The 144179-nt window shown below is 36.0% G+C and overlaps 1 pseudogene; it reads left to right on the top strand.

Annotated features, from left to right (window-relative positions):
- The first annotated feature begins 3849 nt into the window (after positions 1-3849).
- LOC138082335 (armadillo repeat-containing protein 1 pseudogene) lies at positions 3850-4666 on the top strand (annotated as a pseudogene).
- The last annotated feature ends 139513 nt before the right edge of the window (positions 4667-144179 follow it).

Raw genomic sequence — 144179 nt, forward strand, 5'->3', positions numbered from 1 at the left:
AAAATATTTTCTGATATTACAGGTTAAGAATACTGAAGAAATCTCTAGATGTAGTACTCAAACAGGGTGAAAGGAAATCTTTATATATTGCAAGAATAATGAACATAGATAATTAGTGATACTTGCCAATGATATAGTCTATACTACTACTAGGTCGCTTCAGTCGTGTCCGACTCTGCGACCCCATAGACGGCAGCCCACCAGGCTCCCTTGTCCTTGGGATTCTCCAGGCAAGAACATTGGAGTGGGTTGCCATTGTCTATAGATAATGAAATAAAGCAAGAAAAATGAATCAGTATCATGAAGATAAAAAGGGAGAAAATACTGTCATTATTTATAGGTGATACAATACTCTACCTAGAGAAGCTAATGAATGAACAAATAAATTAATTACATAATGTGGCACATATATGGGATACAAGCTCAGCCTACAGAAGTGAAGTGAAGTGAAGTTGCTCAGTCCTGTCCAACTCTTTGTGACCCCATGGACTGTAGCCTACAAGGCTCCTCTGTCCTTGGAATTTTCCAGGCAAGAGTACTGGAGTCGATAGTAATTATTTTCTCATGTGATAGCCAACTAGAAAATTTAGGAAAAAATAATATACAATAAATACTTGACATAAACACTGTTTTCCAAAATCTTCTTAAGCAATAATTCAAAACAACTCTATATTAAAATTTATTTCTGATAAATACATTTGCTCATGTACCTCAAGAACAACATTTTTAGCATGTTTAGTTAGAACAGTTTAGAAATTTTCAAAGATATTTGCTATTAATAATTTAAAGATGTATATGTGTTTAGAAGTGAGACTTTATTATTTTTTATGGATAAATGTTTAAAGGTACTGAACAGATTTTTTTTATGATGCAAAGAGAACTAGTAAAAATGTTGAAAAATACAAAGTACCTATATAATAGAAAGAACTTGGATTTTTCAAGTTTTAAGCATTGAGTTTAGTCTACAGGACTGGCAGTTTAGCAGGAAATACAGAGTATATTTTGAGTTGAAACTGACACAAACAGACTGTTTCTGGATCATTGTTTTAACACAGTGACCAAGAACAGTTTGTGTTTGTGGCAGAGACCCAGATATGAAATAGGCTAAAATAGAATTTGGTGGAATTAAACAGCTTAGAAAGAAACATGTTCTTGTTGGAAGAGTTGTGACTCTTGGAAAAATACCAGTTTCCAAAAAACTTAGGACAGTTTACAAAAAAAAAAAAAAAAGATGCATCCTTTCCTTTCTCTCTGTGCCAGCATACAACCAACCACCTGTTCTTCCTACTTCCTGGGGAATATTATAATAAAATACAACATCTGGGTGATTTAACTAAGATATAAGATTGCTCATTACACTTCTGAGATACTTTTCTACAAAAAGATGGGTTTTCTGCACAACTACATAAGCTTGGTTAACTTGGAGTTCAGTGGAAGAAAATGCACTTCAAATTTAGAAATTTGTCTTTATAGATCTGCTGTCTTTCTCTTTATTGAAGCCATTCACAATTTAAATTGGTATAAGCATATTCATGAAATTTCTAGCAATTTAATATATATTAATAATAATTGTAACTCAATATATTAAGATATATAAAATACATATAAAATATATTTAAAGTCATATATCAAAGGGAATATATTAATCAGACATAAATATTCATGGAAATTAGTTTACTTATTTTAATCTCTGCATTATTTGAAACAATGCCAAAACTGTTTTCAGAATCTGACATATCTATTAAAATAAAATTAGAAGAAAAATGTGTATATTTTATTTATCATGTATTTTATATTGGGAAAGAGCAATAGAAATTTAGAAGCTAAATCTAATACCTAATATATAGATCAACTTAGGTAATATCTGAAAAAGAAACCTCAATGGGTAATAAATACCTTAAAATAGTCTTTACAAGTCACATAAAAATCACTCAAGTCATATGTATGACATGTATCATTGGAAAGATGTACCAGTTTTTCACCACTAACCTACTTACTTTACAAAATATCTCTGCTTTCTCATGTCCTTCTAGCAATTAGTTCAGACATCTCTACTTTCCCATATCTGGAATATAATGAAAATAATTTACTAATCCCAGAAAGACACACATTAATGACCAGACTACTGAAACTCCATCATATTTGTTACCTGCATTTTTTTTATTCAGTGTTAGCTATGGAAGTATTCCAAGCATGAGTGGGCTCAAGGTTATGTATGCTTACAAAATTCTAAATATGGTTTGTTGATTCCTAAACATTGCAGTCAGAGAAGGCAATGGCACCCCACTCCAGTACTCTTGCCTGGAAAATCCCATGGACGGAGGAGCCTGGTTGGCTGCAGACCATGGGGTCGCTAAGAGTCGGACACGACTGAGTGACTTCACTTTCACTTTTCACTTTCATGCATTGGAGAAGGAAATGGTAACCCACTTCAATGTTCTTGCCTGGAGAATCCCAGGGACGGCGGAGCCTGGTAGGCTGCCATCTATGGGGTCGCACAGAGTCAGACATGACTGAAGTGACTTAGCAGCAAACATTGCAGTATAATAAAGTAAAATATTAGGATAGACATACCATTAGCTTTCACATTTTTATTCATTTAATAGATGAACTATGTTTTTAGTTGATATATGGACACTCATATACATATAGCTCATCAACTTTACAACTATTCTGGCATCAATTTTCTCCACATATGTAAGAAGCAAATGACAGAGATCATCTTGTATACAGCCCACGGAGAGAGGGAAATAGTAATGAGTGTATTTTTAAATATATTTAAAGAGATTCATGTCATATAGCTAATTACAACATTAATTACAAAACTTAAAACTGAAAGGAAAGATAAAAATTATTCTATATAATACCTTGTTTTAAAGTTCAGATAACAAGCTCAAAGAAATAAAATTTCAGGCTGTATTTTTATCAGTCAAAGCTAAATAGAATTAAAATATGATTTTTCTTGAAAGTATATTTGATATCACACATATAGAAATTTCAAATAGAGTGGCATTTGATAACTGAAAATCAGAAAAAAATTATGATAATTGCAACCACTAGTATACACTTATCTAAGCAAATTCTAAGGCATATATAGCATTGCTGAAATTTTTTTTTACAATGTCAAAAAAATCCCTATTCATTAAAATTAGTCAATAGTGACAATAAAACAAATGAAGTCAAAGAGAAGAAGAAGGTAAAGTTAAAAAGAAAAAAAAAATGGCAAGGGAAGGGGAAAAGAGGATATGAAGAGGAAATAAACTGAAAAAGATATGTGAATACAGCAAGTTTAAAAAATAATGTTTTTCAATCCTAAATCTTCCTGGTAGAGGAATAAATTTACCAAGGTAAAATACATACATACATAATGCATATATATATATGTACACACACACACATATATGACTATATTAACTGTATAATTAAAAGATTAAATTCCACAAAGGTATACAATTTTAAAATTTAAAACAATTATATACTTCAGGAGATGTCACTCAGTAATGTAAGGCAGAAAGCCAAACTATGTAAATCACACTACAGTACAATTATATTCATATTTGATACTTATATTACACATATAATATTTATATGATAAACATTCATATTTATTCATCTTTATAATCAAACAGGAAAAATGCAAGACTTTCATTTCATTTCATTTCCCCCACCAGCGTCCTCGCTTCTAGGCTTCAGAAGTAAACTTGGTCATTTGTCATTGCTGACCCTGCTACGTGACTCTGGGTTCCTCTACCTCATCGTTGATGTGGCCCTAATAGTGCGGCAGGCTGTGGATTCCTAGAGCACTGGAGTGAACTTAAGAAGATTTTGTCCACATGTACAGCATAGAAGATGAATTCGTCATCCTCCACGATGAATGAGGAACCTGAGGCTCTCTCTGTAGTTAACCAGCTCTGAGACCTAGCCACAGATCCTTTAAACTGACGAGCCATTGTCCAGGATCAGAGATGTCTGCCCAGTCTTGTTTTATTTATGGACCTTTCGCTCTTCAATACTTGGCAGAGTGCCGTGCCAACAGAGAAAAGATGAAAGGAGAGCTGGGAAAGATGTTAAGCTTGGAAAACATTATACAGAAGTCAACAACTCCAGGGGAAACAAAACTGCTAGCCTCTGAGATCTAAGACATTCTTCAATTTTCCAACATGACAGTTGGGGATAGTTTCAATGAAATGAATTCACATCGAAGGAAAGCTCAGTTTTTTTCTGGGAACTACAACCAAACATACCAAAACAGTGGTTTTGCATATAGATGGTCTTGATGATACATCCCAGAGAAACCTGTGTGAAGTGGCCTTGTTAAAAATTAAAGGCATTATTAGGTTTACTTCTCAAATGGCCATTCAGAGATGTGTGGTGCGAATCCGTTCAGATCTTAAAGCAGAGGCTTTGGCATCAGCAATAGCATCAACTCAGGTTATGAAGGCTCAGTAAGTTGTGAAGAGCGAAAGTGGAGAAGAGATGCTGGTCCATTCCAGGACACACTTGTGGAGTAGAACAGAACATGGAGTTGCCTGACTACCTGCCCAAGGATGAGAGTCCCATGAAGGAGCAGGACAAGGCGGTGTCCCAGATGGGCTCCCACCCAGAAGGCAGAGCTAGCTGGCTAAGCATAGCTGGAAACTTTTTATCCAGGTCGTTCTACTGGTGACTTCCCTTTGGGGCTCAAGGACTGTATAAGCAAACAAGGGGCCAGTTTTCCATTGTCATGGTGAACTGTCAAGTGCAATTTGCAATAAGATATCATGAAAAATTTCTAGATCCCATCATTGAGAATGCTGCATTTTACATTCTACTGGACATTTCACCCCACTAAGTGGTAAAAGGGACAGAGGCGACAGGTGGAGTTGTTTTGTTGAAGAAGGTATTTTGATTTTGTTGTCCTTTGTTTAATTGCCTCACTTCTTAAAAAAAAAAAAAAAAAAAAAAAAAGGTCCACTGTTAAACCAAGTATGTATTTGTACAGCTTTACATTTTATTTGACACAAAGCACATGATTAGGAAAACTCATTATCTCAAGCTTCAGGACCAAGAAGAGAATTATTTTTCTTTTTAGCTCAAGTTGTGCTTGAAGTTGGAGAAGGAAATGGCAATCCACTCCAGTATTCTTGCCTGGAAAAGCCCATGGACTGAGGAGCCTGGTAGGCTATGCTCCATGGGGTCGCAAAGAGTCAGACACGACAGAGAGACTTCACTTTTCACTTTTTCATTTCATTTACTGGGGATACAATTTTTAAAATATTGACAACAAAGTATAAAAAGAATTTCTCTTTTCTGTAAGAGTAAACTAGATACTTTTGTGCCATTGGGCAGATACCAAGGAGACAAGGATTTATAGGACTGATTAACGACAGAAAGGGAGTGAAAAGCTCATTGATGGGGACTCATACAGTTTACAGCTGTAGCAGAGATACTAAGAAGTTGAGGTGAGTCTCCAGTGAACTCTTACAATAGCCAAAATATTACCAACTGAGATTTAAGGCCTGCCAAGAAACAGGGCATTCCTGATGACTCAAGCAGTAAAGAATATGCCTGCAATGCAAGAGAAACAGGAAACATGTGTTTGATCCCTGGGTCAGGAAGCTCCCCTGGAGGAGGAAATGGCAACCCACTTCAGTATTCTTGCTGGCAAATCCCATGTACTGAGGAGTCTTGCAGGCTACAGTCTATGGGGTTGCAAAGAGCTGGATATGACGGAGCCACTGAGCACACAAGAAAGAAGAGACATGGCTAACATGCAGACTTTTCAGTTGGTACAAAGGGCAAGGGTGAACCAAAAATAAAACCTACCTTCACAAAATTGAAGACCAGCTTCAAGTTATCTCATTCCCTGCTTATTTAATCAGTATGACCTGTCACAACCTAGTTAAAATAACTACTAGGTTTTATTATGATCACCTTTCCTTTCAACTTTCTTGGCTGCCCATCAGGCTACTTGATAGAGCATCAAAATATTTATGGCTTTAAACCACTCCCAAATATTATGATTCAAATGGTTTGGGGCAGGTCTTGGACATAAGATTTCTTTTGTAACTTCTCAGGCTATTCTAATGTGAAGTCAATGCTGAGAACTCTGTTCTACATGTTACTTGCCAAACTAATTAACTGCACAGTTGTCTTTCTCCTCTAGTGTGTTGGGAATTTTCGAGGATAGGACTATGTTTTTTACATTTAGAGCCTACACATCTAAAAGAGTGCCAGATACCATGTAGGTGCTTATAAGTTAGCTGGTGATAAATGACTGAGTTTCAAAAGATGGTCATTACAAAAAAAAAAAAAAAGATGGTCATTTCAATTCAATTTAATAGCTACTAATCAAGTTCAGACTTTATTTTTTGGGGCTCCAAAATCACTGCAGATGGTGACTGCAGCCATGAAATTAAAAGATGATTATTCCTTGGAAGAAAATTTATGACCAACCTAAATAGTATATTCAAAAGCAGAGACGTTACTTTGCTGACTAAGGTCCGTCTAGTCAAGGCTATGGCTTTTCCTGTGGTCACGTATGGATGTGAGAGTTGGACTGTGAAGAAGGCTGAGTGCCAAAGAATTGATGCTTTTGAACTGTGGTGTTGGAGAAGACTCCTGAGAGTCCCTTGGACTGCAAGGAGATCCAACCATTCCATTCTGAAGGAGATCAACCCTGGGATTTCTTTGGAAGGAATGATGCTAAAGCTGAAGCTCCAGTACTTTGGCCACCTCATGCGAAGAGTTGACTCATTGGAAAAGACTTTGATGCTGAGAGGGTTTGGGGGCAGGAGGAGAAGGGGATGACTGAGGATGAGATGGCTAGATGGCATCATGGACTCGATGGACGTGAGTCTGAGTGAACTCCGGGAGATGGTGATGGACAGGGAGGCCTGGTGTGCTGCAATTCATGGGATCGCAAAGAGTCAGACATGACTGAGTGACTGAACTGAACTGAATCAAGTTCCTTGGAAATTTGGCCTTGGAATGCGGAATGAAGCAGGGCAAAGACTAATAGAGTTTTGCCAGGAAAATGCACTGGTCATAGCAAACACCCTCTTCCAATAACACAAGAGAAGACTCTACACATGGACATCACCAGATGGTCAACACCGAACTCAGATTGATTATATTCTTTGCAGCCAAAGATGGAGAAGCTCTATACAGTCAACAGAAACAAGACCAGGAGCTGACTGTGGCTCAGATCATGAACTCCTTATTACCAAATTCAGACTTAAATTGAAGAAAGTGGGGAAAACCACTAGCCCACTCAGGTATGACCTAAATCAAATCCCTTATGATTATACAGTGGAAGTGAGAAATAGACTTAAGGGCCTACATCTGATAGATAAGAGTACCTGATGAACTATAGAATGAGGTTCCTGACATTGTACAGGAGACAGAGATCAAGACCATCCTCAGGGAAAAGAAATGCAAAAAGCCAAAATGGCTGTCTGGGGAGGCCTTATAAATAGCTGTGAAAAGAAGAGAAGTGAAAAGCAAAGCAGAAAAGGAAAGACATAAGCATCTGAATGCAGAGTTCCAAAGGATAGCAAGAAGAGACAAGAAAGCCTTTTTCAGCAATCAATGCAAAGAAACAGAAGAACAGAACAGAATGGGAAAGACTAGCGATCTCTTCAAGAAAATTAGAGATACCAAGGGAACATTTCATGCAAAGATGGGCTCGATAAAGGACAGAAATGTTATAGACCTAACAGAAGCAGAAGATTTAAGAAGAGGTGGCAAGAATACACAGAACTGTACAACAAAGATTTTCATGACCTGGATAATCACGATGGTGTGATCACTCACCTAGAGCCAGACATCCTGGAATGTGAAGTCAAGTGGGCCTTAGAAAGCATCACTATGAACAAAGCTAGTGGAGGCAATGGAATTCCAGTTGAGCTATTTCAAATCCTGAAAGATGATGCTGTGAAAGTGCTGCACTCAATATGCCAGCAAATTTGGAAAACTCAGCAGTGGCTACAGGACTGGAAAAGGTCAGTTTTCATTCTAATCCCAAAGAAAGGCAATGCCAAAGAATGCTCAAACTACCACACAATTGCACTCATCTCACACACTAGTGAAGTAATGCTCAAAATTCTCCAAGCCAGGCTTCAGCAATACGTGAACCATGAACTTCCAGATGTTCAAGCTGGTTTTAGAAAAGGCAGAGGAATCAGAGATCAAATTGCCAACATTCGCTCAATCATGGAAAAAGCAAGAGAGTTCCAGAAAAACATCTATTTCTGTTTTATTGACTATGCCAAAGCCTTTGACTGTGTGGAACACAACAAACTGTGGAAAATTCTGAGAGACGGGAGTACCAGACCACCTGGCCTGCCACTTGAGGAATCTGTATGCAGGCCAGGAAGCAACAGTTAGAACTGGACATGGAACAACAGACTGGTTCCAAATAGGAAAAGGAGTATGTCAAAGCTATATATTGTCACCCTGCTTATTTAACTTATATGCAGAGTACATCATGAGAAATGCTGGACTGAAAGAAACACAAGCTGGAATCAAGGTTGCAGGAAGAAATATCAATAACCTCAGATATGCAGATGACACCACCCTTATGGCAGAAAGTGAAGAGGAACTAAAAAGCCTCTTGATGAAAATGAAAGAGGAGACTGAAAAAGTTGGCTTAAAGCTCAACATTCAGAAAATGAAGATCATGGCATCCAGTTCCATTACTTCATGGGAAATAGATGGGGAAACAGAGGAAGCAGTGTCAGACTTTATTTTTTGGGGCTCCAAAATCACTGGAGATGGTGATTGCAGCCATGAAATTAAAAGACGCTTACTCCTTGGAAAAAAAGTTACAACCAACCTAGATAGCATATTCAAAAGCAGAGACATTACTTTTCTGCTTATGGTACGTCTAGTCAAGGCTATGGTTTTTCCAGTAGTCATGTATGGATGTGAGAGTTGGACTGTGAAGAAAGCTGAGCGCCAAAGAATTGATGCTTTTGAACATGGTGTTGGAGAAGACTTTTGAGAGTCCCTTGGACAGCAAGGACATCCAACCTGTCCATTCTGAAGGAGATCAGCCCTGGGATTTCTTTGGAAGGAATGATGCTAAATCTGAAACTCCAATAATTTGGCCACCTCATGTGAAGAGGTGACTCATTAGAAAAGACTTTGATGCTGGGAGGGATTGGTGGCAGGAGGAGAAGTGGACGACAGAGGATGAGATGGCTGGAATGCATCCCTCTCTCGATGAACGTGAATCTGAGTGAACTTCGGGAGTTGGTGATGGACAGGGAAGCCTGGTGTGCTGCGATTCATGGGGTCGCAAAGAGTCAGACACGACTGTGCAACTGAACTGAACTGAACTGAATCAAGTTCCTATTGTATGCTGGCCTAATGGTATACAAAAGTAGATAAAACGATGCCAGCCTTTGGGGGAATTATTGTTCAACAGAGTGGTCACAAATTTTTCATTTACTATTATGATAGTGACTGCATGTTAAATTAACCTTGCAGAGCTTCAGTGCTACTGCTGCTGCTAAGTCACGTCAGTCGTGTCCGACTCTGTGTGACGCCGTAGACGGCAGCCCACCACGCTCCTCCGTCCTTGGGATTCTCCAGGCAAGAGCACTGGAGTGGGTTACCATTTCCTTCTCCAATGCATGAAAGTGAAAAGTGAAAGTGAAGTTGCTCTAGTGACTCCATGGACTGCAGCCTACCAGGCTCAGCCTACCATGCTCCTCTGTCCGTGGGATTTTTCCAGGCAAGAGTACTGGAGTGGGTCGCCAGTGCCTTCTCCATCAGAGCTTCAATACTCTCAGTCTAATATACCAAATCATTCTTTCTTTGAATAGTATTCCATTATCAATTAAATAATAAATAGAATACACATTAACTGCAGAATATGTATTCTTTATAGGTGGGCCTGGCACATATACAAATACTGACCTTATTCTAAGATATAAAAAATCAACATGTTTCAAAAGTTTTTATTATTCAGAACAGATATGACCCTGTTGGCAAATCTAGGGGAAAAGCCATAAATATAATTGGAAAACTGCCTATCTGTTTGAAAATTATGCACTCTACTTCAAAATATTCTTAGTCAAGGAAAGGACATAGCTTGAATTTAGAAAATACTTTGAACTAAACAATAATGAACAGATAATGTGTAAAAGTTGGATGATGTGGTTACTCACAGCCAAGGGAGAGACTTATAAAGGCTATATATTATAGAAAACAAAGCTGAAAATGAATTAAGTATGCATTCATGTTTTAATAAATGACAGCAAAAAAAAAAAAATCCCAGAAAATATGAAGGAATAAGATAATGAAGATAAGAAATTAATGATATAAAATGAATTTAAAATAAAAAAAACTTCTAATAGAGCTAAAATTTGGAGTTTGAAGAGCCCTATATTTAAGTAAAGAGATAATGAATACAATACTGTTTCAGCGACAGAGAAAAGATATAAGTTGCAAAGACTGGAAAGGACTAATGGATTATGCTGCAATATCTTTACAGAAAAAAAAAAGAAAAGCCAAATAAACAATCAACACAGAAATAATCAATGTCACTAGATTCAAATACAAAATTTAAAAGCAAATGGTGTTTCTATATCCTATAGATAATTGAAGAGGAAACATAAATGACAAAATATACTATTATGATAGCATCAATGAAACAAAAATCTCATTAAAATTTGTAATACCTTTATGGCAAATAACCATGTTAAACAGATTGATATAGTATAAAAATAGATTGAAATTCTCATATTTACACAACTCAGTTTTCCCAAAATTTGACATCTAGATTAAATGCAATATTGTTCATAATCTAAATAGTAAAAAGAAACAAAAGTCTACTGCTGGCCGACTCTCTACAAGTTATGGCAAAGGAAATTTTCAGGCAGAAGGAACAGAATACAAGACAAAAATATTTCAAACAATGAAATGAAGAGCACTGAAAATGAAGTAAATATAAAATATTTAATTAAAATGCATTAAAAGACAGTGAACCATCTAAAACACAATTGCAAAAGTATTTATCAGTTCAGTTCAGTTCAGTCGCTCTGTCATGTCCGACTCCTTGCGACCCCATGATCGCAGCACACTAGGCCTCATTGTCCATCACCATTTCCTGGAGTTCACTCAGACTCACGTCCATCGAGTCAGTGATGCCATCCAGCCATTTCATCCTTGGTCGTCCCCTTCTGCTCCTGTCCCCAATCTCTCCCAGCATCAAAGACTTTTCCAATAAGTCAACTCTTCGTATGAGGTGGCCAAAGTACTGGAGTTTCAGATTTAGCATCATTCCTTCCAAAGAAATCCCAGGGCTGATCTCCTTCAGAATGGACTGGTTGGATCTCCTTGCAGTCCAAGGGACTCTCAAGAGTCTTCTCCAACACCACAGTTCAAAAGCATCAATTATTCGGCGCTCAGCTTTCTTCAGAGTCCAACTCTCACATCAATACATGACCACAGGAAAAACCATAGCCTTGACTAGATGGACCTTATTTATAGTTTATTAAAATATTTCATGCTTTCTTTAAAGTTTAATAAAAGTGGTACAAATACTTAACAGAGGAAATGAAAGAGTCATATGAAAAACTCACTTAAGCTAAGAGAAGTCAGAAAAAGTGGAAATACATAGGAAATGGGAAGGGGTTTCAGCTCAATGGGTAAAGAATCTGCCTGCAATGCAGGAGACACAGGAGACACAGGTTCAATTCTTGCTTAGGAAGATCCCCTGGAGGAGGAAAATGTCAACCCACTCTAACATTCTCACCTGAAATATCCCATGGACAGCAGATCCTGGCAGAATACAGTCTAAAGGGTCACAAAAAGTCAGACACAATTGATTGACTAAGCATGCGACTTCAATCATTATCAATTATCACATGAAATTTGAGTTATGTAAGAAAACCAATTATTGATAAAACAGAATCGCTGGGTTAAAAAAAGAAAAATCTAATTAGATACTACCTACTGGTAGCCTGCTTTAAATTTAGAGAATCAGACAGGTAAGAAATTAAAAAAAAAAAAATCATACCATTCAAATACTATTCAAAACAAAGCTAGATAATTATGTGTACATACTGAACAACAAAGAGTGTTTTTATCTACACTGTACAAAGATTGACAGAATTTAGAGGAAAATAAACAAATCTAGAGTTATGCAGACTTCAAAGCTTTTTAGTAATGGATGAAACAAGTAGGCAGACAACATATATGGATACAGGAGACCTAAACAATACTATCCATCAACTTTACTAAAATTGACACACAACTAATCAACAGCAGGGTGCACATTCATCCCAAGTAACATGAAATTTTCACTAATATAGTCCAGATCCTGGGTCCTAAAATAATCCTCAACATATTTAAAAGAAAACAATACACACAAAGATGGGCTCAGACCATAAGTGATTTAAACTCTGAATCAACAACAGAAAGATATGTAGATAAATTCCAAGCAATTGCAAATAAAACAATTAACTTTGAATTAATTCATGGGTGAAAAAAAAAAGTATAGAAAGAAGATAACAATACTTTGAATTAAATGAAAATAAAAATATTGAGACATGAGGGATGAAACAGAGCTACGATTAGAGGAAAATGTAAGCAGAAAATATTTATATTATTTTTAAAAAACTCAATGTAAGATTAACTAAAGAAACTGGAAAATGATCAAATTAAACTCAAAACTAGTAGAAGAAAAAAAATTCACAGAAAAATCAACATGATTTTAGAACAGTTACAGAGCAAAATATCAATGTACAATAATTGCTTGCACTTGCATAAAATAGCAATTGAAATTTTAAATAAAATATGACATAAATTAACATAAAATATAATAGATATAAATCTCACAGAAATATACAGCATATGCCTAATGAAACCTGAAAACATCAATGAAAGAAGTCAGAGAACAACTAAATAAAGGAAAAGGTTTATCATGCTTCTGGACTGGAAGACTCAACATTGTTATATCAATTTTTTCCAGTTGGACCTGTAGCCTTGAATGCACTCTGAGTTAAAATCAAGTTGAATAGCTACTGACCAACTGACTTTTAAATTATACAAAGATGATACAATTTGAAAATATTATATCACACCTTATGAAAAAGAAAAGACAGCATTCAAGAAAATATTGTTGAAAGGATAAACACAGATCAATGGAATAAAACAGAGAATACATAAATAGATCCATGAAAATGTATGCAAGTCATTTTGGATGAAGGTGAAAATATAATCCAATAAACAAATGATAATGTTTTCAAAAATTTTACTGGAACATTTGGACTTCAACATATATAGAATAAATAAGTTCAGTTCAGTTGAGTTCAGTCACTCAGTCATGTCTGACTCTTTGTGACCCCATGGACTGCAGCATCACAGGCCTCCCTGTCGATCACCAATTCCCAGAGTCTACCCAAACTCATGTCCATTGAGTTGGTGATGCCATCCAACAATCTCATCCTCTGTCGTCCCCTTTTCCTCCTGCCCTCAATCTTTCCCAACATCAGGATATTTTCAAATGAGTCAGCTCTTCGTATCAGGTGGCCAAAGTATTGGAGTTTTAGCTTCAACATCAATCCTTCCAATGAACACCAGGACTGATCTCCTTTAGGATGGACTGGTTGGATCTCCTTGCAGTCCAGGGGAGTCTCAAGAGTCTTCTCCAACAACACAGTTCAAACGTATCAATTGTTCGGCGCTCAGCCTTCTTCACAGTCCAACTCTCACATCCATACATGACTAAACGAAAAACCATAGCCTTGACTAGACGGACCTTTGTTTGCAAAGTGATGTCTCTGCTTTTTAATATGCTGCCTAGGTTGGTCATAATTTTCCTTACAAGGCATAAGTGTCTTTTAATTTCATGGCTGCAATCAACAACTGCAGTGATTTTGGAGCCCCCAAAAAGAAAGTCAACCACTGCTTCCCCATCTATTTGCCATGAAGTGATGGGACCGAATGCCATGATCTTCGTTTTCTGAATGTTGAGCCTTAAGCCAACTTTTTCACTCTCCTCTTTCACTTTCATCAAGAGGCGTTTTAGATCCTCTTCACTTTCTACCATATGGGTGGTGTCATCTGCATATCTGAGGTTATTGATATTTCTCCCGGCAATCTTGATTCCAGCTTCTGCTTCTTCCAGCCCAGCGTTATTCATGATGTACTCTGCGTATAAGTTAAATAAGCAGGGTGACAATATACAGCCTTGATGCACTACTTTTCTTATTTGGAACCAGTCTGTTGTTCCATGTCCAGTTCTAACTGTTGCTTCCTGACCTGCATACAGATTTCTCTAGAGGCAGGTCAGGTGGTCTGGTATTCCCATCTCTCTGAGAATTTTCCACAGTTTATTGTGATCCACACAGTCAAAAGATTTGGCATAGTCAAGAAAGCAGAAATACATGTTTTTCTGAAACTCTGTTGCCTTTTCCATTATCCAGTGGATGTTGGCAATTTGATTTCTGGTTCCTCTGCCTTTTCTAAAACCAGCTTGAACATCTGAAAGTTCACAGTTCATGTATTGCTGAAGCCTGGCTTGGAGAATTTTGAGCATTACTTTACTAGCATGTGAGATGAGTGCAATCGTGTGGTAGTTTGAGCATTCTTTGGCATTGCCTTTCTTGATAATTGGAATGAAAACTGACCTTTTCCAGTCCTGTAGCCACTGCTGAGTTTTCCAAATTTGCTGGCATATTGAGTGCAGCACTTTCATAACATCATCTTTCAGGATTTGAAATAGCTCAACTAGAATTCCATCACCTCCACTAACTTTGTTTTTATAGTGATCCTTTCTAAGGCCCACTTGACTTCATATTCTAAGATGTCTGGCTCTAAGTGAGTGATCACACCATCATGATTAACTGGGTTTTGAAGATCTTCTTTGTACATTTCTTCTGTGTATTCTTGCCACCTCTTCTTAATATATTCTGCTTCTGTTAGGTCCATACATTTTCTGTCCTTTATTGAGCCAATCTTTGCATGAAATATTCCCTTGGTATCTCTAATTTTCCTGAAGAGACCTCTAGTAATTCCCATTCTATTTTTTTCTTTATTTCTCAGCATTGGTCGCTGGGGAAGGCTTTCTTATCTCTCCTTGCTATTCTTTGGAACTCTGCATTCAAATGGGTATATCTTTCCTTTAATCCTTCGCTTTTGGCTTCTCTTCTTTTCACAACTATTTGTAAGGCCTCCGCAGACAGCTATTTTCTTTTTTTTTTTTTTTTGCATTTCTTTTTCTTGGGGATGGTCTTTATCCCTGTCTCCTGTACAATGTCATGAACTTCTGTCCATAGTTCATCAGGCACTCTATCAGATCTAGTCCCTTGAATCTATTTGTAACTTCCACTGTATAATCATAAGGGGTTTGATTTAAGTCATACCTGAATAGTCCAGTGGTTTTCCCCACTTTCTTGAATTTAAGTCTGAATTTGGCAATAAGGAGTTCATGATCTGAGCCACAGTCAGCCCCCAGTCTTGTTTTTGCTGACTGTATAGAGCTTCTCCATCTTTGGCTGCAAAGAATATAATCAATCCGATTTTGGTGTTGGCCATCTGGTGATGTCCATGTATAGAGTCTTCTCTTGTATTGTTGGAAGAAGGTGTTTGCTATGACCAGTGCATTATCTTAGCAAAACTCTATTAGACTTTGCCCTGCTTCATTCTGTACTCCAAGGCCAAATTTGCCTGTTACTCCAGGTATTTCTTGACTTCCTACTCTTTCATTCCCATCCCCTATAATGAAAAGGACATCTTTTCTGGGTGTTAGTTCTAAAAGGTCTTTAGGTCTTCATAGAACCATTCAACTTCAGCTTCTTTCTAAGGAGAAATGGAATAGCCATCATAGTCAACAAAAGAGTCTGAAATGCAGTACTTGGATGCAGTCTCAAAAATGGCAGAATGATCTCTCTTTGTTTCCAAGGCAAACCATTCAATATCATGGTAACCATGTCTATAGAATAAATAAACCTCCATAAATTATATATCTTAATCAAAAATTATCATCAAATGGCTCACTGCCTAGAAATAAATATCAATTTTTCACCTGAAAAATTTCTAAAAGTTAGGTGAAATTCTGTGTGATATTGAGTTTGGCAAAGAGTTTACAGCCTGACATCAAAAATATAATATTTTTTAAAGTATTTAACTTTATCAAAATTCAAGTTTTGCTATGTAAAAGTTGTTGAAATAATGCTGACAAAAGGAGGGTAGAGGTTAAAAGTAAATATTTCCAAAGAATGTATCTGATAAAGTACTTAGTGTATAGAATAAAACACATACTAGTAAGAAAGCAAGCAATGAAATTAAAAAATGAGAAGCAGATCTGAGCTAAGTTATGATGAAGATCCATGTATAGCAAATAAGCATGTGAAATGGGCAAAACATCTTTCAACATTAGGGAAATGCAAGTTACATTCATAAAAAAATGCCAGTATATACTTTATAAAATAATAAAATCACCAAACCTGATACTATCAGTACTATTAAGGGTTTAAAACAACTGCAACTCTTATTCATTGCTGGTAACAATAAAGAATATCACAACCAGCCTCAAAACTGTTTACCATGCAACCCTAAAATCCTTCTCCTAGGTATTAACCCAAAGGAAATGAGGACAATGTCCACACACAAAAAAACTCCATGAGTATTTATAGATGCTATGCTCACAATCAACAAAATATGACAATAATATAGGTGTCAACTGTAGTACCTTGAAGCAATAAAGAGAAACAAACTATTAATTCACACATGCAAGACATTAAATACATCTTGTTAAAGGAAAGAAGCTAAACTCCTAAGACTATTTCTTATATGATTAGATGTATATGATTTTCTACAAAAGATAAAAATATGGAAATGGAAAATAAATCACTGATTACCAGTGGTTGGAGTAAGAGATGAGACTGGCTGAAAGAGACAACTTGGAATCTTTGGGCTGACAAATATATGTTGTATGTTATTGTGGTGGTAAATAAATGACTATCTATATTTGTCAAAAACTATAGCAACTACACAACATGGAATGAATTGTATAAGTGTATATAAATTTGAAAAGTTCAGTCATGGTTGCAGGGAATTCAAATGGAATGTAGACAGAAAAATAAATCTACGTGTGCTACAGAACAATTATGTAATAGTACTTGAGGAGATGCAGAAGAAGAAAGTTGATCTAAGTAACTTTGGTAGTATAAAGACCAAAAGTAGTGTATATACTCTGGTGAATTTGTTTCTCACACGTTTCAAGATTTCTCTACCCAAATATGTATTGATCATAAAATTAAAAAATGGGAGAAGTGGAAAAAAAATAACAGATTCTACCTAAAACATGTGATCAAAGCTTACATCATCAAAATGAAGAGATACTGAAATAATGTTTGATATGATATGTTGAAAAGGACACTTTTCATTTCTGTAGCATTATTTCTGAAAAATATAATTTCAGTTTAATCAAAAGTAAATATCAGATATCAAAGGACAATGTCAAGTACACAATACTTGACAAGTACTTTTGAAAAGTGTCACAAAAGACAAAGGAAGATGAAATTAGAACTGTTACAGGCTGGAGTATCTGTAACATACTCCAAGTAATTCTATGTAATCTAAGTAATCCTAATAGCATATATGGTTTACATATTAGTATTATACTAGTACTAATTCCTTAGGATTTAGTTTTTGTATTGTACAACTGTTATAAACATTAGGGGTACTGGCTGAGGATAAATGAAAATGTCCTTCTAATTTTTTGCAATGCCTCTGAAACTTAAAATTACTTAAAAATAAAATCATATTTATAAATAGCACATTCAAAAATTTTAAAACTACTTGCAATATTTTAATTATTCCATATTGGGTTATTAAGTAGGTCTATAACTATTTTGGATGTAACATAATTGTTCTGAAAATTTAGTAATATTTTCCAAAAGTGCAATCAATTTAAATGATACTTGTTTTATGCTGGAGTTTTATTTCTAATTTTATTTCTGTCACTCCTCATTAATTTGATTCACCACTAAATTTATAGATGAGACTTTATACACTTTAACATTCAGTATTAATACACAAATCATAGCTACATAATCCATCAAATGCTCCAAAACAAGAACAAACATAATTAATTTTACAGAAGTATGGGTGAAAAGTCGAAGATTTGTGTAGACAACAAAATGTCATAAGTTTTAACAAAGAACATATGTTATATTTGGCTGTCATATGAGGATTATAAAATTCCAGAAATAAATATGTATCAAAGTCTTAGCAAAAGCACAATTAATATATTAAACTATTATTTTAAAGGGATGATATTTTCATCATAACGAGGCTAGTTTTACTCTGCTGCTGCTGCTAAGTCACTTCGGTCATGTCCAACTCTGTGCGACCCCATAGACGGCAGCCCACCAGGTTCCCCCACCCCTGGGATTCTCCAGGCAAGATAGTTTTACTCTAAGTCATACATAATCTAAGGTTATGTATTACTGTTCTTATTCACAATGATATGACATTTTACTACCTATTATAATTATTTAAACCAAGTTTAGTTCAGTTCAGTTCAGTCGCTCAGTTGTGTCCGACTCTTTGCGACCCCATGAATCGCAGCACGCCAGGCCTCCCTGTCCATCACCAACTCCCCGAGTTCACCCAGACTCATGTCCATTGAGTCCGTGATGCCATCCAGCCATCTCATCCTCTGTCATCCCCTTCTCCTCCTGCCCTCAATCCCTCCCAGCATCAGAGTCTTTTCCAATGAGTCAACTCTTCTCATGAGGGGGCCAAAGTACTGGAGTTTCAGCTTTAGCATCATTCCTTCCAAAGAAATCCCAGGGTCGATCTCCTTCAGAATGGACTGGTTGGATCTCCTTGCAGTCCAAGGTACTCTCAAGAACAACATGATTAACTATCTTTTTAAAACAGGTAGAAACTGGCTATAATGGGAACATGGCTAGCGATATTCTATTATTTGGCCAGAAATGGCTAATATTCAATATAAAAACAATAAAAATTGAGTACATATATATTTTTTCTTTTGCCCGTAAAACTGTGAATAGATATATTCTCTGCCTTGAGGAGTGTACTGTAGAAATTTGACAAGGATTCTGCAACATATTTTTCTTTTTTGAACCTCAAAATAATAAGGATTGAAATTTGTTGTTGCTTAGTCACTAAATTGTGTCTGACTCTTTTGCCAGCCAAGCTCCTTTACCTGTGGGATTTCCCAGGCAAGAATACTGGAGAGGGTTGCCATTTCTCCAAGGATCTTCCTGAATCAGGATCAAACCCTCGTCTCCTGCATTGGCAGGTGGGTTCTTCAACAATGAGCCACCTCGGAAGCCAAAGAATTGAAACATTTATACCCAAAATATATTTCTAACCCATAGAATGCTAAATTTGAATTTGACTTGAATATTTACTAAATTCTGGGTACATTGGGTATCACATTTAACTGAACTGACAAATTCCCTTTAGTCTTGGAACTTACTTTTTGAAAAACAAGACAGACATAAACAAAATAATTAAGAAAATCAAGATGGAGTGTTGTCAAGATGACCCTTCCTTTGAATAAAGCAGAAAGGCAAAATAGGATTTTTGTGAAGTCTAGAGCTGTAAATCACTCTCTTTCTCATGTAGGTGAATGATGTGATTGTTGTAAATGGTGTACTTTGAAATGATTTTAGATTTATGAAAAGTGTTTGAAAGGTAGTATAGAGAGTTTCCATATACCCTCTTGTCACCTTCCTGTAATGTTAACATTTATGTAACTGTGGTGAACTTTATAAAATTAACATTGCTATAAAATTGACACTACTACAAAGTAAGTCAGACTTTATTCACCAGTTTTCCCACTAATCCTTTATTGATCCTAATCTAAACATTTAGTTGTCATGTCTCTACTTCAGTTTGCTACAGATTCTCAGTTTGCCCCTGTTATTCACAAACTCAATATATTTGAAGAGTACTGACTGGGTATTTTGTAAAATATCTGTATGTTTCATGTTTTCTCATGATTAGTCTGGGATTATAGCTTAGGGGGAGAATATCACTTTCTTATATTATATCAAAGAGTATGAAATAATATATTATTTGGTGGTGGTAACCTGAACACCTGTTTAAGGCGGTGTCTGCAAGGTTTCTTCACAGTAAAAACACTATTTTCCCATGTTGTGCTCTAGTCATTCATCTGTGACTTGGTATTTTCTGTTTCATTTTGTCAAAAGTTCATTTCTAAATTTGGTTGATTTTGTTCTGTAGCCCAGTTAATTATATTTTTTCTGACTTTAACTGTACAATTCAAGAGTTTTTAATAAAGATATACTCTTAAATGCCAACACAAACAAGATATAGAACATTTCCATCAACTTAAAAAATTCTGTTGTGCTACTTCTTAATTTCTCTCATTCTACTTTTTTTAAAATTTATTTTTATTGGAAGCTAATTATTTTACAATATTTTGGTCGTTTTTGCCATACATTCACATTAATCACCCATGGGTATACATGTGTTCTCCATCCCATCCCCCAGTGCACCAGCCCTGAGCATTCTGTCTCATGCATTGAACCTGGACTAGTGATCTATTTCACATATGATAATATACATGCTATTCTCGCAAATCATCTGACCCTCGCCTTCTCCCACAGAGTCCAAAAGTCTGTTCTTTACATCTGTGTCTCTTTTGCTGTCTTGAATTATAGGGTCATCATTACCATCTTTCTAAATTCCATATATATGTGTTAATATACTGCATTGGTATTATTCTTTCTGACTTACTTCGCTCTATATGATAGGTCCACTCTTAAATTTAGTCAATCAATGCTGTTGTTGTTTTTTTTTTTTTTTTTTCTGTCTATAGATTATATTTCCATTACTAGAGATTCAAATAAATGGAAGCACCCATTACCTATTTCTTCAAGCATCATTTCTTTCTATCACCATAGTTTGTCCTATGTTCTTTCAGGTTCTATGCAACAACATTTCCTTTTTTTGATAGATCAACATTCATTGTAGAGACATAAAACAACCTATTTATCCAGACATTTTAGCTTACTTTCAGTTTTGAATTATTTTTAATGAAATTACTGTGAACATTTGTGTCCAAATATGTGCTGACCTCTCTTTCATTTTGGGTAAGTATGTTGTAACACAATTGAAAGGTCATATATTAAACATATGTTTAATTTTCTGAAAAAAAGCAAAACCGGTGAGAGCAGAGTGTTAACATGAGAACCCACTATCATATTTCTTGGCTACCATTGTGTTTATTCTTCCTATTGTTCTCCACCACATTTTGAAACACATCAAACTCGACACATGATTTCCAGCATGTCTGTAAACTTACTGGTTGTGATATCATTCTTCAAGCCAACGCTTCTTTTCTGCCTTTTAGATATTTCTGATAATTTCTAATTACATAAGCTATCTAGTTACTTTATGCAATTATAGTTTTTTAAGTTTCTATTTTATAATTCATGCATTTCAAAGATTTGGTACAGGAATCTATAATACATGTTCAGTCTCTACCAAATGTAACTTTAGTGACCAAAAAAACCCTACAGAGTAAGTAATCATATAATTTAATATATAAAATATTATATATTATAATCATATAATTTAATATATAAAATATTATATATTTATATATATCATATACTATATTTATATGATATAATATATAAATATTATACATTATAATCATATAATTTAATATATAAATATTATACATTTAATATATAAATATATATTATAATTTAATCTCAAAACTGAGACACTGCTATAGTAAAAATATTACTAAATATAGTTAACATTCTAAAACATTTATTTGAAGATTAACCCATTTGCTTCATCATATTTATAAAATTACACTATTTTAACATTAAGATCTATTCTAAGAAATAAAAGCAACTTATATTTATACATTAAAATGATTATTTTTTTATTTTTAATTTTTTTAAAAGTTATTTTAAATACATATGTATTATGTAAAATGTAAATTATGTCATGGTAGTAAAAAATATTCCTGGTATAATTTTATGAACTATAATAAGTTCTACCATCTAATTTTCTTAAACTGCATCACTGTTTTCTTTCTGTAGGATGTATTTGTCTGATTTGATTATATTTTTATTATGTGATGAAATTACAACATATTTCTAAATGTTATATTTTATGGATGTGTGTGCATGCTAAGTTGCTTCTGTCATGTCTGTCTGTAACCCTACGGACTGTAGGCCATGAAGCTCCTCTGTCCAAAGGATTCTTTAGGTGAGAATACTGGAGTGGGCTGCCATTCCCTCTTCCAGGGGATCTTCACAACCCTGGGATAGAACCCACATCTCATATGTCTCCTGCTTTGACAGGCAAGATTTTTACCACTGTTGTCCCCCAAAGCTCATATTTTATGGATAAAATATATCAAATTATTGATATATTCAATAGGATCTGCTCCACAAATAATAATATTTTCCTGCTTGGATATATTGTTACAGTAGATAATAAGGTCCTTGGTAATCTTAAAGTAAATTATATAAATGAAGAATATTCTTAAATCTAATTTTTGGTAAGTATAAATCAAAGATAATAAATTATTTAATATGAAAAATAATCTTACTTGTACATGAAGCAAGATGAAATGCTGAAACAACACAATAGTCTGGTACTAAACTGATTTATGTTTTACATTTTCAACAAGCTTTACATCATTGAGAACCTACTAGTGTTACTCTCGCACAAGAGCTTCATAAAGTGTTCTTCATAGTTTCAACAATCCCAATATTCCTTCTCCTTATTTATCACATAGCTATAACATATTTCTTACATCTTGTGATTTAGTATCACATCAAACTATATATGTTCAAACTACAAAGCTGTTGAAAATTTTAGAAACATTAACATTCAAATGCCAGCTTATGGTTGCACCCTCACATAAAATATTATCTGCATGATGCCAAACACTCAATGTATGTGGATTCATTTTTGTGAATGAGCTTACATTTTTCAAGTCTACAAATGTCTTCCTCACTTTACTTAAGGCATATGTAAAAATGTTCCTATTTGATAGGATTAGTATCTTGGTAGCAATTCTAATTTCCCCCAAAGTTCATTTTTCACTCTTGGATGAGATTGGAGTACACCCAAGCATAACATAAGGAAATATTCATACACATATGCATAAGACTTCATGGCAGAACCTTCATACAAATAAATTAGCATACACATAATAAATTCAACACAACATCATCACACAGAATGAATAGCATTTAATTATTTCACAAAATCTGTTCCTCTATAAATTTTAGTGTGAATTCTTGGCAGAATATTACATTCCTTATAATATTGAACTATTCAGTCTTATTTCAGAGCTTGTATTATTTAGTAAAGATTTTTGGAAATGTCTCATAATTTTGATTTGCATTATTTTTTATGGGATCAAAAACTTTTACAAATTGTATTTACATCTTGCATCTGAATATGTTATAACTACAACTCTTCAGTATCAATAGATTTTTTTAAACCTTTATTGAAGTCTGATTGATGTACAAGAAGCTGTATATATTTAGTATACACAACTTGATTTTGGCTATAAGTATATAACCATGAAAACATCACCAAAATCAATGAAATAAACATTTTCATCACTTCCAAATGTTTCCTCCCACTCTCTTTAGTTATTTGTGTGTGTGTGGGTATATGTCTGTGAGTGATATGGATACAAAATAAAATCTATTTTCTTAGCAATTTAAAAAATATAGTTAAGTATTGTTAACTATAGTCACTAAACTGCAGAGTGGATCTCCAGAAGTTCTGCATAACTGAAGCTTTGGACTCTTTGACCAATACCTCCACATTTTGTCCTATCCCCAATTCCTGGCAACTACCATTCTCTTTGCTTCTATGAGCTTGACTTTTAGATTCCTCATACATGTGTGATTATGTAGTATTTGTCCTTCTGAGTCTTATTTGACTTAGCATAACATCATCCAGACAGCAAATGGCAAGACTTCTTTTTTTAAAAGTCTGAATAATATCGCTATATGTTGATACCACATTTTCTTTATTCACTTGCCTGTCATGAGGAAATAAAGGTTGATTCAATATCTTGGTCATAGTCAATAAGGCTGCAATGAAATCGGGAGTGCAGGTATGTCTTTGAAATACTGATTTTCTTTCTATTGGAACAATACTCAGTCATGGGAGGTCTGGATGATATGGTAAGTCCATTTATAATTTTTTTAGGACATGCAATACAGTTTTCCACAGTGGCTGCATCAATTTACATTCCCACTAACAGTCTACAAAGTTTTACTTTCTTAACATTCTTAAAATACTAGTTTATTTGTATATGTTGTTTTGTATTATTTTTATTTTGTCTTCTAGGAGCAGCTATCCTTAAAGCAATTATTCCATAATTATTCCATGATTATTCCATAATTATTCCATAATTATTCCATGTTATATCAAGCAGAAGGAAGTATTAAGCACTTCCAAATGATGCTAAAAATTTAAGTGAAACAAGACAGACAAGTTCTACTGGATTTTGTCCTATAGCAGCCTTTGGTGAGCAAAGCAGGAGTTCTTTTTTTGAAATAATAAGGAGTTAGTGCTATACTGGAGATAAGCAAAATGAGTAAATTACAAACCAATCCCATCTATATTCAAGGATATTTGATGTAAGTAACCAGTGCATAATTCAAAGAAAAAAGTTATTTATTTCCTAATATTACTAAAAGTTCAGTGGCAAATCTTCTGGCAAACTACAATTCAAGACTTCATATTATAAGATCATAGGTCTAATTCTCTCTTATTTCAGCTCTCCTCTCCTCCATTATTACTTGATATCTTCATAGTTAGCTATCAGCAATACAGGCTTACATTCCCTTAAGTTTAAGGTCTGGTGAGGAAACAGAAAATGCCCCTTTTAAACCTGAGGACATTATTAGTTTTGAAAGTCTCTGAGACAAGTAGTCATTTCTAACCAAATACCCTGAAGAGTATACAATGCTTTGACTAGGCAAGCTATGTTCACGTATTCACCTCTGAAGTCAAAGAAAAAAATCAACTCCACAGGAACCATATTTGTCAGAATAGAGTAACAGTGATTCCCCCAAGGAAAATTCCAATGCTTTTATCCATGTTGAATCCTTAAGTACATTTTTTATTTCAATAAACAAGATATAATTGGAAGAGGGGGCATTCAACGGATTGGAGAAGGATTTGGCATTAGTATGAGAGACAACGCCTTTATTATAATTGAAGAACAGAAGAAATAGAGTGAATTCAATTAAAATAGTTTTGCAAATGTGTGAACAGTTTTAGCAGTAGACCAGACTTTCTCCTAAGTGGAGTAAAGGAAGTAATGGCGGTGAGGGCTCTGAGGTTTAAAGAATGTGAAAAAGGCTAAGAACATTTGAAGATTATAACAGAGTTGTTTGCACATACAGAATAATATATTTCCCAGGAACAGTTGAAAGTTCAATTAAGATACTCAAGTACGATTTGTGAGTGACTTTCCTCTTGCTTATTGTGTGATACATTCCAGTAGAACTTCCCTGTTCATGCAAGTAAAGAAAAACAATAAGACTCTTCTGGAATGTTAAGCGTTGTGAGACACAGGCAACAAAAGACAGAAGGATAGGATAGCTCGATGAATATATGAACATGATAAGCAATCCCAGCTACAGAATACAAACTAAATAAGTGAGTATTGTATTCAGTTCAGTTCAGTTCAGTTGCTCAGTTGTGTGCAACTCTTTGTGATCCCATGAACTGCACCACGCCAGGCCCCTCTGTCCATCACCAACTCCCGGAGTTCACTCAAACTCATGTCCATTGAGTCAGTGATGTCATCCAGATGTCTCATCTTCTGTCGTCCCCTTCTCCTCGTGCCCCCAATCCTTCCCAGAATGAGTCGTTTCCAATGAGTCAATTCTTCACGAGGTGGCCAAAGTACTGGAGTTTCAGCATTAGCATCATTCTTTCCAAAGAAATCCCAGGACTGATTTCTTGAGAATGGACTGGTTGGCTCTCCCTGCAATCCAAGGGACTCTCAAGAGTCTTCTCCAACACCACAGTTCAAAAGCATCAATTCTTCAGCACTCAGCTTTCCTCCTAGTCCAACTCTCACATCCATACCTGACTACTGGAAACCATAGCCTTAACTAGATGGACTTTAGTTGGCAAAGTAATGTCTCTGCTTTTGAATGTGCTATCTAGGTTGGTCATAACTTTCCTTCCAAGGAGTAAATGTCTTTTAATTTCATGGCTGCAATCACCATCTGCAGTGATTTTGGAGCCCACAAAAAATTTTTCTGACAGTTTCCACTGTTTCCCCATCTATTTCCCATGAAGTAATGGAACCAGATGCCATGATCTTAGTTTCCTGAATGTTGAGCCTTAAGCCAACTTTTTCACTCTCCTCTTTCACTTGCATCAAGAGGCTTTTTAGTTCCTCTTCACTTTCTGCCATATGAGTGGTGTCATCTGCATATCTGAGGTTATTGATATTTCTCCCAGAAATCTTGATTCCAGCTTGTGTTTCTTCCAGTCCAGTGTTTCTCATGATGTACTCTGCATATAAGTTAAATAAGCAGGGTGACAATATACAGCTGTGATGTACGCCTTTTCATATATGGAACCAGTCTGTTGTTCCATGTCCAGTTCTAACTGTGGCTTCCTGACCTGCATACAGATTTCCCAAGAGGCAGGTTAGGTGGTCTGGTATTCCCATCTCTCAGAATTTTCCACAGTCAAAGGCTTTGGCATAGTCAATAAAGCAGAAATAAATGTTTTTCTGGAACTCTCTTCCTTTTTCCATGATCCAGCAGATGTTGGCAATTTGACCTCCGGTTCCTCTGCCTTTTCTAAAACCAGCTTTAACATCAGGAATTTCGCAGTTCACGTATTGCTGAAGCCTGGCTTGGAGAATTTTGAGCATTACTTCACTAGTGTGTGAGATGAGTGCAATTGTGTGGTAGTTTGAGCATTCTTTGGCATTGCCTTTCTTGAGAATTGGAATGAAAACTGACCTTTTCCAGTCCTGTGGCCACTACTGAGTTTTCCAAATTTGCTGGCATATTGAGTGCAGCACTTTCACAGCATCATCTTGCAGGATTTGAAATAGCTCAACTGGAATTCCATTGCCTCCACTAGCTTTGTTCGTAGTGATGCTTTCTAAGGCCCACTTAACTTCACATTCCAGGATGTCTGGCTCTAGGTGATTGATCACACCGTCGTGATTATCTTGGTCTTGAAGATCTTTTTTGTACAGTTCTTCTGTGTATTCTTGCCACCTCTTCTTAATATATTCTGCTTCTGTTAGGTCCAGACCATTTCTGTCCTTTTATCAAGCCCATCTTTGCATGAAATGTTCCCTTGGTATCTCTAATTTTCTTGAAGAGATCTCTAGTCTTTCCCATTCTGTTGTTTTCCTCTATTTCTTTGCATTGATCGCTGAAGAAGGCTTTCTTATCTCTTCTTGCTATTCTTTGGAACTCTGCCTTCAGATGTTTATATCTTACCTTTTCTGCTTTGCTTTTCGCTTCTCTTCTTTTCACAGCTATTTGTAAGGCGTCCTCAGACAGCCATTTTGCTTTTTTGCATTTCTTTTCCATGGGGATAGTCTTGATCCCTGTCTCCTGTACAATGTCATGAACCTCTGTCCATAGTTTTCAGGGTATGATATCTGATAGATAGATCACTATCCATCAGATGTAGGCCCTTAAATCTATTTCTAACTTGTACTGTATAATCATAAGGGATTTGATTTAGGTCATACCTGAATGGTCTAGTGGTTTTCCCTACTTTACTCAATTTAAGTCTGAATTTGGCAATAAGGAGTTCGTGCACGTAGTAATGTATTAGGGCTACTTAATAGAGTGCAGTTTACCCAATGAATTAGATTCTTAATTATTGAAGGAAAAAAAAATACACAGAAAGACAGGATGGTATGTTTAGGAAGCAATATAAGCTCGTTAGTGATATTGAAATTAGGAGGTTTTCTGTTGACAACAAGTGTTTTTTAACAAGTTCCTGGGGTATGATGGCTAAAGAGGACAAAGGTAATAAAACTGAAGATGTGGATGACATGGCCTACATTTGAAATAGATAGTGGAAATGGTGCCATAGAGGAGGGCCAGGTTTTAGGTACTGCAAAGAAGAAATTGAGAATTTAGGATAATTTTTTGGGAATACCAGGAGGAGAAAGTAGAAAGAATTGGGAGGAAAGAAAGAAGTGACAGATGGAGTCAGAGGCAATTCAATACCTATCATTATGAAGCTGATGATAAAACTGAGCAGAGGCTGGCAAGATATGACTCTCAGGACAACTGCAGCCTGGCACCTGTTTTTACAAATAGTTTTATTGAAAGATAGTTTGTTGTCTTATTTACAACTTATCTACGATTGGTTTTGCATTACAGTGACGTTGATTAGTTATGATGCATACTGTATGATACACAAAACCTAAAGTATTTACTGTATGGTCCATTAAGTGAAGTGAAGTGAAAGCCACTCAGTCATGTCTGACTCTTTGTGACCTCATGGAGTATACAGTCCATGCAATTCTCCAGGCCAGTATACTGGAGTGGGTAGCCTTTCCCTTCTCCAGCAATCTTCCCAACCCAGGGATCAAACCCAGGTCTCCTGTATTCTTTACCAAATGAGCTATCAGGGAAGCCCCATGGCCCTGTAAATAAAATACTTTTCTTTAAAGTTGGTGATGCACAGGGAATCCTGGCATGCTGCAGTCCATGGAGTTGCAAATAGTTGGACATGACTGAGTGACTGAACTAAAAGAAAACATTTACAAAATTGAAAATTAGTAAACTCAGGAATTATATTTAAGTGAATTTTTACTGATAAAACAGGTATGAGATAACAATATCTTCAAGGAAGGCACGGACGTTCACAAAATGATTTTCATTTCCACCTACAGTCCTTGCCAACTTAATGGCTCAATTACCCAGTGATTGCCATGCCTATCTGTGTCTAACCTTGCCAGGTAAACTGAAGTAATGATGATTATAAAGCCTGCAATAATACATTTGGAAGAACTGGAAGGAAAGCTATTCATGAGACTGCAAACCCTACCTGGGAGCCTAGGGAAGAGATGATACTAAAATTGTCAGGATAATATAACTTCCCTGCTGCTACTACTACTAAGTCGCTTCAGTCATGTCCAACTATGTGCGAACCCATAGACGGCAGCCCACCAGGCTTCCCTGTCCGTGGAATTCTCCAGGCAAGAACATTGGAGTAGGTTGCCATTTCCTTCTCCAATGCATGAAAGTGAAAAGTGAAAGTGAAGTTGCTCAGTCGTTTCCAACTCTTCATGACCCCCATGGACTGCAGCCTACCAGGCTCCTCCATCCATGGGATTTTCCAAGCAAGAGTACTGGAGTGGAGTGCCATTGCCTTCTCTGATAACTACCCTAGGATGGTATGAATTTTTCTATAAAAAACTCTTATGTATGAAACAGAGTATATTGATGGTGAAACATAAGAACCAAACAAATAGGACAGAGATCTGTCTGGAAATATTCTGTGGAATTTTCTGTGGAGTTTTCCATTTCATCTTAATCTTTCACTCCCTTGAAAGTATTGTTCTATGTGAAAGTAGTCATAAAGGCCAGGTATCATATGATTCCATTCATATCTTGTGTACAAAATATGCCTATAAATAAAGTATAGAAGTTGAAATGTAGAGTTTAAGAGACTGGGGAATAATGGGGAGTTATTAAAACGGGTACACATTTTCTTTCTGGGGAGGGAAAAGTTTTCTAAAATTGACCTGATGATGACTGCCCAACTTTTTGGACATGATACAAACCACTTAACTATCCAGTTTAAGTTGGTAAGTAATACTGTATGTTAATTATATCTCAATAAACTTTAAAAAGAGACCTATTATAAAGAAGAGTAATAAAAAGTGAAGATTAAGATTTATTTTTATTTTCTCATTGAAATACAAAATAAAATCATGCATCAAAAGTAAGTTTGGAGTTTTATGAAGAATGAAGATGTAAACTATCATTCATGGAGATTAGAAGAGATAATTGATTAGAGAAAGTAGAAGCGTCACAGTGTATTCCAAAGGCTTTGCCCAAGACTTGTGCTAATTTATACAAAGCAAGAATAATTATCAAGTTAAGGGTCTTTTCTCTATCCACTTGCTTTTGCTCAATTTTAGGCATGGAGAATACTAAAAAAATAAAATAAAATAAAATAAAAGATTTAAACATCATATTGTTAAAATCATCACACTAAATAATCAATTCAAGGATTTAAAGTTTAAGTATGTAGGAACATACATGTTATAACCAGGTTATTGGTTGTGCAATTGCCCACTTGCTTTTTTAAAAAGTGTCATCCTATAATTTAGTATAGATTAAGTTCTGTAGGAGAAAATTACCTTCTCTATGGAATATAAAATATACTTAAGACAAAATTAGGTAAAAATATACTTCAGATGATTGATGCCAATATTCTCCATGATCTTTTAGATAATTGTAATTAATCATGTAACTCTAATTGTTGAAATTTATAAATTATTGTGGTCCTGAAAGAATCATTTGAACACTAAAAACTCAACAGTTTCACATTTCTTACCAATATTTAATCAATATTAAATATTAACACTAGATAGCAAAATATCCTTAATATAACAATTAAAACATTGGTATATGTTTCTTCTAAAATATAAACATCCTGTTTTTACACATCTTTTATAAAAAAACATTTCAAGTGTTCAAAAAAAATTTACATCAGTTAAAAATCTTAATGGTTTCTAAGTCCAAATTCATTTTGTGAGAACTCTTACATAGTTCTAAAGTCTAAAATTTGGAAGCACATTCCATGTACATTTGACACTTTCAGAAAAAAAGAAAAACACATTTTATTATATTTTCATTATTTTTGTTTAAAGTTTTCAATCTGATAAACTGCTGCATAATAAATACTATAATAGCATCAAGGTAATGTTTATAATGTTTGCTTCCATAATGGCTGATTTTTTTTAACTGAACTGTAACTGAAAACATAGTGATATTAATGATATTTCAGAGGTAATCAGTATATGAGTATGCAAGGAGGCATGCCTCTGCCAAACTGTCAGTATATGTAACTGCCTTGTGGCAAAACCAGTATTAATAGTTGAGAGTTCGTAATGCCCTAGGGCTCTCCTCATTTGCTAAGGTGTGATAATCAGCTGTGTCAGGCAATATGGCTGCATGTCTGCCAACTTGTGAATAGATCATTCAAAGGAGGATCATTAACAGATAGAAGTTTAAGCTGCTTCTGTCTTTAAAGCCTTCTGTCAAGAATTAGAAGCTGGGGTGTTGTTGGGAAAGTAGTAGGTAAATAGAAGTCTTACTGAAAATGCAACAGATTAATGATAACCCTTATTGGAGAAATAACCATTAGGCCAGTATTCAATTTTACATGATCTTAACATAATACATAAAGAACACTGCCATCTCTAATCCTAAATATCCTAAAACATAAACCATCTATAAGTGAGGTATAGTTTTGTGAACTCACTAAATTTCAAGAGAAAGATAGTCTTCTGGCATACTATAACAAGATGGTGGCTTGAACAGATTATTTAATCATTTTACCTTATACCCTTTCGTGTTATAACTCATATGTTTCTTACAGATGATACCTATGTTTTATAGAGAAAAATGCATTAATGTTTCAATACTATAAACAGAACTACATTTTATTTTTACTCCTATAGCAAAATCATTACCAATCCTAGGTTACAAATATACACATTTTAACAAATTAATAAACTTAAAACCAAAATATAATTTGTAATGTGTTTTAAATAATTAACCCAATTTACAGCTGATGCTGTCAAATATGTAAATGTACACTGGGTACATTTACATTCAGAATTTAGTCCTAACTTCTCTAGCAATGTTTAAACTCCGCTCCATGTTACAGAATACATGAGCATATTTCTGCAGGAAATACTAGATTGCAGTCACACATGGTTTGTAAAAATATAAGTTTTTCACATAGTTCTTTGTTTATACTCCTTGATTGATATTTAACATTAATTATAGAAAAATATTAATTGAAAAAAATTTCCACCAATTAAAATATAGATTTTAGATTATAAGGAAGAAAAATATATTATTAATTGGTCACTTCACTTTTGAAGTTCTGGTCTTTTTATAAGTTTTAATTAATAGTATTTAATTATAAACATTTAAACAATTGCATGTACATGGCTAAATTTGTGTGGTTATAAGTAAGCCTCATCAGCTACCAATATTGCTTCATTCACTCAAAGAAACTTCAATAAGAAGTTGAAACTATTGCTCAACTTTCAGCAGCCCTTCTACCTGCCAGCAACAGCTGGGCAATCTTTCATAACTATTTTCAGTGAGTAGCAAGTTCATGGCCAAGTCAATAATTATAAAATCAAATGGAACATCAGCTTCCATCCAAGATTTAATTTGGCAGTATAGTGCTATGAAAAATTAGACCCTCATATATTATTGCTACAATTTCTGATTTACTGGTTTACCAATGCTTCTGCCTGTTAGTGTAAATTATCATGTTTCCATTAATTTGGTAAAATAATTATTTAAAAATTGAATTTTGATAGTAACTCCCTCACTTAGAAACACTGTACATTGCTCAGTTGCTTATAGTAATTTTTAAACTATGATATTTTCAGTTTTATCACCTTAAATAATATTGCAAAGTTCTGTTTTACTTTTGTAAATACCTATTTATTTTTTATATGCTTTTTTTTGAAGGTAGGTTTGTTTATTTATGCATTCTACTTTTAGATATGTTTCTCAGTTCTAGATTAATTCAAGGCAGGTTTTCTTTTTTGGATAGAAAGTCTTCTCATATTAAAAATGATGGGCTTGTCTCACTTTAGGATTCTATAAAACAAATGAACTGCTGTTCACATGGCTTACTTCCAAAATTCTAATCCTCTCTCTTGCTTATGCTATCAGTTCAGCTCAGTTCAGTTGCTCAGTTGTGTCTGACTCTTTGCAACCCCATGAATCGCAGCACTATAATTGTTTATAATTCTTCCCAAATATAGACTTCTGAGGAAATACGGTACTGTAAACACTTTATATAAACCCAAATTTTATTGGTGAAGTTGGCTGCCTCCAATCTGAAAAGGCCTTTATGTTAATGTGAGCTTCTTTTAATTTTTTTAAATTTTTTCTCATTCATTTTATTTTTTAAATATAAATTTATTCATTGTAATTGGAGGTTAATTACTTTACAATATTGTATTGGTTTTGCCATACATCAACATGAATCCATCATAGGTATACACGTGTTCCGCATCCTGAAACCCCCTCCCTCCTCCCTCCCCGTACCATCCCTCTGGGCCGTCTCAGTGCACCAGCCCCAAGAATCCAGTATCATGCATCAAACCTGGACTGGTGATTCTTTCCATATATGATATTATACATGTTTCAATGCCATTCTCCCAAATCATCCTTCTCCCAAATCATCCCAAATCATCATTCTCCCAAATCAACCCTTGCCCTCTCCCACAGAGTCCAAAAGACTGTTCTATACATCTGTGTCTCTTTTGCCATCTCACATACAGGGTTATTGTTGCCATCTTTCTAAATTTCATATATATGCATTAGTATACTGTATTGGTGTTTTTCTTTCTGGCTTACTTCACTCTGTATAATAGGCTCCAGTTTCATCCACCTCATGAGAACTGATTCAAATGTATTCTTTTTAATGGCTGAGTAATACTCCATTGTGTATATGTATCACAGCTTTCTTATCCATTCATCTGCTTCTTGAACTAATACTAGCATCTCACTGTAGTTACTCTACAGTAATTATATTAGTTTGGCTTTATGGAGCAAAATGAGTTTATGGAACATCTTTCATTGCAAGAAACACAGATGTTACAGTATTGTGAAAATCGTCCTGTTCATTAAGTATATATATATATTCATTTTCAGATAAAATATTATGGTTTTCTATGCCTTATATATGAGCACTTGTTTCTTTGTGGGTTGGGTGACTCATGGAAATACAACAGAAAGTCAAAAATACTGTAAAATAACAAATGGTGAGTATTAATTTTAAGTATTTTTAAAAGAAAAGGGAACCCTCCTACACTGTTGGTGGGAATGCAAACTAGTACAGCCACTATGGAGAACAGTGTGGAGATTCCTTAAAAAATTGCAAATAGAACTACCTTATGACCCAGCAATCCCACTGCTGGGTATACACACCGAGGAAACCAGAATTGAAAGAGACACATGTACCCCAATGTTCATCGCAGCACTGTTTATAATAGCCAGGACATGGAAACAACCTAGATGTCCATCAGCAGATGAATGGATAAGAAAGCTTTGGTACATGTACACAATGGAGTATTACTCAGCCGTTAAAAAGAATTCATTTGAATCAGTTCTGATGAGATGGATGAAACTGGAGCCGATTATACAGAGTGAAGTAAGCCAGAAAGAAAAACACCAATACAGTATACTAACACATATATATGGAATTTAGAAAGATGGCAATGACGTCCCTGTATGCAAGACAGGAAAAAAGACACAGCTGTGTATAACGGACTTTTGGACTCAGAGAGAGAGGGAGAGGGCGGGATGATTTGGGAGAATGGCATTCTATCATGTATACTATCATGTAAGAATTGAATCGCCAGTCTATGTCTGACGCAGGATACAGCATGCTTGGGGCTGGTGCATGGGGATCACCCACAGAGATGTTATGGGGAGGGAGGTGGGAGGGGGTTTCATGTTTGGGAACACATGTAAGAATTAAAGATTTTAAAATTTAATAAAAAAAAAAAAGAAGTGATGAAAATGAAGGAAAGGGTAGATAAATTATTGCAATAAGCTACAATAGGTTTCAAAGGAGCTGCAGTGAAAATTGCAGAACTGGGAAGATGAGAGCAGATATATTGTAATCTTCACTAATTTAGAGTACCATTGATAGGTTTGTTACTATTCTGATTTTCTGTTGCTAATCTTGGCTTCATGCTATCAAAAATCTCTGATGGTGTTTTTTGTTTGTTGTGTGTGGAGGAGGTAGAATTCTAATCACATAAAGGCATTTCTAGGTTTCATTATTAACAGCATATTTTTAATATGCAAACATTTTAATATATTACAAAATCACATTGAAGTTTGAAATAGTAGGCTTCTAAATTAGCAATATGTAAAAAAAAAACATGATTTTTTTTTCTATTTTGAGTTGAAATAAGTTAGGTTGGCAACCATATTTTATATGGAATTTCATAATATTACTCAAAATACTTTTCTAATATAAATTTTTTGGAATAAACCAACCAAATTAATTTTTTAACATTTGTGTTAAATTATTTTTGAAATTATGTTAATGTATTTTAAAACATTTTAACAGTTTTATTTCTATTATATTAATATAAAATATATTTTAACAATGTTACCAGCATAGTTTCTGAAGAGTTTTAATATAACAGTTGACTAGCTTAATTCATGTTTACAATTAGTGCAGCTAAGAAGGGCTTAATTTTTAAGTTTCCTGTGGGTTATAAGTATACTACAATAGGAAATAAAAATGAAATGAAAGTAATATCTTGATGTTGATGGGTTCATAATATATTAAAAAAAACTTTTATAATATGATATCTACAAGCAAAACTTATATTTCCTAAATTGGATTATGTCAATATGTGTATATTTCTGTGAGACTAAACATTTTATGAAAAATTTCTTATACATTAACATTGGTTAGATGTTAGTTTTTTCAACATAGAGAAAATAAACTTATAAAGTGATCATCCATTTTTTAGTATTCTTGTTTCCCTAATGTTTAACTTTGTACCTGAATTATTTTCCCTAAATTTTAAATTTCCCAAATGTACCAGCTATTGCACCTTTAAAAACAGTGGCTGACTTAGCAATGTTTTAATAATTCCACCCACATAACAAGTGCAAAATAATGATATTTAATTGATAATAAATGTTCATCTCTAAAAAAATGAACAATTTAACGTGTTAAAAAATTGTTCAAACGGTCATTTAAGTTTTGATTATAAATATTTTTCATTATCCTTTAAAAATATATTTATAAAGCAGCAACTGAAAAGATTATTTCCTAGTCAAGTTTTTGTGATACTGAAATTGTGGAGTAGATATATTTTAACACAATGATGGGTTATGTAAAGGAGCTGACTAATTCTCATATGAAAGATCTCTTTCTATAATCACATTTCTCCTACTCCTTCCATTTTTATTTTTATGTGCATTTCTCCTGTTCTTTGTTCTCCTCTTTCTTACGCTTGTTCTGCTTCTTCTCCCTCTTTTCATTCTGTTTCTTCTCCCCTTTTTAAAATTTCTTCCTCCTCTTCATTTCCTCCTCCTGTTCCCTCTTCTAAAAATATGCACAGTTCTTAAAAAAGGTAATAAGTATCTTGTTGATTTGGATAGTCTCTTAGCATATTAATGGTAAATTAACTGTTTGCATGAATCACATAATAATGATAGGTGGATAAAGATGGTGTGTTGATGAAGAACATAGATGCTATAAATAAAAGACAATTAAACATGGCTCTGAAAATAAAAAGACTTTAGTAGTGTATAGTAGATAGAATCAGAAATGTCAATCACAGACAAGATGAAATCTACAAAAAGGTTAGAAAATCTTTTCAATTTTTTTGATTAAAGTTATCAACAGTTTCTTTTCAAAACCAAATCAAAATACAGTTTCAAATAAACATTTCACATACTTTTAATAGAAGCTAAGACAGCGGTTTATTGGACCTAAGCATCAATCAATTATGAAAAGTTCTATAAAGTTGAAAGGAAAAAGGCAGACATAGATGAAACACAGAGCAGAATAAAACAACACTCAAAATAATAATCTCAAAATAAGGAACAGATATTGCATTCTGGGAAGAGGAAAGGAGAGTTGAATAGATAGCACAGGGGATTCTCAGAGTATTTGTAACTATTCTATATGATACTGTAATTGTAGATATATGACACTAAGCACATGTCAATACCCATAAGACTTAGCACACAGAATGAACCTTAAAAAAATCATTTTGTAGGAAAGAAAGTTATAGGATGGGATGCACAATGAGAGAAAACAATTTAACTGAATTATACATGTATGAAAGCTCCATGGTGAGCAGAAAAATGCTGACCTAAATAACTTTGGAAAGAATGGAGTTTGTAAAATAAAGCAAATTATATTGTACATAAACACTGCAGTTTGGTTGACATACTTGTGTACATTGGAGGTCCTGGTTAACAGTTCTAACAATGCTATACATGTATGGGCTTCCTTGGTGGCTCAGAGCTTGCAATGCAGGAGACCCAGATTTGATCCCTGGGATAGGAAGATCCCCTGGAGAAGGAATCTGCAACTCACTTCAGTATTCTTGCCTGAAAAATCCCATGGACAGAGGAGCTTGGCAGGCTACAGAACATGGGGTCAAAAAGAATCGGACACGACCAAGCAAGGATAGCTTCTATCCATGATACTGGAAATGAACAATCAAGTGAATGGATTTGTAGACAGAGCAAAGTTTTTCACTTTTAGAATGGGGATTCATATGAGTTCAAGACAGGGCAAAATTAGTTTATGATGACTGGTATAAAAATGATTGTTATCTTTGACAGGAATGGTGCCAAAAGAAATCTACCATGGTGTTATAAATGTTCGATCAATATCTTATTAGGTGTTGGCTATAGATATGCTTACATATGTAAATATTTGTCAAGTTCTTTACATATAATTTATTTTTGTTGTTATGCTTTAATCAAAGAAAATGATGAAATATAATTTCAAAAAATACTGGGCAAAAGAAAGTTATAGTTGAGGAAATAATTGGTTACCTGGAAAAGAGCACCAAAAAGTAAGTAAATTATAACCTAAATAATGGAAACATAAAAGCATGTGAAATACAGTTATACATTCAAGAAACCCTAAAACACTAAGCAGGAATATACATATATGAGAAAAAACTGCTGAAAATCAAACACACATTACAGATTTTAAAATTACTGCAAGGTAGTTGGATTGTCTCAAATAAGTAACAACTGCACTGAAATCTGATATTTTGTGAGGAACAATGGAAGCCAGAATCAAAATACTTTTCTTAGTAAGGAAAATATCTGCTAGTCCAGAGTCTCACCAAATAACATCTTATTATTCAAATAGAATAAAATGTAAAAGACTTTTCAGAAAAACGTAAAGTGAGATAATTCATCAATAGCACATCTGTATTTATGGAAATACAAAAGGCAGAGAAAAAATCATCCCAGATGGGTGAGAGATTTGACATTAAAAGAGAATCATTTAAAATAGAATATCTGTCAGTAAATGTGTGTGTGTATATATATATATAATCATTGATTTCAAAAATAGCAGTAATATCTTCTGTAATATTCTATATCTATCTAATAATAGTGATCAGTATAACATAGGAGTAGGAAGGAAATTTATAGGGTTCTAGCATTCTTCCCGGAGAAGGCAATGACACCCCACTCCAGTACTCTTGCCTGGGAAATCCCATGGATGGAAGAGCCTCGAAAGCTGCAGTTCATGGGGTCACTGAGGGTTGGACACGACTGAGCAACTTCACTTTCACTTTTCACTTTCATACATTGGAGAAGGAAATGGCAACCCACTCCAGTATTCTTGCCTGGAGAATCTCAGGGATGGGGAGCCTGGTGGGCTGCCATCTATGGGGTCGCACAGAGTCGGACACAACTGAAGTGACTTAGCAGCAGCAGCAGCAGCATTCTTCCCTGTCTAGAGTGTAAAAATACCAGTCACATTGTACTTTCACTTATATCAAGAATATAAGCTTGTTCATTTTTGCTCCTCTAGCACTACTATAATATCTGGAAGCAATATATAAAATGATTGTTTCATTATATATATATATGTATATATACACATATATTTAAGAATCAAGGAGTTGAGTATCTGAGATAAGTGAAGGCATTTTTCTTTTTAGAGAATTTGTCAATTCTCATCCACGGTAAGAGACACTGAATGGAAAGCAGTAGTTCAGGGATACTAATGCTAAGTATATGCCTTCCTTATGAGCCATTCATTGGCATCAAAATCTGATTCTTTTATGAGGAACAATGGGAACCACTGTTGGGAAGACAGAGGTTGGAAATTAGGACTGCAAAGAAAACTAGCACTTGAAGGAAGAGAGAAAATTACAAGGCAGGATCTTAATTTTTGATGACCTTGTCTTTCAAGATGTTTGTTATTTCTCCAATTGTATATTTTTAGGAAAATACTCACAAAACAAGCAGAAGGCGACAGCTGGGAGGCTAAACATGCATGCCATGATCTTCCAACTACTGGAAATGATAGTCTGTTCCAATAGTATCTGGAAAACTTCTGGTCACCTTGGAGCTGCTGCTGCTGCTAAGTCGCTTCAGTCATATCCCACTCTGTGCGATCCCACAGACAACAGCCAACCAGGCTCCCCCATCCCTGGGATTCTCCAGGCAAGAACACTGGAGTGGGTTGCCATTTCCTTCTCCAATGCATGAAAGTGAAAAGTGAAAATGAAGTCGTTCAGTCGTGTCCGACTCTTAGCAACCCCACGGACTGCAGCCTTCCAGGCTCCTCCGTCCATGGGATTTTCCAGGCAAGAGTACTGGATTGGGGTGCCATCGCCTTCTCTGCACCTCAGAGAGTCTAGGCCTTTTGGCAACTTTCCCAATGTTGTGGAATGGTGTTGAGTGGCCGTTATTTCCTTATCTGGTATTGCTGGTTGGTTTCAGAGTGTATTTACCTCTGTAGCTTTTGCACTCTATTATTTTTACTACTCTAGCCAAATTGCTGGCCATTTAGTCTTTAAGCAGTCTCTTTACATCTCAGTCCTCCAGCAATTTTTATTAAAGTGGCTCTGTATCCAAACTGTGGTTTAGAATCACTTTCCAAAAAGCTCTCATACTTTGTATTCATACAAGATTAATTGAATCAGAAACTCTGGAAGTATTTGCCAGAAATTGGCTTTTAATAGCAAACAAACACCACTCCAGGTGATTCTTTATATTTTAACAGAAATACTATATGCATAGTGCAAAATGTACTGTTTGATGTGATACAGTTTGATAAGATTTTATACATAAATATCCTTATGTAACCAGCACCCTAGACTAAGATATATGGCATTTTCCACAAAGGCGTCTCTCATTTTTTATCACTGTCTATAAGCCACCTATAGGAGTAACTGCTATCTGACTGCTTTCATCAGAGATTTACTCTTGTTTTTGAACTTTATATGGGTGCAATTACATACTATATACTGCTTGGTATAAATGCTTTTGCTCTTCTATTTCTATTGAATTGACACATGTTGCATGTAGTAGTGGTTTGTTACATTTTACTGAGTTTAATGTTCTACTGTATTAACATATCAAATTATCTTAGTGTTGATAGAATTTAGTTGCTTCACCTTTGAGGTTAATATAAACAAATATTAAAAAATACAAACTTTCTCCACATTTTTGATGGATATTAGTACTCATGTTATTACATATATATATCTAGGAGGGGAATGAATGGGTTATAGGGAAAGCATATATTCAGCATTGGTATACATTCTATATAGTTTCCCAAAGTGGTTGTACCAATATCTACTTCTAAAAGCAGTGTATCAGTGTCTCAGTCATTCCACACTTTTTGTCAAAGTCAGTATTGTCAGTTAAAAAAAAAAAAAAATAGCATCAAGGTAGGTGTATGTGCTGTGCTTAGTCACTCAGTTGTGTCCAACTCTCTGCAACCTCATGGATTGTAGCCTGCCAGGCTACAATCTGTTCATGGGCTTCTCCAGGCAAGAATACTGGAATGGGTTGCCATGCTCTCCTTCAGGGGATCTTCCCAACCCAGGGATCAAATCCAGATCTATCACTGGCATTGCATGCGGATGCTTTACCATCTAAGCCACCATATTAAGGTTTTAGTTTGTATTTTCCTTTTGCCAATGATATTAAGATCCACTACAGATGCTAACAGAAATTTTGTATTTATTCTTGATGAATTGAAAATTCAAGCATTTTGCTTTTTTTTTTTTTTCTCTATTGCATCTTCTGATCACTTATTATTGATGTTTAGGTGCACTTAATACAATCTGAATATGAGCCCTCACTTTCCTTTTCAGTCTAATAATGACTTTGGTGACCAAAACTCTCAGTTTTAATGACAATTTTATAAATGTTTGCTTTTACACTGAATCTTTTCATATTTTGTCAATAAATATATACTTACTTAATATTACATTGAAAATATTAACTGCATATTTTATCTTAAGCCTAAAGAAAGCACTTGTGATTTTTCAGATTTTGAATCAAATGACTTTTGATATTATTAAATATTACTGAATAGGTCTCATATTCAGCAGTTTATACAGAATAACAACCCCAAAAGATAGCCACACTCTAATCCTCAGAATTGTTGCATAGGTTAACTTGACGGCATTAGGGATTTTGCAAAAATAATTAAGCTTAAATAACTTAAAATGGAAGATTATCATGAATATCCTAAGTGAGCACAATCTATCATGAGCCCTTAAAAAGCAAAGGATCTTTCCTACTTACAGAGACCAAGTGAGATGGCAGCATGAGGACTCTGCCCACCACTGCTGACTTTGAAGATGGAGGTAAGGGCCACAAAGGATGCAGGTGGTCTCCACAAGCTGGGAGAGGTAAGGAAGTGGATTCTCACATTCTTCCTGCTATTTTTCTCCAGGAAAAATACAACCCTGCTGATGCATTGGTTTTAGCCAAATGAGACTCGTTGGAATTCTGACCTCAGAATTCTAAGATAAAAAATTTGCATTGGTTTAAGCTTATAAATTATTTTAATTTGTATATTGTCACACTGCTTATTTAACTTCTATGCAGAGTACATCATGAGAAACGCTGGACTGGAAGAAGCACAAGCTGGAATCAAGACTGCCGGGAGAAATATCAATAACCTCAGATATGCAGGTGACACCACCCTTATGGCAGAAAGTGAAGAGGAGCTAAAAAGCCTCTTGATGAAAGTCAAAGAGGAGAGTGAAAAAGTTGGCTTAAAGCTCAACATTCAGAAAATGAAGATCATGGCATCCAGTCCCATCACTCCATGGGAACTAGATGGGGAAACAGTAGAAACAGTGTCAGATTTTATTTTTTGGGGCTCGAAAATCACTGCAGATGGTGATTGCAGCCATGAAATTAAGAGACACTTACTCCTTGGAAGAAAAGTTATGACAAACCTAGATAGTATATTCAAAAGCAGAGACATTACTTTGCCAACTAAGGTCCGTCTAGTCAAGGCTATGGTTCTTCCAGTAGTCATGTATGGATGTGAGAGTTGGATTGTGAAGAAGGCTGAGCGCCGAAGAATTGATGCTTTTGAACTGTGGTGTTGGAGAAGACTCTCAAGAGTCCCTTGGACTGCAAGGAGATCCAACCAGTCCATTCTGAAGGAGATCAGCCCTGGGATTTCTTTGGAAGGAATGATGCTAAAGCTGAAGCTCCAGTACTTTGGCTACCTCATGCAAAGAGTTGACTCATTGGAAAAGACTTTGATGCTGAGAGGGATTGGGGGCAGGAGGAGAAGGGGACGACAGAAGATGAGAAGGCTGGATGGCATCACGGACTCGATGGACGTGAATCTGAGTGAACTCCAGGAGTTGGTGATGGACAGGGAGGCCTGGCGTGCTGCTATTCATGGGGTCGCAAAGAGTTGGACACGACTGAGCGACTGAACTGAACTGAACTGATGCTAATAAACTATTTTAATCTGTTGTAACAATCAGAATGCATGTATATATATATTTGTGTATATATGCATATGTGCTTAGTATACTTATCTTTATTTTTACATGTATAATGTGTTACACTTTTCAAAGGTCATGCCATTGCACTTCTAATTTCTCTAACCCTTGTAAGTAAAGATTTCATGATTGATCTATCACAGAATCAAATCTAATATTTTCCAAACATTTGATGAGCAATATTGGCAGAATAAGTAGGACGATTCTTACTATTTTTGATGTTTTAATGATGGAACACAGGAATTCTGCATGACTTAGAAAGTATGCAGCCTGAAATAAAAGCTAAAACATGAACAATGTAAAATGTTTTGAAAAATGCTCAAAGTAATTTAGGATGTTCTGGTAAAGGCAAGTGAGAACAGATGGCTGATGGTGGATCATCATCAATCTCAATCACTTAAACTGAAATAAACTTCTAAAATAAAGAAGAGGAATTCAACAGGATAAAGAAATATTAAAATCACTCTAATTCCCTCAATTTTATTTTTCATTTAGAAACATAATACTGAGCTACAGTTGTGTCTATTGAGTGAACCTGCTCCCAAACTGGAGGATACCCTATCCGAGCAATTGGTCTCATTTTTAAGACAGACTTAAAGATTAGACTATTTCAGCCTACTCTGCTATTCCACTGTTATAATATATGCCTGACCCAAAAACTCAAATTGGTAAATTTATGTAAACTACACTGACAAAATATTATGCAATCATATTAAAACATATAGGTTTATAAAAATAATTTGAAACAGACATTCTTAAAATATTTAAGTTAATAGGAATTTATATGCATGTATAATACTTAGCAAAACAAGACAGTCAACTAACATATTGATAGCATGTTTATATCATGGCTCATGGAAACACACACTTTCAATTTACACATCGGCATGAACATAAACACAAATTTATGCACTGAATTGAAAATACTACAAATGTAATTCTGATATCAACTCTCCATTTCTACAACTTTCTTAGAAACTGTTGAAAACCTCTAATAATTTCTGAGGGCCAAGATTTAAGCTACAAATTTGATAGACATAAACTTCAATTTTCCTTATATAACACCATAGGTTCATGGTAGTATTGATATATATTAATGTGTATCAATAATGTTAATATGTGTTAATATAATATTTATAATATAAATATTATAATATAAAAAAACCCAGCATTCTTTTGCTCCACATTCTTTGAGTAAGATAGTGTGTTTTAATTAGGGACCATTCCCTATAAACTCATTAGTTTGTGCATGTGAAAATGGTTTAATGTCCATTTCAATACAACTCTGCCTGTTGGCTCCATGGAAGTGTTTTCCTTTCATTTTATTTCACAAATGTTTGAAGACTATTTTACCAAGTGTTTCCTTTCCAGTCAGTTGAGTCAGAAGATTTTATAAAATCTTTATAGAAAATATTTTTCTTCACAACCATTGGAAAATATATATTATAAATGAATTATAATGGCCTGCAGACATTTAAAAACATTTTAGACCTCTTTTGCCTTTTAAAACTTACACTGTCAGGGCATGGAAGTGGCAGATGTATTCCTTTGTCTGGGGGCAGAGGTCCTGGCATAGGGTTTCCTCTGGGTTTGGGATTCCTCAGAATGAATGAAGAGTCCAGATCAGGGTTGGCCTGCTCAGAGGTGGAAGCCAGAGTCCTCTGGTGACTGAGCACCCCAACAATGAAGTCATGTTCTTCGCTCCCACTGTTCTAGATGGAGTCCAGCTGTGGCACCAGGTGTCCTGCTCTGCTTCTCTGCAGATAGGAGGCCAGAGCAAAGGTTGGGAAGGTATTTAGGTGCTAACCTGTCTCAGGTGACTTCTTTCCAAAGGTGTCTTTGTGGTAGGGAGCCAGGTGAATACACTAAAGTTTCCTTCTCTGGGTGCATCACCGAGAAGAGGTAGCCCCAGCCTGGAGACTGTAGGACTGGCTTCCAAGGTGAGCTGGAGATGTGGGCAGCATGTGAGCAATGCTCTCCACAAGCATGGTGTGGAAGCATCAGAGAACTGCTCACATTAGCTTCCAGTCAATACCTACATCTGAGTTGGAAGCTGCAACAGTAATCAATATTCTGTGGAAATTTTTCACTTACAGAAAGGGCAAAAAAGCAACCAAACAGAATCTAGGCTATGTCTGCCCTGTTCAACCTTTCACATTTTCCTTCTAACAGTAGCAAAAAATGTCCTGATGCTCTTAGAATTCATTTTGTACCAGAAAGATGCATATGTCAAATTAAAGAGAGATATTATTTGGCTAGGACATAATCATATAGGTCATTTTAGAGTTCAGCTCCACTCATTTTCCACTGAAGGTTCTTTCACAGAATAAGTCCTCCTTCACCATACAGAAAAGATGGACTAAGAAAACAGAAACTGACCATGATACTGGATTATGATGATAACTGCACAGCTGTATAAATGAAATAATTGAACTGTACATATAAAATGGGTGAATTTTATGGCATGTAAAATTATGCCTCAATAAAGATCTTTATAACAGCAACAAAACCTACACAGTCAAAGTTTTGGAATTATGTATTTATACATAAAGCAACTGGACAATTTTTAGACCAGAAATTACAACCTATAATTTTAAAATAAAATGTACTTGAATATTTACCACACACATGTTAATAAACTGAAAGCCTTTTGAACTATTATAAATAAAAACACTGATTAAAATATAAACCAGATTAATAAACTGGGCATTAATGTCCATGTTAAAACCCCATGGTACCTATGTGAAGTACCTAGCCAAATAGCAATATTTCTAGAGTCAACTCATGAAAATGATCAATGATCATGAGTGTAAATATTCCAAGTATGTTATTTCTATTTGTTTGTTTTATTATTGTTTATCTTGTTTTATATGCACTATATTACTTTTGCAGTTAAAACTAATTAATAGATATCCATAGAGTGATTAAAATGTTGTTATGTAGAAAAAATCAGAAAAATGTGCAAAAGACACTGTTGTGGTAATAACACTATGTCTATAAATACGTAATCAAAAAATGGAAAATTTATGAAATAAAAATTCAAGTTAGAATATTTCAACAAAATATAATAATTTGGAGAGAGGAAAAAAGAAAAAAGAAACCTCTGAAGTTTTTAATTCTAATTTTACAGTTACAGAAAACAAGTCAGTCCATCTGGCGCTCATGTACAATTGCTGGAAGCATGGACACCTCAGGACCCATGCTCCAGTCCCAAATTTCAGACAAAAAGAAGACATATTATGAACTCAAATTTTCACCCACTTATATATAAACCACTTAGGAACATACAGCTCCTCTTTTGTTGTAGTTCAGTCACTCAGTTGTGCCTGACTCTTTGTGAACCCACTGACTGCAGCACACCAGGTTTCCCTGCCCATCACCATCTCCCAGAGCCTGCTCAAACTTGTCCATTTAGTTAGTGATGCCATTTAACCATCTCAATCTCTGTCATCCCTTTCTCCTCCGGACTTCAGTCTTTCCTAGCATCAGGGTCTTTTCCAATAAGTTGGCTCTTCACATCAGGTGGCCAAAAAACTGGAGCTTCAGCCTCAGCAACAATCCTTCCAATGAATATTCAGAGTTGATTTCCTTTAGGATTGACTGGTTTGATCTCCTTGCAGTCCAAGGGACTCTCAGGAGTCTTGTTCAACACTATAGTTCAAAAGCATCAGATTTTCAGTGCTCAGATTTCTTTATTGTCCAACTCTCACATTTCTACATGACTACTGGAAAAACCATAGCTTTGACTATATAGACCTCTGTTGGCAAAGTAATGTCTCTGACTTTAATATGCTATCTAGGTTCATCATAACTTTTCTTCCAAGGAGCAAGCGTCTTCTAATTTTCTGGGTGCAGTCACCATCTGAAGTGATTTAGAACCCAAGAAAATAAAGCCTGTCACTGTTTCTACTGCTTTTCCATCTACTTGCCATGAAGTGATGGCCTCAGATGCCATGATTTTAGTTTTCTGAATGTTGAGTTTAAGCCAGCTTTTTCACTCTCCTCTTTCACATTCATCAAGAGTCTCTTTAGTTCTTCACTTTCTGCAATAAGGGTAGTGTGATCTCCATATCTGAGGTTATCACTATTTCAACTTCTCCTTTATATAAATGTATTTATTTGTCCCTAAATTTTTGAAATTATGTATGCTAATGAAAAATAATTCAAACCTCCTTTGCTAATATTCTTAATTTCAATGTTTTGACTGAGAAGGCATACTTCTCATATGGATTATTTGTAACATTTAACAAAACATGATATATTAATCCTGGCATGGGCAAAATTTACAATAGAATGAAATAAATTTACATAATAAACTATTAATGAAGATTACAGAGAAGGCAATGGCAACCCACTCTAGTACTCTTGCCTGGCAAATCCCATGGATGAAGGAGCCTGGTAGGCTGCAGCCCATGGGGTCGTTAAGAGTCGGGCACGACTGAGCGACTTCACTTTCGCTTTTCACTTTTATGCATTGGAGAAGGAAATGGCAACTCACTCCAGTGTTCTTGCCTGGAGAATCCCAGGGATGGGGGAGCCTGGTGGGCTGCCATCTATGGGGTTGAACAGAGTTGGACAAGACTGAAACGACTTAGCAGCAGTGAAGATTATCCAATTATATTTATACATTTTCTTGACTATTTTGTAAATAAGTTATTTAAACAGTTTTTGCTATTATTTTTTGTTTATTTTATTTATTATTTCATTGTGTTATTTAGACAGTCCTTTTGTTATTTTTCAGATATATGGGATGATAATACCACAACTGGGGGGATGAATCATACTATCATAATTTCTTACACTTTATATTACATGATATAATGTTACTTAAAGGCAGAATGTGTGTGTGTGTGTGTGTGTGTGTGTTCTCAGTTGTGTCCAACTCTTTGTGACCCCATGGACTGTAGCCCACCAGGCCAGGCTCCTCCATCCATGGAGTTCTCCAGGCAAGAATACTGGAGTGGGTTGCCACTTCCTTCTCCAGAGGATGTTCCTGCCTCAGGGATCAAACCCATCTCTCCTGCATTGGCAGGCAGATTCTTTATCACTGAGCCATCTGGGGAGCCCAATCAACTAACTTTTCTTAATGACATTTACAGAAGCTACAACCAGTGACAGCAGAAGCCATATAAATACATTTAAGTACCTGTGAAACAATCACAAATGTAACCTATATACTGATCCACTCAAATAGCAAACATTTAAAATAATTTTATACTACAGAGGTTATAGTATCTGACGATAATAAAATGGAGCTGAAAACAAATATTTCAAAATGGAAAAAATATTTTTAACATAAAATAGTTTGAAAATGAAACACATGTATGGATCAAAAAGCCCAAAAGTTGTGGAACCTAATAAAGTCATTCTTTAGAGAAAAATACATATACATATGAAGGGGAAAAATATAAAATTAGTGAGTTAAGCTTTCAATTTCACAAACCAGAAAAACAATCCAAAAATTTAAATGCAAAACAAGGACTAAGGAAATAATACAAATGAGAGTGAGAATAAATAAAATTGAAAATAGAAAAACAGAGAAAATTAAAAATCAAAATTTGAAAAGATCAATAAGTTGATAAACTTTCAGAGACTATTCCAAGAGACAAAGAGAGACAAACAGAGCTCTGGTGTGGGGATGGGGTAGGTGAGGGTAGAGGCTGGAGAGAGGGGAAAAGAAAAGAAAGAGAAAGATTATATATATATATATATATATGAATACAAATTACCGGTATCAAGAATGAAAGGGATATCACTACAGACCCCACCAGTGTCAGACGGGAAAGTAAGGGAATACCTCAAACAACACTGCATACACAGAATTTATTTGTCTTTATTCACTGTCTCTGAATCAGAAAGCTATTTATTGATTTTACCCCACCCCCCACTAACACACAGACATATAGAGATTTTGTGTATTTTCATTCCTTGAGGAGTGTCTTTTCAAAATTCTGGAAAATGACCAGTGCTACATATAATCTGAGGCAACAATGGAGTGAGTCTTGACATAGTTTGTTAGGATATACTGAATAGCAACTATGTTAGGATGGCAGTAAAGATGTGGCTTTGAAAACATGAATAACCACCAAGAAAGTCTAAAGATCTGTTCACAAATATGTAATTTAGGAGCAGAAAGTAAGAAAGACAGGGAAACGACATATGACACTAGAGCCCATAATTACTTATAAGACAGACATTTGCTTGATTTGAATATTTATATGAGACATGAATAAAGAACAGAAATCTTATGTGGGTGATGATATAAGTAATTTAAGTAAATGGTCTGGCTACATTGGCAGGGTTATGAGGGACAGTTAAATGGTTTTTGAGATATGCAAATATGGTAGGAAAAATAATGGCTCCAATCACAGGAATCTATGAATATTGAAGAGTACATGGCAAAAGGTAATTTAGGCTGTAGATGAGATTAAGATTGCTAATCAGTTGACTAAAATAAAGAGGTTAGGGTGACCCAGGTGGGCTGATTGTAATTATAAGTATCTTTAAAGTAAAAGAGGAAAGTGGGAGAGTCAGAATTAGGGAAGTGAAGAAGGAAGCAATGTTAGAGTGATCCGTTTTTCTGACTTTGAAACGGAGGGAGAAGCCAAAAGTCTAGGAATGTAGGTGGTCTCTAGAAGCTAGAAAAAGAAAATAGATGATTTCCTAAAGCTTTCTAAAGGAAACACAACTTAGTTGATCCCTTGATCTTAGAACAGAAAGTCAGTTTTGGACTTCAGATCTACGGAACCATAATTGAGGAGTCTGGCATTGGCAAAAGCATGATTTTTTAGGACCGACTACAGGCAACTACAAAGGTTTTATTAGGCAGGCCTCATAGGAAAAGCTGCCCCACCCTGCACCCCCCAACAGCAGGCTTTGTGCACAGCCAGTGCTTTGTAATCTCTGAAGGGAGTGGCAGTAAAGGATTCAGGCCCTTTTATACGCTCTTTATATATCTGCATTCCTAGTTCAATTGCCTTCATTCCTAGGTCTCTTTATTTGAGACCTTGTGCAGAGGTCCTCTTCAGCCATCTCTACCAAGGTCTTCTAAAGTAGGCGACGTGGGAGAAATTTCAATTTTCCTCCATCCAAACTGGGTACCTAATACTTTTCTACTTTTAGATTCTCCCAACCCCAGAGTCCATATAAGTGCTGTACCCTTTTGTTCAGGGCTATATCAGTGAGATAACCCTCACATCTGCACTGATTATTCTAACACTGGAGTTGGACAAAATTCCATAGACGAAATGAGACAGGAGGTTTCTGCAGTTTTAACCTCTTGTTTATACGAGGATCAGTTCAGTTCAGTACAGTTGCTCAGTCGTGTCCGACTCTTTGCGACCCCATGAATCACAGCACACAAGGCCTCCATGTCCATCACCAACTCCCGAAGTTTACTCAGACTCACGTCCATTGAGTCGCTGATGCCATCCAGCCATCTCATCCTCTGTCGTCCCCTTCTCCTCCTGCCCCCAATCCCTCCCAGCATCAGAGTCTTTTCCAGTGAGTCAACTCTTCGCATGAGGTGGCCAAAGTACTGGAGTTTCAGCTTCAGCATCATTCCTTCCAAAGAAATTCCAGGGCTGATCTCCTTCAGAATGGACTGGCTGGATTTCCTTGCAGTCCAAGGGACTCTCAAGAGTCTTCTCCAACACCACAGTTCAAAAGCATCAATTCTTCGGCGCTCAGCCTTCTTCATAGTCCAACTCTCACATCCATACATGACTACTGGAAAAACCATAGCCTTGACTAGACGGACCTTAGTCGGCAAAGTAACGTCTCTGCTTTTGAATATGCCATCTATGTTGGTCATAACTTTCCTTCCAAGGAGTAAGTGTCTTTTAATTTCATGGCTGCAATCACCATCTGCACTGATTTTGGAGCCCAAAAACATAAAGTCTGACACTGTTTCTACTGTTTCCCCATCTAGTTCCCATGAAGTGATGGGACCGGATGCCATGATCTTCATTTTCTGAATGTTGAGCTTTAAGCCAACTTTTTCAATCTCCACTTTTACTTTCATCAAGAGGCTTTTTAGCTCCTCTTCACTTTCTCCCATAAGGGTGGTGTCATCTGGATATCTGAGGTTATTGATATTTCTCCCTGCAATCTTGATTTCAGCTTGTGTTTCTTCCAGTCCAGCATTTCTCATGATGTACTCTGCATAGAAGTTAAATAAGCAGGGTGACAATATACAGCCTTGATGTACTCCTTTTCCTATTTGGAACCAGTCTATTGTTCCATGTCCAGCTCTCACTGCTGCTTCCTGACCTGCATACAGATTTATAAGATATTAAACTTTAACTCTCATTTTCGGCTCATTGCTTTAATCAGCTACTCCAACACCTAGTAGTTCAGCTCTCAATTTCAGCTCAGTTGAGTTCTTGATACTAAGTAATATATCTGTGTTGTTTTATGGCACCCAGGTTGTGATAATTTGTAACAGTGGCAGTAGAAAACTGAAACCGCAACTGAGTAAGACTTTATCAATATTCAATTAGAAACTGTATCATTTAAGTACAAGTAACTTGCTTTTACTAAGAGAAACATTTTAAATAATCCCAAATCACTTAAACACATTTGGGTTAAATACACTCTTGATCACGTACCATGTTTTTCCCAGTAACAGAAATCTTGAAGCACAGCTCAAACAAGAAATTTTAGGATGGACAAATTCCTCGTTGGCAGCATGAATAACTATGAAATTTCTCTCCAGTAACATAATCATAATTTGGGAAAGTACTTAAGAAAAGCTATTTAAAGTGTATGGAGATTATTTTAAGGAATTATAGCAAATGAAAGAAAAAGCAGCTAAACATACCAAATCATGGAGAAAAAAATGAGGGTCTGTGGCATTAGTTCCATGACCCTTTCTCACTGTACCATTTCAGTGACAGAAACTCAACTCTGGGCAGAGGTGTCCAAGAAAATGGACTCCTCCCATCCACCTTCCATCCCCAACCAAAGGTTACTGTTTCTTCTGGAAGGACAGGTTACAACCAGCAGCCTCACTGCAAAAGATCTCTTCCAGGCAAGAGTATGGCCAAAAGATTCTTTATTCCCAATCACAAGGCAGAACAGCAGAGAATGGGGTATCTTGAATCGGCCCTTGCCAAGGCTGAAAGGCTGATATAAGGTAGAGGTCCCATGCTGGGAAAGGACTACCTGTGAAAACCAGAGCTTAAACATCGCTGCAGCATTGTTGACCAGTGAAACTGGTGTGTCAAACAGAGAGAACCAGGGAAAGAGACAACTAAGAAGAGCCCTCCCAGGGTCTAAACTTTTTTAAGTGTTGAAAGACAAAGACAAAAGAAAACCTTGAAAGCAGGAACAGAAATACTCTCATTATATGTATACAAGAACCCTGATGAAATTAACTGGATTTATCATCAGGAGCAATGAAGTCTAAAAGGTTGTAGGATGATATATTCAAAGTGCTTAAAGAAATCCTATCAGCCTAGAGTCTTCTAGCCAGAAATAAATATTGATATCTTTCAAAACTGAAGGCAAAGTAAAGACATTTTCAAACAAATTAATAGAGAATTTATTTCTTGCACATGGCTTTATAGGAAATATTAAAAGATGTTCTTTGGGCTGAAAGCAGGTGACTTAGTAATCTGAATACACACACACACACATGCACATAGAAGTCCTTGAAATGTAATCTCATAATGTAAAAGAAGTATGATTTTATAGTTCTTCTCCTTTCTTCTTTTAACTGATTTATTTAAAAAGTTGAATTTAAAAATAAAAATATAATTGTACTTTAGGACCTGTAACACATAGAAAAAATATATTTGACAATAATAGCAGAAACAGTGATTGGGAACAAAATCACTGGAGGAAGGTAAGGAAATGACACTAGGGAGTAACTCAAATTCACAGGAACAAATGAAGAGAAAGAGAACTGGTAAACAAGGAGGTTAATATAACAAATTCCATCTATAGATGTGATTTTTTTTTTAAATTTCTACTAGACATAAAATTATATGAAGTAATAGTTTTAAAATGCATCTCTGGCTTATAACTTATAAAAATGCACTATGTGTAACATTAATAGCACAAAAGGTGGGCAGGGTAATAAAACTGTGTCTGAGAAATGCTTTTATGTTCACTGGAATTAAGCTCTTTTAAATCTAATGCAGATTCAGATAAGTTAAAATGTATATGGTTAAAAAAAATGTATATGGTAAGCTGCAGTACAACCATGAGGGAAACAAGATTAGCTAAAAGTATTTAGAAGAATTAAACATATATATTAGAAAATACTCATATAAAGCAAAAGAGAACATCAGACTAAAAGAAAAAAGAGATAAGACAGAAAGATACAAACTGTAAAATGGCAAAGTTAGATCCAACCATATAAACAATATCCTTAAATGTGTATTGATTAATATTATCCATTTAAAAGACAGAGGTTGTCCTCCTATACAGAAAAACAAGATCCTACTATACACTGTCTACCACAGACATGCTAGATTCAACATATTGTTAATAATAGTTTGAAAAATTAAAAAATGGAAAGTATATCATGCAAACAGCAACCTTAAGAAAGCTGGAATGGCTACACTGTTATCAAAGTAGATTTAAAACAAAATGTTCTTAGAGATAAAGAGGATCATTAAAAATGACAACAGAGACAATCCATCAAAAAGTTATACCAATTACAAAAATATGTATTCATAAAAACAAAGCCCCTGTGTATACAAAATAAAAATTAAGGGAAATACATGATATAGCAGAGTTGAGGGAGACAACACAACAATGATAATTTCAATGTCTAAGTTTCAACAGTTGATTGGACAACTAGGCAGAAAACCAGTAAAGACATAAAATACCTTAACTACACTATAAACTATAACTATAAACTAAACCAGACATAAATAAAATATTCCACCATAAAATAGCAGAACAGAGATTATTCTCAAGTGCACATGGGACACAATCCAGAACAGCTGAAATTCTACACCATAAAACTAATTTCAATTAACTTAAAAGGCACAGAACAATACAATGCCTATTCTCACCCCATAATAGAATAAAATTTGAAATGAGTAACAAAAAAATTAAAAATCAAAACCATGTTATGATTATATAACAATACATTCCTAACGAGCCAATGGGTCAATGAAGAAATCACAAGAAAAATTCTGAAAACATTTTGAGATGAAAAACAAACACTGAAACTTCTGGTAGGAAAGTAAATCAGAGCTTAGAGTAAATTTATAGCTGTATAAATGCATATGTTAAAGAGAAGGTCTTATATCAAACACCTCAGTATAGGTGCCCTGTAAATTGATATACTGGAATGATTTATGAAATGTGAAATAATGTGAATTAGATATGAAATGTAAGGATGCTACTATAATTCCATTATTATCAACAATATATGATGTTATCTATTTGATATATTAATTTTAAATGATTAAGGCAAAGTTTTCACCCTCTTTTTCTGGATATAGTTTATTACTAAAAATTATTAAAATAAGTTAAATTTCAAAATATAATTTAGTTTATATAAATTTCTCCTCAATAGCACTTATCTGAAACACCAAAGCACAGCAAAAATTATTTCACAACTGTCATTTTAAATCGTGAAATAAATTGCAGTCTATAAATATACATCTCCACAAACTCACAGTTCCTTTTTCAATAAGCCGAGAACAGAAACAAATCTGAAAGAGATAGCTTTGTTGGTTCACAATCTGGGTAGTTGTGGTGAAATTCAAAACCGGCCCCCACTTCTGAGGAGGGCGAGGAGAGGACGAAGAGAGGGACAGACCACCTCACACTGGTAGGTGGTGGAGTTAATAAGCCAAGTTAATAAGCCTTGTTTTAATAAGCAAGGTGACTTACTGATGAGGTTCGTCTTTGGTGGCCAAAAGTGAGTATGTAGACCTCTGTTCTCGCCAACCAGAAGCTTAGAACTTTTTATAAAGCATCCTTGATACGGTTCCATCACCCTTCAGACCTCTCTAGACTGTCACTAGTGCATAGCTCTGCGCAGGCGGCGCCCTCGGGCAGAGCTGCGGCTGCGCACTGGGAGCAGTGGGCGGGGCCTAAATTCCGAGGTCCAGGAGGCAGGGATGGTGCCTTGGCGAGCCTGCTAGTCCGATCCCTGGAGATTGTACCGTCCTACTCTCCGTTCAGTCAGCCATTATATCCTTTCCGTGACCTCCTCCAGCAGGGTTTTAGGTAAGTAAATACTGTTTGTCGTGGTCCATGTTTCTTTGTTTATAAATAATACTTTTGTTTGGAAATTCTTTGGAAAAGGAACTAAAGAAAGAGGCCGTTTTCTCAGAGATGAAATGCAATGCTACGTTTTTGTAGGAATTTTCCAAGAGACCACTGAATCATAAAAGACGTTTTCAAACTTGAAAATTGCACAGGGCTTCAAAACCATGTAAGTGGCTGCTTAAATATTTTAGCAACAAAAACACTTTGAAAATACATATTCAGGTTAATGATCATTAGGAATGTGGCTTTCTTTTAAAAATAAAGGTCGTTCTTTACTTGGTATAATTTTTGTTATTCAGTCGCGTCATGTCTTGGCTGTCTGTGACCCATGGACTGCAGCATGCCAGGCTCCTCCGTCCTCCACTGCCTCCTGGAGTTTGCTCAAGTGCTTGTCCACTGAATTGGTGAAGCTCCCTAACCATTCCCAGGTGTGTCAGTGGTTAAAGAACCGGCCTGCAGGAGACTCAGGCAGACATGAGTTCAATCCCCGGGTAGGAAAGATCCCCTGGAGGAGGCCATGGCAACCCACTCAAGTATTCTTGAGAATCCCCATGGATAGAGGATCCTGGCAGGCAACAGTCCATGGGGTCGTGTAGAGTCCTACACAACTGAACCGAATTAACAATCATGCAGAAACCAAAATGTGTTTTGCATTATCTTTTCTTAAGGTTATTTGATCCAGTACCATTTTTTTTTTTGAAATGACTAACCATTTCTGACTGAACAACTGAAAAAACGACCATCTCCTGTGATTTTTCTTTGTATCTTTGTAAAAAATAATATATGTATTTAGGTGTGTATATATTCTTGAGCAACTTACTTGATTCCATCTCTGTACTCACATCAGAATCACACCCTCATAATTAATATTGTATGATGTAACTTTCAAAATCTGGTAGAATAAATTCTCCAACTTGGAATTCTTTTTCAAGATTCTAGGCTATTCTAAAGCAATTTTTTTTGAATATAAATTTTAAGATCATGTTGTAAAATTTCACAACTATAAGACTGTTAAAGCTCCTTGGGATTGTATTTTTTTTTTATCACATCTGTTTTTATTTATGCTGGATTTTTTAAATTTTAATTGCAGGCTAATTACTTTGCAATATTGTGGTGGTTTTTGCCGTACATTCACATGAATCAGCCATGAGTGTACATGTGTTCCACATCCTGACCCTCCCTCCCACCTCCCTCCTCATCCCATCCCTCAGGGTTATCCCAGTGCACCAGCCCTGAGCACCCTGCCTCATGAATTGAACCTGGACTGGAGATATACTGTATTGAATCAATATAACATGGGGAGAATTGACATCCTAAGTTATTTGCTAATTAAGAAATACAGTATACAGATGAGTTTGTCTTTTAAATTTCTGTCAGCAACATGATCTGACCATATTAAACTCTTCTTTGATAATTGGTGTATTTAGGCTATTTTGAAAGAAATTTTAGATTACATTTTTAATTTCACATGTCAGTAAATTGAAATATAGTTGATTTGTATGTATTGACTTTATATCTAGCAATTTAATTATTACTAATAGTGCATTTTGTAGGTACTTTTAAAGTTTTCATACATTCATGTCAATTGCACAAGAGCTTTATGTCTTTAAATCTTTATTTTGTGTTATTACATTACTTATGAAGTCCCTCATAATAATGAACCAAAGAGTGAACAAAAATGCATCTTTATCTTTTGTCTTAAGGACAAGTTTGATAGTTAAAAATTAGTTATAAGATGCCAATAGGGTATTTTTAGATATTTTTTGTAACTTTGGAAAGATTTGGTTCTGATTCTAGATTACTTCTCTGATAATTCTAGGGCTTCCTTGATAGCTCAGTTGGTAAGGAATCCACCTGCAATGCAGAAGATCCTGGTTTGATTCCTGGGTTGGGAAGATCCGCTGGAGAAGAGATAGGCTACCCAGTCCAGTATTCTTGGGCTTCCCTTGTGTCTCTGCTGGTAAAGAATTCACCTACAATGCTAGAGACCTGAATTTGATCCTTGGGTTTGGAAAATACCTGGAGAAGGGAACATCTATCCTCTCCAATGTTCTGGCCTGGAGTATTCAATGCATTGTGTAGTCCATGGGGTCAGAAAGAGTCAGACACGAAGAGCAACTTTGACTTTCATTTTTTCACTAGATTACTGGGAATTTTACCATAAGGTATATTGAAATATACTGTCTTTCTTTTATTCTGTTAATGCAGTGATTTTAGCAATTCATAACACAAATTTGCGTTCTTAAAATACACTAGATATAGTCCTTACTGATCTTTAGTTTTGTTCTTTCATTTTCAAAAAGAAGTGTGTTAAAATATCTGATTATGTTTGTAATTTATCTATTTCTTATTCTGATGTTCCCTTTTAAAAAATAAGCTTGGAATTCATATTATTAATATGTTTTCTATTTATTGGCCTTTTTTCATCTTTATGGAATGTCTCTTTGAGTCTGTAATATCTCTTTCATTGAAATCTCTCTTGCATGATATTAGTATAGATGTTTACATTTTATTTCTAGTTAAGGTTTTCAGCTTTTTACTTTCGAACTAGCCATGTCCTTATTTTAAAACCTATAAGCTTTGAATTTTAATGCATTATATTTTTTATCTAATGTAACAAATTTTAGCTTTTCAGTAAAGAAATAAGTCCTTTCATAATGATTATAAATTTCTAAATTAGTTGAGCTTAGTTTAGCATTACCTGTTTTTCTTTTTTCCTGTCCTGTCTGTTCTTTGCCCTTATATTCCTCATTTCTCAACTTCATTTTACATACTTTTACATACTTTCCCTTTAATTTTGAATGTCCACATCTTATATAAATATTTTATTGATTATTATTGAGACTACATTCTTCACCTGTTATAACTGAACTTAACATATTTCAACTCCATATCCCATTCCTTCTTTTCCATTATTTAGTCACTAAATTTTACTCATATATATTATATATATATGTTAAAAGACCCCACAAGACATTGTTATAATTACTGCTACAGATCATTGCTACATTTATTGTTAACTATGTTTGCCTATTTTAGTATATTTCATTATTTGTTTCAATTTTATGATTTTATCTGAAATTACTGACTTTATCCTGAAAAAAATTCCTATACCTTCTCTTCAGTTCAGTTCAGTCGCTGAGTCGTGTCCGACTCTTTGCGACCCCATGAATCGCAGCACACCAAGCCTCCCTGTCCATCACCATCTCCTGGAGTTCATTCAGACTCCCGTTCATCGAATCAGTGATGCCATCCAGCCATCTCATCCTTGGTCGTCCCCTTCTTCTCCTGCACCCAATCCCTCCCAGCAGCAAAGTCTTTTCCAATGAGTCAACTCTTCTCATGAGGTGGCCAAAGTACTGGAGTTTCAGCTTTAGCATCATTCCTTCCAAAGAAATCCCAGGGTTGATCTCCTTCAGAATGGACTGGCTGGATCTCCTTGCAGTCCAAGGGACTCTCAAGAGTCTTCTCCAACACTACAGTTCAAAAGCATCAATTCTTCAGCACTCAGCCTTCTTCACAGTCCAATTCTCACATCCATACATGACCGCAGGAAAAACCATAGCCTTGACTAGACGGACCTTAGTCAGCAAGGTAATGTCTCTGCTTTTGAATATGCTATCTAGGTTGCTCATAACTTTTTTTCCAAGGAGTAAGCGTCTTTTAATTTCATGGCTGCAGTCACCATCTGCAGTGATTTTGGAGCCCCCAAAAATAAAGTCTGACACTGTTTCCACTGTTTCTCCATCTATTTTCCATGGCGTGATGGGACCAGATGCCATGATCTTCGTTTTCTGAATGTTGAGCTTTAAGCCAACTTTTTCACTCTCCTCTTTGACTTTCATCAAGAGGCTTTTTAGTTCCTCTTCACTTTTTGCCATAAGGGTGGTGTCATCTGCATACCTGAGGTTATTGATATTTCTCCCAGCAATCTTGATTCCAGCTTGTGTTTCTACCAGCCCAGCGTTTCTCATGATGTACTCTGCATATAAGTTAAATAAGCAGGGTGACAATATACAGCCTTGACGTACTCCTTTTCCTATTTGGAACCAGTCTGTTGTTCCATGTCTAGTTCTAACTGTTGCTTCCTGGCCTGTATACAGATTTCTCAAGAGGCAGGTTAGGTGGTCTGGTATTCCCATCTCTTTCAGAATTTTCCACAGTTTATTGTGATCCATTGAAACTTATTTGAAACAAAAATCGGCTTGTTTTCTTTTTGTTTATTAATGCCTTCATTCACCTTCACTTTTGTGCTATTTTTATAGGTACAGAGTTTTAGGTTGGTGCAATTTTTGTAGCTACAGAATTTTAGGTGGTGTTGCAACAGTTATTGTCATTTTCATTACTTTAAATACATCATCTCCTGCCTTCACATTTTCTATTAAGGAAGGCATTAGTCGTACTGTTGCTGCTTTGAAGTTATTGTCCCTATTAACTTTGATGAGTTTTAAGATTTTCTGCTTGTATTGGCTTTTCAGCATTCTAAGACAAGACTAGATGTGATTTAGTTTCTATTTATCCTGGACTTCCTTGGTGGCTCAGATGGTAAAGCGTCTGGCTACAATGTGGGAGACCCAGGTTCAATAAGATCTCTTGGAGAAGGAAACGGCAACCCACTCCAGTATTCTTGCCTGGAAAATCCCATGGATGGAATAGCCTGGTAGGCAACAGTCCATGGGGTCGCAAAGAGTTGGACACGACTGGGCGACTTCTTTCTTTTTCTTTCTTTTCTATTTATCCTACTTGATATTTACCAAGCTTCTCGAATTTGTTGGTCATGATATTCATCATTTTTGGATGATTCTCAGACATTAATTCTTCAAATATTGTTTCGGTGCCATTTTCTTCATCATCTTCTGATATGGCAATACACAATTTAGACCATTTAATTGTACATATTATATGCATCTTGGCATTATATTATCATAATTGAAAATAAAACCTTTAATGGACAGGCACCTACTGGGAGACTGACTTAAAATGCAGAAAGTTTTAGAGAAAATGTGTATAAAACATTCCAGAAGTCACTGTAAGGCTGCATTTATGAAACTTAGAAGCAGGTGAATGTCTATGAGAAACACTGGTCAAGGAAAACAGGAAGTATAAAAACAGAAGCAAAGAGAATTTTATACTCATGGAAGTATTTAAAAGTATAGGTAGCCAGACATATGAGGAAATGAAAATGATAGCAACTTTTACTAGGTATAACTCTAAGTTATACAAGTTTTAAAAGAGAAGGAAATCAGAACAAATGCTTATGACAAGAGAATACACACAGAACATCCTGTGTAGGTAGAAATGGATGACCACATTCCAGATACAATTCGTGTGGTCTTAGACATCTCTCACTGGGGTAGAGCAAGTTCTTGAGCATTTTCATGGCACTGCACAAATCTGAGAGCAAGATAGTGGGCATGAATATCATAAAAGGGGTCGGAAGAAAATAACTGCAGATGAGTAGTTTCCTTTTAAATATCTCTTTAGCACAATGCTAAGGAGGAGAAGAAAAAAGTATAGTTAGAATAATTAAAATTTAAAGTATTTACCCTTTCATGGTGGCATATTGCACACTTTTAGAATATGAAGCTCATCTACATCTAAGGAAAACTTTCTTAGTATCCTAGAAATTATTTAGTTTCACATTTCATGTGTATTCAGTTAAATGCTCTATGCTGCACACTTTAAGAAACAGCTTTCAGAGGTTCACGTATTTTGTGATTCTTAAAGCTTTGAACAAAAGTTGGTATTTTGTGAATTTGTGCATTAGCTCAAGATCAATTTCTAATTGTGTCATTACTTGAAATGCAGTTTTTCATGTAAGTTTGTTATTCTGTTACTAATATCAGAGGCATTAACCAAGTTCTCTTAGTTATTTTGAGAAATTACTTTGACATAAATTTTATACAGCTTATGTAGTGTTTCATGAGGCATATGGGAGGAGATAAACAGAGGAGAGCTCCTCACTCTGACTTAGCCATAATTGTTGCTTGTCAACACTAGCATCTGTAGCATGTACTGATTAAACATCTTTTTTTCCCCACTGGTTAGTAAAGAAAAAATCCCACAAGATCAGCTATGTCTAATGAGACTATTACTATTTTAACACTTAAATTTACCCTTAATATAATATCTTGTGTAATTGCAATTCACTGCAGCGTGTTACGAACATCTTGCTATTGAAACTGCACACCATTCCCCTAATCAAATTTTAAGTGAATTAATATTACCTATAAAATGATTTATTCTTTCACAATTTTGGTATTCAAATTCACTACATCCTGTACTGTCTTCTCATACAGACTATTGTAGGGCCAAATAGATCTTCAGTTCAGATCAGTTGCTTATGTCCGACTCTGTGACCCCATGGACTGCAGCACGCCAGGCCTCCCTGTCCATCACCAAAACCCAGAGATTATTCAAACTCATGTCCATTGAGTCTGGGATGCCATCCAAACCATCTCATCCTCTGTTGTCCTCTTCTTTCGCCTTCAATCTTTCCCAGCATCAGGGTCTGTTCAGCTCTTCGCATCAGGTGGCTAAAGTATTGGAGTTTCAGCTTCAACATCAGTCCTTCCAATGAACATTCAGGACTGATTTCCTTTAAGATGGACTGGTTGGATCTCCTTGCAGTCCAAGGGACTCTCAAGAGTCTTCTCCAACACCACAGTTCAAAAGCATCAATTCTTTGGCTTCTTTATAGTTGAACTCTCACATCCATACATGACTACTGGAAAAAATAGATCTTCACTGGGACTAAAATTCAATGTGCAATTTAACATCTGTGTTATTAATAACTTATGCATGAGCTTTAATTTTTCTGAATCTATTCAAATTTAAAATAATATTGGTCTCTACAGAATTGGAGCTTTGTAAAAATATTCTTTATATATTAAATAAACCATTTAATTGTTCATAGAAATTTCCTAGATTTTTTGGGGTAAAATGCCTTTTATTGTACAAGTTTGTGTACCTGTAATACTTTTTGTACTTCTACTCAGTTTTTTTAATCAATTACCAATAACAACCAAAAAAATACTCTCATATTTTTTATTCTCAAGAGAAAGGGCTCTTTTACTCTTCTATTCTTCGATGCTGATATTGTAAATCAATATAGACCAGCTTGTTAGCTAGGGTTAGATCCAGATTATGCTTGTTGTACCTGGGTAATTGTCAGTAGCATCTCCTTTTACTCACAAAATGTCCAAGTAAGAGAAATAATAGTATAGTGTCCCATTTTGTGTGGCTCCAGCAATACCTCTGTGTTCTGCTTTGGTATGAGTTATTGTACACTCATTTTGACTTTAAGTAAATTGACAGCTAAGGCTAAGTCTTCCCACTGGTACCTTTTTCTTCTTTTAGTTTCTGCACGCTGCCTTGGACATAGATGTGACAAACATATTTACTGAGCTGTGTTTCAATTTTGATATTATAATTGGCATTATTTGGTAAAATATTTTTGTGAATGCTTTCATATATTTGAGGTTGCTGCTGCTACTGCTGCTAAGTTGCTTCAGTCGTGTCCGACTCTGTGCGACCCCATAGATGGCAGCCCACCAGGCTCCCCTGTCCCTGGGATTCTCCAGGCAAGAACACTGGAGTGGGTTGCCATTTCCTTCTCCAATGCATGAAAGTGAAAAGTGAAAGTGAAGTCGCTTAGTCGTGTGCGACTCTTAGCGACCCCATGGACTGAAGCCCACCAGGCTCCTCCGTCTATGGGATTTTCCAGGCAAGAGTACTGGAGTGGGGTGCCATTGCCTTCTCCATATTTGAGGTTGGACCTTCCATATCAGAAAAACCTCTTCCTGTACTTACATTGTTTAAAGTTTGTATGAATGAGTGCAATAATAATGTTTAAAAGGTCATTAATTAAAAGAGATAATATATAAGAGAAATTATAAATATTTATTATATTTTCATGTTTTAAGAACTCTACTAGATTCATCAGACACAGAAGTAAATTAAAAGGAAAAAAATAAGCCTCTGTTTCCTTGATCTTAAAGCGAGGTAGATTGGTAATTGAAAAATATCTTCCCAGAAAAAATCATAAATATAAATATTAGTAATTATAAGTGGCTTAGTTAAATTTACATAATTGCTGCACTGGAATAGAATGTCAGATAGTGAAACCTGGAAGGTTTCCCTGAATTAGGGATTATTTGCTAAAATCTGAAGGAACATACTTCTATTTCTGTTAATATGATGGCTTATATATATTTCAAAATTCTCCCAGTGGGGGAAAAACACAAGAGCTTCTTAAAATATAATTGTAAGTGTATATTTACAAATATAGTTACTTTCACAAGATAATAAAGAATAATCAGATGAGAAAATGAATGTAGAAATGAAAAGTTTTAGTATGTTAGAATCAAATAACTGCTTTAACACACCCAAAGTCTCAGAAACTTAAGATATTAGAACTTCATGGTTTTTTTTTTTTTTTTTTTTCTTCTATAGAGCAATTCAATGCAAGTGTCTGGTGATGAATTCCATGTAGTTTTTCTAAAATTACTCCTCACACGTAGACACTCATTAGAGACTTGGAGTTCATTGCTTACATTTTCGGCTTATAATCAGTTACCTTTTGCAGCTCTGCTGGCACAACATTTTTGCCCTCTATTCCATTTTACTTGTAGCAAAAAAAAAAAAAAAAAAGCAAATCCTCTTGAGCTCATGGTTTCATATCTAATGTGTTTCTAAATGTAGCGATTTGCTACCAATATCCTTCTAAAATACCATTTTCAATTTCCTCTACAGTTTTAGTTTAGTAGGCACTTGGTCTATATTGCAACTTACATATCTCAGCATTATTTGACATGGGTATAGTGCAGGTTACAATAAAGAACCAAACAACTTCATACCACAGTGGGATGAAATGAAACATTGTCCTTCATTGATTAACCATTATATATCAAATTACTGTATGACTCTGAGTTTTGCTTTGTGACATCTTTACTCTGGAATCAAAGCTGTTAGTATAGTTACTTCCAGGAAGATTGCTGGTCAGTTGAGCAGGAAGGAAAAAAAAAAAAAAAAGAGAGAGAGAGAACTTTGTAGAACTAATACCATCTAATTAATGCTCTAGTCCCAAAGTGTTATGTTCATTCAACTACAAATGAGGTACAAATGAGGTCCTCCTGAACTAATCCTGTCCAGTGAGCTACAAGTAAAGATGACATAATGATGACTCAGCAGCTGAAGAATCTGCCTGCAGTGCAGGAGAGGCAGTAGTCTCAGGTTTGAATCTTGGCTTCTGAAGATACCCTGGAGAAGGAAATGACAATCCACTCCAGTATTCTTGCCTGGGAAATCCCTTGGACAGAGGAACCTGGCAGACATGACTAAGCACATTACATGCTAAGTTGCTTCAGCCATGTCTGACTCTTTGTGACACTATGGACTATTGCCCGCCAGGCTCCTCTGTCTAAGGGATTTTCTAGGCAAGAATACTGGAGTGAGTTACCGTGCTCTCCTCTAGGGGATCTTTCTGACCCAGGGATTGAACCCACATCTCATGTTTCCTGCATTATCAGGCAGGTTCTTTACCACTAGCACCACCTGGGAAGACTATTTGGATGAGATTAGTTAAGAAGGACCTCCTCCAACCACGAAGGAACTGGGAAGTGCAACATATGTATGTAGGAAATGTGCTGAGACAGAAATACTAGGAAACGTCTGTAATTTCTACTACAATAGATCCATGTTTCTTTGTTCTAATTTTATGATTTTATGTGTTCTATGAAGCCTCTACTAGCATCTTCTATGAATCTTAGCTGTTGTCACTTAACATTAAGAAAATGCCCTATGGATTATTATAGCACTGCAAGTGACCAATTATAGATTAGATAAAGTAATGCTAGTGCTACAAAAGTTAAACCTAAAACATCACTGACTTAACACATATCCAGAGTACTTCACTTATTTGCAGAGTACATCTTGAGAAACACTGGACTGGAAGAAACACAAGCTGGAATCAAGATTGCCGGGAGAAATATCAATAACCTCAGATATGCAGATGACACCACCCTTATGGCAGAAAGTGAAGAGGAACTAAAAAGCCTGTTGATGAAAGTGAAAGAGGAATCTCCACACTGTTCTCTATAGTGGCTGTACTAGTTTGCATTCCCACCAACAATGTAAGAGGTTTCCCTTTTCTCCACACCCTCTCCAGCATTTACTGCTTGTAGACTTTTGGATCACAGCCATTCTGACTGGTGTGAAATGGTACCTCATTGTGGTTTTGATTTTCATTTCTCTGATAATAAATGATGTTAAGCATCTTTTCATGTGTTTGTTAGCCATCTATATGTCTTCTTTGGAGAAATGTCTATTTAGTTCTTTGGCCCATTTTTTGATTGGGTTGTTCATTTTTCTGGAATTGAGCTGCAGGAGTTGCTTGTATATTTTTGAGATTAGTTCTTTGTCAGTTGCTTCATTTGCTATTATTTTCTCCCATTCTGAAGGTTGTCTTTTCACCTTGGCTTATAGTTTCCTTTGTTGTGCAGAAGCTTTTAAATTGATGAAACTGGAGCCTGTTATACAGAGTGAAGTAAGCCAGAAAGAAAAACACCAATACAGTATACTAATGCATATATATGGAATTTAGAAAGATGGTAACAATAACCCTGTATGCAAGACAGCAAAAGAGACACAGATGTATAGAACAGTTTTTTGGACTCTGTGGGAGAGGGAGAGGGTGAGATGGTTTGGGAGAATGGCATTGAAACATGTATAATATCATATATGAAACAAATCACCAGTCCAGGTTTGATGCATGATACTGAATGCTTGGGGCTGGTGCACTGGGATGACCCAGAGTGATGGTACAGGGAGGGAGGAGGGAGGGGGTTTCAGGATGGGGAACACGTGTATACCTGTGGTGGAATCATGTTGATGTATGACAAAACCAATACAGTATTGTGAAGTAATTAACCTCCAATTAAATAAATTTAGATTAAAAAATAAATAAATGTCTCTGCCATTGTCAGCACATGGACACTGACCAGGGACCTACGAAAATAATTAAATTATTTTGTGAGAGATTTTTAAGGTCTAGATCTGGAATTTTCATTCGTTACTTCAGCACATGTTCCGTTGTCTGGCACTTGGTCACACTACCACACCTAAATAAATATACATAAGCCAAGATAATATGGATCCTGGTTGATTAATAATATCTCAGTAGCATTTTAAGCTATGTAAGGAGATCTAAAAAATTTGGTGCAAGGCTTCCCTGCTTGCTCAGACAGGTTAAGAATCCACCTGCGATGTAAAATATTTGGTGCAATATTATTTAACTCTATCCTGGCCAGATATCACCCTTAAGATACCATCTAAGTTCTAGTAAATTTAGACGTTAGACATCTCTTTTGAAGTCTGTGCTTTAAAATAATTCAGAAAATAATATTTGTCCATATTAGGGAATCTAGTAGAAACTTCTTATAGAAGTAGGATTATAAAGAGAGACATCTTCACACAGAGGTGTATAACGGACTTTTGGACTCAGAGGGAGAGGGAGAGAGTGGGATGATTTGGGAAAATGGCATTGTAACATGTATACTATCATGTAAGAATCGAATCGCCAGTCTATGTCCGACGCAGGATACAGCATGCTTGGGGCTGGTGCATGGGGATGACCCAGAGGGATGTTATGGGGAGGGAGATTCGAGGGGGGGTTCATGTTTGGGAACGCGTGTACACCCGTGGTGGATTCATGTCAATGTATGGCAAAACCAATACAGTATTGCAAAGTAAAATAAAGTAAAAATAAAAATTAAAAAAAAAGAGAGACATCTTCATATATTTTCATTATAATATTCAAGAGAAAAATAAACCCATTGTGAAAAAGATGTCTTTAAAGAATTTTTCTTGTCCTGGTTCCTTTGTTGAGTAGGTGGGGGGAAAAATTATGTTTAATTTGCAGAGAAGACAACTGTCATAAAATAGCATGGATAAAATTAAACTTTATTTTGTAAAATATATAAAAATAAAAGGAGGCCATATAAGAAATTATTTTGAAGTGTTCTTTATTTACAATATTGTGTTATTTTATACTGTATATACTATACAGCATATACACTGTATAGCGTGTATAGGTACAGATATATATGCATTATTTTTCATATTATTTTCTATTATGGTTCGTCACAAGATATTTAATATTGTTCTCTGTGCTATACAGTAGGACCTAATTGTCTGTCCATTGTATATATAATATTTTGTGTATTCTAACCCAAAACTCCCAGTCTATCCCTCCCCAATTTTTTCTACCTCTTGGCAATCATACATCTCTTCTCTATGTGTGTAAGTTTGTTTCTATTTCATAGATAAGTTCATTTGCATCATATTTTAGATTCCACATATAAACAGTATCATATGGTATTTTTCCTTCTCTTTCTGACTTGCTTTGCTTAGTGTGAGAGTCTCTAGGGCCATCCTTGTTGCTGCATGTGGCATTATTTCATTCTTTTATGCCTAAGTTTATATATTTCATTGTATATATGTACCATATGTTCTTTATCCATTCATCTGTTGATAGGCATTTAGGTTGTTTCCATGTCTTGGTTATTATAAATAGTGCTGCAATGAATATTGGGATGTTTGTTTCTGTTAGAATTATGGTTTTATCCAGAAACATACCAAGGAGTGGGATCACTAGATCATATGGCACCTCTGTGTTTAGTTTCTTAAGGAACCTCTATACTGTTTTCTCCATGCTGCTGCTGCTAAGTCGCTTCAGTTGTGTCTGACTCTGTGCGACCCCATAGACGACAGCCCACCAGGCTCCCCCATCCTTGGGATTCTCCAGGCAAGACTACTGGAGTGGGTTGCCATTTCCTTCTCCAATGCATGAAAGTGAAAACTGAAAGTGAAGTTGCTCAGTCGTGTCAACTCTTAGCGACCCCATGGACTTCAGCCTACCAGGCTCCTCCGTCCATGGGATTTTTCCAGGCAAGAGTACTGGAGTGGGTTACATTCCCACCAACAGTGTAGGAGGGTTCCATGGGGACATTTTTATATAAAGTTGTTTAAGTTGTTATCACACTTAGCCAACTAGAAATTAAAATTCTCTCTGGAAAAGCACATATTCAAACCAGACCTCAAAGAATGTAGATAATTTCCTAAGCATTTGGACTCATGTCAAAACACATGCATTCAAAAGAGAACCATGAGTGAGAGACACAGGGAAACAAAAAACAAAGTAAATTCTTGTTTTTGTAATTTCATATAGAATACAATAAAGATGAAATTTATACAACTCAAATCAAAATCAAAAGCTTAAAATATAAACTAAAATAAGAATTACATAAAGTCCAAGAGAGTTTTAAAAATAAGTAATTCTAGAAATAAAAACATAATACATGTTATTAAAGCATACTGGACTCTTTAAGAGGCACACTAAGATAAACTTGAAGAAAAAATTAATAACTTGTACTTGAAAAAAAAAAAATAGAGACATTAAAATATAGTCCAGATATATAATTAGAAGAATATGGTGAAATTAGGATACATGACAGGTAATGTAAGAATGCTTATAAGCATAATAATATTCAAGTAAAAGATGAGAGAATGAAAAAGATACGATTTTTAAAAAGTAATCCTTTGCATAATTGCAAATATATATTGTATTTAAAATGTAAAATACAAACACTTTGCATTGGTGTTTAGTGAACAGGGCCAAGGGACTAAAAATTTTGCAAAAGTAATAGCTAAGAGTCAAAAATTGATTTCACAGTTCACCAAATTATAGAAATAGTGCTAAATAGGCAATACACTAGTCTTCATAAAGGCTGAAATGTAGTTTCAGATGGACACCAACCCATAAACTAATCTCCATGTACTTTAATAGCATGCTAGAGAGCAAAATTAAATGTTTAGAGGAAGGTACCATTAGAAAGAATTTCAATTATCTCCATCATTTTTCATACCAAATAGCCAATTTTTAATAAAAGATCATAAATCATGTTAATGGAAAGAGTGAAGTACAAAAAGAGGAAGAAGGAAGAAAAGAAAGAGGTAGAGGACTGGGCAGAGAGAAGAAGAAAATCAGAAGATAATAAGATAATAAAATTACCATACATGGATTTTAAAATAACCATGCTTAATTTACTCAGAAAATAGGTGTTAAAATGGAGAATGGAGAATTTTGCCAAACATTTGTGATCAAAAAAGAGGGAGAATAAATAGTCAGTGGATTGCTAACCACTACCAACAAAAATGAAAGAGAAACAAACAAACAAACCTACACTCACTGGAAAAGTGAACCTAGGAAAATAAAATAATTGAAACTGAAAAATTCAATAGAACAATAAAATTACTTAGAAAAGTTGTAACCAGTGAGGCAAATCAACATAAAGTACACGGTAATGATGTAAATAGAGGAACAAAAAAAAAAAATGTTAAATGACCAAAAAAAATAAAACAATTTAGTAATGAGTTTGATATCCTTTATTCAAGGAATATACTCTATAGATTTGGAGAGTTCAGTGCTCACGAGCACTGGGGTACTCTTTCTGACGGATGTCTAGGCAAGAGCATTTTTTATGGGGTGTTAAAAGCAACAGTGCAGAGATGACATGGTTTTGGCTGGGGTTGCATGGCTGACCTTCTTTAGAAATATCAAAGAAAAGGGAAATATGTATGGAGCCCAGAGTTGGCTAGGTGGTTCGGGATTGACTGACTACATATTCTACGTTTCTGATTAAGAGGAGCATGTATAAGAACAGGAAAGTTCACTTTGCTTCCATGGCACCCCAGGCAGAATGACTATCTTGGACCTAGAAAATGTTTTCAAGGTTTCTGTTTCTCAAGAAAATTATCTTTGTACATGGGAGATTACAATGAAAACTCATCTGGATGTAGGTATGATTTATTCTTTTTTTCTGAATATATAGTATACCTCAATAAATAAGTTTATTTAAAGCATTAGTATTGATCATGTTATCACATTACCAGAAGCTTCTGGGGACAAGTAGAGGTCAAATCACATAGCATTTCATGAGGCAACTATTAAAGATTTCTGTTTATGCATAAGGTAATTGAAGGGCCATTTACATATTTTAATAAAGGGCTTCATCTCAGCATCTCACTTGCACTTTAGAATTCCCAATTCAGAAATGGGGAGTGAAATGAAAGAGGGAAAGTGGATTTGGCAGAATAACTAATATTTTCTAAGATATGTAATGAGGACTTGTAACTTGAACTACTTTGTGGGTGTGGTTGGAGAGGGGCAGGGAGAGGGAGTAACTATCAAAATAAAATAATTACATTTAATGGATATAATTTAGGTTACACCAGTGGGACTTGATGCTGGGTCTGATTTGGGCATGGCTAGAGAAGGAAAGGGTTAAATAATATTTCCAAAGTTTCTATCTTGTGTAACAGAATAACTGAAAATATATTTTATTAATAGGTAACAGTGCAAAATGTTTACTTAAATAGTGAAATGTAAACTTTGTGCTATAGTTTATAATGTTGAGGATGAAATATTTTTAAGACATTCAAATAGAGATGCCAAAGAGTCTTTTTCCATCATAATCTCTGAGGAGAGATCAGAACTGATGACATATTTTTGTAAATTTTCTATTTGTAAGTGGATTTTGAAACCAAGGATATGGATAAGATCATCCAGAGAGAGGCCATCGATTGAGAAGAAAAGTCTTTTTAGGTCCAAACCTGATGGGACTCAACTTCAAATTGTATTGCAGTTGAAAACAAATCTGCAAAGGAGACTGTGAATTGGGATTGAGTGAGGAAGAAAGAAAATCATGAGAATATTACGAAAGAGAATGTCGAGCAAATGGGAGTTCAGGAATGGATGGGGAAGAAGCCACACTGGGGTGGAAGGAAGGCTGGTTTTAGTGAAAGAGGAGCCGTGGTTTGGATCCAGTAGTAGGACTGTTTTGGTCATTGAGGCAAAAACCAGTGTGGTCAGTCACAGTCGTGTAGGTGATACAATCAAAACAATAAAATAACCGAACGTTTTGAGAACATTGGTTATGAAGGAAAGCTTACTTCTTATTGGGAGCAGGAAAAAGAGTGGGATCCATAGAATTTTGTTGTCATTGCTTTGATGCTGCTGTTGTTGCTGATTTTTGGAATGATGAGGTTTGAAAAAATATTTTTAAAAATGAGAAAAATGTAGTTACATGCATCTGATTACATATTGAAAAGAAATAATAGATAATAATCAGTGAAAGCAAAGATAGCCAAAAAGAGCTCCAAGGCACAGATTGAGGCACTCTCCTTTCAGAGAGGAAGAAGGTGCTCATCTGCTGTAGCAGGTGGTTGGATTCCAAATCAATGGGTTTTGTAACTGAAGAAATAAAAAGAGAGACTGCTCCCAAATATGTGATTTTGGAATCAATTTTAGATATACCATTTTTAATATAAAATTATGTCCAAGTTTAAATTTTTAAGAAGAAAGTATATATGTTCAGATACATAGTTTATACAATATGTGTATATGTTGCTCAAATTGTATTAAATGAATAAATTATTTGAAAGGAAGATTTTGTTATAACCAAGAGCAAGTCACATTGCTTATATAATCCATCAATTCATGATATACTCCTCACAATGCTCCATTTAAAACTATAGATATAATTTTAAAACTATAGTAAAACTATAATTGATATTATTAGCATTTATATACAGTTTAAGCATTTCAGATTTTAGGAAGTAATTCCTGGTAATGAAAAAGTTATCATCCCCAGGCTTCTAATTCTTGTATTTAAAACAGATGTAAATATTTTGCCCTTTATTATTTTAATAAGATGAAGTATATTCTTTAAAAGAGTATTAGGATTATACTTTATTATAATGAATACCCATTTACATAGAAATAAATGTAATTGAAAGAGTGACTCTATTAGTATCTCCATAACCCCGCCTCTTCCTAATCTTTATTCAGTTGGTTTTGTTGTGGATCTAATAAAACATTTTAATTGCTTGAGTTCTTTATAGGGAAGACATAACACCAAGCTTAGAGTTACACAGTGCTTGCCTCTGCAACAAGCTGTCAAAACTGAGTTCTGATTCTGGGATAAATCTGCTTATCTCTTGCATTCAGATATTTTAAAGTTTCACAGTTAGAATGCCTCTTAAGGCCAATATCTTAAGAAATTTTACAGCTATCAGTTAAGAGACAAAAATGATGATTTTTAACCCAAATCTTCCTTAATAAATTATGAGATTTTGAAATCTAGGACAGATAGGTGAGACCTAATTCGTTTTTTCCAGATAACTACCAGAAATGGGCAGAAATATGTAGCAAAATACAGTAGGGGAAGGGAGAGGACTCTACAAGTGTAACCAAATTTAAACAGCAATACACATGACTAATCCTCTTTAATATGTATTACAATTTCACAGTGTACAAAATTCAAGACTACAAGTACAGGCTTTAGAAGGCAACGTGTGATCAATACTGTGATTTTATGATGCAAAACTGTTTATGCATTAACGTTGTACAAAAGAATCACTTTAGATTGTTTATTATTATTAAATAGTTTAGATTATTTTTTATCGAAATACTGAAGAGATACATTGTAAATAAATATAATCGTTAATTCATTTTTAAGCCCTCTAAAGTTCCTATTCAGGCTTCCCTGGAAGCTCAACTGGTAAAGAATCTGCCTGCAATGCAGGAGACCCCAGTTATATTCCTGGGTTGGGAAGATCCACTGGAGAAGGGAAGGCTACCCACTCCAGGATTCTTGGGCTTCCCTTGTGGCTCAGCCGGTAAAAAAATCTGCCTTCAGTGCGGGAGACCTGGGTTCATTCCCTGGGTTGGGAAGATCTCTTGGAGAAGGGAAAGGCTACTCATTCCAGTATTTTGGCCTAGAGAATTCCATGGACTGTATATCCATGGGGTCACAAAGAGTTAGATACAACTGAGCGACTTTCACTTAAAGCTCCTGTTCAATACACATGATTTCTTTTAACAGTTAGGAACTCAAATATGATATTTATTATTAGATTTGCTCTGTTTAAGATATATGAATACTATCACTTCCAAGAAATTGATAGATAAACCAAGAGAAGAAAAGCAATTTTATAATTTTTTTATGTGTAAATTAAACTCTATAAAAAATGATGAATAGAAAGGGTTTAAACATTTATCTCCACCTATGGTCAGCTTCCTAGATTTGCACATTTTGCTGTATAGATGTTACTGTAATTATGTCATGATGTTAAAACGTTAACTTTTAGAAACAAATGGGGGAAATTTTTAATTCTAAGTGAAACAATATAAATAGACCCAGAACAATTGTCTTGTATTGACTCAACAACTGAGAAAGTTATATACTAGGTCAACTTAATGTTGATCTAGATTTGACAGTCTTAAAAAGGCAAACTCTTCTTCTGTAAACTGTTGTTTTGTAGTGCATGTGTGCACATGCTAAATCACTTCAGCAGTGTCTGACTCTGCGACCCTATGGACTGTAGCCCACCAGGCTCCTCTGTCCATGAGATTCTCCAGGCAAGAATACTGGAGTGGGTTTCCATGCCTTCATCCAGGGTATCTTCCTGACCCAGGGATCGAACTTGTGTCTCCTGCAACTCCTTCATTGCAGGCTGATTCTTTACACTTGAGCCATCAGGGAAGCTGGTTGTTTTGTAGTATACATACTATATTCTAAGGCTGGCTTTCCTTATGGTGGCAAAATGACTGGCAGCAACATCAGATGCTAAGACTTTCCATGTAGAATCTGTAGGATGTGAATGGAAATTCTAAGGAGCTGCAACTGATTTCTCCTCATGTCTCATTCAACAAAACAGGCTTATTGTCCACTTTTTAGCCAGTCACTCTGAATAAATGAGGAGAAATAGTAATCAGGTTAAGAAAATCAGATTTTCCAAGGAATTCCAGAAAATGATGGGGTCAATTTACTAAAAAGCAACTGGGTTACTTCTAGGATGTGTGGATATCCAAACTAAAATTATGGAACTGTTACAGATGTAATTGAAGCATATACCTGAGCCCAAACTGGTAAATGTGGCATATTTAAACTTTTAAACAATTGCCTTTTAATGTTTACCTATATTAGGTTTTCCTATATCTTGATTTTCTAGAAAAAAACCTAGAAAATATGAATTAAACTGAGGAACAGTTTTTTCTATTTCCCAACTTTCAAAGTGAACTTAAGATTATGGTTTATGTATAGACTCATATATGTATTCCTTATTGACATTAACCAAGAAGTGGAAAGATAATGAAAATAGTGTATGTTAAAAAAAGTTTCAAGTGCTTGGGAAAATGTAGCTGAGCTCTTCTCAACATGTATCAGTCAGTTCAGTCTCTCAGTCATATCTGACTCTTTATGACGCCTGTCCATCACCAACTCCCGGAGTCCACCCAAACCCATGTCCATTGAGTCAGTGATGCCATCCAACCATCTCATCTTCTGTCGTCCCCTTCTCCACCTGCCCTCAATCTTTCCCAGCATCAGGGTCTTTTCAAATGAGTCAGCTCTTCACATCAGGTGGCTAAAGTATTGGAGTTTCAGCTTCAGCATCAGTCCTACCAATGAATACCCAGACTGATCTCCTTTAGTCCTTGGATCTCCTTGCAGTCCAAGGCTCTCAAGAGTCTTCTCCAACACCACAGTTCAAAAGCATCAATTCTTCAGCGCTCAGCTTTCTTTATAGTCCAACTCTCACATCCATACATGACCACAGGAAAAACCATAGCCTTGACTAGACTGACCTTTGTTGACACAGCCACGTCTCTGCTTTTTAATATGCTGTCTAGGTTGGTCATAACTTTCCTTCCAAGGAGTAAGCATCTTTTAAATTCATGGCTGCAATCACCATCTGCAGTGATTTTGTAGCCCACAAAAATAAAGTCTGACACTGTGTCCACTGTTTCGCCATCTATTTCCCATGAAATGATGGGACCGGATGCCATGATCTTAATTTTCTGAATGTTGAGCTTTAAGCCAACTTTTTGACTCTCCTCTTTCAGTTTTATCAACAGGCTCTTAGTTCTTCACTTTCTGCCATAAGGGTGGTGTCATCTCCATATCTGAGGTAATTGCTATTTCTCCTGGCAATCTTAATTCCAGCTTGTGCTTCTTGCAGCCCAGCATTTCTCATGATGTACTCTGCATATAAGTTAAATAAGCAGGGTGACAATATACAGCCTTGACGTACTCCTTTTCCTGTTTGGAACAAGTCTGTTGTTCTATGTCCAGTTCTAACTGTTGCTTCCTGACCTGCATACAGGTTTCTCAAGAGGCAGGTCAGGTGGTCTGGTATTTCCATCTCTTTCAGAATTTTCCACAGTTTCTTGTGATCCACAGTCAAAGGCTTTGGCATAGTCAATAAAACAGAAATAGATGTTTTCCTTGAACTCTCTCGCTTTTTCCATGATCTAGCAGATGTTGGCAATTTGATCTCTGGTTCCTCTACCTTTTCTAAAACCAGTTTGAACATCAGGAAGTTCACGGTTCACGTATTGCTGAAGCCTGGCTTGGAGAATTTTGAGCATTACTTTACTAGCATGTGAGATGAGTGCAATTGAGTGTGGTAGTTTGAGCATTCTTTGGCATTGCCTTTCTTTGGGATTGTAATGAAAACTGACCATTTCCAGTCTGGTGGGCACTGCTGAGTTTTCCAAATTTGCTGGCATATTGAGTCTAGCACTTTCACAACATCATCTTCCAGGATTTGAAATAGCTCAACTGGAATTCTGTCACCTCCACTAGCTTTGTTCATAGTGATGCTTTCTAAGGCCCACTTGACTTCACATTCCAGAATGTCTGGCTCTAAGTGAGTGATCACATGTATAATTTTTATCAAAATTACATCAAATCTAAAATTTCAGGCTCTGTCAATTGGGTAAATTTTATTTTTAATGAGATTATGATGAGTAATTTTAATTTAGAATGAAACTGTATGGAATTTTAATTAGCACCAAGCTAATTGTTATTGGTATAAATTGTTATTTTGCTTTCCTTTTGTAGTATTGGCTCTTATATATGTTGTGTGATTGAAAAAAAAGTCTTAAAAAAGTAAAACACTTTTAGTAGCTTTAATTAATTTCTTCAGAATAGTTTTATATGTGTGTAGCAGGAAATTCTGATTCTAAATATAAACTCATCTTTTTATGAGAGGAAAAAAAGTGCTAACATTATCCTTGTTATTTAAAAAAATTCAACCAATGCTACATAACATATTTTAGTATTTATTTTAAATGTCACCATGGAAATGTTAATTTTGATATTTCCCTTATTCTATTTAATCTCTTGAGATATATCTCTTTTTTAGTACTAGAAAATGTACAGTGTGCAAATAAGATTCATGTTTTTATTTTTTACTTTTAAATTTATCATCGCTGGTAACTACCAAGTTGTGTTTCTTTACAACTCAAAATGGAGATACTCTGTTTTGCATGATAATCTGAAGACCATGCTTTGTAATGTTTTTCAAACTTTTAGAAATTTGCAAAACAAGACCTGAATTTTCTAGCAAAGGAAAATACAGTAAGGAAGAACTCAGTATTGTTTACACCAAACCTTGCATCCAATAGGAGAAGGAAATGGCAACCCACTCCAGCACTCTTGCCTGGAAAATCCCATGGACGGAGGAGCCCGATAGGCTACAGTCCATGGGGTCACAAAGAGTCGGACATGACTGAGCGACTTCACTTTTACTTTCACTTTATATCCAGTAACAAATATGTATCTGAAATTCAAAGGTAAAGTTTTCTTAAATTGTACAAACAATTTTTTGTAAGCCTGTTTTTTTTCTTAAATCATTGATTCAGGTAAAAGTCACATTCCATATATCCCTTGACTTTCCATTATACTTCATGCTCTTAATTCACCTGTGTCCAGTATTATCATCTTAAATTCTACCAGAATTTCACTTTTTAAAACCTTCCATTTTATAGACACAACATTTTGAACTTTAATTTTCTTTTTTTTAGTGAAGATCTCAGGCCATGTTTTGTATTCTAAAATCAGAGTATTAAATTCAGTTGTGTGATAAGGTGAGAGTTGCAGAACCCATCTCTCTTTTCATTAAATTAATATTTTAGCAGGAATATTTCGAAGTAATTTTCTCAGGTTTGTTTTCTGATCCAATGAAGTGAGCGTAATGGACAGAGGGTGATCACAGACAGAAAAGAATGATGACTTTCCAAAGAGTCATGAGGAAATTGATTTGGTAAGGCCTAGTTTTTCCAGTGGTCATGTATGGATGTGAGAGTTGGACTGTGAAGAAAGCTGAGCACTGAAGAATTGATGCTTTTGAACTGTGGTGCTGGAGAAGACTCTTGAGAGTCCCTTGGACTGCAAGGAGATCCAACCAGTCCATTCTGAAGGAGATCAACCCTGGGATTTCTTTGGAAGGAATGATGCTAAAGCTGAAACTCCAGTATTTTGGCCACCTCATGTGAAGAGTTGACTCATTGAAAAAGACTCTGATGCTGGGAGGAACTGGGGGCAGGAGGAGAAGGGGATGACAGAGGGTGAGATGGCTGGGTGGCATCCCCGACTCGATGGACATGAGTCTGAGTGAACTCCAGGAGCTGGTGATGGACAAGGAGGCCTGGCGTGCTGCAGTTCATGGGGTTGCAAAGAGTCGGATACAACTGAGCAACTGAACTGAAGGGAACTGAAATGAATTTGGTGATATTCCAGTAAAATCTTTTGAGTTCTTGCTTATTTTGTGTCCAACTACATAAATCTTTTTGAGTAGACTCATGTAGGTGTTAGTCTGATTTAAAATGTTTATGTAAATCATCAGAATCATTGGCTAATAGTTTATTCAGTAGAGGGAAGAAGCTAGATCAGTAGAGTCTGAATGGCACATGCTGTTTTCCTCCTTGTATCTATAATATATGAAAATGAAGATAAGATGCTATCAGCAGAAAAAAAGATTGTTTTAAATATGAGACTTTTAAACAAACCTCACAGTGACCACAAAATATGTCCAGAGTAGAGACATAAAATAAAGGAAAATTGAAAAACAACCATGTAAAGCCACCAAACTAAAATGGCAGAAACAGAAGTAAAAAGAAGCAATCTGTATACAGAACAACCAGAAAACAAGAGATAAAATGGCAATGCTAAATCCTCAAATATCAACAATTACGCTAAATGTAAATGGATTCAATTTATCTGTCAAAAGATAAACAGTGGCTAGATGGATTAATAAGCAACAGACCAAATATATGCTGCCTCCAAGACATTCACCAGTTCTAAAGACAAATAGGCTAAAATTGAAGGTATACAAGGTGCTACTCCTGGCAAATGACAGCTGGAAAAAGCAGGTGTAGCTGAACTCATATCAGAAAAAATAGACTTCAAGCCAAACAGGTAACAAGAGACAAAATTGGAAAGTGTATAATGATAAAGATGATAATTCATCAAGAAGACACAATAGTTATTAATGCATATATACCTAAAAAGGACAACCAAAATTTATAAAACAATTGACAGACCTAAAGGGAGGAATTGACAAGGTAATAATAGTAGGGCACTTTAACACCCTACTTTCATCAGTGGATTAATCATCCAGATAGAAAGTCAACAGGAAACAGGGGAAAACAGCCTTTAATGAAACATTAAACTGAATCGTTTTATATGTTTCTATAGATATTCCATCCAAATGTAGCACAATGCATATTCTTCTGAAGTGCACATGGAACCTCCTCAAGATAGATAATATGTTGGGATATGAAACAAGTCTCAGTAAGTTTAAGAAGATAGCAGTTATACCAAGTGCTTTTTCCAACATGAAGTAGAAATAAGCTATAAAAAAAGAACTGGAATTATGTTTAGACAGAATAGTGTGCTACGGAACAACTATTAGGTAAATGAAGAAATCAGGAGGAAAAGAATACCTGACGGCAAATAAAAATGAAATACAGCAGTACAACATACTAAGATATATTTAGTGCAAAAAAAAAAAAAGAAAGAAAGAAAAAAGTACTAAGAGGAAAGTTAATAGCAATATAACAATACAGGCCTACCTCCAGAAACAAGAAAAAATTCAAATAAAGAATCTAGCCATACACCTAAAGGAACCAGAAAAGGCAAGAACAAATGAAGTCCAGAGTTAGTAGAAGGAAGTAAATAGACTAAAAAGACAATAGAAAAGATAAACAAAATTGGCAAACCTTTTAGCTAGACTCACTGAGAAAACAAAGAAAGTGCTAATAAATAAAATCAGAGAAGAAAGAGGAAAATTACAATGGATGCCTGAGGGGGAGGGGGGGAAGGATTATAAGGGAAGAATATGAGCTGCTATGCTATGCACAACAGACTGGACAACTTAGCAAAAAAATGGACAAATATTAAAATCATGCAAACATTCAGAACTCAATCATGAAGGTATAGAAAATCTATACATTCATCAATAGTACAAAGATTAAAACATTAAACACATAGCTTCTCCACAGGGGCTTCCCTGGTAGCTCAATGGTAAAGAATCCATCTGCCAGTGCAGGAGACACAGATTCAATCCCTGATCTGGGAGGATCCCACATTCTGTGGAGCAAATAAGCCCATGTGCCACAAATACTGAAGCCCATGTGCCACAAATACTGAAGCCCATGCATCGTAAACAAGAGGAGCCACTCAATGAGAAGCCCATTCACCACAACTAGAGAGTAGCCCCTGCTTCCTGCAAATAGAGAAAAGCTCTGTGCAGCAACAAAGACCAGCATGGCCATAAATAAATAAAATTTAAAAATCCTTTAAAAGCTCCTCCAAAATATAAGGCCAGAATGATATGGCTTCACAGGTGAGTTCTACCAAGCAGTCAAAGATGATTTAATACCTGTCCTTCTCAAACTATTCCATAAAACTGAAGGGGAGAGAGCACTTCCTGTCTAATTTTATGAGACCAACATCACCCTGATACCAATATCAGACAAAGACAATACAAAAAAATGAAAATCACAACCAATATGTCTGATGAACACAGATATAAATGTCTTCAACAAAATATTAGCAAGCCAAATAGTGTAATGTATTAGAAGTATGAGGGTTTCCTAGGTGGCTCAGTGGTAAAGAATCTGCCTGCCAATGCAGGAAATGCATGTTCAATCCCTGAATCAGGACAATCCCCTGGAAAAGGAAGTGGTATCCCTCTCCAGTGGGAAATCCCATGGACAGAGGAGCCTGATGGGCCACAGTCTATGGGGTCACAAGAAAGTAGGACACAACTTAGTGACTAAATAACAACAACATTAGAAGTATCACATATCATGATTAAGTGGGACTTACTCCAGGGATCAATGATGGTTCAATATTTGCATATCAATCAACATGATGGACCACATTAACAAAATGAAAGATCAAAATCTGGGATCATCTAAATAGATGCAGAAATAACTTTGACAAAATTCAATAATGATTTATGGAAAACAAAATTCTCAATAAAGTGTAGAAGGAACGTTCCTCAACATAATAAAAGCCATTTATTACAAACCTACTGCTAACATCATACTCAGTGGTGAAAAGCTGCAAGCTGTCCTACAACAAGGAACAAGACGACAGTGCCCACTCTCACCACTCTTATTCAACAGAATATTAGAAGCCTTAGCCAGAACGGTTAGGCAAGAAAAATCAATAAAAGACATCCAAATTGGAAAGGAAGAAGTAGGACTTTAACTACTTGTGGAAGACTTGATTTTATATATAGAAAACCTTAAAGACTCTACAAAAATAAATGAATACAGTAAAGTTTCAGTGAGCAAAATCAGCATACAAAACACTCTTGCCCTTCTGTTTGCTTACAGTGAGCTGGCAGAGACATTAAGAAAACAATCCTAATTAAAATAGCAACATATATAATAAAGTAAATAGGAATAAATTTAACCAAGGATGTGAAAAATCTATACACTTGAAAACTATATGACATTGTATAAAGAAAATGAAAACTATATCAATAAATGGATACTCTGCTCAAAGATTGGAAGAATTAACATTGTTTAAATGTCCATATTGGTTCATTGGTCCAATGGTCCAACATTGGTCCATATTTCCTAAAGCAATCTACAGATTCAGTGCAATCCATATCAAAATCCCAATGAGATTTTTTCACATGAGAGCAAAAAAAATTCTAAAATTTATTTGGCAGCACCAAAGACCCCTAATAGCCAAAGTAATCCTGAGAAAAATAACAAAGCTGGAGGTATCATATGCTCTTATTTCAAGTTCATTATAAAGCCAGATTAAACAGAACAGCATGGTGTTGGCAGAAATATACATAGGATAGAACATACAATGGAACAGAATTTAGAGCCCAGAAAGAAACACATTGGAAAATTAATTTATGACAAAGGAGCAAAAAAAAGGGCAAATGGAGAAAGCATAGTCTCTGTAATAAATAGAGTTAGGAAAACATGATAGCAACAAGAAAAAGAAAAAGAAACTAGATGACTCACACTGTACACACTCATCAGCTCAACATTTGTAAAAGACCTGAATATGAGACTTGAAATCATAAAACTCCTAGAAGGAAACCTAGGCAGTATGCTGTTTGACATGGTCTTAAAAATAAGTTTCTTGATTTGTCTCCTTAGGCAAGGGAAACAAAACAAGAGAAAGTAAACAAATGCGATTGCATCAAACAAAAAGCTTCTACACGGCAAAGGAAATCATCAATAATGCAAAAAGAAAACCTGCTGATTGGGAGAAGATTTGCAAATTATATTACCTATAAGTTTTTAATATCCAAAATATATTAAAACCTTAATACCACTCAACAAAAACAAAAACCCAAATGGCCCAATAAAACAATAAGCAGAGGTACTGAATAAACATTTTCCCAAAGAAGACACACAGATGACAACAAGCACATGAAAAGATGTTTAACTTCACTCATTATTAGGAAAATGCAAATCTGTGATTATAGCTATAAAATTTAATAATATATTTTCATTGTTTTGAGGACCCCAATTAACTTATCAACATACAAACTAATTATGTAATTGACATGTAATGGCCCAAAGCTTTATGCTAAGCATATAATAAAACTTTTACTTGTCCTTTGTTTTATACCTGGTGGAAGGTGAACTACAATTTGTATCCATAAAATAAGAATAAAGTTAAACACCTTGCCTTTCAGTAATATTTACTCACAAATCCCCTTTGTCCTATTCCAAGATATATACTTCCAGAATTTTCAGGACATGCCATAATCTCCCTTAAATTGACATATGATCAAGAGGGATATTAGAACACAAACATTGAATAAAATATAGACAATACAACAATGTTTCTTCCTTTGTTTTGTTGAATAGTTTCAGAAAGAGAGAAGAAAAATGAAAAACATCAATTAAACAAACATGGCTTCAGTACAGCAGAAGTACAACTTTACTTATAAAAATACATTTGAAGAGAGAGTCTGTCATCTCATTAATATACTACTAGTCCTCTTTTATTTTGTACTTGGTAATGGCCATAGCTGTTTTGGAACTTCACAATTTATTGATGCCTCCTCTCTACAGGGTTAAAATATTTTTTTTCAAAATTTATACTTGAATCAATAGTATATTTAAGGATATATGATAGGGTCAGAGTAGAATAGTGTGGTGAAGAAAGAGTAAATGAAAATAAAGGTGAGGAGTCTCCCTTTCTTCTTTTATTATTGATTCAGGAATGGAAATATCTCAGAATAGAAGTAGGAACAATGCTGAGCCTAGGAAAAATTTTTTCAAGTGATTAATAAATAGATAAAATTATTTGTTCAAGTTTCTACATAATTCTGTTCATTAGGATGAGTAATATGAAAGAAATATAATTGGGACAGAATTATTTGCATTTTATTCACTTACCTGCAGAGATCTTTCTATATAGTAAGTAAGTAGTAACTGAGTGATGAAAGGAAGAGATTAATACATAAAGAAATGAAGGATAGAGATACAATATCCACCTTGCCCGGTTCCTCTGATGGCATCAGTGAGGTAATCAGAATGTTCTAATAATACACGGATTCCTAAGGAAAAAACTGCAAACCTATCAATCACCAGGTGGAGTAAAATAAATTTTGAAATCATTCAAGCTTTTTTTGAAACTTTTCCAGCAACCTTTTGCAGGTGTTTTTAATAGAGAAAATGTGCCCATCTGCGACTGTTTACCCACAAAGACTGTTTCAACAGACCCATAGATTCAAAACAGCCCAACATTCAGCAGGCTCATATTATGTACATAAGCATGTGTGATTAATTTTATTTACCATAGTTTATTGCTGTTTGTATTTATTCAAGAATGAACAATGGGGAAGATATGGACCCAGCTGTCTGTGATTTAGCATTCAAGTTATTTGGACCAAGTGACTGAGCTATTACATACTCCTCCAAAAAGGAGTCTATGATAGTTACTGAGCACCTGAAGCTCTGAATGTTGTTGCTGATTGCCTTTTGTTCAGAGTTTTCCATTTGTGAGTGGTATTACAGCATGCTGTGCTATCTGCAGCCGCGTCTTTACTAAAGCGTTTCTGTGGCACTGGCATCGAAGCCCAGAGGTGACTCTGGAGTTCACAAAAAACATGTAGAGGAAGAAAGAGTGGTGGATCTCTGTGAGATAATTTACTTGCATGTTTCTCATCTCTGTCTTCACATTAAAACCATTGAAGGAGATTTCCATACCTGCCAGCACTGATCCTATCAATTAATTCAATAGCTGGGATGGGATCAGGGCATCATCTTTTATATTCACTTATTTTCACATCATGAATCAGCCACAGGTGTACATGTGTTCCCCATCCTGAACACTCTCGCACCTTCCTCCCCATCCCATCCCTCAGGGTCATCCCAGTGCACTGGCCCTGAGCACCGTGTCTCATGCATCAAAACTGGACTGGTGATCTATTTCACATATGATAATATACATGTTTCAATGCTATTCTCTCAAATCATCTGACCCTTGCCTTCTCCCACCAAGTCCAAAAGTCTGTTCTTTACATCTGTGTCTCTTTTGCTGTCTCACATACAGGGTCATTGTTACCATCTTTCTAAATTCCATATATATGCGTTAATATACTGTATTGGTGTTTTTCTTTCTGACTTACTTCACTCTGTATAATAGGCTCCAGTTTCATCCACCTCAGTAGAACTGATTAAAATGTATTCTTTTTAATGGCTGAGTAATATTCCACTGTGTATATGTACCACAGCTTTCTTATCCATTCATCTGCTGATGGGCATCTAGGTTGCTTCCATGTCCTGACTATGATAAACAGTGCTGAGATGAAAATTGCGGTATACATGTCTCTTTCAATTCTGATTTCCTCGGTATGTATGCCCAGCAGTGGGATTGCTGGGTCATATGGCAGTTCTATTTCCAGTTTTTTTAAGGAATCTCCACACTGTTCTCCACAGTGGCTGTACTAATTTGCATTCCCACCAACAGTGTAAGATGGGTCCTTTTTTTCCATATCCTCTCCAGCATTTATTGTTTGTAGACTTTTTGATAGCAGCCATTCTGACCAGCATGAGATGGTACCTCATTGTGGTTTTGATTTCCATTTCTCTGATAATGAGTGGTGTTGAGTGTTTGTTAGCCATCTGTATGTTTTCTTTGGAGAAATATCTGTTTAATTCTTCAGCCCATTTTTTGATTGGCTCATTTATTTTTCTGGAATTGAGCTGCATGTGCTGCTTGTAAATTTTTGAGATTCTTTGTCAGTTGCTTCATTTGCTATTATTTTCTCCCATTCTGAAGGCTGTCTTGTCACCTTGCTTATAGTTTCCTTCATTGTGCAAAAGCTTTTAAGTTTAATTAGGTCCCACTTGTTTATTTTTGCTTTTATTTCCATTACTCTGGGAGGTGGGTCATAGCGGATCCTGCTGTGATTTATGTCAGAGTGTTTTGCCTATGTTTTCCTCCAGGAGTTACATAGTTTCTGGTCTTACATTTAGATCTTTAATCCATTTTGAGTTTATTTTTGTGTATGGTGTTAGAAAGTGTTCTACTTTCACTCTTTTACAAGTGGTTGACCAGTTTTCCCAAACTACTACACAATTGCACTCATGTCACATGCTAGTAAAGTAATGCTCAAAATTATCCAAGCCAGACTTCAGCAATATGTGAACCATGAACTTCCTGATGTTCAAGCTGGTTTTAGAAAAGGTAGAGGAACCAGAGATCAAATTGCCAACATCTGCTGGATCTTGGAAAAAGCAAGAGAGTTCCAGAAAAACATCTATTTCTGCTTTATTAACTATGCCAAAGTGTTTGACTGTGGATCACAAGAAACTGTGGAAAATTCTGAAAGAGATGGGACTACCAGACCACCTAACCTGCCTCTTGAGAAATGTGTATGCAGGTCAGGAAGCAACAGTCAGAACTGGACATGGAACAACAGGCTGTTTCCAAATAGGAAAAGGAGCACGTCAAGGCTGTATATTGTCACCCTGCTTATTTAACTTCTATGCAGAGTACATCATGAGAAATGCTGGACTGGAAGAAACACAAGCTGGAATCAAGACTGCTGGGAGAAATATCAATAACCTCAGATATGCAGATGACACCACCCTTCTGGCAGAAAGTGAAGAGGAACTAAAAAGCCTCTTGATGAAAGTGAAAGAGGAGAGCGAAAAAGTTGGCTTAAAGCTCAACATTCAGAAAACGAAGATCATGGCATCCGGTCCCATCACTTCATGGGAAATAGATGGGGAAACAGTAGAAACAGTGTCAGACTTTATTTTTGGGGGCTCCAAAATCACTGCAGATGGTGACTGCAGCCATGAAATTAAAAGACGCTTACTCCTTGAAAGAAAAGTTATGAGCAACCTAGATAGTATATTCAAAAGCAGAGACATAACTTTGCCAACTAAGGTCCATCTAGTCAAGGCTATAGTTTTTCCTGTGGTCATGTATGGATGTGAGAGTTGGACTGTGAAGAAGGCTGAGCGCCAAAGAATTGATGCTTTTGAACTGTGGTGTTGGAGAAGACTCTTGAGAGTCCCTTGGACTGCAAGGAGATCCAACCAGTCCATTCTGAAGATCAGCCTTGGGATTTCTTTGGAAGGAATGATGCTAAAGCTGAAACTCCAGTACTTTGGCCACCTCATGTGAAGAGTTGACTCATTGGAAAAGACTCTGATGCTGGGAGGGATTGGGGGCAGGAGGAGAAGGGGACGACAGAGGATGAGGTGGCTGGATGGCATCACGGACTCGATGGATGTGAGTCTGAGTGAACTCCGGGAGATGGTGATGGACAGGGAGGCCTGGCGTGCTGCAATTCATGGGGTTACAAAGAGTTGGACACAACTGAGTGACTGAACTGACTGACCAGTTTTTCCAGCACCACTTGTTAAAGAGATTGTCTTTTCTCCATTGTATATTCTTGCCTCCTTTGTCAAAGATAAGTTGTCCATAGGCATGTGGATTTATCTCTGGGCTTTCTATTTTGTTCCATTGATCTATATTTCTGTCTTTGTGCCAGTACCATACTGTCTTGATGACTGTAGCTTTGTTAGTCTAGCTCTCCAGATAACTTCCTTGTACTCCAGAGATAAGAAATCCAGCTCCACCCACCAGAACTCTGACACAAGATTCCTTAACTGGGAAATCTTGATAGACGTCCTTGAGTGTGAAGTCAAGTAGGCCTTAGGAATCATTACTACAAACAAAGCTAGTGTGGGTGATGGAATTCCAGCTGAGCTATTTAAAATTATAAAAGAAGATGCTGTTAAAGTCCTGCACTCAAGATGCCAGGAAATTTAAAAAACTCAGCTGTAGCCACAGGACTGGAAATGATCAGTTTTCATTCCAGTCCAAGGAAGGGCAATGCCAAAGAATTGTCAAATGACCATACAGTTGTGCCTGTTTCACATGCTAGCAAGGTAATGCTCTAAATCCTTATAGACGTCAGCAGTTCATGAGCCAAGAATATCCAGATATACATGCTGAGTTTTGAAGAGGCAGAGGAAGCAAAGATCAAATTGCCAACATTTTTTGGATCATGGAGAAAGCAAGGGAGTTCCAAACAAACATCTTTTGATTCATTGATTACACTAAAGCCTTTGACTGTTTGGATCACAACAAACTGGAAAATTCCTCAAGAGATGGGAATACCAGACCACCTGACCTGTCTCCTGAGAAATCTGTATGTGGATCAAGGAGTAGCCATCAGAACTGGACATAGAACAATTGGCTGGTTCAAATTTGGGAAGGGAGTATGACAAGTCTGTATATAGTCACTCTGCTTATTTAACTTATATGTAGAATGGTGGTGGTGGTAGGTTAGTCACTAAATCCTGTCTGACTCTTGCAACAGCATGCACTGTAGCCCTCCAGGCTCCTTTGTCCATGGGATTTCCCAGCCAAGAGTACTGGAGTGGGTTGCCATTTACTCCTCCAAGGGATTTTCCCAACCCATGGATCAAACTGAATCTTCTTCATGTAGGTAACCTCTTTCACTCCAGGTGGTTTCTTTTCCACTGAGACACCAGGGGGTATATCATGTGAAGTGCCAGGATGAATGAATCACAAGCTGGAATTAAGATTGCTGAGAGAGATATCAACAGTCTCAGATATGCAGTGATACCACTTTCATGGCAGTAAATGAAGAGGTACTAAAGAACCTCTTGATGAGGGTGAAAGAAGAGAGTGAAAAAGCTGGCTTGAAACTCAACATTAAAAAAACTAAGATCATGGCATCTAGTCACATCACTTCATGGAAAATTGGAGGGAAAAAGTGGAAACAGTGACAGATTTTATTTTCTTGGACTCCCAAAGACTGTGATTGCAGCCCTGAAATTAAAAGGTGCTTGCTGCTTGAAGGAAAAGCTATGACAAACTTATGAAAAAGCCGAGACAACAATTTGTCAGCAAAGTTCTGTATAGTCAAACCCATGGGTTTTCTAGGAATCATGTATGGATTGAAAGCTGTACTATAAAAATGCTGAGTGCCTAAGAATCAGTCCTTTTGAATTGTGCTGGAGACAACTCTTGAGAGTCTCTTGGACAGCAAGGAGATGAAACCAGTCAGTACTCAAGGAAATCAATCCTGAATATTTATTGGAAGGATTGATGCTGAAGATGAAGCTCTGATACTTTGGCAACCTGATGTGAAGAGCTGACTCATTGGAAAAGATTCTGATGCTGGGGGAGATTGAAGGCAAAAGGAGACAGGGGTGGTAGAGAATAAGATGGGTACATAGTGTAACTGACTCAATGGACATGAATCTGAGCAAATTCCAGGAGATGGTGAAGGATAGGGAGATTGGTGTGCTGTAATCCATAGCTTTGCAAACAGTTGAACAGGACTGAGTGAATAAGAACAACAGTGCCTCTTCTGCTTTGTACTTCTCTTATTTAACAGTTTTCCTTTCTCTCCCTAATCATGGACTTAATGCTTTTGTTTCACTTTGTCTTGAGTAATTACAAAATTCTTCCTTACCCTTGATTCCTCTATAAATCTTGTTTACAAATGCATACCTTAACTGAAATATAGCCATCCATCTTGACTGTCCTTCCCTTGAAAAATTCTCAAGTTATGGATTTTTATTTTTCAATATCTTACTCACATGCATCATGGTCAGGACCTCGCGTCCTCTGTTTTCACTGAAAGTATCAGATCATTACTAACCTGTCGTCTTGAGACAAACACAACTTATTTGAGACAGATTGAATTTTGTTTTCTTACTGTTGCTATTGACTCCTTTCTTTAAAACTTACCTGCCTTCACTGAAAACTTTGAAACCGAATTTATTTTTTCCTTCTAATCCTATGACCTACTGTCATCTAGAATGATGTAAATAACAGTCCATGCTATCTATCCAATATCAAAGCCACTTAGTTTATTGTTCCTGGACTCCAGGAATGATCTCCAGCAGCCCTTCCTACAGACTTCCTTGTTCATGTCCGAATTTGGAGTACCCACTCTTGAACTTGGCATTCCTACTTTTGAGCTTAATATTTCATACTTATAGGATTCTTACTGAAGCACTACGAAAACAATTATTATTTGACTTTATACTTCAGTAGAGTTCACACTTCTAATTTGTGTATGTCCATCATCCCTTCCTTTCTGTATCTCCTTTTCCAGCTAAATTTCCTGTGCCATCTTTTAAACATCTTCTCTTACTGATATCTCATAAAACTGGGATTTAAGAGTAATTTAGGAATAATTTGCATGCAGGTTACATGTATAATTGTGGAACTGGATGGAAAACGAAAAGTGGTTGAAACTCTGGTTAAATTCTATAATTATCTTATTTAACAACATGACTTACAAGGTTACTATGTGCTTGTTGCTGCACTAGGCAATACACAAAGTTTAATACCTGGGCTTTTCCAAGTTAAAAAATGTCTGAAATTTATGCACAGTTTTATTTGCTCATTTGTGGTATATATAAATCTCATCTTTGGAATTAGTTAAATTAAAAAAAAGATAAATTCACGGACAATAAATCCACATCAGTTATCATCTTAATTTCATTTCTCCACTATGATTCCAATGCAGCTTGTTCTTATGAATGAGACATTCTTCTCCAGAGTAAATGTGATTTCAAAGTCTTGACTCAACTTTATTACACTAAATTGTTAAAACATCTTTTATTCTAAAGTCAAAAGGAAGAAGTTAGTCTCAGTTCATCACTGAACTTGGACAGACATGCCAGTCACAGCAACTAAATACCATACCTGCGGTGAAGGCTTAGACTTTAGTAAGCACTTTCATTCAAAAAGAAATATATATCCGAAACAAGAGAGCTCTCAGTGCTTCTTTGCAAAACCCATGTTTGATGTAGGAATTTATTTAAATTAAGTCAGAAGACTGGGCTTGTTGACGACTGGCCCAACTGACTTATTCTACTTAGAGCTAATTCAGGTTATTGAGTTTTATGGCTAAGGCTCAGCATAGAATAAAACATTCAGACTTCGTTGTTGGTCCAGTAGTTAAGAATCCACCTTCCAATGCAGGAGACATGGGTTTGATCCCAGATCTTGCGGGCAACAGTCCACAGTTCACAGAGTTCAACAAAACTTAGCAGCTACACAACAGAAACAACAGGGATCCCACACACTGCAGGGCACCTTAGCATGCTGGCCCCAACTACTGAACCCATGGCCTTCACCTAAAGAAGCCCTTGCACCCCAACAAAATACACTGCATGAGGTAAGTAAGACCTGCTGCAGTCAAATAAGTATTTAAAAAAGAATAAAGCAGTATCTCTTACTTTTTGCTTGTCTAACTTCAAATATGCTGACTACAGTGGCTCAGATGGTAAAGAATTTGCCTGAATTCTTTACTATCTGAGCCACTATAGTCAGGAGACCTTGGTTTGATTGATCCCTGGGTTGGGCAGATCCCCTGGAGAAAGGAAAGTCTACCCACTCCAGTATTCTGGCCTGGAGAATTCCATGGACTGTGTATTCCACGAGGTCTCAAAAAGTCAAACACGACTGAGAGACTTTCACTTCACTTCACCCATTCCAGTATTCTTGCCTAAGAATCCTATGGACAGAGGAATCTGACACGCTACAATCCACTGAGTCACTAAGAGTTGGACACTACTGAGTGACTAAACATGCTGATTGTATAAAATGTATTAAATATGAATTTCGGTTTACCTTTTACTATTAAACTGACATTTTTTTTTTCCCTAAAAGATCCAATAGAGAATAAAATGCACATTTCAATCCACATAATGACTTCCCAAGGAGACAACTATAAGTAGTACTATAGTTCTCATAGAGGTTTAGGTATTTTCATCAATTTGGAAGACATTTATAGGCTCAAGGATTTAAGGAATATTACCTTACTCTATGAAACTTTTGTTTAAAGAAAGAGTCTTTAAAAAGATATCTTATACATAATGTTCACCATTCCCAAGAGTCTTATTTAAGTACTTTTTCACATAAATTAATTCTAAAAAAATGTATCTGTCACTACCAATTTATCTGTATCATCATGCTGCACATCAGATTACCTTGGCTTAAACCCTAACGGGAAATATACTGGAATATATATTTCATGCAATTAGGAATATCATGGAGTGTTAAAACTCTGTTTAAAATATAACAGAATAAAAAGTCATCTTTTATCAAAAAGAAAGTATAGATCATATATCTAGTACCTAGTTTAATAAATATTTTTCTTTAAATCATATTTTAAGATTTTGAATAATAGTTATAAGTTAATTTACTTCCCAATATTTAAAACAGAAAGTTCTTTTAAGGAAAAGTATTAGACTTTTTATTCTTTTTAGTTCTCATTTTAAAAAATATTTATGCCTTTATTGTCATATATATAGAAATCACTGTGAAAGTGAAATAAAATGACAAATTTGTTATTCAATATAATTGATTTTGTTTCATGAATAGCACAAAGTAAATAGTATTCAAAAGAAATTGGCCTTGGATATTACCATTTCAATCAACTAAACATGTCTGATTTATATTCTGTTTACTTTACTTTAAATTGACAATAGATAGGGGAAAAAAGATAAATCTTGGCTGTGTAAGCTCTATTTTAAAAATGACCACGTACCAAGGATTTCTGTCACTAAATCATTGATTTATTTGAATTGGGAGGCATATTTCTGGACTAATATACGTGCTTATCTTATTATGTAAGCCCTACCTCTCCTAAAAAAAAAAAAAGTAGATAGTTCCAATGGTTGTAGTTAAAAGCTTTATGGATACTCTCAAGCAGCATCCAATTATATCTCTAAATATATGATTCCAAGGGTTGATACAGAATCAGAAAGACTCACTCAGACTACATGAGATTTATACTTCTATATGTCCATCCCTCCTTCCCCAAAAAAGAAGATCTCAAAAAACAGTACATCTGAGAAAAGAGAAATTTAAAAAAAATCTCCAAATATCCTCAGTTGCCTTGACAAAGCTATAAAAATACTTTCAGAAACAGAAAAAATGATCAGAGCAGTGTATGTTGAAAGACAGGGTCCTTCATGCATTATGTAAATCAAAAACTGTAAACTACATCTGAGATCTGCTTAACCAAAGACAGCACAATTCACCAGAGTTATATATGATCTAAAATGATTTCAGAAGACTCCAATAGATGAAACTGTAGGAGCTGTGCAAAACTGCTGTAAAAGCTGGACTATAAGTCTGAATATTGGGCTCTGAGTTTGGAAGAGGAAGCAAGGCAGAAGATAAAGTAAGATGAGAATGATGGTGAGGGACTGATTTTATCATCGGGATCATTTCGACAACCTTGATAGGCAAAGTAAGATGTAAAAATGAAGCAGAGTAGATAGAGCTTTTAGCTTGGCAGGCTATAGTCCATTGGGTCACAAAGAGTTGGACACAACTAAGCATAGCACAGGAAGACAGGAGATAAGAATATTTGACACAGAAATGTGTGGAAGAATGATTACATGAACTAGAGATAAGCAGAGAGGAAAAGATTAAAAATACTTTCAAAATGGTGGTATATTAACTTGCTTGAGTGACCACAACAAAATACCACAAACTAGGTAGCTTAAAGAACAGAAATTTATTATATCAGTTATAGAGACTGGAAGTCCAAGATCAAGGTATCGACAAGATTGGTTTCTTTTGACACTTTGGAAAATCTGTTTCATGCCTTAGTTTCTGGTGGTTTGCTGACAATTTTTTAATATTCAGTGGCTTGCAGAAACAGCACCCTGGTCTCTAGATTTAGCTTCACATAGGGTTCATCCCATGTGCATATCTTTGTTCAGATTTCCCCATTTTTAAGGACACATGACATACTGGATTACGCAGGCAACTTGCTTCAGTGTGACATTAATTATTAATTAATTTTCTATAATTCTATTTCCAAATAAGCTAACATTCTGGGTGCTAAAGGCTTAGGACCTTAAGATATAAATTTTTGAGTGGAAACATTTGACCTTATAACAAGTGGGGAGAAAAGAAACATGTAAAGTGCAATTTGATGTAAGTTATTTTGCATAAATTTATAAAATGAACAAGAAAATGAAATAAACACCTGAATAATTCCGATATAGGGAATTCAGTATGTGGAGGAATGAAAATGTGATATGCTTCTTGTCAAATTCAGATGAAAATATATTTGTTTTTGTGTATTAAAGTTTTCTGCGTTTACAGTGCAAAATAGTTTCAACATTCATGAATTCTAGGCTAGAAAATGGGATGGGTACTTAGAAAGTTGGATGGACACTAGGGAAGAACTTTGTAAGTCACTCCAAAAATAAAACCAAAAGTCCAAACTATAAGTAATGAAAAAAAAAAGTATATGCAATATACTTTTATTTTTAATTCATTAACTAAAAAGCAGAGAAAATCGGGCTAAACTGAAAAAAAAAAAGTATCACTTTATGCTAGGTTAGTGAAGTGAGTGAAAGTCACTCAGTTGTGTCCGACTCTTTGCGACTCCATGGGCTATAGAGTCCATGGAATTCTCCAGGCCAGAATACTGGAGTGGATAGCCTTTCCCTTCTCTAGGGGATCTTCCCAATACAAGGATTGAACCCAGGTACAGAATTGCAGGCGAAGTCTTTACTAGCTGAGCCACAAGGGAAGTCCTATGCTAGGTTGCTGCTGCTGCTGCTAAGTCACTTCAGTCATGTCCAACTCTGTGCAATCCCATAGACGGCAGCCCACCAGGCTCCCCCGTCCCTGGGATTCTCCAGGCAAGAACACTGGAGTGAGTTGCTGTTTCCTTCTCCAATGCATGAAAGTGAAAAGTGAAAGTGAAGTCCCTCAGCCGTGTCGACTCTTAGGGACCCCATGGACTGCAGCCTACGAGGCTCCTCCATCCATGGGATTTTCCAGGCAAGAGTACTGGAGTGGGGTACCATTGCCTTCTCTGATGCTATGTTAAGAGACATCTAAAAACAAAATGAGAATAGTTAAAAATTAATTAATGAACAATAGTATATCAAACAAATGAGATTATTAAGAAAGCAGAGGAATCAATATTTCATATTCATATTTGATTTAGTACTGCATTATCTTATTTTGATATTCATATATTTCAGCTTTTTATATCAAGACATATTTTTAAAAATTAAGATCATATAAGCAATTTCAGAAAGATATTACACAGGAAAATAAGAATATTCATTACCATATATTTATGAGTGAAGTGTTGGCAGTAACCTACCTGATTGTTGCAGATGTGTTTAGAATTTATATATATACTTTTAACAAGATATTGTAATCAGAAAATAAGAATATTGCTTCATATTAAAATCATATATTGAAAATATAATTATAAATGAAAAACAGTAAGTAACTTTATAACAATTTATTTATAAAATGTTTAGATACATAGATCAATGTTTTGTGTGTATATGTATGTGTGCATGTCTATATGTTGGGGGTGTGTATGTGCATGCATGCAAAGTTAAATCATCAGATCAACAGTGTATTAAAAAATACATTAAACACTAAAGATAGGGTGCTGATGGTGATTAAGGACTGGGATTAGATAAAACATGGAAAGACAAAATAGAACAAATTTTGCAAAGATGTTTGACCATAATAATAGTATATTATAAGCCCAGATGTTGAACTCAATTCTTTACTTTAGAATATTAAAATAAAGATATAAAAATCCAAAACTATAGTTCATCTTGGCTCCAGACCTTGAGAATTTTTTTAATAGTATGGTAGTTTCTTATGTATTTCAGAATTCCTTCTGAAACATTCTCTCTCTTTTCCTTCTTCGAAGTACTATTCTGAATTCAGAAGATGTCCCCAAATCTGTTTCTCATATCCTTTTTCTTGTGAATGTGGTGATTCATCTGTAGCCATACAAAATAAATACAGTACCAATACCCAGTTTCTGCCAGTTGTAACAGTTTGCAAATCTATAGTACTATATATCATATCTAGAATATGGACATTGATAGTTAAAATACAGAACAGTTCCATTAACATAAGGATTCCTCCTGTTGCCCTTTTATAGTCACACTGATTTTCATCTCCACCTCCTCTTTAACCTCTGACAACTAATCTGTTCTCCATTGTTATAAATCTGTCATTTCAAGAGTATTGTATAAATGGAATCATACATAGTGGACATTTTTCATGTGTCATAATTCTTTAGAGATATGAATTATTGTGACTATTAATAGTTTCCCCCATTTTCATTGCTAAGTAGTATTCCACAGTATGTATGTACCAAATCTATGTGTATAACCATTCATCCACAGAAGGACATTGGATTGTCATCAGATTTTGCTAGTATATATAGAATTGCTATAAACATTTGTGTGCAGGGTTTTATGTAAACATAAATATTTATTCCTCTGGGATAAATTCCCAGGAGTGCTGAGAACACTTAAACATCGGGGTGTATTCTCTCCATTCTCCCTCTTACCCCTATTTTTAGGTAATTTTACCATTTACAGTGTCTGAGCAGATAGCTCTTACTTTACTTTCCCCCTCTTATGAATCATATTTTAAAACATCAAATTCTCTTTCCATTTTGAAAGAAGCTCAGTTGTGTCTTTAGCCTTCAAAACTAAAACACTGTACAGAAGCTCATTTAATTATGCTCTAGCTGTGGTTTTTCTGAGGCTCTCTTGTTTATCAACTAACATTTTGTGTTTTATAAATAAAAATTCTTCAGTGAGGTAATTATCTTATTTCTCCATAACCTAATTTCACTTAGCAATAGCATTTCAACTTTTACACTAAATGATCTGGTACTTTTCTTGGGTTATTTTAAGAAAGTTTTAGCCAGATTGTATTAGGCAAATTGCTTTTTCTTTATTTGAGAAAAAAAAAAAACTTTCAATCTTGTCAAAGTCATTTTTTTCAAAACTTTCCACAAATAAGTAACTTTGTTCAGATATTTAACCATTCTTTACAACATGACATCCTGTAGTCATCTCTACTATATATTCATTGTTTGATGGTATATGCGTACATATCTCTTAGAAACTCTCAGTTTTTATAAAATGCATTTCCTACCAAATCTTACCTTGTGATAGCATTTATGTTGTCTTTCCTGCTATATATGAAATACATATACTTTTTTTTGGTTTGCCTGTATCTTTTTGCTCTGTATAAGCAAAAAAAAAAAAAAAATCACAAATAATGATAGATATTTTCCTGTTTTTGTTGCTTTTTCTAGTATATATATGTATTTCCATTTCAGGGTTCCAGAATTATTTATCATGTTTAGATCTTTTATCTTAATCATTTTTATATATATTTGACCACTACCATGTGTTAACATTCTTTTTGGAAGAAACTGATTAATTAGTCTTTTATTCTCCTACTTCTGTTCCTCATAAAGATTTTCTTCTCATCTTATTCTGCATAGTTTTTATCACATTCTATGATTTTCCCTTCCCCTCACTGCTTTTACTGCTTTGATGGGGGAGTGTCAGTAGCAACTCACATATAGCATGGTTGGTGTTTCCTCAAAAATGCACCTGTCACAAGTGAAATTGATCAGAGTCCATAACAGGCTTTAGAGATTTCTAGTCAAAATCTTATTTCTGCCATTTCCCAATGGAATTTTAAAATATGTGAGGAAAAATTCTTTGTTTATTACTGACATATATTAGAATTCTAGTAGCTGTTTTTGACTGCATTATCTCAATGAATTCTCATAGGAACTTAAAAAAGTTGATTTTATACTAAAAGAAGAAAAAAATAGAAATACTTCTTTTCTGAGTATCTCAGATTTTGGTTGCTTAAATTTAGAATATTTCTTAAATTCTATGTATGAAAACCAACTTGAGGGTTAAAGTCTGGAGAAGGCAATGGCAACCCACTCCAGTACTCTTGCTTGGAAAATCCCATGGACAGAGGAGCCTGGTAGACTACAGTCTGTGAGGTTCCAAAGAGTCGGACACGACTGAGTGACTTCACTCATTCACTCATGTACGAAAACCAACTTCAGGGTTAAAGTCTGATTTTGAAATCACAGATAAGAAAAAGCAACCAAAAGTAAACAAATATTTTAACATTAATCAGGCATGCATACTGCTAAGTTATAGTGTACCATAATTATTTCAGCATTTAAAAATCAATACTAAAGAGCAAACAGAGAAATGTAGATAAAAAGATGTTTTATGAAGAGTATCCAATGTGATTTTAACAGGATTAAGAAATTTAAACAGATTAGTTATATAAAGTGTTTTATTTGTTTTAATATATTACTTCACATAATGTATATTATATAGTGTATTTACATACATATGCATGAATACATGAATGTGTAAAACAGCATAATATATCTTACTTTGCTATCACAGAATATCAATATTATAAATCTTCTTTGAAAATCATTGTAAATCAGTAAACAGTGTAACTTCCCTTTGAGAAACTACACCATTTTCTTGTTTTTATTTCTCAATTTTACTTTTCTCACCTATATTGTAGTTACTAAGGTTAGGCTTTAGTTTAGTAGATTACACTTTCATTTGAAAATATGGAAATAGTATATGTTAATCTGCTCTGAGGCTTATTTAAGTTTATACACAGTGATTTCCATTACCCTACCAAAATAGACAATGCAGTATAAAGAATTATCTGGAAACTTTGTTTTTATTCAGCCATTCAGACGTGTCTGACTCTTTGTGACCCCATGGACTGTAGCATGCCAGGCTTCCCTGACATGTAAAAACTATGTAGTTTATACATAGTAAACTGTACCCTAGTTCTCTAGTTTATTATGTATAAACTAAACATTACTATGTATAACTAGATAACTAGTGAGAGCCTCCTGCATAACACAGGGCACTCTATTCAACACTTTGCATGCATGCATGTTGTCACTTGAGTCCGCCTCTTTGTGATTTTTGACTGTAGCCCACCAGGCTTCTCTGTCCATGGGGATTCTCCAGGCAAGAATACTGGAGTGGGTTGCCATGCCCTCCTCAAGGATCCTCCTGACCCAGGAATCGAATCCAGGTCTCCTGCATTGCAGGTGGATTCCCTACCATTATCCTACTCAAGACTCTATTTACCTAAATGGGAAGGAAATCCAAAAAAGAGGGGATATATGTATACATATAGCTGATTCACTTTGCTGCACAGCAGAAAGTAACCCAACCTTGTGAAGCAGGTTTTTTTTTTCTTTTTTTTTTGGTGGTGGTTGTTTAGTCGCTAAGTTATGTCTGACTCCTGTGACCACATGAACTACCTCCTGCCAGGCTCCTCTGTCCATGGGATTTCCCAGGCAAGAATATGGGAGTGGGTTGCCATTAGGCTCATAAAAATACACAATTTATTGGTCAACATTGATCAAGAAACAGTACTCAAGTACTAAATTTAACAATAGCCCTTACAGACATCCCAGATATGAGATTTTAATAGGATGAGAAACAGAATAAGTGATAAAAACCTGAGCCCCTGGAGTTAGCCAGTAACTATTGTGCTTTGATTTTGTCATTTTTCTTATAATAACTGACCAGCTCTTTTACTGCTTTCAATGCCCAGAACAACCTTATCATCATGACATGTTGACATGTGCAGGTGGAAGAGATACAGGCTTTGCTTGAGTAAGCAAGATTTTCTAAGTGACATATACAAGTAAAACATATTGGCTTTAGTGTGCCAGGCTTTTCTTGGCTTTCCTTGTGCTTGCAAGAACAAGCAATTACATTCTTAGATTCTGTGCACCTGTGGCAATGCCAGTTCCAAGTTCATTAAGCAGGCATCTGTGACCAGAAGAAGATGACCTCTCGATTTTTTTATTTGCTAACATGTAAACCAAAGCTAATTCACACATTGCTGCTGTGAATTTAGAGAAGAGGTTACCATTTCAAGAAGTTTTAGTTGCTGGTGTTTTGTTGTTGTCATGTTGGTTTTTGTGTCTTTCCTAATCTGCAGAGAATTTTATAGATTTAAATGATCTGTATGTTAAAGGATTTCCACTTTCCAACTTAATTTTCAAATCATTAAGAGCAGCAAGTTAATCATATTGGGATCTTTGAAAATGTGATTCAGGCTATAAATCTCTCTTTACAAAGTCCAGGTCAACTCAATATTTTTCATATATTTCAGTAGGTATTAGTTAAGATACAGGCTTATCTTAATCACTTTTAAATCACTTTCTAAGTGATTAAAAATGACTTAAGGTAGAAGCTTGTCTTTCATGTAAGAGTCTAGTCTAAGAGGTGTAGATGTGCTCTCCTCTAGATTCATTTTTTTGTTTCATTGCTAGTTTATTTTCATATCTACAGTGACAATATAGTCACTGCTATGTTTGTATTTCAGATAGTAATAAGAGAATGGAAAGTGTGGGGCAAAGATAACTTCATTTGTATCACTTTTAAGCATCATGTTTGCACATCATTTTCACCCAGGTGCTACTGATCAGTACCTAGTGGCACAGCTGCCCCTGCTTACAGGGATAGTTAAGAAATAAAATTCATGGCCAACTAACCATGTGAACTGCCAGAGCTCTGTCAAAGGAAGTATTGTTGATTAATAGCAAACCTGCCATAATTGAGTTCATTGAACTCTGGTTCTTGGGACTGTTTTCAAGGATGTCAATACCTTAATATGTCTTATAAATATGTTCAGATATAAGCATTTGTCTCAGAATTTTAATCTGATTCTTAGTGGGGCCTCCTGCTCCCCATTTTTTAAAGAATTTATTCAGAGAACACTTCATCCCCCAATGTGCCCTTATCCAGTTGTTAATGTCAAAAATCTAGAAATAATTTTTTATATTTCTCATGCATATCATCCCTACACCCACTTCATATATCCTTATTAGTTTTTCTACCAAATACCTTCCTAACTTAATGGCTTCCACAACTTTCCACTTTTGTCGTGCTAGTCAAAGCCATCAAGGTAAAGATATCATCAATTCTCATGACTAGATTATTTTGAGAGTCTACAACCTGGTCCCTGTTGTTCTTTTTTGTTTGTTTGTTTTTCCAACGATAAAGCCAGGTATCTTACTAAAAAAAAATAATAATAATAATTATATGACTTCCAAATGTAAATGTTTGGATCATATTTAAAATTTATGACAACATGCAGTGTCATGCATTCATGGCCACAATCTAATATAATTTCATGCCCAAGCCCCTCTCTTCCTCATCATCCTCCAGGCTTTACATTCTCTTTCTGTTCTTCAAACACATCAGTCTGTTTCCCAGCTGAGAGCTGCTGCAGCAAATGCTTCTTCTACCTTTCCTCTTGCTTCCTGCCATTGCAAAATATTTTTGTAGAAATTTGGTATAGACATATTTGAATGGACATATGGATTTTTATGATTAAGCTAATTTATTTGCATTTCTGCATTTCTGTTTATCCAGTTTTTTTCACTTGCACACTTCTGATTCATCTATCTAGTAAACATAAAGAAGTGTCCACTAAATTTTATTACCTAGATTATAATGGTTTAAGCCTCTGATGACTTGACTGATGAATCCTTGCCTCTGCTTTGCTATGAAATGTGCTCCTAAACGATTTTTGAGGATGTGTAAAGGGGGGCATGTCCCACATTAAGCATTTATCAGTTGAAACTTTCTTCCTGCCAAGAACTGATTTTAGTTCAGTAGTCTTCCTCTCCTATTCTGGCTTCTCTATCTAATTTCATTACATTGCCTTTAAGATACTGAAAGTTGGTATTTACACTAACACTAGTGCCCATCTTGAGGCCACTATTACCAATCTGAAGTACTTAGTTTCCTATTATCCCCAAATATATTGTTCACTATTGCTCCCAAGCAATCATGGATTCTGTAAGGTAAAGTTCTTGTGATGCCCATGTCTTGCCAAGCATTGATGTCTTGGTTTCAGATCTTCATTGCTTGTACACATACAATGCATCATCTAATATTTACTCTGGTATACTATAATCAAATTCTCAACTTAAAATGCTTTCAACGCCACATAACAGAAATATTCAATTCAAAATAGCTTAAAAATTTTAAGTACAAAATTTATGTGAGGAATTCTTGCTGGGAGCCAGCACGAGGAATCCCACCCATGGCAAGGTCATGAGGAAGAGCCCCGACAGGCAAAGGCGAGTCGGATCTTGAGGGAACCTCCTTGGACCTACTTGAGCATCTACCCCCAAACCAAAATCTGTCTGCCTTACTATATTATGCCTTTCACCAACTGCTCTGACATTAACAGGGGGCTGTCTCCCCACCAACTTTTTCTGGAAAAAGTTAATTTAGAGCTTTTAGATAATAAGTCTCCTGGGCATAATAAGAGTGTTTCAATCCAAAAGAAAGCCTCTGATGGCTTTCTAGCCTGCCTGACAGCTTTATCCAGACTCTTACAGATACCCATGTGATTGTTTACAGCCCGAAGCTTAAAACATCTTAGGAATGTAAGGCCTTCCGAGGAGTCAAAATCATTAGAATAGAACTGATGAAGGGTTTCATTGTTGAGCCAATATTTGCTGCCAGGTTTTCATATCTTTTATTTGTTGATATAACACCACCCTTATGGCAGAAAGTGAAGAAGAACTAAAAAGCCTCTTGATGAAAGTCAAAGAGGAGAGTGAAAAAGTTAGCTTAAAGCTCAACATTCAGAAAACAAAGATCATGGCATCCGGTCCCATCACTCCATGGGAAATAGATGGAGAAACAGTGGAAACAGTGTCAGACTTTATTTTTGGGGGCTCCAAAATCACTGCAGATGGTGATTACAGCCATGAAATTAAAAGACGCTTACTCTTTGGAAGAAAAGCTATGAGCAACCTAGATAGCATATTCAAAAGCAGAGACATTACTTTGCCAACTAAGGTCTGTCTAGTCAAGGCTATGGTTTTTTCAATAGTCATGTATGGATGTGAGAGTTGGACTATGAAGAAGGCTGAGCATGGAAGAATTGATGCTTTTGAACTGTGGTGTTGGAGAAGACTCTTAAGAGTCCCTTGGACTGCAAGGAGATCCAACCAGTCCATTCTGTGGGAGATCAACCCTGGGATTTCTTTGGAAGGAATGATGCTAAAGCTAAAACTCCAGTACTTTGGCCACCTCATGCGAAGTGTTGACTCATTGGAAAAGAATTTGATGCTGGGAGGAACTGGGGGCAGGAGAAGAAGGGGACAACCAAGGTTGAAATAGCTGGATGGCATCACTGACTCGATGGACACGAGTCTGAGTGAACTCTGGGAGTTGGTGATGGACAGGGAGGTCTGGCGTGCTGCGATTCATGGGGTCGCAAAGAGTCGGATACGACTGTGTGACTGAACTGAACTGAACTGATAGTTGGTATGTAGAAAAAACAGGTAGTAGCCCTGACATTAGCAACATTAGATCTTTGAGTTAAGTACTTTCTTTGTTATAACCCACTGCACCTTTGTTGTACAGAAATGTAACTTTATTTAGTACTTTGAATAATAGTACTTTTTAGCACATTAAAGAAAAAACACTTCAAGGGAAAATGAGTTTTCTGGTTGATAGACATTTATCTTGGAAAAGAGCAATAAAAATTTTAACAGGCCTCTTGGCCAGAAGATAATGTAAATCACCTGAGACCTTTTGTATATGGGAAGGTATGCAAAAAGAAAGCCTGGTCTCAATAAGGGTCCGGACTGCTGCCCCTGCATAACTCTGCATATTCCATTATTTATGTACAACTTGGGGTATATAAGCTGCCTTTGAAAATAAAGTTGTGGGTCTTGCACTGATGCTTGGCTCCCCCATGTCATTCTTTTCTTATTCTCCTTTTTCAGGCTAAATTCCCATCAGGAGCATAGAGGCTTGCCGTGTCTACACGCAAGAGGGAGTCCAAGGTGGGGCACCCTTTGCTATTCAAGCGGGCGCCTGTGGCCTATGTAGATGGTGCAAGTCCCTTGTCTCGAGGCTTTATTGGCTTTCTATGTAAACCAAGGAATACAGACTCTTTTCTCCTCTATTTTCTCCGCTACACTATTCTTTCCTAATCTCTGTTTATATCTCTAAATAAATAATCTTATCTAATCACCAACACCATCCCTGCATCAAATTCCTTGGATCCACCAGGGCTGGACCCTGGAAAATTCTAGCATAGAAAACTCCTATTTGGTAAATGGAAAAAAATGCTTATTTATTATACCACTAACTGGCGGTTACCAAAAACACACATGTACATGCACATACATATACAGAACACAAGATATGAAATACATGTCCTTTTATTTTGAACCTAAAGATAAATAAATATTAAAATTCCATATCTATATGCTCTCTAAAATAAGATTAAATATAAACAATACTGGTAATGTTAAACATATAAACAAATATAAAATATAAAAAATTTAACACTCTTCTCTTGATAGAAAGTGGGAAAAAAGTCAAAATATATAAAATTTCAGTTCAGTTCAGTTGCTCAGTCGTGCCTGACTCTTTGAGAGCCAATGGACTGCAGCACACCAGGCCTCCCTGTCCATCACCAACTCTAGGACATTACCCAAACTCATGTCCATCAACTCAGTGATGCCATCCAACCATCTCATCCTCTGTCATCCCTTTCTCTTTCTGCCTTCAATCTTTCCCAGCATCAGGGATTTTTTCCAGTCATTTTCAGTTCTTGGCGTCAGGTGGACAAAGTCTTGGAGCTTCAGCTTCAGCACCAGTTCTACCAATGAACACCCAGGGCTGATCTCCTTTAGAATGGACTGGTTGGATCTCCTTGCAGTCTAAGGGACGCTCAGTAGTCTTCAACACCACAGTTAAAAAGCACCAATTCTTTGGCACTCAGCTTTCTTTATAGTCCACTCTCACATCCAAACGTGACTACTGGAAAACCATAGCTTTGACTAGATGCACCTTTGTTGGCAAAGTAATGTCTTTGCATTTTAATATGTTGTGTTATGTTGGTCATAATTTTCCTTCCAAGGAGTAAGCTTCTTTTAATTTCAGGGCTGCAGTCACCATCTGCAGTGATTTTGGAGCCCCACCCTCCCCAAAATAAAGTCTGATACTGTTTCTACTGTTTTCCCATCTATTTGCTATGAAGTAATGGGACCAGATGCCATGATCTTCGGTTTCTGAATGTTGAGCTTTAAGTCAACTTTTTCACTCTCCTCTTTCACTTTCATTAAGACATTCTTTAGTTCTGCTTCAATTTCTGCCATAAGGGTGCTGTTATCTGCATATCTGAGGTTATTGATATTTCTTCTGGCAATCTTGATTCCAGCTTGTGCTTCTTCCAGCCCAGTTTTTCTCATGATGTTCTCTATCTATAAGTTAAATAAGCATGGTGAAAATATACAGCCTTGATGTACTCCTTTTCCTATTAGGAACCAGTCTGTTGTTCCATGTCCAGTTCTAACTGTTGCTTCCTGACCTGCATACAGATTTCTCAAGAGGCAGGTCAGGTGGTCTGGTATTCCCTTCTCTTTCAGAATTTTACATAGTTTGTTGTGATCCATACAGTCAAAGGATTTGGCATAGTAAATAAAGCAGAAATAGATGTTTTTCTGGAACGCTCTTGCTTTTTTGATGATCCAATGGATGTTGGCAACTTGATCTCTGGTTCGTCTGCTTTTTCTAAAGCCAGCTTGAACATCTGGGAGTTCATGGTTCACGTATTGTTCAAGCCTGGCTTGAAGAATGGTGAGCATTATTTTACTAGTGTTTGAGATGAGTGCAATTTTTCGCTAGTTTGAACATTCTTCGGCATTGCCTTTCTTTGGGATAGCAATGAAAACTGACCCTTTCCAGTCCTGTGGCCACTGCTGAGTTTTCCAAATTTGATGGCATATTGAGTGTAGCCCTTTCACAGCATCATCTTTTAGGATTTGAAATAGCTTGACTGGAATTCCATCATCCCCACTAGCTTTGTTCGTAGTGATGCTTCCTAAGGCCCACTTGATTTCACATTCCAGGATGTCCGCCTAGGTGAATGATCACACCATCATGATCATCTGGGTCATGAAAATCTTTTTTGTGCAGTTCTGTGTATTCTTGGCACCTCTTCTTAATATCTTCTGCATCTGTTATGTCCATACTATTTTTGTCCTTTATTGAGCCCATCTTTGCATGAAATGTTCTCTTGGTATCTCTAATTTTCCTGAAGGTATCTCTAGGCTTCCTCATTCTGTTGCTTTCCTCTATATCTTTCCATTGACCACTGAGGAAGGCTTTCTTATCTCTCCTTGCTATTCTTTGGAACTCTGCATTCGGATTCTTATATCTTTGCTTTTCTCCTTAACTTTTCACCTCTCTTCTCTTCCCAGCTATTGGAAGACCTCCTCAGATAGCCATTTTGCTTTTTTGCATTTCTTTTCCATGGGGATGGTCTTGATCCCTGTGTCCTGTACAATGTCATGAACCTCTGTCCATACTTCATCAGGTGCTCTATCAAATCAGGTCCCTTAAATCTATTTCTGACTTCCACTGTATAGTTGTAAGGGATTTGATCTAAGTCATACCTTAATGGTCTAGTAGTTTTCCCTAGTTTCTTCAATTTAAGTCTGAATTTGGCAATAAGGAGTTCATGATCTGAGACACAGTCAGCTCCCAGTCTTTCTTTGCTGACTGTATAGAGCTTCTGCATCTTTGGCTCAAAGAACATAATCAATCCCCTTTCAGTGTTGACCATTTGGTGATGTCCATGTGTAGAGTGTTCTCTTGTGTTGTTGCATGAGTTCGCTTGCTATGATCAGTGTGTTCTCTTGGGAAAACCCTATTAGCCTTTGCCCTGCTTCATTCTGTATTCCAAGGCCAAATTTGCCTATTACTCCAGGTGTTTGTTGACTTCCTACTTTTGCATCCCAGTCCCCTATAATGAAAATGATATCTTTTTTTTTTTTTTTGGGGGGGGGCAGTTAGTTCTAAAAGGTCTTGTAGGTCTTCATAGAATTGTTCAACTTCTGCTTCTTCAGCATTACTGATAGGGTTATATACTTGGATTACTATGATATTGAATGGTTTGCCTTGGAAACTAATAGAGACCATTCTGTTATTTTTGAGATTGCATCCAAGTACTGCATTTCAGTCTCTTTTGTTGACTATAATGACTACTCCATTTTTTTTAAGGGATTCTACCTGCAATAGTAAATATAATAGTCATCTGAGTTAAACTCACCCATTTCAGTCCATCTTAATTTGCACCAAAGAATTGATGCTTTTGAACCGTGGTGTTGGAGAAGACTCTTGAGAGTCCCTTGGACTGCAAGGAGATCCAACCAGTCCATTCTGAAGGAGATCAGCCCTGGGATTTCTTTGGAAGGAATGATGCTAAAGCTGAAACTCCAGTACTCTGGCCACCTATGCAAAGAGTTGACTCATTGGAAAAGACTCTGATGCTGAGAGTGACTGGGGGCAGGAGGAGAAGGGGACGACAGAGGATGAGATGGCTGGATGGCATCACTGACTCGATGGACATGCGTCTGAGTGAACTCTGGGAGTTGGTGATGGACAGGGAGGCCTGGCGTGCTGTGATTCATGGGGTCGCAAAGAATCAGACATGACTTGCAACTGAACTGAACTGAAAATGCTGACATTCACTCTTGCCATTTCCAATTTGCCTTGATTCATGGACCTAACATTCCAGATTCCTATGCAATATTTCTTTACAGCATTGGACCTCGCTTCCATCACCAGTCACATCCACAACTGAGTAGTTGTTTTCACTTTGGCTCCGTCTCTTCATTCTTTCTAGAGTAATTTCTCCACTGGTCTCTAGTAGTATAGTGGGCACCTACTGACCTGGGGAGTTCATCTTTCATTGTCCTATCTTTTTGCCTTTTCATACTGTTCATGGGGATCTCAAGGCAAGAATACTGAAGTGGTTTGCCATTCCCTTCTCCAATGAACCACATTCTGTCAGAACTCTCCAACATGACCTGTCTGTCTTGGGTGGCCCTATACAGCATGGCTCATAGTTTCTTTGAGTTAGACAAGACTGTAGTCCATGTGATTAGATTGGTTAGTTTTCTGTGATTGTGGTTTCTGTCTGTGAGCCCTCTCATGTCCTCTCTCAACACCTACCATCTTTTTCTCTGACCTTGGACATGAATAATATAAAATTTATTCAAACCCAATAAATAATAAAGGCAGAAATAATATAAGAAATTAAATTAGTGAAATATGGAAAAAAAAATATTCTCAGACTCCCACATGTACAGTCAGCTTATTTGTGACATAATCAATATACCATTGTATCCTGCAAAAATGATGGTTCTTTCAATCATTAGTAAAATGTCAATTGGATCCTTTGGGGGGAAAATTGGACTCCTAAATCATAATATTCAAAAATGTCCATTTTAGCTGGATTGTGAAAATAAATGTGACAGATAAAGCAATATACGTTCAGAATCAAAAATATGAGAATATCTTTATGACAGATGGTAAGCAAAGATTTCTCAACTGGGGCACAAAAAGCTTAACCATAATGTGTAAAGTTATAATGCTGACTATATTAATGATTACATCTGGGCATCAAAATATTTCACTGATAAAGTGAAAAACTGACATTGAGGAATATCTTTGCAATTTTGGGATCTGACAAGAACTTATATCTGCAATATACAAAGAATGCCTAAACATTAATAAGATAAAACTACCCTGTTCAGTAACCAAAGAGGCTTACAAACTTAACAGTTACTTCACACAGAGAGGCTTTCCAAATACCTAAATGATACATGAACAGGCATTTAATTAGGATATAAATAAAAAATAAAATGAAATAGAACTACATACACACTTGCCAGAATTACTTATAATAATTCCAGGTGTTACTGAGAATGTGGAAAACTTTCAAATCTCAGATACTTGTGGCTGGACACTAAGAGACAAAAATCAATATAATCCAGCAATTCTATTTCTAGTTGTATTTTTAACAGAAATTCACATGTATATCGAGCTAAAATCAGTTATTAGAAGGTTCAGAGCAACAATATTCAGAATTGACAAAAATAATGAGAATAAACAAACCACTATTCCATAAGTGATGCAGATGTAACTTCCAAACATAATTTTGAAAAAGAAACCAGATATAAAGCACATGAACTGCTTACTTATCATTTAGGTAAAGTCCTCAAATAGCAAATCTAATCTATGTTGTTTGAAGTCAGGATGGTGGTTTTCCTGGGAGAAAGACACAGAAAAGTTTCAAGGAAATTTCTGGAGTTCTGATGATGCTGACTTATTGATTTGTGTGCTGTATTTAGCTTGTGAAAATTTATCCATCTGTATGCTTCTGGTTTCTGTAGTTTATTCACTTAAAAACTTAATACATATAACAATATATTAAAGGTGATTAAATAATAAAATGATGTTATTGTTTGGTTTCTATATACATTCTTAAATATAGCCACAAAATTTTAAAACATTTCCCATATATATATATATATATATATATATATATATATATATATATATATATACATACATACATACATACATATATTCCAATTCAAGATAATAAGTTAATAAAAAAAACTCCAGATATCTTAATCCAGATATTCTATAACTGATAAAGTTGTGTTACATCATGACATGTTGGCACATTTTTCCATTGCTGACTCAATTTTATTCTGCCATGCTGCAAAATAAATAAACCAGTATCAAATAACCACAGCTCAACAGGATTATCTCTGAATCACTTCAGTTCAGTCGCTCAGTCATGTCCGACTCTTTGCAACCCCATGAACCGTAGCATGCCAGACCTCCTTGTCCATCACCAGCTTCTGGAGTTTACTCAAACTCATGTCCGTTGATACAGTGATGACATCCAACCATCTCATCCTCCGACATTCCCTTCTTCCCCTGCTCTCAATCTTTCCCAGCATCAGGGTCTTTTCCAATGAGTCAACGCTTCGCATCAGGTAGCCAAAGTGTTGGTTTCAGTTTCAACTTCAGTCCTTCCAATGTACACCCAGGACTGATATTCATTAGGATGGATTGGATGGGACTCCCTGCAGTCCAAGGGACTCTCAAGAGTCTTTTCCAATACTACAATTAAAAAGTACCAATTCTTCGGAACTCAGCTTTCTTTATAGTCCAACTCTGTCATCCATACATGACTACTGGAAGACAATCTTGACTAGACAGAACTTTGTTGACAAAGTAATGTCTCTGCTTTTTAATATGCTGTCTAGATTGGTCATAACTTTCCTTCCAAGGAGTAAGCTTCCTTAATTTCATATCTGCTGTAACCATCTGCAGTGATTTCGGAGCCCAAAAAATTGAAGTCAGCCACTGTTTCCCTATCTGTTTGCCATGAAGTGATGAGACCAGATGCCATGATCATAGTTTTCTGAATGTTGAGCTTTAAGTGAACTTTTTCACTCTCCTTTGTCACTTTCAATAAGAGGCTCTTTAGTTCTTCTTCACTTTCTGCTATAAGGGTGGTATCATCTGCATATTGAGATTATTGATATTTCTCCTGGCAGTCTTGATTCCAGCTTGTGCTTCTTCTAGCCCAGTGTTTCTCATGATGTACTCGGCCAATAAGTTAAATGAGCAGGATGACAACATATAGCCTTGACATACTCCTTTTCCTATTTGGAACCAGTCTGTTGTCCCAGTTTCAGTTTTATCTGTTGCTTCCTGACATGCATACAGGTTTCTCAAGAGGCATGTCTGGTGGTCTGGTATTCCAATTTCTTTCAGAATTTTCCACAGTTTATTGTGATCCACACAGTCAAAGGCTTTGGCATAGTCAATAAAGCAGAAATAGATGTTTTTCTGGAACTCTCTTGCTTTTTAGATAATCCAGCAGATGTTGGCAACTTAATCTCTGGTTCCTCTGCCTTTTCTGAAACCAGATTAAACATCTGGAAATTCACGGTTTGCATATTGCTGAAGCCTGGCTTGAAGAATTTTGAGGATTACTTCACTAGTGTGTGAGATGAGTACAATTGTGCAGTAGTGTGAGCACTCTGACATTTCCTTTGTTTGAGATTGGTATGAAAATTGACCTTTTCCTGTCCTGTGGCCACTGCTGAGTTTTCCAAATTTGCTGACATGTGGAGTGCAGCATCCATCTTTGTTCGTAGTGATGCTTCATAAGGCCCACTTGACTTCACATTACAGGATGTCTGGCTCTAGGTGAATGATCATACCATCGTGGTTAACAGGGTCATGAAGATCTTTTTTGTAGAGTTCTTCTGTGTTTTCTTGCCACCTCTTCTTTATATCTTCTGCTTCTGTCAGATCCTTATCATTTTTGTCCTTTATTGAGCCCATCTTTGCATGAAATGTTCCCTTGGTATCTCTAATTTTCTTGAAGAGATCTCTAATCTTTCCCATTCTAATGTTTTCCTCTATTTCTTTGCAGTGATCTCTGAGGAAGGCTTTCTTAACTCTCCTTTCTATTCTTTGGCACTCTGCATTCAAATGGGCATATCTTTTCTTTTTTCCTTTGATTTTGGCTTCTCTTCTTTTCACAGCCATTTGTAAGGCCACCTCAGACAGCCATTTTACTTGTTTTTGCATTTCTTTTTCTTGAGGATGTTCTTGATCCCTGTCTCCTTTACAGTGCCTTGAACCTCTGTCTATAGTGCATGAGCCACTCTGTCTATCAGATCTAGTCTGTTAAATCTATTTCCCACTTCCACTGTATAATTGTTAGGGATTTGACTTTGGTCATACCTGTATGGTCTAGTGGTTTTCCCCACTTTCTTCGATTTAAGTCTGAACTTGCCAATAAATAGTTCATGATCTGAGCCACAGTCAACTTCTGGTCTTGTTTTTGCTGACTGTATAGAGCTACTCCATCTTTGGCTGCAAATAATATAATCAATCAGATTTTGTTGTTGGCCGTCTGGTGATGTACATGTGTAGAGTCTTCTCTTGTATTGTTGGAAGCAGGTGTTTCCTATGACCACTGCATTCTCTTTACAAACTTCTATTAGCCTTTGCCCTGCTTCATTCTAGACTCCAAAGCCAAATTTGCCTGTTACTCCAGGTGTTTCTTCACTTCCTACTTTTGCATTCCACTCCCCTATAATGAAAAGGACATCTTTGTTGGGTGTTAGTTCTAAATGGTCTTATGGTCTTCACAGAACCGTTCAACTTCAGCTTCTTCAGCATTATTGGTTGGGGCATAGCCTTGGATTACCATGGTATTTAATGGTTTGCCTTGGAAATGAACTGAGATCATTCTGTCATTTTTGAGATTGCATCCGAGTACTGCATTTTGGACTCTTGTTGACTATGATGGCTACTCCATTTCTTCTAAGGGATCCCTGCCCACAGTAGTAGGTATAATGGTCATCTGAGTTAAATTCACCCATAATTCACTTATTCCTAGAATGTGGACGTACACTCTTGCCATCTCCTGTTTGACCACTTCCAGTTTGCCTTGATTCACGGACCTAACACTCCATGTTCCTATGCAATATTTCTCTTTACAGCATTGTACCTTCTATCACTAGTCACATCCACAACTGGGTATTGTTTTTGCTTTGGCTCCATCCCTTCATTCTCTCTGGGGTTGTTTCTCCACTGATCTCCAGTATCATATGGGGCACCTACTGACCCGGGGAGTTCATCTTTCAGTGTCCTATCTTTTTGACTTTTCATACTGTTCATGGAGTTCTCAAGGGCAAGAATATTGAAGTGGTTTGCCATTCCCTTCTCCAGTGGACCACATTCTGTCAGACCTCTCCACCATGAGTCATCCATCTTGGGTGGCCCACAGCTTAATTTAATTGAGTTAGAAAAGCTTGTGGTCCATGTGATCAGATTGGCTAGTTGTCTGTGATTGTGATTTCAATCTGTCTGCCCTCTGATGCCCTCTCTCAAAGCCTACCATCTTACTTAGGTTTCTCTTACCTTGGATGTGGGATAGCTCCTCGCTGCCACTCCTGCACCATTGAATGTGTTTAAGCAAAAAATAAAGACTGTTAGAATTGGACTGAAGAAGACACTATTTCTCAATCAGAGACCCAAACTGTAGACTGTAGTAGATAGCAACTTACCGACTTCCCAGGTCGCTCAGTCGTAAAAGAATCCACCTGCTAACAAAGGAGACACAAGTTCACTCCCTGGGTCGGGAAGATCCCGGGAGAAGGAAATGGCAACTCATCCAGTATGTTGTCTGGGAAATCACGTTATCAGAGGTGCCTAGCAGGCTACAGTCCATGGGGGTCTCAAAACAGTTTGATATGACTTAGTGACTAAACAGCAACAATAAGACTTCAGCTTAGAGGGGCGGTCCTAAGATGCTGGAGGAATAGGACAGGGAGACCACTTTTTCCCTCACAAATTCATCAAAAGAACATTTCAATGCTAAGTAAATTCCACAAAACAACTTCTGAATGCTGGCAGAGGACATCAGGCACCCAGAAAAGCAGATCATTGTCTTCAAAAACAGGTAGGAAAAAATACAAAAGATGAAAAAGGAGACAAAGGAGGTAGGGAGGGAGCTCCGTCCTGGGAAGGGAATCTTAAGAAGAGAGGTTTCCAAACACCAGGAAACACTCACTGCTGAGTCTGTGGCAAGCCTTGGAAGCACAGAGGGCAACATAACAGGAAGGAAAAATAAATTAATTAAAACCAACAGATTACGAGCCCAACAGTAACTCCCTCAGCAGAGAAGCTGCACAGACGCCTGCGTCCACCACTAGCAAGTGGGGGCTGGGCAGGCAGGCGCGGGAGGCACGGGCTGCAGTGCTTTGTAATTCGGGCCAGGATGCCCTGTGCGTAACCAGAGCGAACTAACTTGGGCTAGCAAACCAGACTGTGGGATAGCTACCACGCAAAAAGCTCGAAAATAAGACACCACCAGGACTGCGCACAGAACAAAGGATGGAACAGAAATAGCCGGCTGCAGACCATCCCCCTCCTGTGACAGGCAGCCAGAGCCATAATGGCTGGAAGGGGGCAATCACAGCCCAAGAGAGACATTACCTACCAAAATGCAAGCAGGATTCTTTGCTAACTAAGATTTCTGGGGGTTCTGGACAGTCATCAGCTGCCAGAGAAGGGACACTAGCCATACACCCAGAAAACTGAGCAGCAGAGATGGGAAAGGTGATAAGTCGCAGTGACTGCACTCGCCAAACACCTGAGCTACTCGGACCTGGGAAGGGCACAAAACGCAGGGCCAACCGAATCTGCACCTCTGAGGGCTACCTGAGTGCCAAGCCTGAGCGGCTTGAACCATGCATACAGCTTAGGGCCGGCCTCAGACGGTTCCCGGCAGAACAACATAGAGCCTGAGTGGTGTGCGCCGCAAGCAGGGGCAGCCCCAGTGGGGTTGAGACACTGCAAGCACATGCCAGTGTTACTTGTTTGCAGCATCCCTCCCTCCCCACAGCACGACTGAACAAGTGAGCCTAAAAAAAAAAAAAAAAGTGTCCACCACCGCCCCCCCCATGACAGGGTGGAAATCAGACACTGAAGAGACCAGCAAAGAGAAGAAGTTAAACAGAGGGAACCACCTTGGAAGTGACCCCACACTGCCCACAACACCAGAGAAAGGGCCAGATATATCTTTACTATTTTTATGATCATTCTTTTTTTTTTTGATATTGTTGTGTGATTGTTTTTTTCTTTTCTTTTTCCTCTCTTTTTTAACCTTTTTAAATTTTTAAATCCTCTACTTCTCCTTTAATTTTTTTTATAACCTACTATTACTTTTCAAATAAAATAAAGATCCTATTTTTAAAGAAAACACCATATATACTCTTTTTGTGGTGGTTGTTGTTTTTTTAATTCTTGTCGCTTTTTTTTTTCTTTCTTCTCCTTATATTCTTTAATATTGTATTTTTGAAAATCTAACCTCTACTCTAGATTTTTAATCTTTGCTTTTTGGTATTTGTTGTCAATTTTGTACATTTAAAAACCCAATCTTCAGTACCCAATTTTACCTGAGAGTGAGATTACTGGCTTGACCACTCTCTCCTCCTTTGGACTCTCCTTTTTCTCCACCAGGTGGCCTCTGTCTCTTCCCTCCCCCTTCTCTACCCAACTCTAAATCTCTGTGTGTTCCAGGAAGTGGAGAACACTTAGGGAACTGGTTACTGGCTGGATCTGTCTCTCTCCTTTTCATTTCCCTCTTTTACCCTCCTGACCATTCTGTCTACTCCCTCCCTCTCCTCTTCCCTGTATAACTCCATGAACACCTCTGAGCCGTCCAGACTGAGGAGTGCACATAAGGAAGTGACTATTGACTAGCTTGCTCTCTCCTCTTTTGATCCCACCTCACCTCATTCCAGTCACATCTAACTACCCCCTCCCTCTTCTCTTCTCTATGTAACTCAGTGAACCTCTCTGGGTGTCCCTCAGTGTGGAGAAACTTTTCATCTTTAACCTAGAGGTTTTATCATCAGTGCTGTATAGATGGAGAAGTCTTGAGGCTACTGTAAAAATAAAACAGAAAACCAGAAGCAGGAGGCTTAAGTCAAAATCCTGAGACCATCAGAGAATTCCTGAATCCAGGGAACATTAATCGATAGGAGCTCATCAAACGCCTCCATACTGACACTGAAACCAAGCACCACCCAAGGGCCAACAAGTTCCAGAGCAAGACATACCACGCAAATTCTCCAGCAACACAGGAACACACCCCTGAGCTTCAATATACAGGCAGCTCAAAGTTACTCCAAAACCATTGACATCTCATAACCCATTACTTGTCACTTAATTGCACTCCAGAGAGAAGAAATCCAGCTCCACCCACCAGAACTCCGACACAAGCCTCCCTAACCAAGAAACCTTGACAAGCCACTGATACAACCCCACCCACAGTGAGGAAACTCCATAATAAAGAGAATTCCACAAATTCCCAGAATATGGAAAGGCCACCCCAAATGCAGCAATATAACCAAGATGAAGAGACAGAGGAATACCCAGCAGGTAAAGGAACAGGAGCAATGCCCACCAAACCAAACAAAGGAGGAAGAGATAGGGAATCTACCTGAGAAAGAATTCCAAATATTGATAGTGAAAATGATCCAAAATCTTGAAATCAAAATGGAATCACAGGTAAATAGCCTGGAGACAAGGATTGAGAAAATGCAAGAAAGGTTTAACAAGGACCTAGAAGAAATAAAAAAGAGTTAGTATATAATGAATAATGCAATAAATGATATCAGAAACACTCTGGAGGCAACAAATAGTAGAATATCAGAGGCAGAAGATAGGATTAGTGAAAGAGATAGAATGGTATAAATAAATGAGTCAGAGAGGAAAAAAAGAAAAACAAATTAAAAGAAATGAGGACAATCTCAGAGACCTCCAGGACAATATGAAATGCTCCAACATTCGAATTATAGGAGTCCCAGAAGAAGACAAAGAGAAAGACCATGAGAAAATACTTGAGGAGATAATAGTTGAAAACTTCCCTAAAATGGGAAAGAAAATAATTACCCAAGTCCAAGAAACACAGAGAGTTCCAAATAGGATAAACCCAAGGCAAAACACCCCAAGACACATATTAATCAAATTAACAAAGATCAAACACAAAGAACAATATTAAAAGCAGCAAGGGAAAAACAACAAATAACACACAAGGGGATTCCCATAAGGATAACTGCAGATCTTTCAACAGAAACTCTTCAAGCCAGGAGGGAATGGCAAGACATACTTAAAGTGATGAAAGAAAATAACCTATAGCCCAGATTACTGTACCCAGCAAGGATCTCATTCAAATATGAAGGAGAAATCAAAAGCTTTACAGACAAGCAAAAGCTGAGAGAATTCAGCACCACCAAACCAGCTCTCCAACAAATGCTAAAGGATAGTCTCTAGACAGGAAACACAAAAAGGGCATATAAACCCGAACCCACAAAAGTAAAGTAAATGGCAATGGGATCATACTTATCAATAATTACCTTAAACATAAATGGATTGAATGCCCCAACCAAAAGGCAAATACTGGCTGAATGGATAAAAAAATAAGATCCCTATATATGCTGCCTGCAAGAGACCCACCTCAAAGCAAGGGACACATACAGACTGAAAGTGAAGGGCTGGAAGAAAATATTCCACGCAAATAGAGACCAAAGGAAAGCAGGAGTACCAATACTCATATCCGATAAAATAGACTTTAAAACAAAGGCTGTGAAAGGAGACAAAGAAGGCCACTACATAATGATCAAAGGATCAATCCAAGAAGAAGATATAACAATTATAAATATATATGCACCCAACATAGGAGCACCACAATATGTAAGACTAATGCTAACAAGTATAAAAGGGGAAATTAACAATAACACAATAATAGTGGGAGACTTTAATACCACACTCACACCTATGGACAGATCAACTAAACAGAAAATTAACAAAGAAACGCAAACTTAAAATGATACAATAGACCAGTTAGACCTAATTGATATCTATAGGACATTTCACCCCAAAACAATGAATTTCACCTTTTTCTCAAGTGCACATGGAACCATCTCCAGGATAGATCACATCCTGGTCCATAAATCTAACCTTGATAATTTCAAAAAAATCGAAATCATTCCAAGCATCTTTTCTGACCATAATGCACTAAGATTAGATCTCAATTACAGGAGAAAAACTATTAAAAATCCTAACATATGGAGGCTGAACAACATACTTCTGAATAACCAACAAATCACAGAAGAAATCAAAAAAGAAATCAAAATATGCATAGAAACAAATGAAAACACAACAACCCAAAACCTGTGGGACACTATGAAAGCAGTCCTAAGAGGAAAGTTCATAGCAATACAGGCATACCTCAAGAAACAAGAAAAAAGTCAAATAAATAACCTAACTCTACACCTAAAGCAGCTAGAAAAGGAAGAAATGGAGAACCCCAGAGTTAGTAGAAGGGAAGAAATCTTAAAAATTAGGCAGAAATAAATGCAAAAGAAACAAAAGAGACCATAGCAAAAATCAACAAAGCCAAAAGCTGGTTCTTTGAAAGGATAAATTGACAAAGCATTAGCCAGACTCATCAAGAAACAAAGAGAGAAAAATCAACTCAATAAAATTAGAAATGAAAATGGAGAGATCACAACAGACAACATAGAAATACAAAGGATCTTCAGATACTACTATCAGCAATTATATGCCAATAAAATGGACAACGTGGAAGAAATGGACAAATTCTTAGAAAAGTACAACTTTCCAAAACTGAACCAGGAAGAAATAGAAAATCTTAACAGACCCATCACAAGCACGGAAATTGAAACTGTAATCAGAAATCTTCCAGCAAACAAAAGCCCAGGTCCAGACGGCTTCACAGCTGAATTCTACCAAAAATTTAGAGAAGAGCTAACATCTATCCTACTCAAAATCTTCCAGAAAATTGCAGAGGAAGGTAAAATTCCAAACTCATTCTATGAGGCCACCATCACCCTAATACCAAAACCTGACAAAGATGCCACAAAAAAAAGAAAACTACAGGCCAGTATCACTGATGGACATAGATGCAAAAATCCTCAACAAAATTCTAGCAATCAGAATCCAACAACACATTAAAAAGATCATACGCCATGACCAAGTGGGCTTTATCCCAGGGATGCAAGGACTCTTCAATATCTGCAAATCAATCAATGTAATTCACCACATTAACAAATTAATAAAAGCCATATGATTATCTCAATAAATTCAGAGAAAGCCTTTGACAAAATTCAACATCCATTTATGATAAAAGCTCTCCAGAAAGCAGGAATAGAAGGAACATACCTCAACATAATAAAAGCTATATATGACAAACCCACAGCAAACATTATCCTCAATGGTGAAAAATTGAAAGCATTTCCCCTAAAGTCAGGAACAAGACAACAGTGCCCACTTTCACCGCTACTATTCAACATAGTTCTGGAAGTTTTGGCCACAGCAATCAGAGCAGAAAAAGAAATAAAAGGAATCCAAATTGGAAAAGAAGAAGTAAAACTTTCACTGTTTGCAGATGACATGATCCTCTACATAGAAAACCCTAAAGACTCCACCAGAAAATTCCTAGAGCTAATCAATGAATATAGTAAAGTTGCAGGATATAAAATTAACACACAGAAATCCCTTGTATTCCTATACACTACTACTGAGAAAGTAAGAAAAGAAATTAAGGAAACAATTCCATTCACCATTGCAACGAAAAGAATAAAATACTTAGGAATATATCTACCTAAAGAAACTAAAGACCTATATATAGAAAACTATAAAACACTGATGAAAGAAATCAAAGAGGACAGTAATAGATGGAGAAATATACCATGTTCATTGATTGGAAGAATCAATATAGTGAAAATGAGTATACTATTTATACCCAAAGCAATCTACAGATTCAATGCAATCCCTATCAAGCTAACAGCGGTATTTTTCACAGAGCTAGAACAAATAATTTCAAGATTTGTATGGAAATACAAAAAACCTCAAATTGCCAAAGCAATCTTGAGAAAGAAGAATGGAACTGGAGGAATCAACTTGCCTGACTTCAGGCTCTACTACAAAGCCACAGTCATCAAGATAGTATGGTACTGGCACAAAGACAGAAATATAGATCAATGGAACAAAATAGAAAGCCCAGAGATAAATCCACACACCTATGGACACCTTATCTTCGACAAAGGAGGCAAGAATATACAATGGATTAAAGACAATCTCTTTAACAAGTGGTGCTGGGAAAACTGGTCAACCACTTGTAAAAGAATGAAACTAGAACACTTTCTAACACCATACACAAAGATAAACTCAAAATGGATTAAAGATCTAAATGTAAGACCAGAAACTATAAAACTCCTAGAGGAGAACATAGGCAAAACACTCTCCGATGTAAATCACAGCAGGATCCTCTATGATCCACCCCACAGAATTCTGGAAATAAAAGAAAAAATAAACAAATAGGATCTAATTAAAATTAAAAGCTTCTGCACAACAAAGGAAACTATAAGCAAGGTGAAAAGACAGCCTTCTGAATGGGAGAAAATAATAGCAAATGAGGAAACTGACAAACAACTAATCTCAAAAATATACAAGCAACTTATGCAGCTCAATTCCAAAAAAATAAACGACCCAATCAAAAAATGGGCCAGAGAACTAAATAGACATTTCTCCACAGAAGACATACAGATGGCTAACAAACACATGAAAAGATGCTCAACATCACTCATTATCAGAGAAATGTAAATCAAAACCACAATGAGGTACCATTTCACACCAATCAGAATGGCTGTGATCCAAAAGTCTGCAAGCAATAAATGCTGGAGAGGGTGTGGAGAAAACGGAACCCTTTTACACTGCTGGTGGAAATGCAAACTAGTGCAGCCACTATGGAGAACAGTGTGGAGATTCCTTAAAAAATTGCAAATAGAACTGCCATATGACCCAGAAATCCCACTACTGGGCATACACACTAAGGAAACCAGAATTGAAAGAGACACATGTATCCCAATGTTCATCGCAGCACTGTTTATAATAGCCAGGACATGGAAGCAACCTAGATGTCCATCAGCAGATTAATGGATAAGATACCTGTGGTACATATACACAATGGAGTATTACTCAGCCATTGAAAAGAATACATTTGAATCAGTTCTAATGAGCTGGATGAAACTGGAGCTGATTTTACAGAGTGAAGTAAGCCAGAAAGAAAGACACCAATACAGTATACTAATGCATATATATGGAATTTAGAAAGATGGTAATGATTACCCTGTATGTGAGACAGCAAAAGAGACACAGATGTATAGAACAGACTTTTGGACTCAAAGAGAGGGAGAGGGTGGAATGATTTGGGAGAATGGCATTGAAACATGTATACTATCATGTAAAAAACGAATCGCCAGTCTATGTTCAATACAGGATACAGGATGCTTGGGGCTGGTGCATGGTGATGATCCAGAGAGATGAAATGGGGTGGGAGGTGGGATGGGGGTTCAGGATTGGGAACTCATGTACATCTGTTGTGGATTCATGTCAATGTATGGCAAAACCAATACAGTATTGTAAAGTAAACTAAAGTAAAAATAAAAATTAAAAAACAAAGACCAGCTTAGTTCAGTAAGCTAGGTATGAGTGAAAAACACAAATAAATTGTTATACTGACATGAAAAATGTAAATTTAAGATATTTTATGATTTGAAATAATTGATGATTAATTTAGGAATTGAAGTGAAAAAAAAAAAAGAAAAACAGAAGGAACAGTATGAAAAAATATAAAGATGAAATTCTGCAGTTAGCCATATGCCAAACCAGTTTGTGGAGAATGAATTTCTTAAATGTAACTAGGGGAATGTGAAAAGAATACAAAATATTATATATCATGTGAACAAGAAATTACAGAACAAACCAGAAATGTATATAAGAAGGATTCACAGTGATAATTTTATAGAAACAAGAAAAATATAGAGTTCTTGATAGAATAAAAATGTTAAGGCTTGAGAACAGAAAGCACATCATTCAGAGTGTAAGCCTGTTACATATAAGTCTGATAAAGCAAATAAAGCAATCACACAAAGAAGGGAAATCTAGTTAAAAATAAAATAATAGATATATCATCAAATATGCCAAATAAAATGAAGGGCATTGGAACGAAATTTTTCAAAGCAATCTTTACTGTTGCAATAGCTAGTTGTCATATCTGCCAGGTATGAAACATACGAAAGATTGGATGCATTTGAAATGTCTTTATCAACTGCCACTCAAAATACTAATATGAGAATTTGTAGTATAATTTTTATTGAAACTAAAATAAGAAATGACAGTAAGAATGGAGACAGACATATTTCTTTACTTTGAGTATATTTATATCCATCAGCATTTGGACTTATTAATCAATAATTGTAATACATATTGTGTTTAAAATCTATAGTGCTACAAATGGATAGACATATTTCATTTTTTTCAAATGGAACTTTTGATAGAATATGTAAGATATATATTAAAATTTGTATTGTGTTCAAATTAAGCAAAATAAAATTAAAGTTCAAAGGAAAAGTGGATTTTATTATATTAGATTTGGGGAGCAGGCACATTTTTATCACTGAATATCAGAAACATTAACTCCAAAATAGTGCATGTTTCCAATGCAACTGTTAAATAGACTGTTTAACATATTTAAATATATTAATGAGAGTATTAATAATGAATCCTTCATGAAATATAGTTAAAATTTCACTTGAATGTATTTATGTTTTTAACAGAATTGGTAAAATTTACTGTTTTACTAGAGGAATCATTAGGAAAATAAGAGCAATGTAATATAATATCTATTACTTTGTGGTAATCAGTCCATTCAGTCACTCATTCATGTCTGACTCTTTGCAACGCCATGGACTGCAGGACTCCACGCTCCCCTATCCATCACCAACTTCAGAGCTTGCTCAAACTCATGTCTACCAACTCAATGATGCATTCCAAGCATCTCATCCTCTGTCATCCCCTTCTCCTGCCTTCAATATTTCCCAGCATCAGGGTCTTTTCAAATGATTTTCAGTTCTTTGCATCAGGTGGACAAATTCTTGGGAGTCTCAGCCTCAGCATCAGTCCTTCCAATGAACACCCAGGACTGATCTCCTTTAGGATGGACTGGTTGGATCTCCTTGCAGTCCAAGGGACTCTCAAGAGTCTTCTCCAACACCACAGTTCAAAAGCATCAGTTCTTTGGCACTCAGCTTTGTTTATAGTTCAACTCTCATATCCATACATGACTACTGGAAAAACCATAGCTTTGACTAGACAGACCTTTGTTGGCAAAGTAATGTCTCTGCTTTTTAATATGCTGTCTAGGTTGATCATAGTTTTTCTTCCAAGGAGCAAGCATCTTTTAATTTCATGGTTGCAGTCACCATCAGTGATTTCGGAGCCTAAGAAAGTAAAGTATGTCACTGTTTCTATTGTTTCCCCATCTATTTGAATGAAATTATGGCACCAGATGCCATGATCTTACTTTTTTGAATGTTGAGTTTTAAGCCAATTTTTTCACTCTCCTCCTTCACTGTCTTTAAGAGGCTCTTTAGTTTTTCTTTGATTTCTGCCATAAGGGTGGTTTCATCTGCATATCTGAGGTTACTGATATTTCTCCTGGCAATCTTGATTCCAGTTTGTGCTTCATCCAGCTCAGCATTTCTCATGATGTACTCTGCATATAATTTAAATAAGCAGGGTGACAATATAGTGCCTTGATGTGCTCCTTTCTCAATGTGGCACCAGTCTTTCGTTCCATGTCTGGTTCTGTTGCTTCTTGACCTGCATACAGATTTCTCAGGAGGCAGGTACCTTTGTGGTAATACATTTATATATTTATAAATGCATATATAAGACTACCTGTAATGAACCAGTTCCTTAAAATCTGTCTCTCTCCCTCTGTATCTCTCACTGTCTTATATTCCTCATATATTTTATTAGGGTATGATGGCCCAGCCAAGTTGATATATACATTAACCATCACATTGATGGAAACATTAACCTTCAAGAGGGCAGTGGCTAAAAGAGGCTGCTGAGTGGTCATCTCGTAAGGAAATTTTTTTTTTTTTTAGGAATTTTTGGAGATGATAAATATTTAATTTAGGTCTTTTGTTTTTTCCCATGAATACCTTTCTCCACTTCTCCTATTTACTAATAAGAAAGAGCCACTTTTTCCACAAATATATTTGGGTGTGGTAAAAAATCTAATTGGAATGTATTATTTTTCTATCATAGCAGGCTGTGTGAAAGAGAAGAGTAACAGCTATAAGGTCCATTAAAATCCTCCATAAGAATAGTAGATAAGTGGTCTTGGTCAAGCAGCTGGAATATGTATTCTAGGTTCTCATCCATAGTTATGATGTCAGAAAGAGTTGGACATGACTTAGCAACTGCATGACAAGTGAACAGCACATTTTATGAAGAAAATTTCTTTCCAAAAGAATTATTGAGAAAAACAACATTCTATTTTTTTGTTTTGTTTTGTTTTGTTTTGTTTTGTTTTCCTTCAAGTCTCATTAATATCTGGTTTAAGAGAAGGCATTTGAATTTTCATTTCAGTTATTTATTTAACTGATGGTAACATGACAATATATTATTCTGGTCCAAATACATGATGAAAATTTAGTCTCACACAGACATGTAGTTGGACAAATAGAGATACTTTAATAACATTTTTCAATAATTGTTAATTATTGATATTCCATCAAAGCTTTACAAGTTCTAGTTTGATAAAAATTATTCATGATGTGAAACTAGAAACTGTCAAAAAATCTTTGCACTCTGTTACAATAAACTTAATATATCAATGATTTTGATACTTTGTGTAGTTTTTGTTTGTTTGTTTGTTTGTTTTTTAAATTTTGGCTTAGTCACTTATAAGATCTTCCAGTGTTGACACATGTCCTTAGGTAATACCAACATTCACATTTGTTAATATTTCACCAGCTTCATCAGAAAAAGCAGATAAGTGTTGGAAAGATATCAAGTTCATAGCTGCAGATATGAGTTTTCTAAAAAAAAAAAAAAGATTATTTCGTATCAAAATTCTATTATTAGCAACAGTGTCATTTTATCCTTGTAAAATGTTAATTAAAAAAAATACAATCTATTCAATAACAAGTCTGTACCTAAGTTCACCCATCAACTTTTTTTCAAGTAAAATTGGTTTTCCATAGCAACAACAAAAAATACAAATGTAAAACACACTCACAAAAACAGAAAAAAAAAAAAAAAACACAGATACTTTACTTAGGGAAAATCATATTTTCCAGAATTTGCAGAATTTCTTTATATGTATTTATAATTTTGTTACACAGAATATTAAAAAATTGTGCGCCTAATGATATTTAAGAAAATTAATAATTTTACTGTTTAATCAAGACAATTGTTAAATAACACTGCATTTAAAACTTTATTTATTGTAATTGCATGGTGGTGAATAGTGAAATTCGTAAGTACAAATATAAACACAGGATAAAAAGGTAAATAGTATCTTAGTATTGATGTGCAAATTAGTTTGAATTTGAAGTCACCTGAAAATCTCAGAAATTCCCAGAATTCCCCTAATACAGACTGTACATTGAGAATCCCTACCCTAAAAGGTGTTAGGAACTCAAAATGAAAGAGATGTCATTCCCTGAGAACAGGACTGTTGGAAGAGAGAATAATAAAAGTTTTAAGTTTTCAAATGCCTATTCTCAGAGCTCTTTTTTTTTCTTTTGGTAGCTATTCTTTTACTCTAGCAGAGGTAGACTTGATCTCAGAAGGCATTTGATTTGACAAAAACAAATAATTTAGAATTGGCTGACAAGTTGACAGTAAGAAAAACATCGTAACTAGAATTTGACTTATAGACTTGATTAGACTTACAATGCTTTGGCAAATATATTAGATAACATTTTTACTGGTAATTACCCTGTGCTTATTGATATAAAGCTGGAGGGAAAGTATCCAGAAAGTTAGGAGTAAGTGTTTGCTCCCTGCTGTTTTAGCAAAGTAGCCAAAGAAGAAATGAACTCAGGTAAAAAGTTGCCAGTTAGTAAGCAGTAATAGAAGGAAAATAATTTAGAGATTTGGGGCACCACAGTATGAGGAAACCAAATGTTCCTATTTCCAAAGTAGCAGGATATTTGGCTATTCAAAAGGATATACCTTAAGAACTGTTGAGTCTACTAAGCCATGCAATAAAGGGGGGTTACCCCAGTGAAAGTATCAAATAAAGATGCATCTTTCTGCAGGCAGTTTATTGTTTTAAATGGCATAGGGTAGCTTCCTCTTAAATGAGAGGGAAGGACATTGGTGCAGAGTACAAACCAAAAAAATAAAGTAAGGTTGAGCATTATATGTACTACTCGCACATAGTGCTGAGTTAAAGCCAACAGAGTAGAAGCCTATGAAGTTAAGATAATGTAGGCTTGAGCATAAAGCAAAGACAGTGCCCAATTGTGGATGTGACTGGCGATGGAAGTAAAGTCAGATGGTGTAAAGAGCAATACTGAATAGGAACCTAGAATGTCAAGTCCATGAATCAAGGTAAATTAGAAGTGGTCAAACAGGATATGGCAAGATTGAACATTGACATTATATGAAGCAGTGAACTAAAATAGACTGAAATGGGTCAGTTTAATTCAGATGACCATTATCTACTAATGTGAGCAAGAATCCCTTAGAAGAAGTGGAGTAGCTCTCATAGTCAACAAAAGAATCCGAAATGCAGTACTTGGGTGCAGTCTCAAAAGCGAGAGAATGATCTCTGTTCCTTTCCAAGGCAAACCATGCAATATCACAGTAATTTAGATTACTGTCTATGCCCCAACAAGTAATGCTGAAGAAGCTGAATGGTTCTATGAAGATCTATACGACCTTCTAGAACTAACCTCAAAAAAAAAAAAAAATCCTTTTCATCACAGGGATATCCTTTTCCTACAAAAGTAGGAAGTCAAAAGATATCTTGAGTAACTGCCAAATCTGGCCTTGGAGTACAAAACAAAGCAGGGCTAAGGCTAACAGAGTTTTTCCAAGAGAATGCACTGGTCATAGAAAACACCGTCTTCCAACAACACAAGAGAAAACTCCACACATGGACATCACCAGATGGTTAACACTGAAATCAGATTGATTATATTCTTTGCAGGCAAAGATGGAGAAGCTCTATAGAGTCATCAAAACCAAGACCAGGAACTAACTGTGACTCAGATCATGAACCCCTTATTGTCAAATTGAGACTTACATATAAGAAAGTAGGGTAAACCACTAGACCATTCAGGTATGACCTAGATCAAATCCCTTATGACTATAGAGTGGAAGTGAGAAATAGATTCAATGGATTAGATCTGATTGACAGAGTGCCTAAAGAATTATAGACAGAGGTTCATGACCATGTAAAAGAAGCAGTGACCAAGACCATCCCTAAGAAAATCGAATGCCAAAAGGCAAAATGGTTGTCTGAGGAAGCCTTACAAATAACAGAAAACAAGAGAAGCTAAACGCAAAGGAGAAAAGGAAAGATAAACCCATTTGAATGCAGAGTTCCAAAGAATATCAAGGAGAGATAAGAAAGCCTTCCTCAGTGATTAATGCAAGGAAAGTGAGGAAAACAATAGAATGTGAATGACTAGAAATCTCTCATGAAAATTAAAGATGCCAAGGGAACATTTCATACAAAGATGGGCTAAATAAAGGACAGAAATTGTATGGACATAACAGAAGCAGAAGATATTAAGAAATGACAGGAATATACGGAAGAACCATACAAAAAAGATCTTCATAAAAAAGATAATCACGATGGTGTGATCATTCACCTAGCGCCAGACATCCTGGAATGTGAAGTCAAGTGGGCCTTAGGAACAAAACTAGTGGAGGTGATGGAATTCCAGCTCAACTATTTCAAAGCATAAAAGATGATGCTGTTAAAATGCTGAACGCAATTTACCAGAAAATTTGGAAAACTCAGCAGTGGCCACGGGACTGGAAAAAGTCAGTTTTAACTCTAATCTCAAAGAAGGGCAATGGCAAAGAATTTTCAAACTACCTCCCAATTGCACTCTTCTCACATGCTGATAAAGTAATACCAAAAATTCTCTAAGCCAGGATGCAACTGTACATGAACCAAGAACTTCAAAAGTGCATTAACCATGAACTTCTAGATGTTATGTCTGGGTTTAGAAAATGCAAAGGAACCAGAGATCAAATTGCCAACATCCTCTGGATCATAGAAAAAGCATAAGGATTCCAGTAAAACATCTACTTCTGCTTTATTGATTATGCCAAAGCCTTTGACTATGTAGAATACAGCAAACTGTGGAGCATTATTCAAGTGGTGGGAATACCAGACCACCTTTCTTGCCTCCTGAGAAATCTGTATGCAGGTCAAAAGCAACAGTTAGAACTGGACATGGAACAACAGACTTGTTCCAAATTGGGAAAGGAGTGTGTCTATATTGTCCAACACCTACTGTAAAATGTGTAATGGCCGACAGTAGACATGGATGGTTACATATTATTTATCCTCATACAGGGCAAAAGCACAGTTCATAAAAAAGGAGTATGGCTTTATTTTGTCACCCTGCTTATTTGACCTATATGCAGAGTACATCATGCAAAATGCTGGGCTGGATGAAGCACAAGCTGGAATCAAGATTGCCAGGAGAAATATCAATAAGCTCAGATACACAGATGACACCACCCTTATGGCAGAAAGTGAAGAGGAACTGAAGAGCCTCTTGATGAAAATGAAATTGGAGAGTGAAAATGCTGGTTTAAAACTTAACATTCACAAAACTAAGATTGTGGCCTCCAGTCTCATCACTTCATAGCAAATAGATGGGGAAACGAGGGAAACAGTGACAGACTTTATTTTCTTGGGCGCCAAAATCACTGCATATGGTGACTGCAGCCATGAAATTGCTCCTTGGAAGAAAAGCTATGGATAACCTAGACAGCATATTAAAAAGCAGAGATATTTCTTTGCTAACAAAAGTCCATCTAGTCAAAGCTATGGTATTTCCATTAGTCATGTATGGATGTGAGTTTTGGACTATAAAGAAAGTAGAGGGCCAAAGAATTGTTGCTTTCAAATTGTGGTGTTGGAGAGGACTCTTGAGAATCTCTTGGACTGCAGGGAGATCAACCAGTCAATCCTAAAGGAAATCAGTTCTGAATATTCATTGGAAGGACTGATATTGAAGCTGAAGCTCCAAGACTTTGTCCACCTGATGCGAAGAACTGACTCATTTAAGACCCTGGTGCTTAGACAGTTTGAAGGTAGGAGAAGGGCACAACAGGCATCACTGACTCTAGGGACATGAGTTTGAGCAAGCTCCAAGAGTTGGTGATGGACAGGGAAGCATGGAGTGCTGCAGTCCATGGCGTCACAGTCAGACATGGCTGAGTGACTGAACGGCACTGAACTAGCTGATAGTGCTGACTTAAAAACAATAAATTAGAAGCCTACTAAGCTTTGGAAATTGTATGTTAAAGAGATAATAAACCTGGTCTTCATAGCCCACCATAAACACCACAAGGCAAGGTTCATTTTTCAACATCTACTGCAAAAAGTGTAATGGCAGACAGTAGACATGGATGGTTATATATTATTTATCCTCACATAGGTCAAAAGCACAGTTCATAAAATATAAAGAATGTTATATAGACTGAGTGTATGTGTCTCCCCCAATCCATATGTTGAAGTTTTAACCTTCAATGTGATGGTATTAGGAGGTGGTGCTTTGGGGAGGTCATCAGTTCATGATGGCGGGCCCCTCATGAGAGGGATTGGTGCTCTTATAAATAGCGACCCCAGAGTGCTGTCTTATCTTTTCCACTGCCTTAGGACACAGAGAGAAGATGGCCATCCATAAATGAGAAACAGGTCCTCAACACTTTGCAGCCTCCTGAGTTGTGAGTAATAAATGTTAATTGCTTAAACCACCCATTCTGTAGCATTTTATTGTAGAAGTTCTAATGTCCTTATTCTAATGAAACTTGTTCTAATAAAATTATTCCAGACAGAAGAACCAGGGGTGAATAGATTGTCTAAGGAAAGACTTTATCTCACTGCTATGGTAAGAAGTTTCATAAATCCTGCCAAGAAAATTTTAAAATTACTATCAATAATTGTTTTCCAGTCTCTGCATTTTTAATTGATTGTTTTTGCTAAAGTATTTGTGCACTATTGGTATAAATAACCTGTTTTGGGCTACTATACATTGAAAGTATGCTAAACTTTGATTGAGTGGGTGGTCATGAGGAGTTACATCTAAATTGATAAGGAGGATTTTATATCCTCTAGGTATTTGAAATTTGAAGTGAATATAGTACATATATGAAATTTTTATTTTCTCACTTTAGGGGGGAATAAACATATTGTGTGCATAGGTAGAAATGTCATCACAGGGGGCCGACTCTTAGGAGACCATTACATACACACATATATTTTGTTTTTCTCTTTGGAATTTTAGTTGTTTGGTCACAAAGCTTTCTAAGAACACTTTGTCATCTAGTTTCTGTTATACTTGTCCACTGGAATATGACCAGAAGTAATGTGTGCTTGTGATACCTCCAAATTCTAAATCACTGATTTACTCCCCTCTTTTTCCCCATCCAACCAGCAGACGTCTAAATAAATCAATGTGATTCTTTGACCAGCTTGACAACTAAAATGACCTAGAGGATGATGCAGCCTTGCAATAGAAGAAATTTGGACTCTTGAAGAGTTATTTAGAATAGAGATGGATAGACCTGGATAATTCATATATTTAGCTTCATGGAGATTAACAGTTTCTATCAATAAGCAAGTGAATTTGTAGCCGTCTTTGGGCTTCCCTGGTAACTACTTTACCAGTAGCTCAGCTGGTAAAGAATCCACCTGCAATGTGGGAGACCTGGGTTTGATCCCTGGGTTGGGAAGATCCCCTGGAGAAGAGAATGGCTATGCACTCCAGTATTCTGGCCTGAGAATTGGACTACAGTCCATGGGGGTCGCAAAAATTCAGACACCACTGAGCAACTTTCACTTCACTTGTTACAGTAACTCAGCTTTTGTTTCAACTACTGAGTGAGTGAGTGTCGCTCAGTCATGTCTGACTCTTTGCGACCCCATGAACTGTGTAGCCCACCAGGCTCCTCCATCCATGGGATTTTCCCGGCAAGAGTACTGGAGTGGGTTGCCATTTCCTTCTCTAGGAGATCTTCCCGACCCAGGGATTGAACCCAGGTCTCCCGCATTGTAGGCAGACGCTTTACAGTTCTGAGCCACGAAGGGTGGTATAAATATAACATTTGAGGACACAGAATCCAGAGCCATGGAAAATATAAAATTCATGACTCAGCAAATTTGCAAAATCTTTTAAAAGCTTAAGGCTTGAAAACTATAAAATCCACGGTTAATGTTGGGCCATACCTTGATATAAAAGGTGAGAATTTCCTAGTGATAAATGTCTCTCAAAAGTGAAACGCCCTATTATCTTTTTTCTTCCTGTTTCAAATATGGAATGGAATCGGATGAGAAAGAGAAATTGCTGCTAAGTCACTTCAGTCGTGTCCAACTCTGGGCGATCCCATAGACTGCAGCCCACCAGGCTCTCCCGTCCCTGGGATTTTCCAGGCAAGAACACTGGAGTGGGTTGCTGTTTCCTTCTCCAATGCATGAAAATGAAAAGTGAAAGTGAAGTCACTGAGTCGTGTCCAACTCTCAGCGACCCCATTGCAGCCTACTAGGCTCCTCCTTTCATGGGATTTTCTAGGCAAGAGACCTGGAGTGGGGTGCTATTGCCTTCTCCAAAAGAGAGATTAAGTTAGCTTAAAAAACAGAGTGAAATCAAAGAATAAAATGAAAGTCAGTGATACCAATGCTGTGGGTTGTTTGGTAACATAAATTATTAACATACAGTTGGAAACCCCTCTTAAAAGTATGCTAAAATTCAGTCTTAAATTCAAATGCTAAGTTTACTGATACCGCATATCAGTCATATATGTATATCACTCTTAACAAGATTTCTAAAACATAGAAAAAATATGGTACTGCCAAATATATTTTTAGATATGTGCTTCTGAGTATCAATTACTCAACAAAAAATTTTGAGCTGAAGATTTTATTGAAGTTAACTGAGGAAAGTTGTTTTTCCCTCATGCTTCTCTACATCTTAAAAAACAAAAGGACCCATAAACCTCACTACTCTGTTGCTGGTATGATGATTTCATAATTTCAATAATTTTTTTCTCTATATGTTTAAATTTTCTGAAAAATTATGTGTAATCTTTAATCAAGAAAAGGAAAATAATACATATAGAACCCATGGCAGAATGTTATATTGTTACATAAAGTTTGCTTACTGAGTCTATTATTGAGTAACAAGGTCCTATCTAGATTTTGTACTAAATGCAAGATCTGGATCAGATCTTTCTACTAAGAAATAAAGCAGTGATTGCTGGGCTGGGAATATTATACTTTTTATTTTTGTTTAAGGAGAGAAGACAATATTGATAAGAAAAATGTAATTGAGGATGAAGTGATAGGATACATAAAGCAAAAGGAAGGCTGAAGTTGACAGATATATTCAGAAAGAATGTGAAAGGACTTTGGGTATTCTTACTACTGAAAGTCAGAAAGGAAACAAAGACAATTTTAAATCCTCACAGTAGCATTTCCATTTTAAAAGATTTTTAAAGCACTGAATCTTCTGGACCCTACATAGAAAAAATTCCTCCTCAAGTAAAACTCTATATAAAATATATTGTGATAGAAAATTTTGGTATATGATGTTGTGACAATCCTGTAAATCCTCAAAAATACAAATAGGAAAGTATTGTTTTTTGTTTGCTTTTAGAGCACATTTGAGGTACATTACTGTATATGAGATATGTAAAAATGTTACAGTTCTTAATATTTTTAGGGTCTTTTGGTTGCTTAGTAACAGGAATGGAAGGCATGGTAAAAGTAGGTCACTAGTAAGTGAGGAGGGATATTCTTGTTTTTTTTATGTCAGGAAATATTGTTTGAAAGTAATACTAGATATAAATTGTGGATATGTTGTGTATTACTCTGAGACAGTCAAAGCTCTGTGTGCATTACCATTTTTTTTTTTTTTCTGTCATTCTTCCCCCTTCAGGGGAGATGTTAAACATAAAGTAAACCATTTTGCTTATTTTTCCATAAATGTTAACAATTTTTCTTAATAGCCTATGAGGACTTCAAATTATGTATGAAATGAAATAGCACTAATTGCACATTTAGAGGTACTGTCAATGTTTAATGCAACAATAATCACTATTCTGGGACTTCCAAACACAAATGAGTCGTTCTTTTTCGGCAAACAAAATGAAATATAAAAGTTTTGATTTTATGTTAATGGTAAATGTAAGTATCTAGGACATTTAATTTAGACTGATTTAGGTAATTACTTTGCAGGTGTACTACATTAATTATAATCACATTAGATTAGTGATATTCTAATTATGTGTTTGTTTGCATAACACGATTTAGCCTGAAACTGATGAGAATTTCTTTTCTTAGATTTTAGAAGACACAGAGGCATTATAATGTTTTATTTCCTATGCTGAAAAAGAATGACATTGGGTTCTGTTTCCAGATATTCAGAATAATTTTTGTTAACTGTGAAAAATGTACATTTTTAAAAATCCAAGTATCCAGAGGAACTGGAGAGCAACCAAAATGAAAATAAAACCCTAGGAATAAATCTTTGGTTAAAAGAAGGTTACTATATAATAGAATATTTACATTTATATGGCTTTATACATAAATGCACGCTGAAGTTTGTACACTAGAGAGCAAGTAGAAATCCAGCAAAAAGCCATGGCATTGCTGGTTACAAAATCAAGAGCTTGCAGAGCCGTTGCTAAAAAACGGGATGGATTCTAGTAAGGAGAGGATCATAAAAGGGGAAAGTTCCACGTAGATAGGAGCGATATCAGGCTTCAAAAAGATAAGGAATAACTAAAAGATTGAAAAGCCTAAGCAAAGAGTTCAGCTGCATTCCACTACAGGGAAGACAGCATTTGGATTTTAAGTCCAGTATAGATAAATATTACATAGACCAACATCATTCATATGCAGAAGACACTAACACAGTCAAAAACTTCTAAAAATTTGCCATTTGCAGTATCTAGTCTGAAAATGAACAAGAAACAAAAATATTAGGCATGAGAAGAAATTTTACACTATAGTTAAGGAAAAAAGCAGTCAATAAAAGTTTGCAAAGAAATTGCAATTTGCAGTTAATAAATTAAAGAAAATATGGATATAGAAATTAACAGGTAGGTAAATACAGTACAAGAATAGAAATTGTTTGTAAAGATATGTAAATTATAGAAAAAATGTACAGTACCTGTAAAAAAAATCTAATGGATAGAATTAACAGTAGATTGGAGATAGCAGAAAAGTGGATAATTGAAATTGAAGATAGTCTATAGATATTGAATATGCATGAAGACTTAAAAACTATAAGAAAGGAACATCACTAAGATGTGAAACAGTATCAAGCATTTAGCATATGTGTCATTGGAATTTCAGAGGCAATAGGAAAAAAAAATAAGGGATTTTTTTTAAAGAGTAGAAAATTCCCAAATTTTATGAAAAACAAAAACTTTCATATGTATAAGGAGTTTATGAACCCAAAGCAAGGAGTTTTATCTTAACCCAAAATAGTAACATAAATAGGTGCAACATAAACTAATTTAAAAAAATGGAGAAAATTTGGAAAATAGTTGAACACAAACACCATATTAAATATAAAGTAACAATGATATAAAGGAAGGCTCGATTACCTTATAAAAAAATCGGAATACAGAGGACAAATGGAATTTCTTTAAAATTCTTAAAGAAAAACATCAAAATATACTTTATATCCATTTAAAAACTATCAACATAGAATTGACATGATGTGATTTTCTTATAAAGACATAAAAGAGAATTAATCATCACCAAGAACAGTGGTGGCTCAGATGGTAGAGGATCTGCCTGCAATGAAGGAGACCTGGGTTCAATCCCTGGATCTGGAAGATCCCCTGGAGAAGGGAATGGCAACTGACTCCAGTATTCCTTGCTGGAGAATTCCGTGGACAGAGGAGCTTGGTAGACTACAGTCCCTGGGGTCACAAAGAGTTGAACACAACTGAGCGATTAACACTTTCACTTTTAAGAACCAGTTCAGTTCAGTTCACTTCAGTCACTCAGTCATATCCTACTCTTTGTGACCCCATGAACCGCAGCAGGCCAGGCCTCCCTGTCCATCACCAACTCCTGGAGTTCACCCAAACCCATATCCATTGAGTCAATGATGCCGTTCAACCATCTCATCCTCTGTCATCCTCTTCTCCTCTTGCCCTCAATCATTCCTAGCATCAGGGTCTTTTCAAATGAGTCAGCTCTTCACATCAGGTGGCCAAAGTATTGGAGTTTCAGCTTCAACATGAGTCCTTCCAATGAACACCCAGGACTGATCTCCTTTAGGATGAACTGGTTGGAACTCCTTGCAGTCTAAGGGACTCTCAAGAGTCTTCTCCAACATCACAGTTCAAAAGCATCAATTCTTCGGCACTCAGCTTTCTTCACAGTCCAACTCTCATATCCATACATGACCACTGGAAAAACCATAGCCTTGACTAGACGGAACTTTGTTGACAAAGTAATGTCTCTGCTTTTGAATATGCTATCTAGGTTGGTCATAACTTTCCTTCCAAGGAGTAAGTGTCTTTTCATTTCATGGCTGCAATCATGGCTGCAACCATTTGCAGTGATTTTGGAGCCCCCCAAAATAAGGTCAGCCATTGTTTCCCCATCTATTTGCCTTGAAGTGATGGGACCAGATGCCATGATCTTAGTTTTCTGAATGTTGAGCTTTAAGCCAACTTCTTCACTCTCCTTTTTCACTTTCATCAAGAGGCTCTTTCATTCTTCTTCACTTTCTGCCATAAGGGTGGTGTCATCTGCGTATCTGAGGTTATTGATATTTCTCCCAGGAATCTTGTTTCCAGCCTGTGCTTCCTCCAGCCCAGCGTTTCTAATGATGTAGTCTGCATATAAGTTAAATAAGCAGGGTGACCATATGTAGCCTTGATGAACTCCTTTCCCTATTTGCAACCAGTCTGTTGTTCCATGTCGTTTTAAATGTTGCTTACTGACCTGCAAACAGGTTTCTCAAGAAGCAGGTCAGGTGGTCTGGTATGCCCATCTCTTTCAGAATTTTCCACAGTTTATTGTGATCAACACAGTCAAAGGCTTTGGCATAGTCAAAAAAACAGAAATACATATTCTGGAATTCTCTTGCTTTTTCAATGATCCAGCGGCTGTTGACAATTTGATCTCCGGTTCCTCTGCCTTTTCTAAAACCAGCTTGAACATCTGGAAGTTCACGGTTCATGTATTGCTGAAGCCTGGCTTGGAGAATTTTGAGCATTACTTTACTACTATGTGAGATGAGTGCAATTGTGCGTTAGTTTGAGCACTCTCTGGCATTGCCTTTCTTTGGGATTGGAATGAAAACTGACCTTTTCTAGTCCTGTAGCCACTGTGAGGTGATAACTCACTGTGATTTTGATTTGCATTTCCCTGAAGATTAACAGTGTTAATCATCTTTTCATATGCCTGTTGGCAATCTGCATTTCCTGTTTGGAAAATTGTATATTCCGTTCTTCTGCCCATATTTTGATTAGGTTTTATTTTTCTTTTTTGATGTTGAGTTGTATGAGCTGTTGATGTATGTTGAATATTAATCTCTTATCCATCATATCATTTGCAAATATCTTCTTATCTTCTCCCATTCAGTTTGTTGTCTTTTCATTTTGTCAGTGGTTTCTCCTGCTATGCAAAAGATTATAAGTTTATATATGTATAAGACCTTTTCTACAACACTTGATAAAGGCTTGAGAAAGAATAACAACAACAAAATGGAGAAATTGGAAAACATAAATGAAATGGGAGCACTGAATATAAAATAGAAACAGTGAAACAAATAGATGGAGGTAAAAGTTTACCCTGTAGTAAATAGTATGTGTAGTATAATATATTTATTTTAGAAAACTTACAAATTTTTGCTTAACTAAAAATTTGTGACATTTGGAGTCCACTCATTTGACTAAGTCAAAATAGAATGCTAGATATATAATTTATATTCACTCAAAAATTTGATACAGTTGCATTTATTCTGGCATCTAGTATTACTGCTAAAAGTCTAGGAGGTTTAAATTAATGAGGCTTGAAACTGCTAACTCAATTCTGAGAGTATCAATAAATACTATGTTGTAAAACAACCAACCAAACAAACAAAAAAAAAAACCAGAAAATTAATGTGTAATACAGTATTATTAGAGATTCCTGGTAGCTCAGCTGGTAAAGAATCCACCTGCAATGCAGGAGACCCAGGTTCAATTTGTGGGTGTGGAAGATCCCCTGAAGAAGGGATAGGCTACCCACACCAGTATTCATGGGCTTCCCTGGTGGCTCAGCTGATAAAGAATCCGCCTGCAATGCTAGAGGCCTGGGTTTTATCCCTGGGTAGGAAGGTACCCTGAAGGAGGGCTTGGCAACCCACTCCAGTATTCTTGCCTTGAGAATTCTCATAGACTGAGGAACCTGTTGGGCTACAGCACATGGGGTCTCAAAGAGTCGGGCATGACTCAGGGACTAAGCACAGCACAACACAGTATGATTAACTACAGAGTTTTTTTCAAATTTCAAAAAAATTATGCTGGTGTCCATTATTTGTTTCTATACCTTATTCAAGATTCCACATTGTATTTAGTTGCACTGAGCACCTTCAGCTGCATGCAACAAATTCTGATAAATTCTCATATCTTTTAGATCTCCATCAGGATATTCCCCTTTTTTTTCAATGTGCTCAGTCCTTTTTCAATGTGTTCAATATATTCATTTTGATTCTCTGTGTGTGTGTATGTGTGTGTGTGTGTGTTAGTCACTCCGTCCCATCCAACTCTTTGAGACCCCATGGACTGTAGCCTGCCAGGCTCCTTTTTTCCATGGGATTCTCCAGGCAAAACTACTGGAGTGAGTTGCCATTTCCTTCTCCACATTTTGATTCTCTTCTCTCTCAATTATTGACAGCTTCACTGTACATATAAATAATTCTTCTGGTGTTCTTGTCACTCATTTCTTTGAACTCGTTTCCTCAGATGATCAGATTGTTCCCAGGGTGCAGAGAATACCTCAAAACTTACTACAGTCTTATATTCATATATACCAACTTGGGACCCACTATAGTTTCAACTCATTCTAAGAATTGCTCTCTCATCTAGGTCCTCTAACGTATTGTTCCTGCCTGTTTAGCACTGTTCTTCACATCCTTGAATCTTACACCTCTCTGGTCAATTTAAACATCATAATAAATCATTGTAGTCACTTCCTTGTACGTACTCTTAATTCTCTTTCCATGTCACAAGAAAGAGAACATTACTCAATATCTGAAAAAAACATCTAGATGTATTGCCTCTAATCAGCATAGAACTGTATTTGTATAGCAATGATGTGTCTGAATAAATCAAACTGTAGAGCTTATTTAAGATTTGAAGAAGTATGGAGTTCAGAAGATGTAGTGTATATTTTTACTGCGAGTGCTAAAATTACTGTTTTTGACATCAATAACTTTAGGCTATCTTGGGTAGACCATATAATGTGATTTAGAGACCCTGTTTCATCTTATTTCATATTGATAACCATTTCCAGCTCTGTTCATTAACACTTCTTTTTGTTTCATGTAGAAATGGTCTGAAATCCAATATCTTTCATGTACTGAAGTTTCATGTGTGTGTATATATATACACACACATACATGAAATCAGATCTTAAATCTGATTTATTTCTTTGTCTGATTTGATATGCATTTTCCTATAACTCAGTATGTATGTATATGTTAGTTGCTCAGTTTTGTCCAACTCTTTTTTTTTTAATTTATTTTAAAATCTTTAATTCTTACATGTGTTCCCAAACATGAACCCCCCTCCCACCTCCCTCCCCATAACATCTCTGTGGGTCCAACTCTTTGCGATCACATGGACTGTAGCCCACTAGGCCTGTCTGTCCATGGGATTATCCATGCAAGAATACTGGAGTGGGTTGCCATTCCCTCCTCAAGAGGATCTTCCCAACCCAGGGATCAATCCCAGGTCCCCTGCATTACAGACAGATTCTTTGCTATCTGAGCCGCCAGGAAAGCCCATAACTCAGTATCTTAACTATTAATAGATCTTATTGGAGTATATATTCTGATAGGACAAATCATCCTTCTTGATCATCTTCTTTAGTTACTTAGTTATTTTTTGGCTCTTAAATTTGTAATATAGAATTGAAATCTGTAACATCTAGCTCCAAATAACTTTATTTAAAATTTTATTTAATATTGTTTGATCTCCAGTATGATTTGGGAATAGTTAACATCTTTGTAATATTGACTTCCTACCTATGAAAATTGCATAAACATATATAATGTTATTATAATAATATATTAATGTATGCTGCATGCTAAGTCACTTCAGTCATGTCCAACTTTTTGTGACCCTGTGGACTGGAGCCCATCAAATTCCTATGCCCAAGGGATTCTCTAGGCAAAAATACCAGAGTGGGTTGCCATGCCCTCCTCTAAGGGATCATCCCAATCTAGGGACTGAACCCATGTCTCTTATATCCCTGTATTGTCAGATGGGTTCTTTACCACTGACATCACCTAGAAAGCCTTTAATGTATTAATATCCAGTAAAGTGATGACCAACCTAGATAGCATATTCAAAAGCAGAGACATAACTTTGACAACTAAGGTCCGTCTAGTCAAGGCTATGGTTTTTCCTGTGGTCATGTATGGATGTGAGAGTTGGACTGTGAAGAAGGCTGAGCGCCAAAGAATTGATGCTTTTGAACTGTGGTGTTGGAGAAGACTCTTGAGAGTCCCTAGGACTGCAAGGAGATCCAACCAGTCCATTCTGAAGGAGATCAGCCCTGGGATTTCTTTGGAAGGAATGATGCTAAAGCTGAAACTCCAGTACTTTGGCCACCTCATGTGAAGAGTTGACTCATTGGAAAAGACTCTGATTCTGGGAAGGATTGGGGGCAGGAGGAGAAGGGGAAAACAGAGGATGAGATGGCTGGATGGCATCACTGACTCGATGGACGTGAGTCTGAGTGAACTCCGGGAGTTGGTGATGGACAGGGAGGCCTGGCCTGCTGCGATTCATGGGGTCGCAAAGAGTCCGGCATGACTGAGCGACTGAACTGAACTGTGTATGTGTATGACTGAGTTGCTTTGCTGTGCACTTATAACAAAACATTATTAATCAGCTACACTCCACTATAAAATAAAAAGTTGATAAAAAGTAATATAAAATTAGGATGAACATTCCTTGAATTTAGGAGGATTTATCTTATGGAATTATCTGAGTCTGACATGCTCTTTCAGTGCAGATATTTAACCACTGCTTACATTTATTGAATTCTTATAGGACAGCTCAAACTTTTTTTAAATTTCATCTTAAGTAAATTTTGTTGACTTTTTTTCTGGGCATTTCCGCATTTAAACTTAGGCTTAAAAATTCCTGGCATATAGTCATTTATAATATTCTCTTACTATCTGTTCTATCTCTGCTTCATTTGTAGTAATCTCTGTCTCCCCTTTCTTAAATATCTTAGGTCTTTGTTCTGTCATTCTTACAAAAGTGTTTCTTTTTGGCACATATTTATGAGCTTTTAAAATGCTTCAGTGTTCTCTAGGAGAATGTAAAATGTGAGTGTGACATGATTCTGTATTTTCACTCACACTTAATGTGTTAGAATTTCCCAGTTTTAGACTGAACGGTATGAAAACAAAACTTGGCATATAATTTCCAGAAAAGTAGAGTTAAAGTGTGGTGACTATTTCTTTAATAGGGAGATTACATAGAATTCAGAAAGATCACCCTATAACGCTCCAAGTTAAGGTTAAGACAATAGAAAAGGAGATTATATCAGTTAAATTGAAAGTAGAGATACACCGTAGTGATTCTTTATTCTCCTTTTAACAGGAAACATACCATGAAAGACAAGTTGTGGCACTAATTGTTGTTTTCATTCCCAAAGGGTATTGGATTTTGTGATCCATATTATGTGTGTGTTTTTTTTTTTAACAGATCAGAGATAACAATCAATCCAATACTATTTACAGCAAATAATTTAATAATTAAAAATATTTATCAGAAAAGAAACACAGTAATGAATAACAAAATGATATTGGCTTTCTTTTTCTTGCTGTGCTTTCCTGTTAAAGCTGCCAACAAATACTTAAATACTGTCCCCATTAGGCAAAAATATAATCACATATCTCAAGAGAAGAACCCTATGTGGCCATGATATTCTTCAGGCTAATAAAGCAGTGATGTGTGAGAAATTTGAGGAAATAATGTATATTTAAAATTTCTGAATTAAGTGGGAAAGAAAAAAAAATAAAACAAAGAATCTGTAGTTCTTTTAACAGATCTACTCAACACCCTTCAACACCCTACACTATATTAATATTTTATTCAAATAATGTTGAAAATATATAACAACTTCAGTGTTGCTTATTAACAAAAAGTTACCTTTCCTCAGAAATTTACATTTTTAATTCTTGGTTTAGATTTCTGTTTACCCTCAACTTCACAACTCCTGTTCATACACCTAGTACTGAAGAGAGAAGAGCACTCTAATGATCTATATTTGAATGAGATTTTAAATGGATAATAGTATGATCTTCTTGCCCAATTGGTGACATCACAATATCATAAAAATTTTCTAAAATCATTCAGTTGTAACATTGAAAGTCTAGTTTAAACCGTTTCAAATTGTCAAATTTTAAAATGTTAAAAACACATTAATGATTCATCCAAGTTAATAGTTATATAGTTTATAGTTTGGAAAGAAGTGTCTGATATAGTTCTTTACCATTATTTATGAAAACTTTTCATATTACCACCCAGTAGGAAAGTTTAGAAAACATAATCCTAGTTGATTTGCTTACCTGTAATACTGCTTTTTAAATGAATCTGTTTTTTAAATTATAATCAGTAAATAAACCTTGAAACATATATAGCACAATTAGTAATAATTATAATAAATTTATCATCTTTTATATATAAACAGTTAAAATAGATATGAAAGAGAGGTTATAATAAAAATAATAAAAATTGGGCTATTAAAACATAATTATAAATGCAGAGTGGTAAAATAACAAGTGTTAAATGCTCATTAAATTTAAACATTCTTGTAACCAACATTATTACTTTAATAAACTCAATAATAAGTGGAAAAATCCCTGTTTAATGTAATGTCTAATATACCTCCTATCAATTTACCATTATAATGACCATAGTGATATTTTATAAAGGAAAATCCAGTCCATGAACTTGCAAGGAAATTTAAGTGAAGGTAAAATAAAAAATGCCTGGGGACATCTGCTAATCACATCAGCAGTGCCATCCAGCCACTAGGTCCACACTTTCATGTATAATTAAACAAGATACTCCACTGTATATAGAGATGGACATTGACTTTTTCTGTTGTTTTGTTCTAACTTGAGATTGTAGGGGATATAACTAGAATATAAAGATCATATCTAATGTGTAGGGGTTATCTTGCAAATCAGTAAGATAAATTTCAACCCTCAATCCATGTGTTCAATTCTACATCATTATAAAGATGAGTACTTTTAATTTATAGACCATTTATAGACATTTACAATAAAGTTTGAAGTGGAGAGGAATTTTATAGCATATTGTATCCTGGTACTCATAGCATAAAGGGGCATAGTTATATGAAAATGCAAAAGCAAACAAGACAGTTTTAAAATTATTATATTAGTAAAATAAAGTTTATTAAGCTTTAACTATTCTCTAGTCTTGTCAGAGGACCAAATAATCAGGCTGTATCACAGAAAACCAGTATATGGATGCCTGGTAGTCTAAAAAATAATATGATGTGAGGATTGTATTTGAAAGATCATTGGTCAAAACATGCAAGGGTTAAAAGGAAGGGAGCTAAGGCTATACCATGGGTGTTGCCTGTTGAAAACCACCAGACATGAATAGAAACATTTACAGTTATCATTGTGGCAGGCCATCCTGGTGACTCAGATGGTAAAGAATTCACCTGCAGTGCGGGAGACCTGGGTTTGATCCCTGGGTTGGGAAGATCCCCTGGAGGAGGGCATGGCAGCCCACTCCAGTATTCTTGCCTGGAGAATCGCCATGGAGAGAAGAGTCTGGAGGGCTACAGCCCATAGGGTCACAAAGAGTCAGACATGACTGAGCATCTAAGCACACACAGCAAACCCTAGGATAGTTCATGCCCTATACTCTGAGTATGGTAAGGTCTTGTGTCTAGAATAAGACATTGTTGATGTGTGGTCAACCTCATGTTCCTCATTTGTTATTTATAGGCTCTGTCACACTTGTACAAATGATGAAAACGACTCTCTACTGCATTTGAAAAATGAGCTGCCAGTGGAGGGGTCATGTTCCAAGGAAATGCGAGGAGCCCCTAGGAGCTCAGTGGTCACTTGACAGTAACCAGAAAAGAAAAAAAGAAAAAGGTGGGGAGAGCTCATTCTTACAGACACAACAAGATGCATTATACCAGTGACCTGCAAGGAAGGTTAGAGGCAGATCTTTACCCAGACAAGTTTCTGATTTGTTATTAACCCTTGCTTCCACTGATTGCAGTCTTGTGAGACACTGAAGCAGAGAACCCAGCTAAGCTGTATGCCCAAACTCTGTCCTGTAGAAATTGTGAGATAATAAATACGTGTTGCTTTAAGCTAACGCATTTGTGCTAATTTGTTTCACAGCAAGAGGCAACTAGTACAATGATAAAATCTTTCCAAAATAAAAATCATAAATAAGGGGAATGTAGTTGATATACTCCAGATATGAGAGATGTTACTTTTATGAAACGGAAGAAATCATTAAAGTTTAAGGTAAAAGTCAACAGTTTCAAAATAGGAAATAGGTAAAAAGCCTACCTAAAATTTTTTCATTGCAAATAAAATTCAATGGAAAGATTTCAAAATGCACCAACTACCACTTAAATAAAAACAATCAAGGTTCCATATAAATATAACCAATTTCTAAGAGTAAATGAAAAGATTTCTCATAATAGATTGGTTCAGTCACTCAGTCATATCTGACTTTTTGTGACTGCATGGAATGCAGCACGCCAGGCCTCCCTGTCCATCACCAGCACCATGAGCTTACTCAAACTCATGTCCATTGAGTCAGTGATGCCATCCAACCATCTCATCTTCTGTTGCCCCCTTCTCCTCTCACCTTCAATCTTTCTCAGTATTAGTGTCTTTTCAAATGAGTCAGTTCTTCATATCAGGTGGCCATAAAATTAGAGTTTCAGCTTCAGCATCAGTCGTTCTAATGAATATTCAGGACTGATTTCCTTTACAATGTACTGGTTGGATCTCCTTGCAATCCCAAGGGACTCTCAAGAGTCTTCTCCAACACCACAGTTCGAAAGCATCAATTCTTCAGTGCTCAGCTTTCTTTATAGTCCAACTCTCACATCCATACATGACTACTGGGAAAACCATAGCTTTGACTAGCTGGGCTTTGTTGGCAAAGTAATGTCTCTGCTTTTTAATATGCTGTCTAGGTTGGTCATAACTTTCCTCCAAGGAGCAAGTGTCTTCTAATTTCATGGCAGTACTCACCATCTGCAGTGATTTAGGAGCTACCCAAAATAAAGTCTGTCACTGTTTCCATTGCCCCCCAGCTATTTGCCATGAAGTGATGGGATCAGTTGCCATGACCTTAGTTTTCTGAAGGTTGAGCTTTAAGCCAACTTTTTAATTCTCCTCTTTCACTTTCGCCAAGAGGTTCTTTAGTTTTTCTTTGCTTTCTGCCATAAGGGTGGAGTCACCTGCATATATGAGGTTATTGATATTTCCTCTGGCAATCTTGATTCCAGCTTGTGTTTCATCCATTCCAGCATTTCTCATGATGTTCTCAGCATATAAGTTAAATAAGCAGGGTGACAATACATAGCTTTGACGTACTCCTTTCCCAATTTGGAACCAGTCTGTTGTTCCATTCCCAGTTCTATTTGTTGCTTCTTGACCTGCATACAGATTTCTCAGGAGGCAAGTCAGGTGGTCTGGTATTCCCATCTCTTTCAGAATTTTCCACAGTTTATTGTGATCCACACAGTCAAAGGCTTTGGCATAGTCAATGAAGCAGAAGTTGATGATTTTCTGAAACTCTCTTGTTTTTTTGATGATCCAACGGATCTTGGCAATTTGATCTCTGGCTCCTCTACCTTTTATAAATCCAGCTTGAACATCTGGAATTTCATGGCTCATGTACTGTTGAAGCCTGTCTTGGAGAATTTTGAGCATTACTTTTCTAGTGTGTGAGATGAGAGCAATTGTGCGGTAGTTTGAGTATTCTTTGGCATTGCCTTTCTTTGGGATTGGAATGAAAACTGACCTTTTCCAGTCCTCTGGGCACTGCTGAGTTTTCCGAATTTGCTAGCATGTTGAGTGCAGCACTTTCACAGCATCATGCATAAATTGTTCTAAGCTTAAATGTGAGTTAACACATTTAAACACATTTAAAAATGTTATTTCTCTCTCACATTCTTTAGTTTTCTTACTATTCAAATTTGTCAATAGAAATTGTCATCTTCAGAAGCATTATATATTTTACTCATTCATTAGGTTTATTAGATCTCTACTAATGGAATAGAAGGCTCCTGCATGTAGAATTTTGGTTTGTTTGTTCACTGATGTACTCTAACTATCTATAACAGGACATGACTCATTTTATTACCGAATAAATATTTGTTCAATAAATGGAAATTAAAAAGAAGGAAAAACAACAAGTTATAATAAAACTAAAAGAGATACGGAACAGAACAGATTAAAAAAAAATCCACTGATTATCTGAATTTCTTAGTCTACAGCTTATCAAACTCATTAATTTTCATTTTGTAGTTGACTCTGATAAGTGTTCAAAAGTGAAAGAATTTATATGCAAATGATGAGGTATGGAAGT

This window comes from Capricornis sumatraensis, chromosome 7, assembly GCF_032405125.1.
Source record: "Capricornis sumatraensis isolate serow.1 chromosome 7, serow.2, whole genome shotgun sequence".
NCBI classification, from domain to species: Eukaryota; Metazoa; Chordata; class Mammalia; order Artiodactyla; family Bovidae; genus Capricornis; species Capricornis sumatraensis.